The following is a 144,179-nucleotide window of genomic DNA, read 5'->3' as shown; positions in this document are numbered from 1 at the left end:
AGCATTTAAATGTTCAATAAATGCTAGCTATGATTATTTTATTATCATTATAATCATTATTAGTATTATTACCAGGATTATCATGTTCATAAATCCCTTAAAGGACTCCATCATTTTTCTAGATGTTGAATTAGAAAGGATGGAAAGAGTGAAGGTGGTAGAGAAGGAAGGAAGGACACAAGGAAAGTCAGAAGGATAATAGGAAGGAAAGAAGTTGGGAAAGAGAAGGAGGGTGGAAGGAAACAAGAGAAAGGAACCAGTGAATTAATTATCTTATTAGGATTGGGACTCAATCCTGTCAATTTTTAACAATTAAGATTTGGATGACAAGAAGACAAAGCATACAAGCTATCTCTTTTGTAGTCTTCTAGTTTGGGCTATTTCTATTTGGGGATTTTAAGCTTCAGAACATCTCTCATGGTTTCCCTCTGAGAAGGCATGCTGGTGGCACAGGTCGATGCTGATAGTAAGAGTAGAGAGAACCATACCGATTCTGGGGCTGATTCTCACGGTACTTTAACCACTAGTTATAATAGACAGAACACCGAATTCAGGGATAGCCAGGGTAATTATGTGAACTTGTTAAATGGATGGGAACGTAATGGAGAAGAGATATCTAGAAAGTGATGATCACCAAGGTTAGGAGGGCAGCCAGGTAGGGAGTCATGAAGCAACCAGAATCCCTGGGGTCAGGGATTCCAGCTCCAGCCAGAACGTAGACAAGTCACCCTATAGGAAACTCTTCTATGAGGCAGAGGTTAGAGAGAAACCCCTGTCTTGAGTATGGAGTGACATTCCATATGAATTAGGCCATGTTTCGCCTCTGCTTGCAACCCTTCAAAAACTTTCTACTGCATGTAATATGAAATCCTAACTCCTTGCTAGAGTTGGCAAGTGCCTAAATGATCTGAATCCTGCCTTCTCCCCAGCCTCATCTTCTCCCACCTGCTCCAGTTCCTCAAACATGCGAAGCTCTCTCTCATCTTGGGGCCTTTGCACTTCCTTTTTCTTCTCACTGGGAGGTACCTCTGCCCATCCCCATGTGACTGGCTTTGCCTCATATCTCAGATCTGAACTCCAATGTCATCACTCTACAGATACCCCCCCACTATAGAGTAACCTTCTATCACCATATTTATTCCCTTCAGAGCACATGTTACAACCAAAAATCACTTTGTTCACATTTTTCTTTACTTATTGTGATGTGTCTCTCTCCCATGGTCACCAGGAGCATGTCTGTCTTGCTGCATTCTACACTGTTACATGCCAGCACCAAGCCCAAGGTCTGGCAGCAGGCAGGTGCTCCATTAGTTGGATAAAGACTCTAAGGGCATCCCAGACCTCACCAGCCACTCACCCTACAAGGTCAATGCTGTAGCCTGGTCAGGAGCACCAATGCTGTAGCCTGACTGGGGCTAACCAGAACCAGCCAGGTAAGAGATGACTCTATTGGAGTCACAGTAAGCTTCTCCCCAGTTTGGCTACACGTTGCAACTTAAGAATGGATAGTTGGTAGAAAAAAGAAACAGATGTGTACATTTGTGTTGCTCAAGAACAAAAGCATGAGTCATGGCGGTATTGGTGAAAGGTGTGGCATGCAGCGTACCGGAGGAAGAATTCAGCTTCTTTTCTACCTCTAGCAAAGAACAGAGGAATTCCTTTTCCCACATCACCATTGAGGGCCATTCTGTAGAATTCAACGAGTAGAATAAGGCCACTGGCCCCTAACTTACAGATGATGCCCAGAAGAGGATTCAGACATTTTGCTTCCATGTAGACTGCATCATTTGGGATGGTCTTTAAAATATTTTTAGAAATACATTGATGCTGTGTGATATTGTCACACTGAATTCCTTTTGATACCACATAATACTCACGAAAGACTTTTAAGGCTCAATTTTGGTGTTTGAAATGCCAGTTTGCAAACCAGCTTCGATTCTGTTCTGATTAAAAAAAAAAAACAACTTATATGCGAATTCAGTATTTGAGAAATATGGCTCCCAGTCACACAGAGGAACTGTTCAGATGGAGAACATGTGGGGTGAATAATACATGCTGTGGACAAGGCAAAATATGTGAAAAACTTGTATCTATACTTTTGTTTTTGCTATTCAGTTTACACAAATCACTGCCTAAGCATTAATATTTATACTCTGGAGCATTTTTTTCTACCATGCCTATCAAACTGTCACAAAATCAGGGTAGTCAGTATATCATATAGCACAGGGGAGAGAAACTTGCCAGCTTCAGTTCCTGTAAATATTTTTCTTTTGTGCTGGATTAAGATTATCCTCATGGTAGGGGTTCTTGTGGAAGTAAAGTTTGCCAACATATTTTATGATTTAAGAAAATATGGACACTTCAAGTTTGCAGAAAGTTGGTGTTTATATCCTGCATCGCAGAGATCTTTCTGACTTAGCCCCTGAAGTTTTTGAAGTTTATCCATCCTGAATTTATTTTTAAGCTAAAGAGAGGACCACTTTCTATAGACAGATATTTTTCTTGACAGAAAACACAAATACCAAATTCATTCCTGAGATATGGCTTGTTGAAAAGTGCCCCTCCTGCTTCTTAAACTTCCTAAGGAGATACCTGTTCTTGAACTGCCCCTGTTCAGAGAATTTTAGGACCACTTAACATCTACAAACATGGGGACACCTCTTCTGGCCTGGTGTGCAGAAGCCCACATGTTCTGACCTCAACCTTCCTTTACCAGGACGTTCATTTCTAAGTATTTCCTTTCTGTGGGGGAAGGGCTAGCGTAGCAGCAAAAGCACAAGCTCTGAAGCCACACAGACCTGGCTTTGCAGCTTAGTTTTGCTACTTAGTATGTGACTTTGCCTATTTCAAATTTAACCACAAAATTTGGATCGTAATGGGCAGTCCATACAGCAAAGTGGTTAAGAGCTCTAGCTCCAAAAAAAGACTGCATTTAAAAACTGGCTCTTACACTTTCTTGTTATATGTGACTTAGCATAAGTAATTAAATTTTTCTAAGCTTCAGTTTCCTTCTCTGTAAGATGGGGATGAATACTAGTACCATTTCACCATTTGTTGTGGGGAGTATATGTACATCAGCTGCAGCTATTGCTGCACAACAAACTAAGAAAACTCAATGGGTTCCTCCTACACTGCTGGTGGGAATGCAGGCTGGTGCAGCCACTCTGGAAAACAGTATGGAGGCTCCTCAAAGAGATGAAAATAGAGCTACCCTATGACCCAGCAATTGCACTACTGGATATCTACCCCAAAGATACAAATGTAGGGATCTGAAGGGGTACGTGCACCCCAATGTTTATAGCAGCAATGTCCACAATAGCCAAACTGTGGAAAGAGCCACGATGTCCATCGACAGATGAATGGATAAAGAAGATGTGGTATATATACACAATGGAATATTATGCAGCCATCAAAAGGAATGAAATCTTGCCATTTGCAATGATGTGGATGGAACTGGAGAGTATTATGCTGAGTGAAATAAGTCAGTCAAAGAAAGACATATATCATATGACCTCACTGATATGAGGAATTCTTAATCTCAGGAAACAAACTGAGGGTTGCTGGAGTGGGGGGAGGTGGGAGGGATGGGGTGGCTGGGTGATAGACACTGGGGAGGGTATGTGCTATGGTGAGCGCTGTGAACTGTGTAAGACTGATGAATCACAAACCTGTACCCCTGAAACAAATAATACATTATATGTTAAAAAAAAAAAAAGAAGAAGATAGCAGGAAGGGGAAAATGAAGGGGGGGAAATCGGAGGGGGAGACGAACCATGAGAGACTATGGACTCTGAGAAACAAACTGAGGGTTTTAGAGGGGAGAGGGGTGGGGGGATGGGTTAGCACAGTGATGGGTAATTAAGGAGGGCACGTATTGAATGGAGCACTGGGTGTTATGTGCAAACAATGAATCATGGAACACAACATCAAAAACTAATGATGTAATATATGGCGACTAACATAACATAATAAAATAAAATTTTAAAAAATCAATGGTTTTTTTTCAATTCAATGTTTTAACATAAAAAAATATTACTGCTCATGAGTCTATGGATTAGCTGGACAGTTCTGTCTTAGCTGGGCTCACTTATGCATGCATGGTTAGCTACAAGATGGGTAGGAAGCTTCACTGATTTTGGCTGTGTTCTCTGAAATGTTTGGGAGTTAGCTCAATATTAGTCTCGAATGGTCTTGGCTGGAACAACTAGATTCTCTTCTGTATGGTGTCTTATTCTCTAGCAGGCTATTCTGGACTTGTTCTTGTGTTTTTGGCAGAGTTGAGAAAGAGAGAAACAGAGACAAAGATACACACATGCACACACACACACATGCAAACACACACACAGAAAGAATGAGAGAGAAGGAGAGGTTCTAAGCCTATTGAGGCTAGGCTCAGATCCAGTATAACATCATTTCTGCCATAAAGCAAGCCCAAAGCAAGAAAGAAGGGAGTTTCAAAGTTATGGAAAGGGACAGGGACATGGGTACAGGGAGGCCAATAATTGAGGCCAACAGTACAATCTAGCACTAAGTGCAAAGCACTGACAATAAAATTGGTCCATATAGTAACTGCTTAATTAAAGTTAGCTATCATGACAGACTGGATATTGCCCAACAGTTTCGCTAGATAAAAACTGAGAGAGACAACCATGAATACGTTGACATCGTCTACCATGGAACAGGTTCCCACTAAAAATGGCAGTGATAGCCCCTGTGTTCTGACCACCAATACTATATCTTCTGTTTTCTTTTTGTATGTCTTTGCTATGGGTGCCCTTAGGATGCCCTTTCTGCAACTTCAAGGTGTTTTTCCTGATTGTTCCCACTCCCCAGTGAGATCACCCTCCCAATGACCCTATAGAGCCATTTACCTTCATGTTGTGTCACTGGGTACCTTCCTCCTTAGATTTTGGCTTTTTGTTGTTGTTGTTGATGCATCATCTCCCTGATGGTTCCTAATGGCTCCTTGAGAGCAGGGGCTGTGTTTAGGAATCATGTTCTAGGGGTGCCTGGCTGGCTCAGCCAGTAGAGCATGGGATTCTTGGTCTCGGGGTTGTGAGTTCGAGTCCCACATTGGGTGTAGAGATTACTTAAAAATAAAATCTTAAAAAAAAAAAGGAACCATGTTCCATTTTTTCCACACCTAAATACTCAACAAATACGGGTATTTGGGAGTTGGGGTGGAGAAGAGAGAGTGAGAGAGAAAACTAAATTGTATTTTACTTCCTAGTTTAAGGAATATTGGTTCATCTATAAGTATATTAAATATTTTTTGCACTAATAACTCCATGGCTTACTTGCAGATATAGAAAGACTTAGAATAATTAAGTTCTGTACCTTATTTTCTCTACCTTTGGTCTATGGTTTATGTTTAAAATTTTACCATTAGAACTTTCTTCCTTATGCTTCAGGCATTATTATTGCTTAAAATGGCTCATGTATAAACTACTTTTATGATAACTGATGCAGTGTTTCAGATGAGGTGTTTACATATACTAATTTATGCCTAATAACTCTCTCATGCAGATGTCAGCTCTTCCCTTAATCCTGCTCATTCTCACAGTCTTAACTGTGAGTCCGCTGATACCTATAGGACTTGGCATCTGTTTACATTTCCCAGAAGTCATTACTTTATGTCCAAAGCCTTAGAGACTAATGTATTTTACTTAGCATCCCTTAGAAGGGAGGCATGTGACATTGCTTCACACCCCTCACAGGGCAGCTTTTAAAAATTCCCTTTCATTGGGTCCTTTCTCTGTTCAGGCAGCCAACTCTGCTACTCTGAGCTTCTTTTCTCCGAGGTGGTAGCCTTGCCCAAACTTTACTGTGTTTTCTTTGCCTTTCACTTCTCTGCTTTTCTCCAGAGTGGAAATTAAACTAACACCAACCCTGAAGGTAGGAGTTAGGACTAGTTACAGGTGACATATTACTTTCTTGTCATCCTACACGCCAGATTTTGAGGCTTTGCAAAACCATTCATTTCCAGACTGTCAGAGAACCTTATATTATGCATTCTGGCTTTTTGGGTATCATGCTGGTGTTAATTCAGGGGTTTATTTTTTAATATCTATGTTAGATTTACTGTAGTCTGCCAGTGTCTCCAGAGGAAAGGCAGCAGATAAATACAAAGCATCATTATTAACTATCATTACATTGATGTGTAAAACATAACTATCATTCCCAACAGTTTGGTCTGCTGGAATTAGATGACATTTAAATATTTCTGTCCACCTCTCAGTACCTGTGATATTTTGCACGTGCTTTTGAAGTTTTCAGCATTTAGAACCCTAGTGAGGCAGGCAAACTATTCTGTGGATGCAGAGCATGGTGGGGTGGAAACTGCATGGGCTTGTCTAGATGAAGTTTTAAATTCCACTCTTCAAGCACTGGATGGAGAGGGCCTGTCTAAATAGCAGTCTCTGCCGACAAAGTGGGTTGTTTCGGTTGACCTTGTTCTCACAATGACTACCAGCATGAAATAGCTCCTGGAAAAAAATAATTATGAACTTAGTTTGAGTAATAAAATCAATGAAGAAGAGAAGAAATAGGTGAACCATCTTCTATAAAAAGACTGCAGCTGAGGTTATATGCTGCATTGGGGTATTGCATTTGAATGGGGCATTGAGAGAACACAGCATTCCCTCAGGAGAGGTGACGGCATTAGGATATTTGGGCTGCAGAAGAGATCTGAGCAGGATGATGAAGGCAGAGAAAATGGCTGCATTCCATTATGTGAAGGATAGGCTGGTGAAAAAGATGACAGACTTGTTCTTTTCTTTCAAAAGGCAGAACAGAACCTGTGTGAAAGTTGTTCCAGGGAAGTGAATTCTGGCTGCAGAAAAAGAAATTCCTAGAGATAAGAACAATTCAACAACAAGTACAGTTTTCTTAAAAATCCTGAGATCACTCTTAAACTGAATGTTGAGCAGGGATGGTACTAGCCATCATCCCAGAGGTGGGCTGGGGTAATTAATGGAATTAATGAACTGGGGTAAGGGTGACCAAAGGTGATTCAGTCAGCTCAAAGATTCCATGGTCCCAGCTGGGAAAGATATGGAGAGAGTAGAGTCCAGACCTGGGGCTTAAGGGATGATTTGGGATTTACAGGTAGAAGACATGAGAGATGGGAGAAGGAGGAAAAAGAACAGGTTATCAGTATGAATGGGCTTTCCTATGACCATAAGGAGGGGATGAAACCAGCTTATGTGGAGTGCAAAGTTTATGGAGGGGAATGTGGAGGGTAAGTCTTGATGTATAACATGGGCCTACAGCATCAAGGGCATCCTTAGAATTTATTCTTGATTCTACAGGTAATAGGGAGCCCTTGACAACTTGCAGATTAGTAGATTGGGAGAGGTTGGAGAAAATGAATATTTGGTATAGAATTTAACTTAGAATGATCTAAGTTGCAGGAAGAACTAAAATGTGAAGTGTGACAGAAAAGATGAGAACACATTAAATTAAGCGAAATGAACTACCTCTGAGATTCATCATATCTCCATCCCACCAAAAGAAGTGGTTAGGACTTCTCATAATATAATTACATTAGCCCGTTTTCTCATGTCTAGATCTCACACCATGAGCTGAGGTTAGCAGTCCCTATTCTACTTATTACTCTATCTAGTCATTAATAGGTGCTTAATTTATGATTATTGAATAAATATTCCAGTTGCCATATGAAATGAGGAGAAGCTACACATCTGGCAAAGTCTAGAACAAATTTTCATTGGGAATATTTCATGGAGAAATAATCTTAGAATTATGGAACTATACCATTTGAAGAGGCTTGTGTTGGTGGTTCCAATGTAGTGATAGGACCTGCCCTCTATCCTTAACACACATTTATCTGTGCCTAAACAATTTGAACCCTCCTCTTGCCAGAAAGGATGTGAGGCACTTTGTTTTTGTTTTACAACAAAAGATATGCCTAAAATGGAACAGAAATAGAATAATAGATGATGATGCCAAAAATAGCCCCCTCCCCACTTTAAAGATAAGCTCTCCCCAGCTGTAGAGCAAAGGTAGACTGTGGTCACAGTTGTTTGTTTAGGTCAAGTCATAAATTTCCCTTTGCAGGAAATCATAGCCAGAAAAGTAGAACTGTAGTCAAATGGGCACTGGAAAATTTGTGTAGCAGGTGTATGGCTAACAAGCCAAATTTTCAAGGCAGGTGAGGTAGTTGGTGTTGAAATATCTTGTTTTACTCATGAGAATAGACATAAATGCTGTACATGAATCTGGCGCTTGCCTGCCCTGCTTTCTTTGGGCACCTTCAAGGTCAGGGAATCTCTGGTAGACTAAGCTTTCTGTCCATTTGCCTGGCTGCATACACCAGTGGTCTCCTGTAGCCCAGAGAAGCACCTCTGAAATTTAGTTGTCCTTGTCAGACACCCCTTTAGAATGTCAGATCATATATTGAGCTTCCTTCATATTCAACATATTTTCAAAATTACATCTATATGAACTATAGTAAAATCTTTCAGATAATCCTAGGTAGGGGGAATATACATTGTAGAAAGAGCATGGATTTGAAGCCAGACACTCCTGAGTGTGGCTTGTAATTCACCATGGTATGACCACAGAAACTTTTAATCTCTGTGACCCTTAATCACCTCATCTGATAAATAGGAATAATTTTAATACTTTAAAGCATATAAGAGCTCTAGGATAGAAGCTGATTTTTAGCAGGGTCCAATAATTACTGACCTTTTATGATTGAACATATGTACACAGCTTGTGTGTGTGTGGGGGTGTGGGTGTGGGTGTGTGCATATACTTGTGTGTATTTAAATAGCATACCCAGGGCGCCTGGGTGGCCCAGTTGGTTAAGCGACTGCCTCTGGCTCAAGTCATGATCCTGGAGTCCCAGGATCGAGTCCCACATCGGGCTCCCTGCTCGGCAGGGAGTCTGCTTCTCCTTCTGATCCTCTTCCCTCTCGTGCTCTCTATCTCTCATTCTCTCTCTCAAATAACTAAATAAAATCTTAAATAAATAAATAAATAAATAAATAAATAGCATTCCAATTTTTTACTCATTTCACAAACAACGCCCTACCGACTTGGGTGACTTTCAAAGGCCATGCAAGTAGCCAGAAGCAAAATGAGAACAAAGAGCTCAGGTTCATGATTTGGAAGCCTGTACTTTCCCACCCTACTACCCTCCTCCAGGAGCTGAATGGCAGCCAAGGCCATGAGAATCTGGACATTGGTTCTTCAGGTTTTCTTCAATGAGAGAATTACATTCACAGAATTTCTTGAAGAGTCTAAAGTGAGTAACAGTAAACCTCATCCTCAACAAGGGGAAATCTAACAAAGAGTCAAACGTTCAGAACTATATGTTTTATGGTGTTCTGGAGAGAATGGATCTATTTCATCACTTATGAAGTGAATTATTTTAGAGCCACAAAGGCATCAACAAGCCAGCAGGCCTTGAATGAGCAGATGTTTGGTTAATATGGACATTTTACAGCTTATGGGATCAGAGTGTAGTAGGAAGAGTCAGGTCAACCTGCTATAGAATCTAAATGAGTTGAATAAACTTGGCAAAATTACTTGATTCACCTGAGTCTCGGTTTCCTCATCAGCAAAATGGGCATATAAAATCTAATTTAAAATTTGGATGCAATATGAAGCAATGGGCAACACATATGAAGTAACCAATTACTAGCACATAAAAATAAAGACATTTTATTATATTACTGCCTTTGAATGATCTTGCTATGAGTTTTATTGTTGACAATTTTCTGCATAAACTTTGAAAGGAAAGCACCAATGACAAACCCAAACCCCTCAATATCTTTGGCATTTTTGGTTCCTATGCCCAGCCAGGGCTGTGTTTGGTAATGTGGGTAAAAGTTCTTTCATTTTGTTCTTCACTTTTCAAGTTAAGAGCACAAGGGACAAACACATTAATTAATTAAAAAGCAACAAGAAAAAGAAATAATGCCCTGGAAGCTCTAACAGGTCCAGGAGACTGAAGCATCTCCAGACCCTGGGGCTGGTGCTGTAGATGGAAGTCATCAGCCCCATTTGTGAGCTCCCATTTGGGCTGGCTCAGTGAATGCAGCTGCTGTTCTTCTGTATCCCTAAAATCACACCAGAGTTTGACATATTCCTTTATATCTCCTACTGAAAGTGAATTCATAAACATTGCCCCCTTGGAAGGGAATTTTAAAGATAATTCCTTTTTGTGACCATACATCAAAGCAAGGATGGCATTGCCCTTGTTTTTATGTGAACTGTTATTAGCCTACAAACTAAATCTGTGGAGGGTCTAGTGGGTAAATTAACATTTCATTTTCAGAAGGCAAAAAAATTACAACTTTGGTGGCTATCTAGGTTCATTGCCGGGAAGGTAAATGCACCTAGGATCTCTTTTATTGTCGGGCCTGCCAGAGCTGCACAAAACTGATTATGAGTTAATACTGGGGGAATCTGGAAGACTTTGCCCTTCCTCTAATGGAGTTGAGCACTAAAAATCCAACAGCTATTCTTCTGCTTGATATTCACCTGTTTCATAAAGGAAACATGAAACATCTGGACATGATCAGATGACAAATGGGTATTAGCATTTTGGGGTATCATACATGATGTGACTATTCCAATTCTCTTAGCTATATAATCTGATGCAAATAGTTGCACCTTCTTGGGCCTCCCTTTCCTCTAAATGAAATGAGACTGTTGATTGCATCTTTATAATGCCTTGGGATGTCACATGATAGTAAGATCCAATTTCCCCTGCCAGTGAGCACATGTTCCGCATTGGATTGTGCCCCCCTTACCCCAAAATTCACATGTTGAAGTCCTAACTCCCAGTACCTCTAAATGTGATCTTATTTGGAGAGAGGACCTTTACAGAGGTCATCAAGTTTTAAAATGAGGTCATTAGGGTGTCCTTATCAAAAGGGGAAATTTGGACAGAGAGACCTATAGAGGGAAGACAATGTCAAGATACAGAGAGAACACCAGGTGAGTGTGAAGACTGAATCCACAAGCCAGGGAGGGAGGCCTGGGAAAGACCTTTCCCTCACCACCCTGAATGGAAGGAATCCTGCCAACACCTTGATTTTGGACATGGAGCCTCCGGAACCAGGAGACAACAAATTTCTGTGGCTTAACAAACGCAATTTGTGACACTTTGTTATGGCAGTGCTAACACACAAACACAGAAGGGCTGATGGATCCTAGGTCTTCAGAGACAAATAACTGTGAGGTGTAGGACCCGAAGTTCAACAGGACTTTCTTTCTCCAATCAAGTTCCACTCCAGAAATGACTGGCCCTTCCAGACACTCGGGTTAGTATCTAATTATCTCAATAACACAGTTGTCATGGCAACTGGATATAAAGTTTAGTTCCAGAATTTTAATCTAAACATGCTAAAATCTCCACGGGATACTTCCTTTGACTGAGAGTAAATTAAGCAAACCACGTGCATGCACACACAACACAATCTCTCAAAAACTTTTTAAAAAGGGTAAAAGAAAGGGTCTACATCCTCTGACTCATACCTCAGGATTCAAATATATGAGACATTCATTGCCATTAACCATCCATTCATTCAGCTCACATTTATTCATTCAATTGGCATTTACTGAGCAACTACTATGTGCCAAGCACAAAAGGATAATTCTTGGCAGACTAACTTTTTATGGAAGAGAAAGCTGGACATCGATGCAATGTCTGGATTGAAAAGTGATATATTTGTGATAGGATAGGGAACACTGTAGGCTTCATGAGAAGGGAGTCTGTGTCTTACCCATTCATTTTCTCCTCCCCTGAGATGTAATACAGCTCCAAGGACCTCATAGAGGCTTAACAAATATTTGTTGAACAAATGAATGAATGAACAAAAGAAAATTCAAAAGAATGTTGAAACTGGACTGGGAATCATGAAACATTGAAATAAATATCTAGTTGGGGATGTGACACCAACGTTAATTAATATTTATCGAGTAATTACTATGCTCCTGGCACCAAGTATCCCCCTATACACTTCTTGTTATTTTATTTAACAACAACAAAAAAAGCAAAATAAGATCAACCTGCAACATCTCCAGAGAGGAGCATAATCTGGCTTCCAACGAAGCCCCACTTGGCAGGATTTTGATACTAAATCCAAAAACTGCCAACAAATGTCACTGGTTGGAATTTACATAACTGATAATGTAAGGTATTGATTCATGTTAGTAAACCAGAAGGCTTGAACTTAAGACGTGAGTTAATTGGAATTAAATGGTGTCATCTTTTGATGAAGAGTAATGTTTTAGTCTGGTTCTGTTGGACTCTTAAAATATGGCTACTTTCCAAGCCCCATTCAAACAAGAGGGGACTTATCTTTTGGAACTGCTGAATGTAGAGTCAGACTGAAGAAAGAGGGGTGGGATGACAGAGTCTTTAAAAAAAATGACAGCAGAGCAATGTGACCTTCCTCCCCAAAGGTGATTTTTTTGGGAATAAAGGGGAAATTGCAAATGAGGTTGCTTTGAAATTCAGATCTGTGTTGGGTTGGGCTGGAAAGTTCTGAAAAGGGCTGACTTGTTCTTAATGCACAGTATAAACATTCCCACGAGCAACTCTCCATGCATCATAAACCTGGCCTGCCACCATGATGCATACATGTTTCTCTCCATTTATTCCTACAGTTGTTCAGTATCCCTTATCTGCTGAGGATCCTCACCAGGTTGAAAGCTTCATGAGAACAGGAATTCTAACTGGTTTGGTCACTGCTTACTTTCAGGAGCTATTTCATGAATGCTCATGAGATACTTATTCTATAAACGAATGAAAATTTAAAAAACTTGAAACTAAACTTGGAATCATGAAGTCTACAGTGAGAAGGAAACCTTGAAGGATTCTAAATGAGGGCCTTAAGATGGTTTTTTCTACCCCAAGAATCCTTAATTAAGTGCTGATTATATGGGTGTGGTGGTTTGCTACTTATCAATAATTTCAAGACAAATAAAATATAGTACTCTTTTGAAGAGGATTATAATCTAGGGGAGAAAGAATAGACTTATTCTACACCTTTAAGTATTTTGAAGACTTCTCTATAGGGAAATATCTAGCTGTGTTTTATACAATGGAAAACAGGACCTGTGCTAAAAAAGAATTCTTCTGTGGCCAGATGAATATTTGCTAATAGTACAAACCACACCAAGAAACAGTTACAAGTATTGTACTCTGCACCAGGGAACAGCAAACTGTGGCACGAGGGACAAATCTACCCTGCCATCTGTTTTTGTAGGACTGTGAGCTAAGAACAACTTCTACATTTTGAAATTGTTTTTAAAAAGAAAAAAAAGTAAGAATAAGATTTTATATTGTGTGAAATGTATATAAAATTCAAATATCAGCATCCATCACTAAAGTCTTACTGGAACTTAGCCACACCTATTCCTTTATGTGCCATCTATGGTCACTTTCTTGAGACAAGAGCAGGGTTGAGTAGTTGCTGCAATATGGCCCACAAAGCCTAAAGAGATTTACAGTCTGGACCTGTAGAGAAAAAAGTTTGCTGACCACTGCCCTAGACTCAGTGAGTGAGGCTGAGTGGCAAGGTTAATATCTGCATGCATTTCGGTGACCTTCCCCTTAAGAGAGTCCGCTTCCTGAATCAGTGGTTCCCTGCAAATTAAAATGTAACTACACTGGGGAATTTCATTTCCTACTTTTTTTAAAATGAGTGCCTTGCAAATGATGATTGATTATGCCTTTGATTAAGAACTAAGGGGACATAGAGCTTAGTATGAAATGCAAAACTATTTTAGGTCCATGCAGGGTAGTTGGAAAAACCACCGCTTCAGATCAGGAAGCCATGTTTTTATCCTGCAAGCTTGGGCAATTCACAACCCCCATCCGTGACCAAGACCCCTTATTTATCAAACAGAGCCTGGAAGGCAGTCTTCAAGATTCTTTCCAGGACTAAAAGTCCCTAAATCTGCAAGTACAAGTCACTATTTGTACTCAGGGCTCTGCCGACTCCTAGTCGATATGCATTTTACAGAGAAAACACCCATTGACCACTAGATATATTTGATTATTTACACATGTGTGGAGTTTCCAAGAAATGCATGGGAATGAAACACAGGCTGGAATTTCAAATCTGCAGGAAGCATGGGAACAATCAGGGCTCTGCATTTCATCTTACAGCCTCAGGATGCATTCTGTCTCTTCATCTGGAGGTGACTGGGCTAAAGAGGGGAGGGGTGAATTTTGAAAGAGTAGGCAAAGTTGCAACCTATAGTCAGAATATCCCTGCCTTTCCACACCCAATGCCAACTTCACTTTAAGAGCATCAATCTTCTTCCTGCTTCACTCCATGATTAGTCTACTTCCAAGTTTAATAATAAGAATACAGGCTGCTGCTGACCAGGGCAGCATTCAACAGCAAAACTGAACACTGGGCGCATCTACATGGTTTATCTGGGCCACGAAGTGATTGATCCCTCATTGTTGTCCCTTTTAAGCCTGGATAGCTGGTGGGAACGCTGGAAAGGTGCTTGCAAAACATTAATGCTTAAGTGACTGTTCCAGTTGTTAAATCATAATACAGTGTGATTCAGCTGAAATGAAGTAATTATAGGGGGAGAGAAGAAAAGTCAAACGATATAAAAACAGGTCCTTCTGGATTGTCTAAGTACTGATGTGTTCTCTGATGCATATGCATTATTCATTTTTAATATGCCCATCACACAAAAGATTCCACTATTTTAAGGGTGGAGATTAGTGTTATTTTTGCTCAAGCTGTTATTCACAAATTTGGGCAAAGATGCTGCACTTACAATCTCAGAGAGGTTGTAATCATTCTAAATCATCACATCTCATGTTTTAATATTCTGATCTGAAATCTTCAATTTAATCTCCCTGCACTCTGGCCCTTATTTTAAGCATCTTTGTTCAAATCATAGCTCTCCCATGTCCTAGCTGTGTGATATTGAACAAATTGCTTAACATTTCTGATCTTCAGGTTTTGCCTCTTTAAAACGAGGATGGTAATAGAAAATACCTCATATGGCTTTTGCTATCTTAAATATAGATGAAAAGCACTTAGTGCCTGGCACACAGTAAGCACTTAATGTATATTAGCTGTTATTCTAAATATCTTAGGAAAAGTCTACTTGTCCTTTGGGCTCAAATGTTACCCACCTGGGAATCTGTCCTTACCCTGGAGGTTCGGTGAAGAGCCCACCCATATTAGCCCCTCTTAGCTCTTCTTTTTCCTACCACTGTTTACACGGTTCATAATTATCTGTTTACTTTTCTCTCTTGGAAACTGTGGATTTCTTGAGAGTTGCAAAACTGTCTAATTTATTTCATCTCTGGTTTCTTTCTTAGACCAAGATACATAGCTCCAATCATACTGTTGTGAAGGGTTAAGGAAATGAAAGCCATATGCATATTGAAGCAACAAAATCATGGAACTTACTTGTGTATGGAAACTCACTGTTCTTCAAACAGTAAGAATTCAAAACCTTAGCAAAGCAACCATATTGCTCCATCCTTGACTTTCGGCCTCTTCCCAGAATACTTTCCCCTCTTCCCTTTACCTGTTCTCTGTACCTCTGACCACAGTAGAAATCTTTTCAGGACCCTAGCCATTGGACCTTTGCACAGGTTGCTCCCTCTGTTTGAACTGCTCATATACCACACTCATCCTTCAGATCACTGCTCAAGTCTTATCTTTTGGAGAAGCCTTAACCCACCACCCCTTAGCCAAGGTCGTGTCTGCTTGAATTTGCATTTACAGAAATTTATTCCATCCTCTTTGAGATTTAATCTCAATTTCAATTATTTAGCTTTGTGATTATGTAATTAATGTCTATCATTCCATGGGAACAGGGATCATGCCCATTTTTGCTCTCTATCATGTATCCATGCACTGCCTCATGTTGTCAGACAGTGCCTGACAGAGATTCTCAGTAAATATATGTTAATGAATTAATGAATGAAGATCTGGCAACTGCCTTTCAGAAGTGCATGCAAAGAATTTTAGTTGCCTGATAAGGAACTAGAGTTCTTTATTCATTAGGTTGAACCAATGGCTGCCTTTTACATATGTTTATTAAAAGGCAGGGCTTTATTTTCCTCATCATTCAAGCATTAAGAAAACTACACTGCACCGTTTCTGCAAATGCTGGGAAAGACATAAATGTAGAAATAGTCAAAGGTAGACTAACATTTACCTACAAGAAGAAGTCCAGATTAATGGAGAACTGGTTTCTGAACTGCCCACTTGACCTTGCATTTTATTTCTTGTTTGTTTTTTCTTTTCTAAATCTTTTTGGCCATATATTGTTTGCTGGTTCTCCTGACATGTGTTGGTGAGTGACACGTGTTGGTGTGAGGCATAATAATTTAGCTATGTCTGTGTCTTTTCGGGTCATAGCCCTGGTTCCTCCACACGTGATTCTAATCTATTTCTCCGTTCATACCCACTCTGCTGTCCACCTAAAATGGTATACGTTTCCTGATTTCAAGGGATACCCAGCCTGGTGAGACCCAGGTTCTGGAGCCTTCTTTTGGACACCTTTGGCAGTCACAAAAGAGAGAATCACGAGTAGCAAAATCTTCATTGCTGAGTAAGGAATCCAAGTTTTCAGGGGAGAGTGGGAGAAGAGAAGTTAGGATGTGCTCTGTTACCTTCTTCACCATCTATCCAAGATGGCTGTTGCACACCTGCACCCACGATCCTGTACGGATTCATCCTTTTAAACCCAGCTGCATGATCCTGAAGCTAGTTACAGATGACAGTCCTGACCTAGGTTCAGCCTTCCCTAAAACCACCACAATCCCCGCTCACCCAAAACTCACTATGTCTCATTTTGCAATTGTTATTTTTACCTTTTGTTCTGACATATCCATTTATTTATTTTTTAAAGATGTATTTATTTATTTTGCGGGGGGCAGAGGGAGAGAGAGGGAATCTCAAGCAGACTCCCCACTGAGCATGGAGCCCGATTCTAGGACCCTGAGATCACAACCTGAGCTGAAACCAAGAGTCAGACGCTTAACCGACTGAACCACCCAGGCACCCCCCTCAACATATCCATTTAAAATGAACTGCACTATGTTCCCAGCTTTCTCAAAGTTATATAACTTAACTAATTTCATGAAAAACCGTGTAAACCTCCTCCCTCCTCAGTCCTTCTCTGCTCCTCCTCTTCCTCATTTACATGTGTGTTCTTTTTATGTATTTGATATCCTCAGAAAGATCATGATAACCTTGAATAGACTAGACTTTCTTTCCGCATCCTCTTGCATAGTTTTAGTGCAAACTGTCATCACTTTATTCATTGCAAAGAAATGGCTAATTCGTGTTCCCATTCTCTTCTCTCCCCATTCTTACCCAAGAGGCTGACAGGGTCATCTTTAAACATAAACACTGTATTTATTAACCCATAATTCAAGGCTCTTGGCAATAGGTATCTTCTGGTTTCTCCAGCTTTGCCTGCTTCATCCCTTACCATAAATTAGGCACCCAGCCATATGGAACTTTCCATCAATACCTTCCGCAACCCCAGATCTTTGAAAGCACTGCTCACTTCTTCTGATGAGCTCCAGCTGCCTTTTTTCCACTGGAAAATATCTCTTCACTCACCCCTCAAGAATCAGATTAAAAATCATCTCTTCTCTGAAACCATTTCTAACTCTCCAGAAAAAATCAGTCATGGCACCATCTATAAAACTGCAACTGTTCATATATTAAGTAGAAAAACATATTTTAAAACAATTATCTCATTGTCTCTTTCTCCTTCGCTAGATTATGATGTCCATGAGTGTAAGATTCACGTTTTCTCATCCACATGTCCCCTTGGTTATTAGCCTGATATCTAGCACATAATAAGCATTATCATATAGTCAGTGAATAAATAGTTTAGCTTAAAATATATGTCTTTTTCCCTTTGATAACACGCATTTGCCCCACAAAAGAAATGAGTTCTCCCTTGACATTGAAGTGGTATTTTGTCGAAGCGGCAGCCAGTTGAGAGATATGAAAAGTGGGTAACATCTGCATTTTGATGTGTGTACGTCTGTAGTAAATTTTCATTTAAGATGATCAAAAGGGAAGGGAGTTTAAGGAGTTTATGTTTTAAGACAGACTATAAAAATAACCTAGATTGTGAGTCTGCCATTTTAATTTTATCTTGGCTCTGACAAGTATTTCACTTTAAAATGCCTACCCCCCTAAAGAGTGCTGAGAAGCCTTCCAAATGGATCCCCCAAACTCCTTGGCATTTCTAAGCCTTTGATTTGGGTTCTTAGTAAATGTGAAATGATAAAAAAAAATAATGCTTGATGATGTTTTTGAGGTTCTGGAAATACTCTTTTCATCTACTTTTGTTTTTTATAGACATAATATATATTAGCATTCCAATCCTTTAAGTATGTTCTTTGTTTATTTCAAGAATCCAATCATTTCAATTCCATGAGCATTTATTCAGTGCCTATTGTATCTCAGCCTCCATGTTGGGTGCTGATGATGCTGAAATAATTCAGACAGGGTATCTAACCTTAAGACGTTCTAAGCCTGAGCCCAAGATTTAAAGGAATAAGGTCTTAATAATGTTTGTAGTAGAGAGATTATGTTTACTATAATGGGAAAAGATTAGACTGACCCTGTTGGAAAGGTGAGTGGCAGAGTTGACTTCAAAACATGGTGACTTTTAAGCTGGGCTTTGAAGGCTGAATAGGAGTTTGCCATTGTGTGGGTTAAGAAGCAAATCAGAGTATTTAAAAAAATGTTTTTGTAAAATGATATTGCAGTTGATTTCAATCAAGACCAGAGCATGGGTATTATAAAGTAGGGAAGACAGATAGTAGAGATGATGTGATTTCAAAAAACTTTCCCCTTCTGGCCTTTTTGCTGTTGTTTCATTGTCTTTGAGGCTGTAGGAAAAAATACTTTGTGAGGGCCGCTTTGATGTATATGAATTATTCATCATTAAGAAGTCAAGCAGCTGACACTAGCCTTTGTTAAAGCTACTGAAGTTACTATGGCCCCCCCTGGAAAAGCCGTGTGTTTTTTATTCCTTCCTGCCTGGTGCAAGGGTCATCTGCATGTGTGGGAAGGTCTTGGTCAGCTTTTCTCCAATTGATGCAAATAAGAGGACATTTTGAGCCTTCATGTCCTGTCGTTTTTCTCCATTCTCTTCTTAGGACAAAAATTATTTGTCACTGGAGACGCAGGCACACACACATACCCAAACCGCCTGGGCGTGTGGGCTGCTTGCTTCATTAAAAAGCCAGAGCTCAGTCAGATGGAAAGATACAGCCACCTCGTCCATTAGCGTTCTTGCTCTGACACAAGCAGCTTGACCTGGGAGCAGCCAGAGTCAACGGGATGTCTCATTAGAGCAGATGTTGTCACGTTTCTCCAGCATTGAACATTCTCCTGAGCATTGTGTAGGATGTGGGGCTGGGGTGTCTCCCGTCTCCTCTAGGGGAGAACGGGATCTATAATGGAAAGACTTCCACGTATGTGGAAGACCCACTTCGTGCCGGTGTCCACCATACTCTCTCAGTAATTCTACATACTCACCGTGTGTCATTTCACACACGAAGCTACCATGAATCACAAAGCTAACATTTCATGTATGCTTACTGAGTCTCAGTTGCTAAATGAAATGCTTCAGATGCATTACCCCACTTAACCCTAAAAACTCTATGATATATGCATGATATTGTAGCCAACTGCAAATGAAAACAAACAAACAAACACCAAGACTAAGGCAGATTAATTTGTTCAAAGGTTAAAAAGATACTTTTTGATGCAACCAGATTCCAATGGGTATGCTCTTTCTACTGTCCTTCCAATTTGGGTGCTTTTATCCCACAGAAGGCTAAGAAGCACAGAATAAATTTAACTAGAAGAATGATTGTGGTGGTACTTGTTGTAGCTATTACTATTATTGGACAAACGTGTGCTGAGGGTTTGCTATGTGCCACGTCCTAGACTATTACTCTATTTACATATCTCATTTAATTCTCTGTATTAGTGCCTGTGACTAGGCACTCTGTTTCCATTTTACCGATGTAGAAATAGATGCTTAAAGTGGCTAGGTAACAAATGTCAGCCAGACTTTGATCCCAAAATCTGTCTGACTTCAAATCAGAAGGAAGAAATGATATAGACTTATTTGGACAGCATGATGCATGGAGATAAGTAAACAATCTGAAAGACATTAAGGCTTATAATTGATAAAATTTGATCATATTTTGTTAAAATGTACTTCAGTGTAATAGCCTTTTATTGGGTACCTACTGCTATGAGGCATTACGCTAAGACCTAAGAATATTACGATAAATATTGATCACACTACTTTATCCTTATAAAAAAGATGCTTATAAATAAGAAAATCCACAGACACATGAGCAGAAATGATGAGATTACTGACATAGTTTATTAGAGGAATAGGCAAATAAAAATACTAGCAAATACTTAGATAGCCCTTGCTATATACCATGAATGCATCTCAGTATAAAACCTATGCATTTATTTTATTAATCTTCTCAGATATTTGATGTGATAGGTGCTACTATCATTCCCATAATACAGATTAGGAAAACAGAGGCTTGGAAAGACAAGTTCACAGCTCTACAAGTTAACAGAGCTGGCCATACACTTGGAGAACAAAGAGCAGGTAATGACTATTTCCACCTAGCTGGGGAAAGATGGAGTCATAGTCTGGAATGAATTCTACAGAGATAGGGAATTTAAAAGGGGTGGGAAGGGAAAGTGAAACCAGTCCCCAAGTAAAAATCAGAGAAATACTGGTAAGAATTGGTGGTTAGTGTAAGCCGACAGTTTACTGCAAACCTTTGGACTCATGTAAGTTAACATTAACTAGAGTTAGTGACGTGGTTTGAATTCTAGGTGCACAAGTTACTGGTTCTTAGACTTTTGGCATCAGTTTCATCATGTGGCAAATATGTACACTAATACCCATCTCATAGGGTAGTGGCAGGAATGACATGTGATAAAGCAGGAACCAGCCCCGCAGAGCCTGTCTGGGATATAGTAAGTAAGTGCTTACTGGATATTAGTGTGGAGGACACTGTGACAGGCCACCCAATGTTCCCTTCCGTGAAGGGCTGGTGGCCACAGCAGCTTGGAGTATTACCTGCAAACATCCTTCAGCTCACAGCCCCTTGAGGGATTCTCTCAGGTATAGACAGAGTGCCACCTTGGTCAAGATCATGACTCTGGGGCAGCCTGCATCCAGTGATTGACTGTTGCAAAGCTATACAGACTTGGCCACTGAGCTGACTCAGAACAACTCTGATGGGCACAAATATAGAATCATTATGTTGTATACCTAAAACTAATATCGTGTTCTATGTCAGTTATACCTGAACTAAGAAAAATAACTCCTATGGGGCCATTCAAGCTCCAGGGCTCAATTTGGCATTAGCCGTGTCTGTCATTGTGCCTCAAATTTTCCTACTCTGCTGAATCCTGCTTCCTTCCCCTCTCTTCCACAGGGGTCTCCTTGGTAAACATCTTACATGCTAAATCCCCATCTGGAATCTACTTCCAAGCTATCTTTGATGTTCATATTGCCCACGTCAGCAATGGGGAAGCAGAGAACAGGCAAAAACAGCACATCATGGAGCTAGGTTAGTGTCAGGATGTGTGATAAGTGCTCACTTGCTGGAAGACAGATTTTATGGGTTGCTGACTGCTTGACAATGGGGCTTGCCTTTAGTGCTACACAAGCCCACTGGACTCTTTGTTTACAATGTTAATTATTAATGTACTCACTATTCATCCATTTTACAGATGAGGGAAGTCAGCCTCACACAAGTGAAAAGACTTTACCAAAGTCACACAGCTTTAAGCAGTAGAGTTGTCCTTTCAGGATAAAAGCATCTCACCATGATGGCCCATGTGTATATTTTTCCTTTGTTGGAAATTCTCTGAGGCTGCATCATATTTGTGACACCTCCACACAGAAATGGTGTTTTCTACCTTACAAGACCTTGGGGGTCCAGAGAAAGGTCTTTTCCACCCTCAGCATTCTATCCTGTTTCCCAGTGCTGTCAGACAGAGATGGCCAGGTAAGTGATGGAGCCTTAAAAGGTTAATTACCATTAATCATTATGAGAAGGTGGCTTATTATCAATTCATAAATTCAGAATAAATTTACTTTGCTGACAAGCAAAATGTCCCAGTTGCCCTGTGGACCCTGGTTTCCCTTGTGAAAAATATTTTTTTTCTAGATTATGGTCTTTGTATAAACTGCTGTCTCTTCCAACACACTACGTGGAAGAAAGCTTAATTAAATTCATAAGTTGGTTAAATTATTCCAAACATACCAAAAGCCTTTAGGATTATGTGTGTCTGAGTATCTGTAGAGACCTAGATGGACAGTCATATTATCTATAAATAAAGATGCACAGAGGCTGTTAACCAACACCTTTAAAAGTGTGTTTTACAAGAGACCAACTCATGGGTTCTCTAAATCATTCATGTATGATATTTCTGTAAACAAAATGTTAAACGCTCATGGTTGCAACCTGCAAAACTCAATTTCACCAGACGCTAGGTTATAATTAAGGTATTACCAAAACTATGCCTTCCCATCACCATCCAGGATTTGCTTAGTAATTATTTGCATTTTCATTAAAGGAAGTATGAAGCAAAATGAAATGATCCAAAATATTAAAAATGATAAGAATAATCAATATTCACCATTTTGGAATTCTTTTTATACATCAGATACCATATTGTGATGGTTCATTTTATGCCAACTTGACTGGGCCACCAGGTTCCCACATATTTGGTCAAACATTATTCTGGTAGTGTCTGCAATGACGTTCTTTGATGAGGTTAACATTTACAACAGTAGACTGAGCAAAGCAGATGCTCTCCCTAATGTGGGTGGGTCTCATCCAATCAGTTGAAGGCCAGCTAGAACCAATGTCGATCCTTCCTTGTGTAAGAGAATTTTTTATATTTGACTGGCTTTGGACAGGGGCATTGGCTTTTTCTTCCCTGGGATTTGAGAGGAAACATCAGCTTTTCCTGGATCTCAAGCCTGCTGGCTTTTAGATGGATCTCTTTGGTCTCAGGTCTTAAGATTGGGACTCGAGCTACACAATCAGCTCTCTTTGGTCTCCTGCTTGCTGAATCACCCTGCAGATCATACAACCTGCTCTCCTCCAAAATCATGTTAGCCAATCCCCTATAATAAATCTCTTTAGAACATGTACACATACTACTCATGATACTAAACATTATACTAAACATTATGCTAAATATTTTATTTAGCTCAATTTACTACTTAAATGTCATTGAGAGAAGGGTACAATATTATTCCCATTTTACAGATGATGAAACTGACATGTTTTGTTGCATTCCACCCCCCCATGCCTAGCCACTCATCCATCTCAACTACCTTCTTCAACCAAACCTCAGGCTGCAACCACATGTGGAATCCACCTGCTAAAACTTTCGGGACAAAAGAACTTGAGAGGAAGTTTGAGGGTAGCCATACCCATCTACTGGGAAGTATCAGCATACCATGCACTCATTGCCTGTGTCTGGCTTCCTGCTTTGGTACCCGAAGGGCAGGTCAGCAAATTTACTGAGACCTCAGTATGGAGACTTTTGTGCAGTCTTCCCAGTCTTCACTGATGACTGTCCTGGTCCACCCCATCTTTTTTCTGGCTTTAGGGAGAGGTAGCACCCTCTCTCCTTTTCCACAAAAGGGGACAGAATAACATCTAAGAACACTGAACTCCCCTGCAAACCACATCCAGTCTTCCTCTTGTATAATCAGGGAGGATGGGGCTGATGGGGTTGGTGGCAGACCACGCTCTCTGAACTGCTCTTTCAGGAAGCCCTGTAGGGAACAAGTAGCTAAGAAAGCTGGCATTCCTTTGCAATATACTTAGAGCACTTATTAACACGATCGGCATATAAAAAATGTTCCATCTTTTTTCTTTTATTCTCTTTCCCCTCCATGTCTCTTTCCTTTTTCTCTTTCTCATCCTCATCCACCCCTCTTTCTCTCTCTCACTCCATCCATTCTGTCTCTTTCTTGGTTGTCTAACAATTAATTTTAATTAAAAAATACAAAACTACAGCTCTTATGTTTCCTTTCCCTGTCCCAGACATCTGAATGGGAAGGGTCCTTCCAGCTCTGCCTTCTCCCTTCTGTTCTCTGGCCCCATAGTACCACTAGGATGGAACTCTTTCCCTCCACTGCTTACCTAACTGTGAGGGTAAAACAGACACACACAACAAAGGTTGTAAGACCATTAAGTATGTTTGCCTGAATATCATGATGAAGACACTTAGATATGAAGTACCTGAGATTTTGGGAGTTTCAGAACATGGTATCATCAGTACTCTTTCTGATGTTGGTACCTGAAACTTTTCTTTTCTTTTTTTTGGCACCTGGAACTTTTAAACCCATTATTCCAGGTGTTCTCAGAGCGCCATTCTGATTTAGTTTGGCAGAAGACCTTGTTTAAACCTGAAATAACAACAGATGTTCTTTCCTATATAGACTCACCTTTCAGTCTCTTTATGTCCTGTGGGCCCCAGGTGCTGGTTTCAGAAGGAAGTTTCCTCAAGGAGTGGACAAAGGCATCATCCTTCTTGAAGGAAAATACCTTCCACAGGGAGGATGAGGATCTGGGAAGAAAATCAACAGATTTCTGTTTCCAATCCTCCCTCCATTGTTCATTCACAGTGTAACCCTAGAAAAGTGTCCTTCCCTTAGGCTGGGATTTTTAGATCTCCAAATGAGGCAAGGCGATCATCTTCTGGCTTTAAAATTCTGTGACTTCTTTCTTCCTTCCTTCCTTCCTTCCTTCCTTCCTTCCTTCCTTCCTTCCTTCCTTCCTCTCTCTCTCTCTTTCTTTTCCTTCCTTCCTTCCTTCCTCTCTCTCTCTCTTTCTTTTCCTTCCTTCCTTCCTTCCTCCCTCCCTCCCTCCCTCCCTCCCTCTCTCTCTCTCTCTCTCTCTCTTTCTTTCTTTCTTAAAAGATTTTATTTATGTATTTGACAGAGACACAGCGAGAGAGGGAACACAAGCAGGGGGAGTGGGAGAGGGAGAAGCAGGCTTTCCGCCGAGCAGGGATCCCGATGTGGGGATTGATCCCAGGACCCTGGGATCATGACCTGAGCCAAAGGCAGATGCTCAATGACTGAGCCACCCAGGCGCCCCTAAAATTCTGTGATTTCATATACTCTTCTTCCAAATGAAATTCAAACCCACTTTGCCCATATCCTTCTTTCATTAAGAAATGCGTTTAAAGAACCTAAATTGATAACGTAAGGGAATAGAAGTATCTATATGATAGCTATTAAAAACGTTTTTGAAGATTTTTATCAACATGGGAAAGTGAGCAACAGAGAATCTTCAAAGGAATATAAGAAAATATATAAAGTTCTATGTGCACTATGATACCTGTTAAGTGGGAAAAAAATGATAGATGAAGTCAAGACGGAGAGAGAATTTACCAAATGATTAACACCTGCTTCTGAGATGTGAGATGATGTGTGCTTTTTGTTTTCTTTACTTTTGCATCAGTTCCCAAATTCCCCAAAATGACTGTGTATTCTCATCAGGGGGAAAAAGATACTTTTTCTTTTTTTTTAAGATCTTATTTATTCATTTGACAGAAAGAGACACATTGAGAGAGGGAACACAAACAGGGGGAGCGGGAGAGGGAGAAGCAGGCTTCCCGCGGAGCAGGGAGCCCGATGCGGGGCTCCATCCCAGGACCCTGAGATCACGACCTGAGCCGAAGGCAGACACCCAATGAGTGAGCCACCCAGCTGACCCCAAAAGGTACTTTTTTTCAAAGAAGTTATTTTTTCATTTGAATTGGGAGTGATTTTAAATCAAATTAGAATATCACACACAAAAAAGCCTACTATTTGAGCTTTCCTCTGTCTTCCTTTTGCAATTAAGTTCATGTAAGTAATGTATTCCACTCTTTAAGAAAAGCAGTGTGCCCATCATATGTGTGTATTTAGATATTCAGGTACTTATTTTAAAGTTGCTCATGGAGCTGATTTCCAGATGTCCAGCAAGCTTTTGTGTGAAATCTCAATGAGCCAAGAGGATGAACTGGCATGAGGCAATGATATTAATAAGCTTGTTTTTATCCCCTCTAATGGGAGAGAAAGGCAAAAACATCAGTGACCTCAATTTTTCAAATTCATTCTTCAAAACATATTTCTCCATGTAACTGTATGACAAATGATAATTTACCCAGATTCCTCTACTCTTGGAAAACTTTCAGCAATTAGTGGTCTGGCACCTGAAAAACCTCACAGCCATCATCGACTTGCTTGTTATTTGCTACGATAATGCCCACACCTCCATTCCCACCTTTGGCCATGACTCCAATCTCAGCCTGTTTCCAGAGAAGGTGAATTGTGTTTGATAAGGACATACGTGTGCAGGAGGAAATCTGAGGGAGATATTAGGGTCAAAGTAGAACCTTGCTTTGCAAGCCAATTTTTTTTTTATATTTAATATATTCCTTTAAATTCATTCCTTGTGCCAGAAGAAAAGATTTATTCAGAAGAAGCTGCTAAGGTAATAAGAAAATATAAATCTTTTGGCTGATTGTGGAGATTTTTAAATGATGCGGAGAGAGAAGCTGAGCTCAGGTTGCCAGGTAAGCTAGGACTCAGAGGTCACGATCAACTCCCACCCCCTAATTCCTCTGTAGAAGCATCGCATTTCTCCAAGCCTCATTTTGCCCATCTGTGACGGAAGCAAGATGTTTCCTCTTTCACAGGGTGTGAGGAAGCTTAATGGAATCATGGTCATAAATAGCTTTTGACAAAAGCCCCATCCTGATATAATGTGGTATCAAGACCAAGAACAATTATCCTGCCTGCAGCCTAGAAACAATTTTCTTCTTAGGCAAGTGTAGACAGAATGATGCATTGTGTCTTACTCATCTTTGCATACCTGGACTGACTGCTTTGGAAAGTGGTTTTTATCCAGCATGAACTCTCTGGGATGTGAAATATCTCCCTCCAGGAGAACAATGGCAGATGATGGGCTAATCTCTGTGGCTGCATCTTGCTGTCTCTGAGGAGGTAAATCTCACCTTTCAAGTAAATCTCAAACATCTCACTGTTCGAGAAAAGGCATATTGAGAACAGCCACTCCTCTGAAATGGGTAATCACCCCAGGCCCCTCAGTAGGGAAACATATTTGACATGGAGTCAGTTGGGACCCACCAATTACAGCCCTATTCCACCACCTGGGAGATGATGCTCGACAACCTGCATCTCCTCCCTAACATCATCAGACCCCCATTCTCTTCCATTTTATACTGTGCTCTGGATAACTGAAAATGAGGTCAAGAAGGAGAGATGTTTTCCACTTAAACTGCCTCAACTTAATGTAAATCTACCTGAAGCTGTTTCTCTTTCCCATCAGTTTCCACATCCATCAACAATCCACAAATGTTGACTCAGTGATGAAGCCGCTAGAAGTTGGAGTTACTAGAGGAGATGTGCTCACAGAGGAAGCACACTACAGATGGAGTCTCGATGGCCTGGGAAGATTTGGACTGTCAGAGAACTGTGGCACATAGCCCAGTGAAGTGGCAACGACAAGGTGTGCCTTAGGGATAGGGAAGCCTCCACATGCCTTCCTGGAATAAACGTTCTACTCACCCACTCATTTACTCTTCATTCAGTAAACATTTACTCTCTCCTTACAGTGGGTCAAAACTGCTCTAAGCACGGGGGTGGGGGGGGTTATGTTTCAGCCACAGATTGCCTTTGACATTCTCCCAGGTTGAAACATACAGTCATGGGCAATTACAAACCTGAGTGTTGTGTACATGGTAGGGCAGGTGCAGGGCATAAAGAAGCAAAACCCTATTCTTTTGCCCTAGGTTTAGAAAATCTTAACATAGGAGGTAATTGTTGAGGTGATTTTTACCATGGAGGTCCATGGGAGGGGGCAGTAGAAAATAACACAGAGAGTCAAGAAATGGTGTAGTAGACAGGATAGGGTGCTGTGAACAGGTTTTCGAGCAAGGGGTTGATAATATTGGAGACAGGAGGTTAAGAGATTATTAGATAGGCAGACATTTGCTGAGATAAGGATTCTTCAAAGGATACTGGATTTTCAAGGATAGAAAATTCAGGTGAGTCCCCGGTTTTGCAGGAAGCACTGACTCCCCCTCCCCCAAGATTAGTGTTTTGCTTTGGGCAAGATAATAGAAGACCAGGGAGACATAAGTATCCACAGAGGGAATGCGAATTCTTCAGAGGCTTGCTTGCTCGACACAGGATACCTTGGTATAAAACTTGCAGGCAGTGAGGCAGGAAGGTCACCTCGCTGTGTAACCTCCTGTTTGAAAAGATTATTTAGCAGCCTCCCTAGGGATCTGAGTGTAATTTTGTTCAAACTTTATTTAAAAATCCACCTCTATGACGACCAATTTTTACTGGCCCCTTAGGTGATAACTTAAGACAGATTTCTCTTTAATAGTTTTATAACTATTTAAGTCTCCAGCTCATTCATCTCATTTTATTTCCCACATCCATAAAACGAGGCTGGGGTTCTCACCAGGGAAGAGAGAGGAAATCAGGTGCCTGGAAGGGAAGGGCAGATTCCTAAAGCCTCTCTGGCTGGTTGTGACTCTTCCTAGGGTACTACCTCCTTGAGGGCCCTGAGCCTGAGCATTCTGGGCTTGTGGCTAGTCAACTCTAAATGGGTATCCTAATTCTGGTATTAAATGACAATGTGACCTTGAGAAGTCATTAAAATGCTAAGAATCAGTTTGCTTACCTGCAAAATGGAGATAAGCATTATAGATACGGGGTGTGATTCAAATGGAAACAGCCTGTGAATGTGCCCTAGGAAGGTGGGTAACTCAAAAACACAGACTCTTTCTTGAGCACTGATCATTACATGCCTCATATGGCCATCATCAGCATTTCCCATCCTACCTTCCTTCTTGGTCCACCATGTCTACTTCCTCTACTATCTACAATCATAAGAAAGAACTGGCTACTATATATTCTGGTTTCTCAAGTTTACAAAGTAAATGGATTCCAGGGAGACCAGCATTCCCCTGGCTGGGAGCACACACAATCTCCAGTTCAGGGCTGTTCCACAAACACGCCTACTTTTTGTGTTCATGTGTAGGGATTAATCTGTGTGTGCTGCAAGTATATGTCATTCAATTCTGAATTCATCATCAACATGAGGTCTCTGAGGAAGCACCCACATGCAGGAAAGCCAAAGGGCCAAAAGGAAGAAAAAATTAAACTTCTACATGGTTGCATGCTTTCCTGTTAGCAGAAAACACAGTACTTCTTTTCATTATTGATGAAGACACAGTCACTGTTTAGAGTTGTGGACAAACCAGTGTCCTTATAGCACCAACTGTGGGGCACATCCTCTGTTGAGAAAAAGAGACTGGAGCCAAGCTCTGAGAATTTTAGAACCTAGAAAGGTAGGAAGTGAATACAAGACACTGATTCTACTGCCAGTATATGTAGCTCAGAGCTGAATTTTCAAACTCTTTCAACCTTAGCTAAATATAACTCAGAGGTTTGAATTACTATAAACTCATGTTACATTTATTTACAGGATGAGGGTCACATACTAAGTGCTTTTCCAAACATAAAAAAAGGTCCCAGGCCATGAATTCATTCTCTTTTCAGAATATTTCACCAATGTTCCTTTAGTTGTAAATAGCAGTGATATTTCTATTAAACTCATTTTCTCACTTGGTGGCATATCTATTCCATACGATCTCATTATCTACAAGGAGGCAGATTCCCACTGGACCCCTCCAAATTAGGCCATCAGACTCCCTTGTTTATGCCTTTTAAACTCATTCATACAGGGGCAATGCTATCTCGTCCTTCAGAGAACAGAAACTCACCAATCCACTCTGCAGAAGATAAAGAAAAATGAAGCTAATATTTCTCTTTGCTGAGCCCATATTTACTGCCCCACCACAATGAGGCTCTTTCTGCTACCCTCTCCGATGGGCACTAATGCAGAGCCTTTTTTGTTCCAAGTGCAGCTTAATGTGCCCACAGATAAATCTTCTGCCCTGCTCTGTATCAAAAACATCTTGCAAGTCTAGATAAATTATTTGCCACCACTCCAGTTTTGTCTACTAATTTTTTAATGTACATGAAGTATTCAGGGTGATTTGTAAGGCATGAAATACCTCTCATGAATCCATCCTGACACCCCTCTCGCTGAGAATACATTTCTAAGGGCCACCCATGTCCATCTGGGGCAGAAGTGTTCTATCTAAATTAAAGATCTACTTGCTGAATGGATAGATTATGGAGTACTGAGCCTCCTCAGGGCTCTTTATTCTAGTCTTTTGCTTCCCTCCTGTGCTGCCAATGGTGTCTGGAGTCTAGGTAACTCCTCCTTTTTTTCCCCCTAAAGATTATTTATTTATTTGAGAGAGAGAGTAGAAGGAGAACACGAGTGGGGGGAAGGGGCAGAGGGAGAGAGAAAAGTAGACTCCCCACTGAGCAGGGAGCCAGATGCAGGGCTTGATCCCAGGACCCTGAAATCATGACTTGAGCCAAAAACAGGCACTTAACCAACTGAGCCACCCAGGCATCTTACTCCTCCTGATACTTTCTGCCCCCTGGCATATTTCCTAGGATGGAGAAATTGGAGCTGGGGTAATTTTTCAACCTCATGGACTCCCAAGACACCTTATAAGCTGGGGGTCTTTCCCTAGTCAATGGATTGGAGGTGAAAACCAAAGCATGAAAACAAAGCTCTTCGAATGTAAGAGAAGAACATGGGACTCCAAATAGTTGGAGTAAGGTCACAGCTTTCAGGCATTTGAACTGGATCGATGGAAATGGCTCTTCCATTTTAATTGTCTGGTGTGATGAAAAGAACAGGACTTTTGTGTTCAGAAATTGGAGATTGATTTCTAGATTTACCAGTTATTAGTGAAGAGATCAAAGACATTTCACTTAAGCTCTGTGCACCTCTATTTGCTCTTCTAAAATTTGGGGAAATTAATGTTACTGTCATAGTCATTTCAAGGTTGAAAAGAGCATGTACCTGTGTCCAGAACACTACAAAGGCTCAACCAAGGTGAATTTCCTCCCTTCCCTCTAAGTTCACTTTTGTAATGGCTCTTTCCACGACACCACCCTACTCTGCAATCAAAACAGCTTTTGTGTGGGGAGCTGTTTGGTGGGCCATTCACACATGGTTTTCGTATCTGATGCTCACAACAGTACACCCCAGTGGGCATTAGTATTCCCACTCGACAGAGGAAACACTGAGGTTACAGAGGTTGGGAAAATTGGCAAAAGGCACACCTTCCCCACATCATAATGCCAAGATTCTAACCCCAACAGTATCGTCCCCAAATCCATCTCTGTTCTTTCAAATACTCCTTCCCATTCTTCATCCTGCAGGGAAAAAAAAATCCCTAGACTATAACATCTCTGTTATTTTTCTGCTACATTGTGGCACTCTCTCAGGTTGCTCTGAATGTCTAATCAATGCCTTTGGGGCTACCCTATTGCACTTTAATTTCGTAGAGTTTTATGAGCTACGTGTCTCTCACCAATTAATTAGAGATTTCTTACATTGTTTTGAGATATTTCTTATCCCTATTTTTGCCATATGCACTCCATTGTTGCCTTCCATTTTTTTTTTTAACATATCCATTCCCGTATTTTTATTATCTTTGATGGCAGCTTAGGATTTTAGTATCTGGCATTATTGGCCATTTGTTCTCTGCTATATTTATTCATTTATTTTCTTCTTCTACTTCTATTTATCATTCCAGAGCTTCCCTACTTCTTCAGATGCATTAAATTATTAACTCCATCTATTTCTTTCCTGTCTCCACCTACAATAATATGACTTCACATATTCATTCCGCTTCAACTTTATCTACTGGAAATCCAATATCTGCAGCTCCTGTGTTCCCTCAGCTGCCATATGCTCTTATTTTTAGCCTAATTATGAGCATAATGAAGTTTTGATCATGATTTTCCAGGTTTCCCCCTCAGTGACTTGAGTCATAACCTCCCTAGTTGCCAAGTCTGGAAATTTTACCTCTTGGAAACATGAATAAAATATTAAATTAGAAATTCATCCTGTGTATCACAAATATTCTGCCACTATTACTTCCCTTTTTCATTCTCTGCAATCTCAGCTACATTTGGTAATTAGAAATGACCCAGTTTGAAGACCCTTGTTTTTTTGTTCCGTTGTGAAAATGAATTTTCACTGTGGTTAAGTTTTTCAGTGCACTGAACATGTTTGGTGTCATGCCCAGTATGGTATAGAATTAGAGATGAGTCCTGGAAGGCTCTTCAAGTATCAATTTGAAAAAGTGGCAAAGGATTATGGAATTTAAAAAAAAGTGGGGGGACTTGAGAATGATCATTTACCATCTCTGCCATTCTGAAGAAGTCCCTCAACTGCTAAATCTCACTTTTGTCGTCTACTAAACAGGGACTACAGAAGTAGATATCTACCTTTTGGAGTTATGGTGGGGCACAGATGAGTCAGCATTTGTGAACAAGTCCAACAAAACTCTAGGCACATAATGTCTTCTCAAATAAATGCCAGTTAAATAGGACACTAGTGCCCCCCTACTGCTGATCCCCAACAAGTGTGGAATGCCAGCACCATGTGGCCAGCCAGTCTACATCTCACCAAGGGGCAGAAACTTCACAAACTTCTAGGTGTGCCCACTCTACCACCTGACTATACTGATTCCTAGAGTGTTCTTTTAGTTTTGGGCAGAGCCCATATCACAATTCAGGAAGTTTACTCAAAACTGTTTTCCCATAGAGAGAGCCATCATCTGGTTCCATCCAAAATTCACCCATAGGCTCCTGTCTCTTTGTCTCCTTTAGGACACTTAGGACACTTTCATTACAAGCATGAGAGTTCTTCAGATTTTTTAATAGAGTTCCCAAAGTACTTCCCCAACAACTGCAATAATACCTCATGGATTCCATGGTTTCTAGACCCCTCAGCATCCTCTTCTCTCACCTCTGGATTGCTCAAATGTGTAAGGTCTCAGATCTGACTAAATATTTCAGGAATGACTACACGATGCAGAATGGAACAGCAGTGCCATGTTTTTTGTTCTGGATGGTCTATTTCTCTTTGCAAATCCTGAGAACAAAATCACTTCTTGAGCAGCTATGCCCAGTAAGAATTCATTTTAACTATGTTTTTATTCAGCCAGAATCTTCAGTTTCTTTTCCCCCATCTACAATCAGAAAGTTGAATTTTGGGATCCAGGCTCAGAACCTCACATTTACCTTGGGTCCATCTGATTCACTGGTACAATCAATTGTGATTCCAAGAGATCAAAGGCCACACACAGAATTCATTGGCCCATTTTACAAATGCCTTTTTAATACTCAATTTGAGATGCTGCTTCAGGCTCTGAGGATGCATTGTTCAAGAGGACATATTTTGTCTTGCATGGATGGAACTTACAGTTCCAGCAGGGTAAACAGTCATTAAATTAATTTCAACAAAAATGGTAAAAGCACTAGCAAGGCGGCTTGTCACAGGAGCCTGATTTAGTCTAGGGGATCTGGGAAAACTTCCTGTGGACATAATTTTCATTTCTAAGTATACAGAAATCACTTTGAGCTTTAAGGAATGAATAGGAGAGTTCCATGCAATGGGAAAGACATGGGGAAAGGCCTTGAAGACAGAGCACCAAGACAAATCAAAGGATCTACAAGGAGAACAAATATTAATGCAGGTAGGAAGAAAAGAGAGGCATGGCTATGGCTAGAGATAAGTCAGTGTTTTATTGCAAAGGGATGTGTAGGTCCATTAAGGATTTTGGTTGTTTTCTTAAGAGCAATGAGAAGTTACTAAGAGTTTTTAAGCAATGGGGCAGGTGGGGGACATGATTAAATTTACATTTAAAAAGGCTCATTGGGCAGCTAAAGTGTGAGAATATGAATTCAAGTGGGAACAAGGATATGTGGTAGCTGATGATGGTAGTGACAGATTAAGTGATAATGGCACGATGGTCATGAGTGGTGGCAGTGGAGAGAAAGGGAAGTGGATAGGTTCAGAAGTGCATTTCAGTTACTGGACTATATAGAACAGAGTTGTTGCTTTGAAAAGAGGGGAGAAAAGAAAAGGTATAAAGGATGATACCCAGGTTGCTGATCTGTACATATGTGTGGATGTTACTAGTATTTGCCAAGTTTGGGAAAACAGGAAGTGACAAGAGTTGCGATAGGAGAACATACACTAAGTTTGAGTGGTGTTGAGTGTGAAGTGTTCCCTAGCTATTCAAGTGGATACCTAGAGCTGGATGTTCATTCCTCTTTTTAGTTTCCTTCTATCTGCAAATAAGCTACTACAATTTTGTGTCTCATCATGGGACCTGATTTCAATGACTAGTTACGCTAGCAAAACTATCATAGTTCTCAGGGTGCCTGGGTGGCTCAGTCGGTTCAGCATCTGCCTTGGGCTCAGGTCATGATCCCAGGGTCATGGGATAGAGTCCCACATCAGGCTCCTTGCTCAGCGGGGAGCCTGCTTCTCCCTCTCCCCCTCCCCCCCCGTGCTCTCGCTCTTGCTCACGCTCTCACTCTCTCTCAAATAAATAAAATATATTTTTAAAAAGCTACAATAGTTCTCCTGATAGTGTGTTCATTATGTGAATGTGTGTTTGTTTTAAGTTGATTTGCAACAAATTTGGTTTTCTCTGAGGTTTGTTTTCATGAAGTTTTCCTATAAGCAACACAAGAACCTGGTTTTCCTATATTAAATATGCCTTAAAAAATTTTATTTAATGAGTTAATGCTCAACACCAAGCTTACAGACCCTCACCTGCCAAGTTGATTTAACCAGTCAGGTATCTTGACAAAGTAACTGCCCAATTACCAGATTTTTATAATTGCTACACTGGGGGCATTAAGCCTGAAAAATATGCATGTCCATGACCTCAGTACCTTCCATGTTTTTCATCCCTCCATTTTGAGTTTGAAAAATTGGCATGAAAATTGTTTTCTGACACTTCTTTTGAACCCTTAAATTATGTATCTATGACTAATAGCGATGTCTCAGGATGTTCTCTCAGAGAGGAAATCTAGTTTGAAAATCTGTCCTTTGTTTTTCATTCTGCAATTTCCTAAAAAGATCAGTTCAAGGACATCCTTTGGCCCTCACTCTCACTATCACTATAGTACACATAAGCCTACCCCACCACACTGTTAAAATGCAATTTCTTCATATTAGCAGACAGCTTATTTTTGTTCAGCATCTACGATATGTTAAAAATTAAAGCAGCATCAGGAAAATGAGAGGGCCCTCCACATTGAAAGACTTCACCATAGGGTTTAAAGTGAAACCAAGGCTGCATGTTGTCAAATATCAGACATAGGTACTATTAGTAGGCAAGGTGACCCACAAGCTCCTGGAAGTGAAGGCTGTGGCAGGAGTAGCTAGCATGCTGCATCGCATACGAAGTCACTCGTCAAACGTAGAATTGTGAACGAAGCTATACTTGGTCCCAAATATTCCTTCCTGTGCCTGATTCTTCCAGACTCTGTCCAGCCTTGCCTGCTTCTTTAAACCCTACACCTTCACTCTATAGACCTCATTCAAAAACCAGGCTCTTGAGATTCTCACACTCTATGGTCTTTCCCCTGAGCTCTTCCTTAACCAGTCCCGTACTTGCAATCTCAACCTACGATCAACATGCAGTCATAATCCCCCAGTCCTCAGCCTGGACCTTCAAATATTTTGATTCAACCAGTCCCTTTGTCCTAACAATCTGACTTCTTTACTTTCCTGCTTTTGTAACTGAATCCCAGTAATGTGGATATTGACTTCTCAGAATGTGGCTCCCACTGTGTAGACACAACCCGCCCCCATAGACTGAGGTCTCCACAAGCTTCCCAAGCTCCAAGGGCACTGGTCACCCACTATCTGGACACAGTTGCCCTACATCCAACCACCTGAGAGCTGAAAACCCACTTACGAAGTGCCCTATCCCAGTCCCTCCTTTGTCCCCACTGAATTGATTAGTCCTTTTATTTGGTCAGATAGTAAGTTCCCTGTCACTATACATAATAAGAGCCTGAACAACCTGTGACAGGAGTGATTCAAGCATCAACTGAAAGATCACATTAAATTATTTTTGATGCCGCTTCTAATCTTGAACTTCTGACTATATAAAGTATACCCTGTAAAATATGCAGAAGTCAAAGTTTGCCTAAGACATGCTATTTTATGCAATGTGATTCAGAACTCTATTAACAGGATGTGAGATGTTGAGCAAAGTTTATATAGGAGGAGTTCGTCCCTTACTGAATGGAGGAACAAAGTCCTTTTTCCCAGAGGGCAGGTTTTCGGTGAGGATGGCTGCATATCTATCTGGATGCCTGAGGGATCCTTTCTATTTTCTAATGCCTATCGACCTCACAAGATGGTTTACTTAGTCACAGAGATACTGAGGTGGTGTTCTATGTACTGTGCATTCCTTCTTGTCTTGCTGAGTTTCTGTGGCTTTCTGGTCCCTATGGGATAATGTCTGAAGTCCTAGACCTGGCCTTCAAAGCCCATGAGGACCACGTCCCTCCTCACCCAGCACTTTCAGCTCATGTGATGCCCCCATCTGGAGCACGGCTTTGAGCATCCCACGCTGGCTACACTTCAAGAAGTACATCAAGCTACCTCACACCTTCTTGGCTTTGCCCTCAGGGATTCTTCTGCTTTGGATTCTCTTTGCCCACCAACTATCTCCCAGTCAATATCCCACTCTTCCTCAACATTTAACTTGAATATCACCTCCTTTATGAAATGTTCCTTTATTTATTTTTTAAAAGATTTTATTTATTTATTTGAGAGAGAGAATGAAAGAGAGAGAGCACAAGAGGGGGGAGGGTCAGAGCTACTCCCTGCTCAGCAGGGAGCCCAACGCGGGATTCGATCCTGCGAGCGGAAGGCAGTCACTTAACCAACTGAGCCACCCAGGCGCCCTGAAATGTTCTTTTAATCTGAATTGTCTTTCTCTATAAAAGTTAGTCCTTGCACTCTCTAGTCTCCCAACACCAATGGTCTACTCCTAGAGCTCGTCTCACTGAGCTGAGACTATGTTTGCATCTCTTTCTCTTAGTGAGCTCCATGTAATAGAAGTCCAGGTCTCCTTCATCCCTGTATCTCCTCTATCCATCCCAGTTCCAGGCATTAGTAAGTACATGACAGATATAAGTTGAATGAATATATGTTAATTGATTAAAAAAATAAAATAAGCATAGTTAAAATTGTGCAAACCAACTCTCCAAATTGGTTCCCAACTGCTATAGCCATGGATAAAGATATTCAAAAGTACAGATTTCTTGCCTGTTTAACAGACACAACTCTAAATATTCAAAGATAACTATTTCATCACTTTTCAAAATTATTTGAACTCAGGGTCCTGAAGGGCTTTTCTTTATCTCCTCAAAATCATTCTGAATTTCAAACTTACGTCACCAAAACATTATGTCCTCTTCACCTTCAATAGCTTCAGTTAATTAAGCTCTTGTAACTCTCTCACCTTTACTGATGGTGTTTCCCAGAAGTCTAAATTATAGCCCACAAATTCCAGAGAGATGACAGGGCCATTTGAGACCGTGGGGATAGAAGTCTAGGGTAATCTCTACCATTTCTTGTATATACTTGATGGACAAAATCTTGGCAAATGGAACAGTATTTTAATCTACATTAATCACTTTGAACTTTACATTGGCTAATGAGGCATGTCATCTGCCAGCCTCTGACAAATTCACAATATTTTGCAGAATTCTGCCAAACAGTGACATAAGGAACCACCTGAGGGCCTCTCTGGCTGTCAAACATAGCCCGACCATCCTGAGTCTCATTCACGTTCTGGCTCTGTGAATTGTGCCTCTTAATTATCTACCTACTTGTCTTTTTTCCTCCTTCTCTCTCTTCAAGGCCCTCGTGACTGGTCATGGATTCCATACTGGGATGAGGAAGAATGAGTTCTTAGTGATAAGTAATAGTTTAGCGATTATCAATAACAGGTTCTTTTGAAGGAGGTAATAGTGATTTTATTTCCCCCTTTTCTAGCACTGATTGATTTGAGACAATCACAGTCCTCCAGGAGACTTAGTTTTCTCATTTGAAATGCTCCCTTCATGGGAGTGCTCTGATGGTTAAATGAGGTAAAGCAAAGTGCAACATCTGACTTGTAGTAAGTGCTCAGTTAAGGTGAGAGCTTCATTATTGGTTTACCAAAATATCTGTCCAGAAGGCCATCTAAAGCAAAGACCAGACTCCATTTGGAAAAAAAACCCAAGATGCTGCAAATAGGAATCATCTATTCATGATTATATTTCCAGCTTCTTAGAGGCTGCAAGACATAGAGGGAAGAGAAGAAAGGAGCTCCTGTGGATTTAAACCTACTATGTGCCAGATACTTCTCTGATCATTTTGCATATATCTTTCCACATAAACCTCACTGTTCTCCTACCAGGTAGCTGCTATCACCCTCACTTTTCACAAGGTGAAAGCAAGGCTCTGATTGCTGAAAGAGCTTACGATGTGAGATCTCAATGCTTACATGTGCCAGATGAAAGCCCAGATGTATCTGTGTGCAAATTTGTTTTATTTTTCCAAAGAAATATGGGTAATAAGTATACACTAAGGTTCTCTCTCCTGAAGTATGTTCTACATGATGTTAAAAGGAGTGACAAGGTGGGATATTTTCTGTGATTAGCTTAATTTGGGAACCATTAGATTACACAAACAACTAAAATATATCCTCCTTTGGATGGACTTCTCAGAGCCTTGAATGAGTGAATACAGCTAACCTCAAGTCTTCTAAGGTATGAAAGAACTACTATATGTAATCTTCTTCCATAGAACATTCTAGGATACCATGATCTAGGGAAATGATCGGTAAGGACTTGTTTATCTGTTCCACTAAAAGGTCCAATATTTCAATATATTCTACATTATTTAGCAAAATAACCTCTGACCAATTCTGTCCATTGGGTGCCTATACAATGCCCATTAACAAATCTTAGGAGGCAGATAGACATCCTCAGGAAATATTATAGTGGTGTTTCATGAAGGCAGATCTACATAAACCATGCATTTTCCAGTAGTATTTTCTCCCAGTCTATTGTGCAATGCATGGCTCCTGGGTACCAGAGCCCCAGACATCCAACTGCTGTAAATCACCCAAGAAAGGTGATCATTAAATAGATTAAAATGCATGGAAATTACCTAAATGTGGACCATTAGATTAAATGAAGCAGCTACAGTATAATGCCCTGATGGCTCCAGGAACTTTATTTAGATTATAACTGTACCAGTGTTGTGCAAATCACATGATTAAGGAGAATATTACAAATCTTACTGCTCCCTCTCCTTCCACTAAGGGTTTGCAATTGAAATTCCTCCAAGGCTTAATAAACAGTTACCTCCAAGAAGGCACTTTGAAACTGACTTTCTAGACCAATCTGCATTTCGATGTGGTTCAGAGCAAAACCTTATCTCTGTGTGGCATGTTTGCAGGAATAACAATGTTTAAATAATGTCTGAAATGGAGCATAAAAATCCTTTGTAACTCAAATGGACATATTGAGAAATCTTAAGCTTCAGCTCACATTACCTTTTTGATATTTCTTTCAAAGACTGACAGTAAGACATCATCACTTGCAGAAAGTAACTCTCCAAGAGCCCTGTGCATATTTTTTGATGTAGTTCTCGCTTGCAAACTCTCTTCATAACTCTAATAAATGCCAATTTGGGGAGCAGGAGTGGTTAGAGTTTTAAATTTTTCATGAAATTCTATGTGAATTTGAAGTAGTCTGTCTATTTCTTTCTATCTAACCTGATCACTGAAGAAAAAGGGAATAAAAACAGCATACATATGCGTGCCTTCAAAAAATACCTCTTAATTGGAGTCATTTAGGAAGCTCTGGGTTAGATCTTTTTGGCAGAGAAAACCATCAGCCAAGGTGGGCTTTTCTCTCCTTCATGTCAAGTCCATTTTTGTTCTCTTATTAGATCATTTCATTTTATTGAGGCTGAATGCAAGAAAGCAAAGGGAAGAGAAGGGAGCTCATATGGGTTGAGTGTCTATTCGGTGCCAAGTACTGAGCTTGGCGTCCTCCATATTACCATAGGTTATGAATTTCATCCTCACACAACCCTTCCAGGCAGATACTGTTGACTCATTTATCAACTAATAAAACTGAAGCTTGAAGAGATTAAGTAATAGACTACCATGGTAGGATCAGATTTTGAACCTATCTCTATCCTTAGTAGGGTCCATGCTCTTCCCACCATATTCTGCTATTTCATTGAGGGTCACACCTGTGCCAACACAAAGCACCAATGAGAAGAGTCATAAAACACTGGGACCACTGTTTTTGGTAGGAGCTTTGTTGGTAGGTGTTAGAAAATGGACCTCATGACTAAGCCTGGATCCCTTTTGCAAAATGGAAGAAGAATGGGGGGACAAAGAAGTTAAAAAATGTACTTAGGGGGGTGCCTGGGTGGTTCAGTCGTTGGGCGTCTGCCTTCAGCTCAGGTCATGATCCCAGGGTCCTGGGATCGAGTCCCGTGTCAGGCTCGCTGCTCAGCGGGAAGCCTGCTTCTCCCTCTCCCACTCCCCCTGCTTGTGTTCCCTCTCTTGCTGTGTCTCTGTCAAATAAATAAATAAAATCTTAAAAAAAAAAGTACTTAGGTATATCAGGCACTCTTCTAAGCATTTTACACACATTATCTCATTTAATCCTGATGATCTCATGAGATGGCCACAGTTATTTATACTCTACAGATGAAAAAAAACTGAGGCTTGCAGAGAGATAAACTGCTAAAAGTAACAGAGGAATGAGTGATAGAACTATACATAGGTCTAGGTTGCAGTGTACTCCCCATTCTCCTCCCAATCCCCAGTGCTAAATAAACACCAGTCTACTTTCTTTCTCTACTGATTGTCCTATTCTAGACACTTCAGATAAATGGGATCAGAAATGTTTGGTCTTCAGTGACTGCATTTTTTACTTAGGATGTCTTCAAGATTAATCCTGTTGTCACATGTATTAGTACTTCATTACTTTTTATTGCCAAATAATAGTCCATTATATGGATATACCACATTGCCAAGTAATAGCCCATTGTATGGATATACAACATTTTATTTATTCAATCATCAGTTGATGGATATTGGAGTTGTTTCCACTTTTTGACTATTATGAATAATACTGCTCTATGCATGTGTATAAAGTTTTGTGTGGATGTATGTTCTTAGTTCTTCTAGGTATATACCTAAAAGTAAAATTGCTGGGTCATATGACAACTCTGTTTGACATTTTGAGGAACTTTCAAACTATTTCCTAAAGTGACTGCACCATTTTACATTCCCATCAGGATTGTATGAAGGTTCTAATTTCTCCACATTTTAACCAACTTCGTTACTGTCTGTCTTTTTGGGTTTAGCTATCCTAGTGGGTCTGAAGTCGTATTTCAGTGTGATTTTGATTTGCATATCCTCATAACTAAGAATGCAGAACATCTTTTCATCTTTTCTTTCTTTACTAGTTATTTATATACCTTTTTGCAGAAATGTCTATTCAAATCCTTTGGCCAATTTTTCAATGGGTTGTCTTTTTATTATTGACTCAACTGTCTTTTCATTTAATGGTACCTTTGTACTCCAAAAAACATTAACTTTGATGTCATCCAATTTAGCTAATTTTTTCTTTTGTTACTTGTGTTTTAGTGTCATATCTAGGAAACCATGGGTAAGCCAAAGGTCATGAAACATTTGTTTTCTTCTAAGATTTTTATAGTTTATCTCTTTAGCTCTTTAGCTCATACTTAAGGCTTGATCCATTTTGGGTTAACTTTTGTGCATGGTATGAAGTAGAGGTTTCACTTGATTCTTTTGCATATGGATGTCCAGTTGTCCCAGCACCATTTGTTGAAAAGAGCATGATTTTTGAGAAAAGACAGTCCTGATTATTGATTTTTTTTTGCTTTCCCACTTAGTAGCTGTGGGAGCTTGAACAAATTGCTCAACCTGTTTCTTCATCTGTGAAGCTAGTAATAGACCTACATCTCAATATTGATGTGAAGAAGAGATAAGAATCTGAACCTCCATTTGGGTCCTTTGTACTGTCTCCAACACAGAGTCATTATTAAACAAGCATCCAACATCTCACACCTCCAGAACATCTTCCTGAAATCAAATGACTAATTCTAACACTATGAGTATAAATAGAGACTGATTTCATGAGTTTGATACTACTCCTGCACCCCTGCCACTGCCCTGGGAGCTAATTAGTCATTGTACATTGTTCAGCTGTTACTCAGATGGCATACATATGGAGAAGTTATTGGATGTCAGATATTTGAGGGAAGACATTTTCAGTAAATAGATTCCCATGTGATAGTATTGTTATCCCCTTATTCAGATAAAGCATTCCAACTCTCCATCCTATATATGAACCCACCATACTCTATTGACTCCACTTTTGAGGGAGATGCTGGAGAGGATTCAATGCCTTGAGCAGCATTTAAATTTTGACTTCTGTACAGTGTCTTGTCTCCAAGATCCAAGCAAGTGATTCTGAGTATGTGTTTTTGTGTTGTGTTCCTTTTTTCTTTTTCTGAGAGATTCATTTTGCTTTCAAAAAATAAGTTGTGTATTTTTACTTTGCTTCCAAAATGGCTAATTCTCCTGGCTATCAAAATGAATAGACCCACATCATTCTTAGATAAGAGTCTCAAGTCAAGATTATTTATCACCAAGAGCAGAGAACTGTGTGCATGTTAATGCTTCTAGATCTTGAGATGGAGTGTTGGATCTAGCCTCATGACCTCTCCTGGGGACAGGGGACTTCTTCTTCAAACTAAAAGAGGCACACTTTGGCTTGATTTACATGTGAAAGAAAATAACGTTCCATGATAACTTTTCAGTCACACAACCCTGGGCCTTTTCTCAGACTCAAACAGATGTTTCACACACTCTACCCATTTTCTTTCTCTGATGAGGTTTCCCCATGATAGCCTGCCTCCATACTGTTTTCTGTAGCCGCACTGACCCATTCTCACCCAGGGAAATCTGTACCTCAACCTATGCAGAATCTCCCCAGTTTCTTCATTTTTTCTTTCTCTTGAAGAAAAAAGCTCGAGGACCATTTATTTTTTTCAATGTTTTACTGATGACTGACTGTTTTAAGGAAACGAATACGGATTCACATAGAAGGAAAAGTAACAGAAGTTTTGGCATTGGACAACTTCTTTACCCATCCTGGTTCTTGGCCTTTGATAATCTCACAGATGTAACTGGAAGCTTCACTGTGCTTCTGTCCTTCCTGCTAGCTGAGGATGGAGTTCACCAAACGCGACGGCTTCTTCTCTCCTTGGAGAAGATCCTGCTGGCTGCTGGCTTTCTGCAGAGCTGCACTGCATTACTTGCTTACACACAACTTTATGCTCTATCACTACCAAACTACTTAGATTTTTATAACACCCAACATTTCCCACTACTATGCCTTGCAAATGTGCTTGTTGCTTCCTGGAGTGCCACACCGTTCTCCTTGTTCAAAATGTAAACTCATTTTATTAGCTTCTTCAAAAATGAGCTAAAAATTTAAGCATTTAAAAAAGCCTTCCCTGAGTAATCTCATCACTATGTATAGCTAATTTTTCTCTTTTCTGTGCTTATCCATGCTTCTAGGACTATACTTATCACTTGGCTTGGCAATGTCTTTGTTTGTGTGTCTGTCTTCTATCTTAGACTATATTTTTTGTGAGAGCACATTCTGCTTTATTTGCTTCTTTTAAGCAGCAACTACTACTTGTCACAGACTAGTACCTAATTAATACTCAGTAAATTGGTTTAAATTGAAAAGAAAGAAGTCAGGAGTTTGCGGCTCCACTTATTAAAATGTAGAAAAATAAATCTTCTGCTGAAATGAATGAAACCTCTGAAACATTCCCACAGGTGATGCTCACCAGACTCTAGGAAGTTACTTGTGCTGTGTACACCCATTCAGTTCACCAACACACCCAGAACCTACAAACAATGTGCACTGGAATGGCATTTCATAAATTAACATTCCCATCTCTACTCATTCCTTTGGCAGAAACAAGCTCACAAGTTAATAGGAATAAAGAACAGGGAAGGAGTGTATGAGGAGAGGTGGACAGAGGAAGGCACTTCATAATTTATTAAGATATGAGCCCTGGCACCTTATTTATTTTACAAAAAGAACTACTGATGTTCACATTTTTATGAGTTGGGACTTAAAACAGGATTCGTGCTTCCCCTCCACCCATCACCAGCCTTGCTGCCTGTGGACATGTTGCTGATTCACCAGTGGGTTCCCTAGAATCTCCCTTTACTCTTTTACCTAGGGCCTCTTCATTCCCATTCATCTATTTTCACTCAAGGGCATTGAGCTCCATCCTCCCCAATCAATACTGAGCACAAAACCAAGGAAATGGCACCGTGCATCTGCAAACTTCCTTTGAAGCTGATCGCCCCATTTAGAATGAATTAACATTTAATCGGCAAGCAATCATGCCTAATAATTTTTAGATTTGTTTTTTTTTCAGAGTTACATCTTTCAAAATACTGTCAATAGAACAATTACATAGGCTCTTCTCACTAGAAGTCACCTAGAGGAGTGTCTTGTTATATGCTTATAACTATTACTCAAGACAAGTCCTTCCAGCTCAGCTCTCTGCAATAATCATAATCATAATCATAATAAATACAATAAAACAAAATTGGAGATCTGAATGAAACTGGAGAAACAGTACTTTTAAGCCAAGTCTATAGAAATAGAATATATCGGACTATCTGCCAGGAATTTTTTTTCTCCTGCCAAATTCTAATCAGTTTATATCACCTCTCCCCCTCCCAATTTGTGTCCTGAAGGGCCAGAACAGCAGAGCTTTCAAAACAATCCCTGGGCCTCTATCGTCCTTTGCAAGAAACCCCTTGGAGTCTTTCCTTTAGATGTCAGCCATCCATTTCATTTTTTAAAACAACATTTTTTTATATTGAGTTTGGAGACAAAAAAGACAGAACAAAGGAAAATGTCAGATGCAAAAAGATTAGACTAGATCAGCTCCAGCTTGGAAAGCACCAGAGGTTGCAGGATTTTTCTGAAATGCTGGTCTTGCGGAAAAATATCTTTACACTCCTTAAGGTATGCTGTTCGAGTTACTCATTGCAAGGAACAATGACCAGATATGATCCTTCCTTTTCTAGACCACAGCAGCATCAAGGATATGCCTATGATTTATAACAGGGCTACAAATGGTAGTTTGTACCACCTCAGCTGAAAGTCAAATCTCAGGGGTCTCAAGGATCCCAGAGCCCCATCTATTGTCCTTGAAGAATTCTGAGAATCTTGGAGCATTCTCTTAGGCTGAATTCAAAGATGTCCTCTACTACTATCCATTCCTCTTTTGCTCTCCCTGCTCAGAGTGGTGTTGGCTACCTAACAACTCAGGTGGAAGATGGCACTCTGGTGGCTGCTGATGCCAACCTGTTGAACCCGTGCTTGTTAATGCTGATCTGGCTGTGTCTGTTCCTCACTACCACTGGAGGTTACTCTCACCAACAAGTGCCAGTACTCTTTGATATTTCTTAGAAATTAGATAAATGACTCTGGGTCTTAATTGGAAGTCAACATGGCCAGAGACTTTGACAAGATTTCAGCCCTGTAGGTGTTAGAGTGAATCTCAGGGTCTCAGAATACTCTTTCCAAATAGAATTTCTCCTCTCTCTTTGTTTCGCTATCTTAAGCCCTGGCGATTTAGGTCCTAAACAGTAGTTTTAAGGGATTCTTCAACATGTCTTCAAGAAGACTCAGTAGGTCAGAATGCAAACTGGTGCAGTTACACTGGAAAACAGTATGAAGTTTCCTCAGAAAGTTAAAAATAGAACTACCTTATGACCCAGCAATTGCACTACTAGGTATTTACCCAAAGGATACAAAAATACAGATTCAAAGGGGCACCTGCACCCTGATGTTTATTACAGCATTATCAACAATAGCTAAACTATGAAAAGAGCCCAAATTTCCATTGACCGATGAATGGATAAAGAAGACATGGCATATATATATATATATTATATATATATATAATGGAATATTATATATATAATGGAATATTATATAATATATATATAATGGAATATTATATAATATATATATAATGAAATATTACTCAGCCATCAAAATGAATGAAATCTTGCCATTTGCAACAACATGGATGGAGCTAGTGTGTTATGCTAAGTGAAATAAGTCAGTCAGAGAAAGACAAATACTACATGATTTCACTCATATGTGGAATTAAAGAAACAAAACAGATAAACATAGGGGAAGGAAAAAAAAAAAGAGAGAGAGGGAAACAAATCATAAGGGACTCTTAACCATACACAACAAACTGAGAGTTGATGGAGGGAGGTGGGTGGGAGTTGGGCTAAACAGGTAATGGGCATTCAGGATAGGACTTGTGATGAGCACTGGATGCTATATATAAGTGATGAATGACTAAATTCTATACCTGAAACAAATTTTACCATATATATTAACTAACTAGAATTAAAAAAAAAACTTGAATTTTTTTTAAAAATTAAAAAAAATAAATTTAAATTTAAAAAATAAATAAGCAGCTGAAAAGAAAAAAAAAAAAGAAGACTCAGTAGGTCCTAATGAAATTTGGATTCCTTTTGGATATCCATGGCATGTCAGAGCTCCCAAAGTGCAAATAAGGATTAAAGTCCATCCCTTGGATCCTCGAGAGAGACATAAGGAAGGAGGACAAAGATGAGGAGGAGGAAGAAGAAGGAAGAAGTGGAGCAGGAGAAAGAGAAGCCATGTCTGTACTCTGCCAAAGCATTTGTAAGTTTAGTCAAGAATCTATTGTCTCACTTTTCTTTTTCTGACTAATTAATATCAACAAATAATTCATCTCATTTTTTTTTTTTTTTGGCACAGAAATGAGTTATCTTTTGTGATTGAGTTTTCCAAAGGTTTTGTCCTGTGTAAAAAAAGTACTGCCCCTGCTCCCCTTCCCTTTTAAACATGACTTCAGCAAATATCTCCAAGTAAGCAAAATATCTCCCTGGGTCCTTTCCATATTCACTTTCCAGCATTTGCTGCATTCCTATAATCACTACCAATAGAAACCTGGATGTCCCAAACCCCTGACTGAGATGGTCCAGTGAGCACTGCTTTCTCCTAAAATACTTCATTTCATTAAAAAATCACCATGTTCTTCTTTCCCCTAAGGAAAAACATATAATAAGTCAGTGTTAAGATTCCTATTAACTCCACCCACTCAGCACAGATTCCTTTCTTTTATTTCCTTCCTTCCTTCCTTCCTTCCTCCCTCCCTCCCTCCCTTCCTCCCTCCCTCCCTCCATCCCTCCGCCCCTCCCCTACTCCCTTCCTTCTTTCCCTCCTTCCCTCCTTGCTTTTGGTTTTTTGGTCTTACTTTTTTTGAAAACATTTGCTGGAGAGTTCCTTTGGCCAAGTCATTCAATCCTACGGACCTTTGTTTTACTCAGATAAAAACAGCATGTATGAGGAAGTATTCAGAGTGCCACAGTATTTAGTGTTTTCCTTTCTTTCTTTCTTTCTTTCTTTCTTTCTTTCTTTCTTTCTTTCTTTCTTTCTTTCTTTCTTTCTTTCTTTCAATATTTTATTTATTCATTTGACAGAGAGAGAGAAAGAATGAGAGAAAGAGAGAGTACAGAGCGTACAAGCAGGGGGAGCTGCAGGCAGAGGGAGAGGGAGAAGGAGAAGAAGGCTTCCTGCTGAGCAGGGAGCCCGATGCAGGGCTCGATCCCAGGACCCCGGGATCATGACCTGAGCCGAAGGCAGATGCTTAACCGACTGAGCCACCCAGACACCCCCAGTATTTACCATTTCTTAAAACCATAAAGTTCCATGTTTATTTCAAATTTCTCTCTGTAACTGACCTCTTTATCACTTTAATGTAGACTCTGCTGAGGTTTTAATAACTAATTGGTACAACCCCTTCCTTTTATTTTTGGCTTTCATGAGTTTTAGCCTAATGTGTCTAGGCATAATTTTATTTGACTTTATCCTGTTTGGAGTTTCCTCAGCTTCCTGAACCTGCAAAGTTATGTCTTTCACCAAATTTGGGAAATTTTCAGCCATTATTTTTCAAATACTTTTTTCTGTACCCCATCTCTTTCTCCATTCCTCTGTGACACCAATGGCACAAGTTATCAGGCCTTTTTGTATTATTTCATGGGTTTCTGAAACTCTGTTTCCCCCCTTCCCAATCTTTTCATCTATGTTCTTCAGTTTGCATAATTTTATTTGTATATCTTTAAGTTCACTGACTTTTCCTCTGTTGTCTCAATTGTGCTACTGAGTCCATCTAGTGAATTTCTAATTTCAGATGTATTTTTTTTTAAAGATTTTATTTATTTATTTGAGAGAATGAGAGAGAGAGAAAGGTCAGAGGGAGAAGCAGGCTCCCCGCCGAGCAGGGAGCCTGATGTGGGACTCGATCCCGGGACTCCAGAATCATGACCTGAGCCGAAGGCAGTCGCTTAACCAACTGAGCCACCCAGGCGCCCTCAGATGTATTTTTTTTCAGTTCTAAGGTTTCCATTTGGTTTTGTTTTTATAGTTTTTATCTCTCCCTATCTTACTATTCATTTTAAGAGTACTGATCTTTACCTTTCTGATCATGGTAATAATATCTGCATTAAATCCTTTGACTGATAATTCCAACATCTATGCCGTCTCAAAAATTGTTACTTGTTTGCATTGTGTTTTCCCTTAGCAAGAGTCAGCATGCTTTTTTCATGTAAAGATTGGATTACTAGTTGTTTCAGGCTTTTGTGGCTTAGCCATATGATTTCTGTTGCAATGGGTTATCTGACACTGTAGCATGAAAGCCGTTATAGACAATAGAGAAATTAATGAGTGCAGCTGGATTCCAATAAAACTTTACTGATGGACATTAAAATTTGAATTACATAACATGTTCACATTTTCGAATATTCTTCTGATTTTTTTTCACCTGTTTATATATGTAAAATCTCTTCTGACCTTATAAGCCATACTAAAACAGGAGGTGGGGCAGTTCTGGATGGTGGACCATAGTGTGTCAATGCCTACTTTGAAAATTAGTCACAATTTTCTGGTTCCTTTTAAGTAATTCATTTCAAATTGTATCCTGGACTAGTTAAATATGTTGTGAGATTCTGACTACCGTTAAAATCTTCTGGAAAATACTGATGTTATTCTGTTTGTAGCAGGGTTGGTTAGAGTACAGATCACCAGTTCTGTCTTGCCTTCTGTGGGCAGAGGTTCTAATATCAGCTCAATTTCCAATTTGTGCTATGCTCTTTGGATGTACATCATCTACACATGCACCACTAAGAAATTAGCATGGCCATACACCATCACCAAATGTGGGTCATAGTTGATATTCTAGTTTAGTTCTCAAAGATTCTGCTTGTACAGGTGCCTCTCAGGTGAGCTTGGGATTTCTGATGCACATATACAGAATTAGGAGATCTCCTTTTTTCAGCCCTCTTCTCTCCATGATTCCCCTATACTCTCCAGCTCTCAAGAGCCCCTTTTCCGTTCCTATTTCTCTGACCAGAAAAAAAGTGTTTTTCTCGAATTTATCTGCTGTTGGCCATTTCCACATACCTGGGGGTAACCTCTAGGCAAAGTAGTGAGAGAAAAACACAAAGAAAAATAATAAAACAATGTGGCTTCCCCACACACATATGGCCTTCATAGCTCATGTTATCTGACAGAAATGGGTTTTTCTCTTGGAGTTTCATTGCCCACACCTCCGCACTGCTGCTACCATCATGTAGCAATGCAAGCTGGCCTTTGGGCACAACCAGGAGAGAGAAAAGAAAAAAAAAGGGGGGGGGCGGATTATACACTTGAAGTTTTCAAGAGAGTAAATCTTAAGTAGTATCATCACAATAAAAATGATAATTGTGTGAAGGGATGGAGGTGTTTAACCTTACTATGGTACACATATATGTGTATCGAATCATCACATTACACACCTTAAACTTACTTATGTTATATGTCAATGGTATCTCAGCGAAAAAAGGATGAATAAAAAGTGGCTCTCAAAGTATAGACTTGTCGAATTGCTATGTGGTACATCTGAATCTAATGTAATATTGTATGTCAACTATACTTCAGTAAGGAAAAAAAGGTGTCTCTCCAGCTCACAGTGACCCCACACTCTCTGGTTGGTTTGCAGTGGCCTTTCTTCTTAACTAAAGAGAATTTCTCTCAGTTTTGGCTGTCTGTACCTGCTATGCTGTTCCGTCCTTAGGTCAATACTGGGAGAGAAAGGGGAGAAAAAAAAAATCCCCCTGCCATAGTGCTCATTCTTCAAATTCTCACTTCCTTCCCCAATCAACCTACAAGGTTTGACTTTTCAGATACTTCAGGTAGTTGCTTTTTGCATTCAATGTATAGATTTTAGTCATAATCAGTAGGAGAGAGGGGATATAATGAACTTACTGCATCTTGGCTAAAACTGGAGGTCTCCACTTGCTCCTTTTAAAGAATCAGTCCAGTCTTAAATGTTCTTACTCAGCCACAACAAAACCAGACAGTTTCTGCAAAACGTGCTTCCCACCGGAAAGAAAGGAGTGCTGCCTCTGTCCATAGTTCCCAGCCGTATGTGCTCTTCTGGAATGTCTGATAATCCCATGCCATCCTCACAGGTCCCTGTTTCCAAGGCACATACTTATATTCTGGCATTAAATCTATAAAACACAGCCTAACACACAGGATTTCTTCTAGTAACTGGGAAATGAGGAGGAAAAACTGTACTTGGCTTCACTTAAATCTCTGGAATCAAATACTTTTATTAGTCCAAATATAAACGGCATTGGAAGGCTACGTCAAAATATCCCAACTAGCACTCAGGCAGCATACCCTCGGGTTGCAGCTTTTATGGATGAGGCATTAGTTCAAAATCCCTTTTTTGCTGCATCAAATGAGCCTAATTTGCAATGTTCTTTATTGCAAAGGGACTCTGACTTAGCTAACACCATGTTTGAGAAAGGAAGGAATATTCTAATGACTTTGCTTTAGTTAAATGGCTGCAGCAGAGGAAGCTTTGGCAAGAGCCAGCTGTATCCCAGCACTGGATGGGACACTCAATAAGCAGGATCTCATTTGGTGTATGCTCAATTTGAGGAGCAGGGGTAGGTGTTAATATTATTTCCATCCAGGGTATGGATAACTGAAGTTCAGGGAGTTAAAACAATAAGCTGAAATTACAAAAACTAATATTCATGAAACTAGACCCCATCTTACACCACTCACGAAAATGAACTCAAAATGGATTAAGACTTAAATGTTAAGGCCTGAGACTGAAACTCCTAGAAGAAAACATAGGACTAAAGCTCCTTGGTAATGATATTTTGTATATGAGACAGAAAGCACAGCAACAAAATAAAAAATAGGTGAGACTATATCAAACTAAAAACTTCTGCAAAGCAAAAGAAACCATCAACAAAGTGAAAAGACAACCTACAGAACGGGGAAAAAATATTTTCAAACCATATATCTGGTAAGGGGTTAACATCCAAAATATAGAAAGGACTCATACAACTCAAGAGCAAAATAAATAAATAAATAAATAAATAAATAAATAAATAAATAACCCAATTAAAAAATGGGCAAAGGACTGGAACAGACATTAACTGGAATCAGTATCTGCACCCCCATGTTCATAGCAGCATTACCTATAATACTCAAGATCTTAGGTTGTCTAAACAACCTAGGTATCCACTGATGGATAAAGAAGTTGTGTGTACACACACACACACACACACAGAGGCAGTGGAATATTACTCAGCAATTAAAAAAGAATAAATGCTACCATTTGCAACAACACAGATGGACCCGGAAGACATGTTAAGTGAAATAAGTCAGATAAAGAAAGACAAACACTGTATGATCTCACTTATATGTAGAGTCTAAACAAAACAAAACAACAAAACAAACAAAAACAAAAACCAATAACAAAAAAACCAAACTCATAAGAAAAAGACATCAGATTTGTGGTTAGCAGAAGCAGAAGGTAGAGGAGGGGGAATTGGATATAGGTGGTCAAAACTTCCACTTATAAGATCAATACCTAGTAGGAATGTAATGCACAATGTGATGACAACAGTTAACACTGCTGTATGATGTATGTTAAGTTGTCACAAGAGTAAATCCTAAAATGTCTCATCATAAGGAAAAATTTTCTTTTTTCTTTTCTTTTTATTGTATCTATATGAAATGATGGATGTTAGCTGAACCTATTGTGGTAATCATGTCATAATATATGTAAATCAAACCATTATGCTATACACCTTGAATTTATACAGTGATGTATGTCAATTATTTCTCAATAAAACTAGAAAAAATTAGTAAGAAAAAAAACCTCTAATATTCACTATCCACATGAGTTTGAAGCCCATTTCTGGTATAGATCCTGTGTCTGTTATTTGCAACATAACAAACTATCCAAAATAGATTAGATTATCAACAGCAGATTATTTACTCATGATTTTGCATTTTGGCATGAGCTTTGCTGAGCAGTTCTAGTGATACTCTCCCCAGGTCATGCATGTGTGTGTAGTTATCAGGTGGCCTAAGTGAGATTGATTACTTTTAAGCATAAAAAGATATTAAAGCAACCTGATACAGAAAACAATAGGATCCTAATACACAAATGGGAAAGGAACACGGATAATTTATAAGAGTAAACAGGCACATAAAAAGCAAAGTTCAACAACTAGTAATTAAAAATAGTCAATGAATTGTGAATCATTTTAAACTTTTTTAAAAATAACTTCTAAAAATGATAATATCGTGTGCTTATTGGGAAGTCTTACAAGAGTCACTCTTTCACAAAGTTGTAAAATCCACTTGCAAGTTAATCTGAAAAACTCCTTCCACAAAAATATGCTCATTCTTTTTTTCATAGTAATTCCATTTCTGTTAACCTTCTCTTGGAAAACAATATATGTATAATGTATTTGCCATGGAAAGATAATCACCTTAGAATTATTTATAAAGATGCAAACTTAGAGACTACTTTAATTCTCAGCAACAGGGGAGTGGTTAAATAGTCCTTAGTTTCATCTGCCTGATGAAAAGACAGGAAGTAATTAAAATGACATTTAAAAAGGTAATGTAATAACATGGAATACTGTCTATGTAAAAAAAAAAATGTTAAAAGAAGTGGCCAAATATTAAGGTTACCTACATGGTGTTTTAATGCCTACATTAAATAATGCATAGCTGTAGAAGATAAATATATCAATACTTAACAATAGCTTTATTTGCATTTTTGACCCCAGTTGCTGCTTTTATTTTTAAACTCTCCTAAATTTCAATTTATGAACAAGTATTTCATTTGAGCAACAACAACACAACAAAGGTTACAAAGAAAATACAGAAATGTTAAAAAAAAAAAAAATTAGAAGCAGCAACAGGCCCAAACACAGTCACTTGCCTCCAGAAAGCAAACCAAGACTTAATTGTAGCGATGTGAATTTAACCTGTCAATCTGAAATGTCCCTATCAGCACTAGTGAGATAATCTGCCTGACAGACCACTGCCCTTCCCTCCAAAGAAGGTGACCTTGCCTGAAATATTCCTTCCTTTTCTTTTACTAATAACTTCCTTGTCCCACCCTGTTTCTGCCTGTAAAAGTCTTCCATTTTGTAGCGCTCCTTGGAGCACGGCTCCTTTCGACTTGCTAGATAGGATGCTGCCTGATTCATGAAGCATTAAACAAAGCCAATTAGATCTTTAAATTTACTCAGTTGAATTTTATTTTTTAAAAGAAGAAATTACAGGGCGCCTGGGTGGCTCAGTTGGTTAAGCGACTGCCTTCGGCTCAGGTCATGATCCTGGAGTCCCGGGATTGAGTCCTGCGTCGGGCTCCCTGCTCAGCAGGGAGTCTGCTTCTCCCTCTGACCTTCCCCCCTCTCATGTACTCTCATTCTCTCTCTCAAATAAATAAATAAAATCTTTAAAAAAAAAAGAAGAAATTACAATGTCCCATAATAGCAAAATCTTTTGCATTTGGCACATGGGGCTTTGAGATGTTTCTTTCTGTTTATCTACAGTTTCCCTATTTTCTTTTGTTGGTAGATATTATACTATAATTGAATATATATAAATATTATTTATAAAAGTTAGTCTGGGTGGCTCAGTTGGTTAGGTGTCTGCCTTCGATTCAGGTCATGATATCAGGGTCCTCAAGCCCTGAGTCGGGCTCCCTGCTCAGTAGGGAGTCTGCTTCCCTCTGCCCCTGCTCCTACTCTCTCTCTCAAATAAATAAATAAAATCTTAAAAAAAAACAATAGTTAGCACCTGAAGAACTGATATGCATTTAATGTGTCCACCAGACCTGCTATGCACAAAAAAGGGAAAAGTTTGTGGAAGTGAAAAGAAATGGCCATCTGTCAGCTTGAAATCCAGTTAGCATATCTTTAAATCAGCATGAACATACACAATGAATACAAAAAGATCTTGTGGGAGCCATAAAAAAAAGTTTTGTCTTAAAAATTGTCATTTTGAAAGTTCTTATGTTGCCTTTTAATTCATTGTTTGCAGTCCATATTTTTTCTAATTATTCTAAAATTTAATATTATAAATTTTTGTTTCTTGTGTTTGGAGCCTCCAAAGAATGTTTGCTTTGCAACTGAATAAATGCTAGAATATTCTCCAATTGTTTCTTGAACTTAAATGTTACCTCACAACTAAATCCTGAGCATCTTAACAGAGAACCCACACGTTGATGGATGGGTTGATTGATGAGGTTTGCCCCAGTCTGAAGGCAAAGGTCTGGACCAGGCACTCTGTGGAGGGCCCTTCAGCTCAAGGGTTGAGATCTCAGCTCAGCCAATCTTGACACTGTCAGTGAGAATCACCAACAGACATTATCCCTTTTTAAGACATCAGTTGTCACCAGGGCCAGGTAGCAGCAGACAGAAGCAGCTAATAGAAGTTTGGGGTTTTTCTTTTTTTTCCCCCTCCTGATAATGTATTCTAGACACTCAGAAACTTCTCCTAACACACTGAAGTACATTTTCTAAATATAAGAGAGAAGCTGTCTTTAAATGTCCACAATTTGATCTGCATCCCCAAATACTCTGGTCCAGATTTAAGCCATTTTGGGGAATGGGGGAGACTTTTAGAGCCAACAGACCCCTTGAGGCAGTAACCTAAGACCATGTCAGCACCAGTAGAGATTCTAGGTAAAGGGATTTATTCTGGTTCATTTGGGGAATGACTGAGTCTCAAATAGAAATGAACACATTTCCTGCATAAAGTTGCTATAAAGATTTCTTTTAATATTTTATTTTTTTAATTTTAATTTTTTTAAAAAGATTTATTTATATGAGAGAGAGAGCAAGTACATGAGCAGGGGGAGGGGAAAAGGGAGAGGGAGAGAGAATCTCAAGCAGGCTCCCTGCTCAGCAAGGAGCCCTACATGGGGCTTGTTCTCACGACCCTGAGCCAAAATTAAGAGCTGACCACTTAACTGACAGAGCCACCCAGGCACCCCAGGGATTTTTTTTAATAGTAAAAAGAGATATTGATACAAATTTCTTAATGAAATGCATGACAAATAATAAGTACTCAAAAAACATGAGCCATTATTAGGCAGAAACACAGCTTTGGCCTAAGAATGGATCTAGCTTTTCAGAACTTCAGGAAGATTTCCATGGAATACAGATGACTCTAAACTCAGAGAGACAACATTCATATTCTCATCCTTTTTTTTTTTATGGGTGTTTATTTTCTTATCTTGCTTACAGATTGGTAATAAAGAAAACAAGTTTAAAAATATATCGAATAACATTCGCCACAGAGTAGCCAGAATAATTTGAAAAGTAAATCTGAAAATGTCACTTTTCTGCATAAAATCCTTTGAACCTCTAAAATCCCTAGCAGATCACAAAGGGCCTTCACCTCTGGCTATCCCTCTAACGTCTGGAGAAATGGCCACAGTGACCAGACTTTCTGATCTTCCAAAGTCCTCTACCCTTCCAGTCTCCAGGACATTGTTCCCGCTGTTCCCCACCCCTTGCCCCCCTGGTGAGCCCTTTCCCTGTCTCTTGACTGCCTGAGTCCTATTCATTCTTCAGATTTCCTTTAAATATCACAGTGTCATGGCCATCCCTGACCCTGTAGATTAATTTTCATCCTGCTCTGTTATTGTCTCATTTAGAACACTGTCATTTTCCTCCTTTACACTTAGCACTTAGAACAAGATTTAATTATGTAATTATCCCTTTGTTAAAAGTCTGACTCCACCACTGGTTTGTCAACTTCATGGGGGCAAGATCATGCCTGTTGTGTTCATCATCACAAGCCAGCATGCAGGCAAGTGCCCAGCATATGGAAGGTTTTCGATAAATGATGGCAAATGAATGATTTTATGGAAGGAAGGAAGGAAGGCAGGCAGGCAGGCAATATTATCACTATACTTTTAATACTGAGGATGAGGACACTCTAGAAGGTAGCATTTTGGGCAGGGCCAGTCTTCCATTTTCTCTCCTCTCAGGTTTCTGAGCTCAGGTCTTTCCTTCCTGCAGCTCCTTCACCTTTCCCTGCTTAGCCTCCTGGCGAGTAGTGTCTGGAGCTCTCTCCTCCCCACCTCCTTCCCAGCAACACATATCCTGCACCCCCCTTCCCCAATCCTTTCTACTCCCTGCCAGAAATCTCCATTCCAGCAGCCTGCTGAGTAGGATCCAATCAGCTTGCTTGGGCTATGATTTCAATTACTGATACGTGCTTTGTGTCATGGCTGTTCTGTGGGTATCTACATGCTAATCCATGCATCAGTACTAAGACGGTGGCTCTCTAATAGAGTTCCTGGCATCCTAGGAGATGGGGAGGAATATTCCAGGGATGGGGGGATGCAGAGTGGGAAGAAAGGATTTCCTGTCCTCCTCAACTCATCTCTGGAAGACTCAAAGAATTTTACCAACAAGGTTAGAGATATGGTTAACTGGGTTAAAAAACAAACAAACATATAAAACAAACCACCAGATAATATAAACTGTGTGATCTAATTATAGTAACACAGAAAAAAAATGTATGTATAGATTATTTCCGAGGGATATCTCCCTGGGAGTTTAATCAGGCTTATCTGTTAGGGGTTTAATTAGGGTTTTGATATGTATTATATATTTATATAATTACATATTTGTATATATCATACTATCAAAAAATCCTACAGTGCTTTTGAAAAAGGAAAATAAGAACTTAAAAGGAACCTAAAAGAATGAAGGAAACAGGCCAAACAGTCCTATGTCCTGTTCCTCAGTAAGAGATTGGTTTCTTCTCTCCCCGCAAACACCTTCAAAGCACCAGCAGCTCCATCTTGCCCAGAGTCCCACCCTCTATTACTCTGGTTTCTCTCTGCTTTTTTTTAATAATGCAATCACATCCCTTTGAGGGCCATACTCAAATAGAGACAGTGGGGAGACTGACACGAGAATGGATCAGTATCCAAAAAACTTGGTTGTTGTCCTGGATCCACTGTATGTTCACATTGAGTTGCACTTTCTTTGAGTCAACTCCCTTTTCTGGGCCTTGCTTCTCTATAAACTGTACTGGCTTAGAGCTTCTGATAAGAGCCCTTTAAAAGCTCAAGACGTCCATGTCTCTGAGTAATGACTCCTACCTCCTGACTCCTACCTCCTGACTCCTATTCTGGGTCAGCAAATTGTTTATTCCAGAAACTTTTTAAGGCTTTACTGGACTGAAACTTTTGGCTGTTTTCCTGCCCTAGTTTCACCTGGGTGTCCTAAAAAACTGTCCAGCTATAAGTCTTAAGAGGAACTCTGGGCATTACTGGTAGTGCAAGCATACAATTTATCATCCAACCTAGTACATTGGACATTAGTAAATATGCTTGAAGATCAGCCATCCACTGGGACTGTCCTGGGTATAGCAGAACATTGTAAAGTGTCCAGATTTAAGTCGAGGGGGCCTTGCTTCCTAGTCCAGACACTAACATTTCAGCTGTGTGACTTCAGTCACTAGAGTATAAGCTCCGTGAAAAAAGGGGAAGGGGTTGTTCTATTCGTAATGGCATCTTCCCTTAGTAAGTGTCACGAAAATATGTCTCAAAAAAGGATTAACTGGAAGAACCTGATTTTGTCAAGTGGAAAATCAGGCTAATGACATGTTGTCTTAAGTTTCATGTGGAATCTGGCACATGATCATGTAAGTATCAATTTGGGTTGCGGGTTGCTGCCTTTTTTTTTTTCTTACCCAGTTGTATAGATGAAAACTCTAAGGCTTAAAGAATCTAAATGGCATGTCTAAGCTCCAAGTGGACTGTGATTTTTGCCTATTTTTCCTTTTCCTTTAAAAAAATCCATTCAATCTTTAAACCTCATTTTGCTTTATATATATTCTTATTTAATTTATAAGATCATGCTACCAGTTGCTGGGTCGATTTGGACAAGAATCCCTGATGTCTATGCCAGGGTTTTCACAGTTATCCCTCATACTTCTTTCCTGTTCCAAAGACATCCTTTCCTCAATTTTTTAAAAGATTTATTTATTTGAGAGAGAGCATGAGATGGAGGAGGAGAAGAAGAAGGAGAGAGAATCTCAAGCAGACTCTATGTTGAGCGTGAAGCCCAACACAGGGCTTGATCCCAGGACCCTGAGATCATGACCTGAGCCAAAATCAAGAGTAAGACCCTTAACCAACTGTACCCCCCAGGAGCCCCCTTTTCCTCAATTTTAAGCTCCATGAGAGACAGAAAACCTGATAGATTTTTCCCCAGGAAACATGGCTCCAGTAACAGCTTCCTCCCTCTTACCACATACACACACACACACACACACACACACACACACACACACACACACACACACACACACACACTCCCTCAGTATGTAGTGGAGAACTGTCTCTAGCAAATATTATTTTGGGCTCTAAAATAAGGCCCCTCCCCTCCCTTGAAAAGGAAAAACTGAATAAATTTTCCTGAAAAATAAATGCAAATGTTTCCCTGAATGACATTTCTATTGTCTGAGACTTATGTGGCTTTAATGAAAGTATTTATATCAGAAAAATGAGAGAGGAAAGCATAAGGTAACCCAAATCTCTTTCTGGCTGGAAAAGCTCTCAAGTCACTGAAGATGGTTTTGCCAAAAAGGCTTGGCAAGAAACAGTGATATCTGCAAATTGTTCACTGAAACTGCTTTTATTTAGTCAATTTCATTCTGGTGTCCAATGGGTTCTCTGCACAGGGATGTGTTTCTTAGACAATGACAAGCTTTACACCAAATTATGAGCTATAGCTGAAAACACAGTAACAGAATGTCACTCCTGATTTGTTTCCTGAGCTGGAGCTACGCGGTTAGAAATATCAAAGGGGTGATCCATGGGAGTGTAAATGTTCATTTTGGGGAGAGGAAAAACTTGAAATGGCTGTGGAATTGGGCACCAAAGTAGACAAGCATGGCCAGACGTAATGTTGCTTGCTCCAGGAAAGGGAAGAGAGATGGTCTTGTGAGCCAGCTGGCGTCTGACCAGTGAGCTCCCCATCACTCCCCAGCAGTGATATTGCCTTCATCACACATGGATCCAGCTTTGCAACCAAACTCTGCATCTGAGATCCAAGGCAGGACTCCTCCCAGAGGGCAAAAATGAGCTCTTCAGAGTTTATGTTCAGTTGCCCAGAGGAGAGCCTCTCTGTACTGGCTTGAGACACCAAAAAGATAATAAATGCCTAGAGAAAATAGTGAGGAACAGTGTTGGGAAGAGAAGACTGGTTTTGGAGTCAAGCAGGGCAGGTTCAGAATCTTAGATGTAGCCTGGAACCATGTGGAAGCATTACCACCTCTAAAATCCTCACTTTGCTCATCTGTGAAGTGGGGAGACTATTTGTCTTCCTAAGTTGCTCTGAGATGTGCTTAATATGTATTAGGAGCCAATGTGTGCCAGCATGCCCCTTTCTCTGGTTTAGAGAGTAGGAACATTTCCTTAATGTCCCTCACAGGAATGTAAAGGCTCTCTACTCAGAGTGTCTTCTTTAGAAAGGATGGAACACATACTTGACATTGGATCACATCACCAAAGGACTGTGACATTTCTTATGGGCTAGGTATGTGCTCTGCAGGGCAAACTGGAGTGTGCCAGTGAGAAAGGGAATAGTCTGGCATCAGACCAATGTGGGCTTCTGAGAGGGGGGAACTTGAGCAAGCTATTCATCCTCACTAAGCTTCAGTTTGCTCATCCATAAAGTGGAGATATTATCCTAATCACATTTTTATTAGAAATAATGCTTACAAAATACTTAACACATTACCATGTGTTAAGCCCTCAGTACATGACTATTATAAATATTCCAATTATAAATATTCCAGGTTTTGAGAACCCTCTAACATTCCTTCTTCATATCCTCAATTTAAATATACATACACACACACACAATTTTACAATTGGTTTTATATTTTAAAATTGTGAGGGGAATAAATCTTACTTTAGATTTAAGATATACAACAAATAATCTTTAAAAAACCGACATGTTCCAAGGACCTCCTTAAATCACGTAACTATTTTTACAGAAGAACAAAGGAATGCAAAGAAGAAAAGTATCTTGACTACATCATAAAAAGAACCATGTGACTGTTTCCAGAAATACTTAGTCACTTGCTCTTTTTGTTAAATGAGGCAATTTTCTGACAGTTATATATACTATTGCTATGTGTCTAATGTGGGTGTATTCCTGTTGGTCTTTGAAACTGTCCCAAAGTGGACCCCAGTATTGATTGAGCCATATGTGTACTGATTGATATCAACGTCTTATTTATAATGATGGAAAACAGTCCCAATTGTCTAAGGTTGTGCAATCCTCACTAGGGCTTTAGAAGCAAAATCTCCCCCTTAAGACCTTGATATATGATGAGATCTTGTCTGAATTATAGTTAGGAAGTCATCAGAGGTGCTCTGTTTTCTTAATACTATGACATCTCCTGTTCCATCAGGAAGATACAATCACTAAATGTGAGATTGGCCCAGCTGCTTCTATCAGTGTAGTTTTTAAAAGCAGGGACACTTCTGTTCTTATTCCAGCTCTGTTACTTTGTTACTTCAGGAACATTACACAATCTAGCTTACTAGCTTTGTTACTTCAGGAACATTACACAATCTTCCTGAGCCTTACTACTCTCACTGGGAAAGCTTGAGCTAGTAATCCCAACTTCATAGTTTCCGTGATGGTCAAATAAGACAGTGTGTATAAAGACCTTAAGAGAGTGCCTGGTGTGTAAAAGGGTTTGATAAATGACAACCATCATTACTAGCATTAAGAGTTCCTTAAGAACTTTTCAGATCCTTTGCAATTCTTAAATGCTGTCAAGAATAAATGATGGGACAAAGTGAAATCATTTGGTAAATTCTGCATCTAGGAAACCACTTAATGCCAGGCAAATTGGCTTGATGTTGACTGTTTGAAACATGATTCATTTTCAAAACTTTGAACTATTTTGAGAAGTTAACTATATCATGCATTTTTAAACAATTTTAGCTGTATAGCTTTTGCCAAAGAATGACATAATTTGACCTTCTTTGAGTAAAGGATAGGGACATAAAGATAATGAAGAAAAGAAGAATGGAAGAGCTCTTTACCAAAGGGACCAACAACAACAACAAAAAGAGTTCAATGAGGATCTTTTAAGAATTCTGTAACTTTCACAAGTGCCAGTTTTTGCCATTTTGCTAATTCATCTCCTTTCCCCATGAGTGTTAGCAATAAAGTCTACAAAATCTCGACTTCTTGCTGTGTACTATTAGGCAAGTCATATAATCTTTTGGTACCTCAGTTTCTTAATCTATCAACTGGGAATAAAATAATGTTTACTTATAGAGTTATTAGGAATATTAAATAAACTAATCCATAAAAATGACTTAGCAGGGAGTCTTTTAAAATCATATTTGAAAAGGAGTTAAAATCAATTAATAATAGTTACCTTCCTTCTTCCTTGAGATTTCTAACTTCAAAAACAAATAAATAAAAAAGGAGTCCATGAGCTTAGCCAGGGAACAAGGAAAATTGGCAGGCAGTGGTGGATTTGGCCATGAATAACTGGGAAGTGGAGAAAGTGGAAGAGTCTGAGGACTGGCTCTCTGGATTTGTGAGAAGGAAGCAGAGGATGAGGAAACCTCCTTGACCAGAGAAGAGACACCTAAGCCTGACCAGGTAGTAAGACATAAAACCCTAAATGACCCCTCCCAATGACATAAATTCCCCAGATAGAGATGTTAGACCATTTTCTCTTCAGAATGACCATCATCCAAACCACCAAAGGGTCTTTTAACTAAACTCTTTGTGAACTTCACTGTCTTCACTACTGAACACATAGCCTTCCCAGAGGACATTCTCCCCATCACGAGCAAACATGTGATATGTTACCTCTCAAGAAATCACCATGTTCTGATTGACAGGGGAAGGGGGTGGTTCTTAGGAACATGCTCCAAATAGAAGAGTAATGCCCCATGAGTCTATGCCCCCACAACGTGCTCCTACATATCTGTACACACATGCACAGGCACACACACATGCAGGAAGTGCTTATCTAACACTGGACCTTTTAGAAGAGAGTTTATTTTAAAACATGGGCTTCTGGACACGTAAATTTCACTCGTCAAGCTAAATACATCCACAAATGAGAAATGTGCTCAACATCACAATCTAATGACAACCAAATAAATTATAAGCTACTATTTTAGACTGTTGTCTTAAAAAGGGTGATGCCCAGGGCACCTGGGTGGCTCAGTCAGTTGGGCGTCTGACTCTTGATTTTGGCTCCAGTCATGATCTTGGCATCCTGAGATTGAGCCTTGTGTTCTACACTCAGCTCGGAGTCTGCTTGTCCCTCTCCCTCTGTTCCTTCCTCAGCTCACACTCTTTCTCTGAAATAAATAAATAATTTATTTATGAAAGAGAGAGAGAGCATGCATGAATGAGCTGGGGGGAGAGGCAGAGTGAGAGGGAGAAAGAGTCTCAAGCAGACTCTGCAATCAGCGCAGAGTTTGATGTGGGGCTCGATCCCACAACTCTCAGATCAGGACCTGGGCTGAAACCAAGAGTCAGCCCCTTAAATGACTGTGCCACCCTGGTGCCCCCAAATAAATAAAGTCTTTAAAAAAAATAAAAGGGTGATGCCCTTCCTATCGTGTTGCTGAAGACACTGACTCTCCATGTCCTCCCCTCCCCACTTCTCCCTAGGAGAATCCGATCATGTAGATCATGAGCTTTGTAAGTAGGGAGGCCAATTCATCTTGGTAGCTCTTACGATGCTTAGACTGAGGCTTCCCTCAGTAGGTATCAGTAAGTGTTTGAGTAGAAGGGAGGGAAGACCAGAAGAAGGAGGGAGGAAAATTAATGGAGGTAGTAACCTGCATACCTTAATCCTAATAGTTGCACAAATATGACTAGGGAGCCCTTCCCAATAAACTCAGTTCTATGATTATCTGCTACAAAGCCAAGCCAAGGCCTCCTGGTGACATTTAATCTTTCAAGGTACACTGGGCATACCACCCTTACTAGGGCTATCACAGAAGGTGAAAAGCTCTTCTTTACTATATTGACAGAATTTCAGCTCATTGGAAAACACATAACCAGATGCCTAGAATCTGGTCAGAGCAGAGCCAGCATTAGAATTCAAAGCCCAGGGGAGCCTGGGTGGCTCAGATGGTTAAGCGTCTGCCTTCGGCTCAGCTCATGATCCCAGGGTCCTGGGATCGAGTCCCGCATTGGGCTCCCTGCTCCTTGGGAGCCTGCTTCTCCCTCTGCTTCTCTCTCTCTCTCCCTCTGTCTCTCATGAATAAATAAATAAAATCTTAAAAAAAAAAAAGAATTCAAAGCCCCAAACCAGCAAGATTATGTTTTATCCTGCCTTATATATATGACAGCACATAGATATTATCAGGCATTTAGTAGGTGCTCTATAAACAGTGGTTGAATGAGTCTCAGAAGTAAAATTAACTCTTAGGTTGGGGAAAACTATGATGATTAAATGCTTTACCTGTGAAGAAACCAACGCTCAAAGAGGTTAAGTATATTCCCCGTGATGAAGACAACAGCATAGCCAGCAAGAGTCCAAGCACAGTGCTACAGCAGCCTGTCCCAGTGTGAACCAGTGAGAGGTATCCTGCCTGTAGTGGATGTTGCACAAATCAGAGAGCTAATGAAGAAGAGTCAGTGTGGAGTGGAAGAACAATGTGTCCTTGCTTACACTCTCAAGATCATGCATACTTTGCATATTCATAAACACAGATTAATAGTCATGCCCAAATAAATATGACTGTGTGGTGTCAGACCTCAATGCTCTTCTCCCTTCTCCGAACTCTGATTTCCTGAGTGACACTGACCATGACACCTCATCTTTTCCCATCTGTAAAATAGGGGCAGGGGGAATCAGCAATCTCTGCAATCTCGTGGTCCACTTTAAAGGTTCTGATTCTACAAGGTGACTCCATGTTTTTATATCCTGGGATCACTATTGCCTGAACGGCTGCAGAGACAGCTAATCTTTACTCAGGACAAATATCTTATCACATTACGCAGAAGAGACGGTAGAGAGTGATGTACTATGGGTCTTTAAGTTTCATCATAAAACAACCAAAAAGTGCGATATTTAGTAAATCCTATCAATGTCTTGAATATACCAGGAAGAACTTCTAAACGGAAGTGTTGCAAATTCAAAGCAAAAGATCCATGATACTGGTGAGGTGGGAGGTGAGAGAATCCCTTCTAGTAATCCAAAGTAAAACAAAATGTACTATAATTTGGGTCTGGCGGTTTTCTGTTGTTGTTGTTCTTTTCTTGCTGGGAGCTATCTGCTCCGGCTTGATGCTATTGTTTTTCCCAAGAGAAAATGCAGCTGTTGCTATATGTCTGGGGGGAAGATATCCATCACCCAGAACGTATCACAAGCTATTAATAATGTATCACTGCAAATCTACCTTGTCTCAATAAACACCCTGTCTCCAAGTACAGATAAAAGGTCCAGCAGGCAGATGTTGGAATTTATTATCCTCACATTTCCCATTTCCTATTTCTCTAAGGATGGTGTCCAGTATCGGAGTTGTCCTGTGGGGAGCACAGAAAGAGGAAACTAACATTTGCTTCGTAATTTCTGTGTGCCAGATGATTATATCAACAGCCATGAGTAGTAGGTTTTATCAACCCCGTTTTGCAGATGAAGAAACTGAGTCTTAGAGAGGAGAAGTAACTTGTCTAGGAACACTCAGCTTGTCAGTACCAGAGAGGAGCTAAACTTCCTCCTGGATGCCTTGCGACAAAACTCTTTCTCTATCCTCTGTAACCCAGGGTTTGGGCAGCCGCCGTTTTATCTCTCCCATTCCACCAACTTTAGCTCTGTATAGAGTAGGTGCTCAGGCAAGCTTCACCAAATTTAATTTTTGAGACATGACCATGCAATTAAGTGTTGAGTGGAAGAGCAATGAGGACTGCTCTCTGAAAAGGGATTCCTACACAGAAGCAGGGATTCTTTTTCCTCACTCTTTGTCTTGTTTACTGTGTCTGTGATTGAGCTGAGAGAAATGTAGCCCTTCTCTATCCTTGATTATAGAACAGCAAGTTGCACTCATACTTGTCCATTTCCGTCTAGATATGTCTTCCCAGCTTGGTTGAGGAGGGGTGTTACATGAGTGTCCTTCAGCTCATATTTTAGCACTTCACAAAAGTGATGGGGGAAAATAAACAGATCAACACTTTTAACCCTCTATGCCCCAGGCCCTCCCCACCCATCACCACATGCTTTGCTCCTTTTCAAGAGAGACAAGGGAGATGCCTGACATTTAGTTGGCCATGATTCACTGCTGGATAGGGTCTTGCTGTGCTGAGAAGTAATGTGCATCTATTAGTGTGCTATCCAGAATGAGGGGCCAGAACAGCCCACTTCAACCATGCAGTTGATCTGGTAAGAGGATGAAGCATCCACTCCATAAGCCCAACTGTTACAGACCCAAAGAGGAAAGATAAAGGCAGTCTTAACTCCAATACTCTTTCCTAAAAAGTTCTAAACTGGGAGCCACAGAGTAATACCTGAGCTAAGAACATAATTAATGCTATACTTCTCCATAATTACTGCTACTGAGTGTGGGCCTTCCTAGTCCACAAATCCAGAATGGAAGAGGGGACATAGGCACTGAAATCCCATCCAAATTTCTAGCCACTCTCACTGGATTCTATTCCCCTTGAAGGAAGGGAAGGTGCCAGCATTTGTACCAGAGCTATGTTAGTGATTCAAATAGAGTGTGCTGACAATTTTCATTCTCAAATCAGCCTTTTTAGGTTACATTTATAGAGATGCAAAAACTGAGGCTTGGAAAGAATTCAGGTAACTAACCCAATTTATATAGCTGATTAAGGGCAAAGTTGGGATTTGACAATGACTTAGAGACAAAATGCATCTCTTAGAATCGTGCTTCAGCTGCAGCTGTTTAGGAAAAAGCAGCATATATCCTTAGTCCTCAAGGAAATAAAAAGTGGAACTCAGATTCCCTGGGTATCTATGTGCTCTTGAAGGAAATCACTCAACCATTTCCCTTTGAAGCAGCTCCCAGAGATAGCCAGAGTGTTGGGCAAGGGAGTTCTCATAAACATAGGCATTGCTCACCGAGCTCCATTTCCACAGCCCCAGGAGGATGAAAAACCCCACGTGGTCATAAGAAAACTGAACAATTTTACTGACAAATTAAAGGTTTGGGAAGCAGCGGTAGGAACTGGTCAGCTACAACTTCAGAGAAAAGTGCACTGAACATTTCAAAGCCTCCACTTCAATTATGGAGGGAGAAGTTGAGGTCTGGGAACTGGTCCCCAACGGGTGTGCGCCAGCATTAAATATGCGTTCTTGCACTCAGCAGGGCTTGAGGTCTTAAGGAGGGACTGGATAGCAGGAGAGGGAGGAATGGCAAAGAGCAAGAGTGAGAGAGAGCAAGGGTGCGGGTGGTTCTGAGAGATCTGCCGAAGAGAACTCCTGTTTTGTTCATCAAATGGTACAGCCTAAGAATGAAATTTTAGAGATGAAGTTGGCAAATTGAGGACAAGACTTAGTGAGTACCTGGCCCAACCTCCTCAACTTGGCAATGAAGACTGGCATCGGCTGAAAAACTGAGTAAGTAAGAAATATTGATGAAGCACATTCACACCATTTTAATGAACATTTTATATGTATAATATATGATATCTACAGTCATCACAGTCTATATTCTTTTATACATATTTTATAGAAAAGAGACTATAGTTCAGAAAGTTTAAAAAAGATAATTTATAAATGGCAGAGCAGTCGCCATCTTTTCCTAAGTCTTTTTTTTTTTTAAGATTTTATTTATTTACTTGAGAGACAGAGAGAGCGACAGAGATAATGAGAGAGAGCATGAGCAGGGCGGAGGAGAAGCAGGCTCCCCACGGAACAAGGAGCCTGACGTGGGGCTCGATCCTGAGACTCTGTTCTCATGACCTGAGCTGAAGGCAGCCACTTAACCAACTGAGCCACCCGGGTGCCCCATCTTTTCCTAAGTCTTATGAACCATTCCTAAGTCTTATGAACCAAGATGCCAAGATGCATCTTCCTCCAGGAAGTCCTCCTTAATGCTTCAGGTATGGGTTAAGTGCCACCATGGCTGAGTTTCTACCCCATCCGAGCACCTGCCAATTGTATTCAAAGGGCCTTTATATCTGTCTCCCCCACTAGACCTTAGGCTCCCTAAACCAGGCACCTGTGAGGCTTGTTTATTGTTTCACCCCTAGCCCCCAGCACAGTCTATGTGCAGTATGAAAGTGAGGTTTTGAATGAACAGTTTTGGATCTTTCTTACCCTGCAGGAGGATAATGGATGACTCTCCTTCTCACCCAGGGCCCATACTCTGGGTTTTCATGTCTGTCCCCTTCTTCTTCATCCTCCTTCCCATCTCCCCATAAAACTCTGTCAGCTCCAAGTCAAGAAGAAGACTATTGAGTGCATGACTTCACCACAAGGCAAAAGTAATAAAAAAGAGTACCATTCATTTCCTATCCCGGTGAAGTCTGCAGTTCGAATAACAGAAAAAATTGTCATTTACTGAGATGCAAATGATAACGGCAGGGTTGATAATAATAGCTGATTTCACCCAGAATTTAGTAAGCCCCTCTCTTTTTGCAAACATTTCCTCATTTAATTCTTAAAACGGTGATGAAACATACAAAGTATCATTATTCCTGTTTCATCGACGAGGGTCACAGTTGCTAAATCCTTAACCAAGAACACACACAATCATTTGAACGTAGTTCTAATTCTGAAGCCAATAAAGTTTCTCTTACTCTGGCTGCCTTTCAAAATATATATATATAAAGAATAATAGAAACGGTCATACATTGAGCATCTATTGTGTGCCAGCGACTATTATACGTTCCATGTATATAAGTCATTTAATGAGTTAATGCACCCAGAAATAAAGTTAGTACCTCTTTACGGATTGATATAAAAGGAACTTATGGAGCTAAGCTGATCTAGAGAAGTTAAGGCAAGCAGCTACACCGAATGACCTCTTGAGTTCCATTCCAGGATTTATAGACAGTATTCTGAAGATTTATAAGCAAAACAGCAAGGAAAATATACAGGCCTTTATATGCCATTTTATCATATAATGAAGGCAGGGATTCCCCATCTTTGTCTCCATGGTTCTCCACAGTGTGGCAACTCAGGCATGTGGCCCCTCCCAAAGAAAGGCCCTGCTCCTTACGACTGACCGGACATGTCTCAACACAGTCTCTTTAGATCCATGGTGGAATGGCAATTATTTAAAATTGGCTCAGGTCTGCATACTCCACTGGATTCTTTTTTATCCCACTTTAAGTCTTTCCCTTGGGACAGCTTAAACAGCTCTATCTTTTTAATGACAAACTATCCATCGACAGGACTGGAAATGAAATCAAGCTTTTGTTTAGCAACCAGTGTGTTTATTTATTTTCCAAGTTCATGAGTTTGTATGTATGCTGCTCTTAATGGGCAGTGCATAAAAATGCCTCTTTTTATTTTCCTTTCATTTGCATTGTTGCGGATAATGGCTATTATCAAGCCATTAGAGGCAGAAAAGTACCGTTTTTGCCTTCCAAGATGGGCTGTATTTGTGTATGTGTGTTCTATGCAGATTGGCCAATATGTTAAACTTTCTTTTTTACTTCTTCCTCTAGATACAGATGGCTCTATGTCAGCCACATAATTTTTCCCACTGATGCACGGAATTATATATATATATGATGTATAATTACATATATATTTGTATGCACATACATGTGTATGTATATGCACACATATACATACATATATACTCACACATGTATGTATATACACAAGCATATTCATACACATAAACATACACACATGCACACATAGAAAATCTGCTTTTTAGATCAAAATGAAAAGTCTGTGCCAGGGATGTGAAATGAATTCTATTCCACATCAAAATCTGAAGCATTGTTATGTAAATCTATAACACCATGGTCTTGTTTTATACAAAAGGCTTGATGGACTGAGTCCCATACATAGCCCATTTAAGCTTTCATAGTTAAACTAAAATCACTGTTGAGTTGTATTTGAGAGGCACAACCATATGAATAAAAACTAAGAAAAGTCATTCTTTATTCAGATGTTTCCAAATGTCTACTTATTGTAAAAACACAAAATAGTCAAATTTGGGAACTGACATTTTAAAAGATTTCATCGATTCTTGGGAGCAGGGGGCATAGAGTATAGGTTATTGGATTCTTTCATTCAAGGGTCAGAAGAGGATATTCATTTTTGTTTTCATTAGCATTTTAGGTAACATGGGTAAAATGAAGTTAACTAGCATTTATTGGATGTTATCATGTCCTAGGTCTTTTACAAATATTACTTCACATTGTCCTCTATGAAGAAGGTCAATCTTTAAAATACACATTACTTCTATGAAGTATTATCTTCATTTTATTTGTTGGTGGAGCTGGGACCAGGAGTGACTATTGCCAACATGCAAAGGTTAGACGGACAAGGACACAAAGACGAAGGCCCAGTTGTTGGTAGATTAAGAAAGCTAAGCTCAGTCTTGCGATGGAATTAAGGCCTGGAGAGACAGGATATATTAGAACAGTGGTTTTTGACTGGGGCCTCTTGTCCTCCCAGAGGACACTCGGCAATGTCTGGAGACGCTTTTGGCTGTCACGCTAGAGGTGGGTTGCTGCTGGCAGAGAGTGGACAGAGGCCAGAAATGCTGCAAAACAACCTATACTGGATAGAAAGCCCTGCACAACAAAAAAGTATCTGGCCCCAAATGTCAATAGTGTGGAGACAGAGAAACCCTTCATTCTCCACTTAAGACTCCTGATGCTCCTCTGTATTTTATCACTCCTGCCATTTTTATAGATCAGCATTCTAACCAAGATCTGGGAAACAAATATTGTGATGTTAGCATGTGTGTTGGGAGGAAGCATATGGTAGAAGGACCAAAAGCAAACTCTGACTCTGCTACCTATAACTTGCACATCTTGGGGGAATGATTTACCCACTTGACGACTGAGTTTCCTCCTGTGCACATTAGGGAAATACTAGCACAAATCCCATGAGGTTCTTGAAAGGATTAAGTGAGATACTGAGTATGAAGAGTTTAGTGAGACACCAGGTACAGAGTAAATGCTCAACCACTTTGCTGTTATTTTTATTTTCCATTGCTGTTATTAGTGCTTCATCTTTTGTTTCCATTTTTCTGAAGAGCAGTCAGTTTTTAATACTACCTTTTCTTTTTTAAAAAAGCTTTTATCTCAAGGTTAGGTAGACATGTTTTCACTCATTTTTGATTACAGACTGCAGTAGAATCAGAATGAGGAGGAGAGGGCCAAGCTGTAGGAGGAAGCTGTGGGCTATTTTTAAAAGAAATGCTCTTCTACACACAACTCCACAAACACTTTCAATATGATATTGTCAGTATCTTATGGACATACCCAAAGCTCCCTGAGAGTCCCTGTCCTCACTACATAGCCAAGCAGCATCTCTATGCTAGGACTCATCTAGCATGGGGGATTGGAGCTTGGCCTTCAGCCCAGAGCTGTTGTTACCCAGCTAAGGAGAACATCAGACAGCCTGGGGGAGCTCACTGCAGATGTCTTGGGTGGCTTAAAATCATAGTCATCAAGCATGAGAAAGAATGGACCAGAGAGAGGAAATGGGTGAGGGTGGCAGAAGGGAGACAGAAAGCATGAACTAGGTATTAGAGAACTCAGAAGGTTCATTCAAGAAATTTGCTCTCAGCCACACTGCAAATACGGAGAAGCCAAAATTAAAGCTCCAGAAATCCTTCCTCTCAAGCCTTCTGCTATTCTTCTTCAGACTAAAAGGAGTCCCCTGATTAGAAAAAGCTATCAGCAGGATCCTGAATCCAGGCACTTACAAGAAAGGCAGATTGAGGCAATCTTGTTATTGATAAAACACTGTAAAGAAATGAAATGGAATGTGTTGTTTACTGCCTAGTACAAAAAACAGAGAAATAAGAAATATCCATCAAACTCTCCCACATAGCAAATAAACTTTCTGTTGAAAGATAAGAGGGAATTCCTGTGTTAGATGTCAAATCCTTCTGTTAGTTATTTTCTGCCTGTGGGTGGCTGAGTATCAATACTCCTGGGTAGGTGTGGCTTGTACTCTTGTTTGCCAATTGGGAGATGCCACTCCATCATTTGGGGCCTCATGAATGACTGGAAAATTCCTTGGGCAAACTGTCATTCTAACTAGTGTACATCTATCTCCAAAAGGAAGAATTGAGTTATTGTAGAACTCTGAAGCATGTTTGAAGGTTATCAACAACATTATGTGAATGGCACAGTTTACCATGACCATCAGCACCACCATCACCACTACCACCACCCCAAATCATTATCCTTGTCTTCCTCATCACTAACATCATGGCCACCACCACTCCCATCAATATTATCACTATAATCATAATTCATAAACACCCATCATCTTCATCATCATCATCACGACCCCCACCACCATCAGCAGCACCACCAGCATCACCATCATTCTCTTAATCATCACTACCATCATCATGATCATTGTCATCATTATCACCACCACCACTATTATCTTCATTAACATCACCATCATCATGAACATCATCATGATCACCACCACCTACCATCATTATTGCTATGTATCAGGGACTGGGTTTGTATTAAATATTTCATTTAGCACTCACAGTATGAGGCAGGTGATCTTATTCATTAAAATTCCTTTCTTTATAGCTGAGGAAACTCAGACTCATATGGGTGAAATTGTTTATCAAGGATCATATTTAGAGGGACATTTCCCAGTACATAGCCATTTGTTAACATTGTGCCCATTCTTCTGGGACTGATGCAAAGGTTCTGTCCTTCATGAAGCCACCCCTAATCCTCACTATTTTTTTAAAGATTTTATTTATTTATTGGAGAGAGAGAGAGAGGGAGAGAGACCGCCAGTGTGGGAAGGGGCAGAGGGACAAGCAGACTCCTCGCTGAGTGCAGAGCCCAATGATGTGGGGCTTGATCCCAGGACCCCAAGATCATGACTTGAGCCAAAGTCAGACACTTAATTGACTGAGCCACCCAGGCACCCCCCCAAATCCTCACTATTGGTGCATCTCTAACGACAGCATAGTCTGAGTTGCATTATGCTTGTTAGTGTACAGCTAATCAGACATCCCACCTAGCCAAGAAATGAGAGTAGAGTCTATTATTTCCCAGCACACAGTTAGCACTTAATACATTAACTGGTTGCAATACTGGTGGCCTTTGAATAAATTTTAGAAAGATTCTGAATCTTTTCCTGCATCCAAATTAAAGCACTAAAATATACATTTATCTGTCTAATAAATGTAGTAGCTGAAACACTCCCAGCTTGAAAAACACAAGATAAGGAGGAAAAATTGTGTTTAACTCCAAGGCTGATCAAGTTAGATGTTTTTTGTTAAAAACAAAAACAAAAACAAAAACAAAAAACTTTCCGCTAAAGACAGAACTCTTGATTTAGCCTTTGTAGGAGCCTTGGGCCCAGGGCCAGGCCACTCTGTCCTACTTCACTATGAACTAACTATCAGTCCCTGGCAAGGTTAGAGCCTTTACCAGGTCATGGTTAATACACTTGTTTACCAGATAGTGAGCTCCGCAACAGCAAAGACTTTTACTCACTTTTCTCTGATTCCCTATCTTAGCACAAAGCCTACCACACAATGGATGCTGGATGAATTTTTGGATGAATGAATGAATTTGTTCTTTTTTTTTGAATTTGTTATTTATTAATTTTTCCAACTGTGTTAGGTGAGCCCCAGGGAATAGCTCCAGATCTCTCATGATAAAAGGGTATGAGAATCCATTGTTTGTAGGTCTGATTTAGAGCAGTGATGGCTGAGGTAGTTTTTGCTCAGGTGTGGGCCTCTCCCAGATGTGGGCCTCTCAAATCAGGTCTTCACCAGCTTTGGGGAGGAAAAGCTCAGCCACACGCAGGGGAATATGAGATTGGTAGAGAAAGGAAATCCGTAGCATCTAAACAGCCTTGAACACACACAAACCCAAAAAGCCCAGCACGCATTTGGGAGGATGGTGCCGTACAATTAAGGCTAAATTCTTGGGGAGAATTTCTTTAATGGTTTATGGCCAAAACCAGAGAACTGAACTTTCTCTTGTCTACAGAGAGAGACCAAGATAGCAGGCTCTGGAGATTTACAGACTATGGAGACAGGCCATTGTCATCTCTTCGCTGACCACTTCAGTGCCTCATGACTAGTCTCCCAACACCGATCCATTCTTATCGCCCTCCAACTCATTCCCCTCACACCAAGGAGAGAAATTCAAGACTGACTATATTATTCTCCAGCTGAAATACTTCAGTGCCTTTATAGTGCTTTTAGAGTAAATAACAGAATATCAGTAACCTTAGAAGGGTCCCACATGACCTGGCCACTGGCCATGTCTCTAGTGTGCCCATGCAGCTCTTGATCTCTGGGTTCCAGTTACATCAGCTTCTCTTTAGTTTCTCAAGCACTTTGTGGAACCCTATTCCTTCATCTACTTACTTTTGACACAAATATCATCTGTCCTTTAGATCTCAAATCTGTCTTCACTCCTCCAGGGACATTTGCTCTGAAGAACCAGGCTCTGTCAAATCTCCCTCTCTATCATACGTCCTCAAAGCAGCCTGTACTTTCCCTTCATATCACTGAAATTCAGATGTTCAAGTTATAAGTCTACACATGTTTTTGTATCCTCTGCATCTACCACATTGCTGGCAATGTGTTAAGTATTCAATAAATATTTGTTAAATGAAAGTTGTGAAATGGTGGAATATTATCTCAAAGAGAGAGAGAGAGAAAAAGAGAATTAGGGTCACCAGTGAGGCTAGTTGGAGAATTACCATGCTAACAGTCCAAATATCTCAACTAAGAGCCAAATAGTTGATCTATGTTTCTATGCATGTGTATGTATGCATATACCTTTCTGATTCTGCCTTGGTAGCCTAGTACAATATATCCAGAAGCATCACAAAAATGTCATTAATCCCCAAGTGAATATACAGGAACAAAGTCCTGTCAGGAGATAGGGATTTTAGATTCTGGTTCCAAACTGACTGGTTGATTGACGTCTGTTTATTTATTTATCATCTCTCTCAGTTGCCTAATTCTCTTTTGTAATGATGATACATCCATCTTTCAATGACTTGAATAAGTCCTATTGTGTGCAAAGCTAACCTAGATATCTAGTGAAAATAGAAGGCTCCATCGCAGCACTAGGGAATCTTCCAGTTTAACAGGAGATAGACAAAGATACAAAATTTTTTTTAAAGATTTTATTTATTTATTTATTTATTTGAGAGAGAGAGTGCACAAGTGGGGGGGCAGAGGGAGAGGGAGACCCCCTGCTGAGTAGGGAGCCTGACACATGGGGTTTGACATGAGGCTCGATCTCAGGACGCTGAGATCATGACTTGAGCCGTAAGTAGATTCCTAACCGACTGAGCCACCCAGGCACTCCAATAAATCTTTACAGTAACAAAGTTAAGTACCATTTTCAAGATTTGGATACAGGGTTTTGGGAGCAAGAGAAGGAAACAACTTCATGGCACTGCTTGGAGGAGTCAGAGATAGCTCTCCTGACAGGGCAGCTTTGAAAATTAAGTTCAAGGATGAACTCATCTACCACAGATAGAACAACAGTAGGTACCAGCACTGGCGCTGGAAAAAAACACAGTGGTAATCCTACTCCACCTCGCATTCACTGAAAGCAGATTTCCACGTAACTCTCTGGGACCACCTTCCTCATCCGTAACATGGAACTTAACGGCCCCTCCTTTGCCATTTTGGGGTGGGATCAAGAGATACTATACACAAAGTACTTCTTATCAAAAGATCCGATGCACAGTAAGTGCTCAGTAAATGGTAGCTGGACTTAATCATTTTTCCTATCCTCCATTTCAGTGACTGGCAGGTCAGGGAGCATGCTTTTTAATGGATTCATTTTTCTGTGGGGAATGGTTTGCATAACTACGCTAAGGGGCAAGGTAAGACAGCTGACTGTTGTCTTTTGATGTGTTTTTCCCAAGGCAATCCTCACAGGCTCCCACAATATCGGTTTCCTTGCAATATCAGGAAATTACAGAACGCCATGGGGGTTTTTCAGGGGAAAGCAGCAATGGTGAACCTGGGGGAGATGAGATGCATGCAGATTCCTGCCAGGGCTCACGCTGGGGCCTAGGAGAGGCAGCATAGCAGGCCTTGTTCATTACCTCTAATAGCCTGAATGGTCCACCTTGATCCCTTGGGGAAAATGGAGAAGGGCTGAATGACATGGAGAACATGAAGTATTTTCAGGCAGAAAAAAGGAGAGAATCAAGCACAGATGACAAGAGTGTGAATATCAACCATCCAAGTAAATCTGTAAATTTCTAGGCTCAGATTTCTGAGTAAAGTTAGGAGGGACACGAGGGCTCTAGATGCTTCTATATTAAGAACAATTAGGCCTCAACAATCTATCAACATTCACTCACCATTCAAGACTCATCCCAGACATCTCCCCTCTAGGATACTTTCTCTGATCCTTGAGGTCAGACCAGCCCCTAATCCTACCCCTGCTCATCCACTACTGATTCTGCATCCTTTGCAGCCAATCACATTGAGTGAGAAGGACTCATAGGGGACCTCCATCTTTGTCTCTTGTGGCCTTTCCAAATCTGTCCACCCAGTGCAATCTCTTTCCCTGCCACTGGATAAATATAGCAAGCATCCAAACCTTTCTTGTCAGTCTTAAGCCCATGCAAACAGTTCTCAGGTGAATTAAATTCCCCCCAAAGCAATCTAATTTTAACAAGTATAATATCCAGCCCCATGCAATAATCAAACTTCGTCTGTCTTTTAACATTGGGATTTCCTCCCCCCCACCAGCTAGGCCCTAGTGCGGACATGAGAACAACAGTTTCAGAAAGGGCACAGGTGGCCAATCTCTTCTTTCTCCTCTTTCCCAGGGCTAGGACCCCTTCTCCCTTAATTGCCCGCTGAGGTTCCTGAGCCTTACCAGGGTGGGAGGATGGAAAGGGGCACAGCACAGTTGTTATCTGGTTGGTGGTCTTGTACTGGTGTGGCATGCCCATGATATCCTATTTAAAATGGACTTTATCCGGAAGCATTTTTTGGATTCTTGAAAGACCCACAGCCTCCAGTGCTGGGACTCTTTCACCCACCTTCCCCTCTATTTTGGATGGTCTCTGACTCGTTCCTCAGTCCCTAGGTACCCAGGTTCTCTCCTGGGATCCATTCAACCCTTCAGGCAGTCCATTTGGAAGCAACCTAAGAAGATCTCATGCCATATCTCTCTCCCTTTGTGTGTTCACATGTGGGGAACATAGGGCAGTTTTCCCAGATCATGGTAAATGCTCCTATAGCACTTGTGAGGTCAACTTTGGAGCTCAGGCCCCTCAATACATGGTTCAATACATCTCAATACATCTTTGCTCCACTAGAGAGTTCCTTTATTATTACTGTTCTTGTTATTATTTTCAAGTCAGGTGTGAGACCAGGCTGCCATGCCATCAAAATTTCAAGAGACAGTATATTAAATTGTGAGGGTATCCTGCCAAGGCCTGACACTGTCAAGTCTTCCTATTATGGAGACGTGAAGGAAGGAAATGCCCTCATCCCCTTCCACGGAGGCAAGGCAGGGAGACTCACAGTAAACCAATACCTCTCTCTCCAAAAGCTGCCTCCTTTCATTTCACATCACTTTTGGTGTAATTGAATCATTTAATAACTATCATCTCAATTTTCCAACTCTAAGATATCTCCTGTCTTGAGATCTCGGCTGAAGTTCCTATTTTGACTTTCCATTTTACCATAATCATTGATTAGTCGGAATAGCTCCGTGCCAGTGGGGACTATTTTAAGGGATTGCAGCATATGGATTTGCACTGCTTTCTTAGTTCTCAAACTGAAGAGTACAAGATTTAATTCCTTTCAATGGTAATCATATTGAAAGAGAAAAGAAAACAGGAGAGTGGGGTTTTAAATGAATAAAACTCTGCAAAGAGGTTTGAGAAATACTTCTAGAAATTTGTTAAATATACATTACAAAATATTCTAATTATTCTGTAATTGGCCAAGGCTATGGTAGTCAAGTATGTTCCATACAATCAAAGGGAAATAGATATTTGGCTGATGGACCAGACATACTCTTTAATCCTTTTAATAAGCATGCCCTCAGCAACAAAGCAACATAAATTTAAAAGCACCTCAGTAACACTGTATGGAAGGGATTGTAAAAGGAAAATAAATGTCAATTAAGTACCTGGAATAGGAAAATATCATCAATACCACCTTTATTTCATTTTCTACCTTAAATATGAGACTTTACACATGAAACACTGCATTTTAACCCATTAGCATATTCCTCAAGCATGAATTGTGGGGGGTTTCAAGGACATGGCATTCATTCTTGGGAGCAGAATCTTAGTTTTCTCTGTTTTTCTGACTAAACTGGGCACTGTTATCTCTGTTTCCCCCATGCCTGGAAAAATACACTTAATAAACAGTTGTCAAAGATGTGGATAAAGAGTGGATCCCTATGCTGGGCACAGAGTGATGCATACACAGAGACTCTGAACTCAAGAACCTCAGGTCTAAAGGAAAAGAGAAGCCAGGATTTAAAAATGATGCAAAGACAAGGTAGACAAAGGTAGAAGCCTCCCTGCAAAGAGCCTGCAGGCTTGTAAAGCCTTCTCATTTCTTTTGGAGTTGGTTCTTAGGATTACATGCTGGCCCTCAATCTGGGGCTTCCGCGCAGAAAGAGCACTGAGGATGATTCCTGCACCTGGCTGACGAGGGACTGAATCATTCCTGTAAGGTCTTGCTTGGGAATAGGGAAGGGATGATGGGAGAGGGGTGGTTTGTTCTCCAGCTGTCAGCTCACTGAGAAGGAGGAATACAGACAGCGGAGCAGATGCCTCTAACACCAGGACAGATGAAAATTCATCATCCACCCATTCATTCAACAAGTGTTCATTGAGCATTTACTGCATGCCAAACTGGGTTCTAGATTCTAGGGAGACAGAGTGAACAAAAGCAGACACAGTCCTTGCAATTAGCAGTTTTTGGTCTGGTGGATAAAATAGGCGCTAGGTGAAGAAGTACAAAAATAAAGGTAAAATTCCAACTAAGGGTGTATAAATTGCCCCCTTTGTGCTCGGGGCTCAGACCTTTGGAGATCACTCTCCTCTGAGCCTGCCCATGTTAAATAAACCTCCTATCCTCCAAGGAAAAAAAATTCCCACTAAGACACATGCTCTAAAATTAATTAAACTATTAAGAGAATGGGTGGCTTTAAATTCGCCAGAGAGCAGGCAGGGGAAGGAGGTGAATTTCCTGATCCCAAAGTCTGAACTACTTTTAGGGTACAATTTAGCAAAATTGATAGTCCCCTTCATGGTCTCCATTTTCTTTATTTTCCCCCCTTTATAAGATCTTCCCATCCCCATTCACCTGATCCACCTACTGGTTCTGTTTTTTTACCATTTATACCAAATGTTGTGATGGTTGTGATCTCATTTCACAGAAATGCCATGAGGTAGAGATGAGAAAGCACAGTGGATTCAGGCCTTGATTTGAAACCTAGCTCTGTCTCTTACCTCCTGTGTGCCTTTGGGGAAATGGTTAAACCACTCTGTGTCCATTTCTTTATTTAGAATCATTTTTTTACAAAAAGAATTTTATTGTGTAAGTCACATAAAAGCAACTTCAAATAGAATTATGAAAAATAGAAAGGGAATCCACAATCTCCTCTCTCTCATGCCATGGATATTACCCATACTTCTTTGCTTCCTATCCTCATAGGTGTGGAATGCCCTTCCATATATAACTGGAGTATCATCTTGACATACCTGGCATTTGGAATTCTATACCCAATGTTTCTGTACAGTTTGCCCAATTAACATCCATGTGACTTTTGAGTCTTTCTAAGATTTGCATTTTTGTAGAGGAAAAACAATTCCAGAATCTACATGCCAAGACAGTGAGTTACCTAGGAAATGTCCCTAGAAAGCCAAGAGAGTGACCTGGCTCTGCCTGCATCCCTGAGGTACACAGAGGTGGGAAGGCACTCTAGAGAAGGTTTCGGTTCTATAGGAAGGACAGAGAGACAGACAAGAGTGCACAAATGGGGATTTCAGCTCCAAACTGATCTAGGATTCTTTCCTGATTATGCCTTTGCTCTCTGAAGTGGTGGGAAGGGAGGGAGGATTTGCCTTTTTAAGGAAGAGGGAGGAAAAAGCAAGCAAAAGAGCAAGAGAGACAGAGACACATGTGGGGGTCGGGGTGGAAGTAGAGATTTAGAAGCCTGGCCACACAGCACTGTTAGAAAATGGGGAAGGACAGCTTCTGGGCTAGGGGTGTGTGAAAAGAAGGATCTGCAGAGCTGGCCTCACTCCCTGGGACAACTGGGGCCTCATTTAGCTATTTCAGGTCTTTCTCCAGTTGAGGATTGTTTTATTCATTGATAGGAAATCCCATAATTAGCTTCTCAGGTTTCATAATAATACAACTAGTATATATGTTTACTAGCATATAATATGAAAATTGAAAATTAGAGTTTAAATTAAATTTGACCTTTGAAAAACAGCAGTGATTTCTTATTTCAAAAGCAATACATTATTACTAGGAACAACATGAAGAAGTCATAAACACATTAACAGAAAAATGAATTACATGTAACTATGTACACATATGTGTGAAATTTACAAACATGCAATATTTATTACTGTGTGATGGGGTACTGACAATTTAACTTCTATGTTTGTATACTGTTGATACTGTTATTATATATAGATATGATTTTATTTGCAAACTTGGGAAATGCCATATATATATAGTTTATTTCTTCTTTTTCCACTTGACATTGTATTGAGAGCATTTTCTTCTGACATTAAATATTCTTAGAGCATAATATCCTTAACTGATGAATTTAGATGCATTATTCTTTATTGAAACATTTACTGAATTTTTCCCTGTTGTCAGGGATTTACATTATTACCAACAGTTTTTTACTATAAGCAACACTGTGTTGAACAGTCTTGTGCATGTGACTCTGCCTGCAATTCATTCTTTGGATAAACTCCAAACAGATTAGTCAATCAAAAAATATGGGTATTTCGAGGCTCTTGATACTTGATGTTAAATTATTTTTTGCAAAAATTTATATTTCCATCAGAAACATATGAGTATCATCTCCTGGGACTCTTGCTCGTCCTGGGGATATGTATATATGTATGTATGTATGTATGTATGTGTGTGTGTGTGTGTGTGTGTGTGTGTGTGTGTGTGTGTGTAAAGCATTACCAATTTGGTTCTTCCAGTAATATATCTTATCAGTGGGCTAATTCTCATTGTTCTTATGTATTTTTGCCATTTGTTCAGTTTTCTTTTCCTTTTGTGAATTTCCTGTTAATACTCCATGCTCATTTGTGAAATATCTTCATTTATTTTTTTTTCTGCCTGTATCATTTGTATTCTACCAGCTTTCAAAAGGATTGTCAAGTAACTTGCCGCAAAAGACAAAAATGCAATCAAAACATTAAAATCAAGCCAAACAAATCATGCCTCACACATGTCAGAGGAATACTGCAGTTTAATAAACACTATCACCTGCATCCTCCTATTCAAACGTCACCAGATATCTGGGAAGTCTGGGAAGTCCAACCCTCCTTATGTTGATGTAGGAACTGTGGCTCCAAGAGAGGAAGTGCTGGTGCTGGGGCAGATAGCTATTAGCTGGCAGCAACAGAACTGTCAACTGCAGTGGTCTTAATCTCAAACTTAATGCTTTCTTTTTTTTAATTTATTTTAATTTTATTTTTTTTTTAAAGATTTTATTTATTTATTTGACAGAGAGAAACACAGCGAGAGAGGGAACACAAGCAGGGGGAGTGGGAGAGGGAGAAGCAGGCTTCCCGCGGAGCAGGGAGCCCGATGCGGGGCTCGATCCCAGGACCCTGGGATCATGACCTGAGCCGAAGGCAGACGCTTAACAACTGAGCCACCCAGGTGCCCCAAGCTTAATGCTTTCAGTTCATTCATTCAATAGATCTTTATTGAGGACCTGCTATATGCAAGGCACTGTTCCTGGCACTGGGGATATAGCAAGACATGAAAGAGAGAAAGTATTGCTTTAAATTTTAGAGGGGATGGGGGACACGCAACAAACAAAGATGTGTACTGTGTTAAGACGATGAGAGTCAGGAAGACAAATAAAGGAGGGGGGATAGAGAATGAGGGGTTCAGGGTGGGGGATGCAGGCATTATTGCTTATTATGTGATCTTATCTCTCCCTCCAGTGTGTGCAAGATCTCCAAGTGTTTAGGGTCTCTTGTGCAACCAGGCAAGTGCTCTTTAAATGAAGACAGGGAGAGAGCTAAGGGGCTGCAGACCACCGCTACACTTCACCCCTCCCTGGTATTCAGAAGTCAGAAGTGAAATTGTGCAAATCCATCATCAACACTGTCTTCAAGGTTACCTCCGGGGAGCCGAATGCACTCCTGTAGTGGGGGAACAGAACTTCTGGGGGAGTTGTAAATGACAGAGCTGCTTCTTCAGGAAACCCAAAGGGAGCACAGCAGAAGAAGAGGAGGCAGCAGGGGAGCTACTACCTTCTTGGAGGGTTCAATGTCGTTTCTTGGACACAACAAATAACTTTCCTGCTCTTCCATATGAAGCAACGGTCCCTCTGCTCGAGTTTTCCTTGATTGTGCAACTCTGATTACAAACATGGCCAGGAGAATCTCAGGGCATTATTGCAAAGCTTAGGAGTCTCTGAAGGACCAGAGAGTCAGCTCCACAAAAATCCCAATTCCTAGCATGAAACTGGAGAATGAAAGCCAAAGGCGCAAGGAAAGGAATGTGCATTCATGTCACATAGCTGCGGCTGGAGTCCAGGGCTGTGTCTGGAGGCTGCGAGATCACGTTTTGAGGTGCTGATTGGTTTCATAATGACAGCTCAGTCTTGGAGGGCAGTGAAGCTAATCTCCATGGTCAAAGACGATGGTAACCCCCAGGAGACCTGAAAGGTTGTCTGGTGTTCTCGTAAGACATGAGGTAGCCATCTGGTCCTTACCGTGCAGACCACATACGCAGACAGGACCTTCACTAAACCTCTCTAGGTCTGACCCACAAAAAACAAGAATTTTCTTTTACTTAAAAAAAAAACTAATTGCTTTTTAAATTGTGGTAAAAAAATAACATGAGATCCACCATCTTTAGCAAATTTTTGTGTACAGTACAGCACTGTTAATTACAAGCACAATTTTTACAGCATTCTCTCTGGAACTTTTTTCATCTAGCATGACTGAAACTTTATATGCTTTGAACAGCAACTCCCTATTTCTTTCTCCCCATCACCCCTAGCATGATTCCACTTAATATGAGGTATCTAAAGCAGCCAAACTCGTAAAAGCAGAAAGCAAATTAACCTAGGTTTTGAAGTTTCCAAGTCTTCTTTGCATGCTCAGATATTTTAAGAGACAACAAACATAACTGAACACATACTGCATGTCCAGCATTGAACAGAGCACTGCAGAAATACACATTACTTACTGGGGAGGAAGGAACAGCTTCATTGAGAACACCATAATAACCACCGCCCTCATCCTTAGTAGTGAGCTCAAAGGTCTCCGTTAGCACACACACATATCCACAAAGATGGTAACAAGTTAGGGCCCTGAATTTGCACACTTAACAAGATGGAAAGACTAACTGTGGCATGGGCCATTGGAACCCACGGCCCATCTTGTCCCACCTAGTGGCTGCCCTGCAACCTATAATTCCCAAAAGTCTATCCACTTAGGCCTCCTATATTCAGTTAAGGCTTCTATACTGGTATATTCACTTATTTTATTCATTTGGGTATCAAAATACCATGCCAGACATTGTGCTGGGGACACAATGTCAAATAAGTCAGATCAATCTCCTGCCCTGATGAAATTTTCACTGAGATGGGAAAGCTGATATTATACCAGTCATTTTAAAATAAGATCCATCTTGCACTCAAGAAATGCACTGAGCTGTGGGAATGGTAATGCGTAATGGGAATGCTTGGGATTATGTGGGGCCCAAGAAAGGATCTCTGAGTAAGTGATGTTTAACCTGCTACTAGAATGGGTTGTGTGTGTGTTTGTGTGTGTGTATGAGAGACAGAGACAGAAAGAGAAAGAGAAACAGAGAGACAGCACATGTGTTTGAGTAAAGCCAGAACACAGCCCCTATTTGCAATGTAAACTCCCTGGCCAGGGTCCTGCTAAGCTGTTTGCTTAGCATAGGGCAGCACCGAGGCCCCTTCCTCCAGGTGTCCCTGACCTCACTCCTGTTGTGGAAATCTCACACTTAAGACTGCTCCAGCCAGATTGTTATCTACATCAAAGAGAAGGAAAAACTGAAAAGGATGAATGGTGGAGTAAAAAGGATGAACATGGATGTTGAGTGAACGCAGATGGTCAGTGGGGAACTTCCCTCCAGGACTGTTCTGTTTGTTTGTGAAAAGAGATGGGGGCCGTCCACGACTACCAGCCCCCCAGTCAGCACCAGACAGGGCTGGACCCAACCTCCCCCTCTGTCTACAAAGCCCAACTCTCCTGTGTCTGCTGTGTTTTTGCTCCCTGGCACTCCACTATTCGTTTTTGTTTTGTTTTGTTTTGTTGTGAAGATTTTATTTATTTGAGAGAGAGAATGAGAGAGAGAGCACTTGAGAGGGGGTAGGGCCAGAAGGAGAAGTAGACACCCTGCCGAGCAGGGAGCTCGATGCGGGACTCGATCCAGGGACTCCAGGATCATGACCTGAGCCGAAGGCAGATGCTTAGGGCACCCCCCTCCACTATTCGTTTTTTAATATCAAGACATAATACACCATAATATTTTGGACCATACTAAATGGTTGCATACGTTTTCTGTTTTAGCCCTCACAGCATTTCTTATGTTGGAGATGTTACCACTATACATTACACAAGAAAAAAAACAGAGTTAGGAAAGTGAGTTCCTTATCTAATGTTCCAAGCTTTGTGAGTATCAGAACCCAGATTCAACCCTATACCCTACACTACACCAGAATGCCAAAGTTTCCAAAGGAAGATGGGAAGAAATAATCCAGAGATTTACTCTTAACATAGTGATGCATTTTTTTCCAGTATTTTTTCCTTTTTGCCTAAATCTTTTTTACAAAGTTGATAGGTTTATGCACGAATAGATTTTTACATCTTGCTTTTTTCTAAGAATTGTAGTATCATGAACATATTCGCAGTCTGCATAGTATTGATAAATAGTATGGATATGTATACCATAATTTATTCAGCCCACTAAGCTATGGGTACATATTTGGGTTATTTCCCTTATTGTTTTTATTGCTTTGGGACTCTACGTAATGTGGCAATAAGTTTCTTTCTATATACAATATAGTTCACTTATCAGAGTCCAAAAGTGGTAACATGTTAAATGTCTTGAAGTGATTTTGAAGCAGGACCCGATCCCCTTCTTAGTAAGAACCACATCTTAGTAATTGTTTCCACAAGCGAGAAAAATACTAGTACCTAGCTTATATGTTTTATAATTGTTGGAGGATTAGCATGCACATGTGTGTGCACGTGTGTGTTTGCAAACGTGTGTGTGTGGGGTGTGCATCTGACACATAATAAAACTGTATATTGTTAGCTGCTATGATGACAATGTTGATCATGGTGATCCAAGTCACACAGCAAGATTCCCGGCTCTCCCTGCCACCCCACTCTCCACTCATCTTCTCTTAGTGCTTGATAGAAAAGATAGATATTTGTAGCAAGTAAGCACCTTTTATGCACAGCCTCTATATCAGACACTGCACAAATCAGCTTCTTGACGTCTCACCACTGCTCTGCAAGGAAGAGCTTTAGAAGAAAACAAACTCAAAATGAAGTGATTATTCCAAGATTATACAGCCAGGAAATATTAAGCTGAATTCAAACACAGGTATCAGAAGCCCACTTTTCTTCAACCGCGTCATAACACCCTTCTGAGAGACGCCCCCTCCCCACTTAACAACCTTTAACGTCTGAGTTGCGTGTATGAGCCTGTAGTGTATATAATATAAAGATATGTTTCACTCTTTCTGTGACAAGTCTGACATAATTCTTTCTGTATGGCTTTTCCTACACATCTTTGTCACATGTCAGGGATGTTTCCTCTTAGCACCCTGCATTTTTTGGCTTTCCTACACTTCAGATGTGCCCCACCCCCACCTCACACTTCACATTTTGCTCTGCAGCCTGCTGAGCTTGGCTGTGGTTTATGGGGAGGGAGGTTAAGCCGAGAGGCGCCAGGCACTACTTCAATTACACATTGCCTGTTCCAAGGGCTTTAATCATGACGTCTTTCTCAATGGATCCTTTCAGAAAGGCCAGGGGGAGAATAGGCAATTGGAAACCCTGGTGGTAATCAGGGTCCCAGACCTCCAACTCCACCGAGAAACATAGCTGGGGCCTAAGATTCATTAAAGGAGAAAGAACACTAGCAAAGACTAGCCATTCCTGTTGGATCCATGTGTATTGGGGGCAGGGCAGAGAGTATACAGACATCATAAACAGTAAGAGGAAAGAGTAGGTGATAATAATGAGTTTGTGGTTTTAATTAGGAGGTCTCTTGGGCTAGATGTTCACTGACCAAGAATGAAGACCCCCTCCTGAGATATGTAATGAAACTTAGACCCCCTTGGCTGGGGAAGGGGGTAGGGATGCTGGGAATGGATGAATTATAGGCTTTCAGACCTGTAGCCTGAAGCCTCTTGTGATGGGGGGCTGGAAGGAGGGGATGTGAGATTTTGGTGGAGGTCACTCTCTAACCCTGCCAGCTGAGGTATTTGTATTCTCTCCTGAGCAGCCCATTCAGCAGAGCACTCCTGCTTCTGATTAACAAAGGGAGGACAGCCAGGCAACCTGATTCCCTGCCTGGGCTGGGCTGTTTCAGGAATCTGAGTGTCTGTGCACAGTCTGGGTCTCACTGTCATGAGGAAAGACTGGGTGAAAGCATCTCAGGCATCTTCCTTGGCATTTCCAGCCATCAGGCCCCTGCCCCAAGTAGGGTGTGACACATGGCTGGCTTTTACCATGTAAAGAAGGGGGTGAGCTACAAGTATAATTTTGCCAACCTTCTCATTTCCCAGACATCTTCCTGTACTTTAATTTCTTTGCTGTGGGCCAGATTAATTATTGCAGTATGAGCTACCAGCTATTAAGTGCCAAACTTCTAAATGAAGAAACATGGAGATGGACAATTGCCCAGAGGGATGAATGAAGAAAAAACAGTCACTGTAACAGTAGCTAACATCCACCGGGCACTTTTTACGCAGTTTCCATGGAGTATCCCATTAAAGTCCCAGGAGAACACTGTGAGATAGTTCTGTCCAACCTCATTTTCCAGAGAAGAAAACAGAAGCTCAGATAATTTGTGGAATGTGTCCAAGCTCACACTAGTGAGTGGCAGAGGTGGGATTTGATCCCAGGCAGGATATGTCCAGAGACTGGTCTCTAAGTTCTCCCAAAAATAATTAAAGAAGAACAATATTAAAGGAAGGCAAGAATTTGGACACAAAGAACATGGGTGCTGGGGGCAGAAAAAAATTACTTTCCTCTGGGCCAGAGATCAGCAAACTGATTCTGGAAAGGGTCAGATAGTAAATATTTTACACTTTACAGGCCATATAGTCTCTGTTGCAACTACTCGACTCTGCAGTTGTAAAATAAAAGCAGCCATGGATAATATGCAAATGAATGTGTGTGGCTGTGTTCCATGAAATCTTTATTTACAAAAATAGATGGATTTGACCCATGGGATAGAGTCTGCCAATCTCTGCTCTAGGCCATCAACAGAAATTGAGACAAGAAGCTTTGAGAGAACATATAATTCAATGCCCTCATTTATAGATTACTACATTGAGATTCCTAGAATCCAGGGATTGAGATGTCAGAACCAGGACTTTGTTCATCCATTAATAAGTCTGCCCAAGATTCCATGGTTGGCAAGAGGCAGATTCTGGACTTGAACTCACATAAGTCTAATCGTGAAAGCTTTATCATTGCCTACTGGATTCTGTTGATTCTATCAACTGAAATGAATGTCTGAATGGACACTTTTCTAGCATGTTCCAGTGTTGTGTAGAGTTATCTATTGTGAACCATACTCTTGTCTTCTTCCTGCTAACCTTGTGTCCTTAGACAGGGATTAGCTTTTCTGAGAGTCAGCATTATCCTATTGTTACCAGGTGTGTTAGGATGATCAATGTCTCTATCCAAATAGACCTTGTTCTGATTACTGACTACAATCTGTAGCTATGCTATGTTAGGCAATGTCACACTCTCCTAGAGATGCCAACCATTGCCTCGTACTCACATCTTCCTACTCATAACTTCTAGGGCTGCCCCCACCACCACCCACAATCTGCAGACCAAAGCACCTCACAGGAATGACTTCATACACCCTCCTCACAGTTCACTGGACTTGATCTAAGGCAAACCATTCTAAACTAAACCAGTTAAGTGTCTCTCTCCCAAAAACTTGTACTAAGGAGGCATCCTGAGAGTTGCCAGGTGAATCCTACTAAATGGGGCCTAGGAGTGTAATGACCCAGCAACTCCTGATTCTGAGGTTCCTGAAGGCATACTGATCTCTATCCATGCCAAGGACTTCTGTAGTATAATTTTTCTTCAGTTTTTGAATCTTCTACATTTTGGACCAGTTTGGTTATAGTTCTACTTTTAGGAGAAAACGTGTCCTAAGACTTCCCATCTGTAATGCAAAGGTAACTGGTACATACTTTACAAAGTTTGTTCTGATGAGAGTAAATGGAAAGGAACCAAAAGCATAGATCTGACAATGGGAAAAAAAAAAGTTAAGTTCCATTCCTGCCATTTACCTTCTGAAATGGTGATTCAAAAATCTGTTTTTGAGAAAGGAAGTGCAATAGCTATATTGGAGTCATGGATCCATGCACACTTATGAATAGGAAGAGACTGTGAAAGCTATCCTTGAGCAACCACTGACTTGATCTAGACAGCCTCCTGGTAACCTTATTGATAGACTCCTTTCCAGTTCATACCTAGGTAATCCCATGAGGGGATAAAAAAAGCTATTCCCCAGCATGGTGTCTGACTCTATTGCTACATGAGTTTCATCGACAGATCCTTGTTTAATTGTCATGTGCTACATATTGTCAACCTTTTCATTGGTAATGTGGTACACGTAGCCTCCCTGCAATTTTTAAACCACTGGTCCTCAGATTGAGTTTTGGAGCCATAGAGAAGGAAATACATGTGTGTTGCAACTAAGCTTAGTTGCTTATTGCAAGCCACATGTACTGGAGTACTAAAGGGGAATATGCAAATATATAAATAAGCCTCATGTTGAAATGGTGAAACCATTAAGATTTACGTTATCTATTTTCAAGTGTTTCAAACTTGGTCAAATGTCTCTTATAATTTTAATAACGGAGATACTTTAAGATTGAAACATTTGAAGGTGGGGGTTTTTCACGCCCTATCTTTCTTATGCTATTTATTCCTCAGTCAAAACATGTCCAAGTCCTACCATTGTCTCTCATAAGACATAATTTCCATCTTTGGATTTCATCCAGTTTATCAACATCTTTTTAAAACATGGGATTCGGGAAAAAATGCCACAGTCAAACTGTGAGCTGACCAGGGTTATCACTTTTATTTATTTTTCTACCTGCCTTGCACTAATCAGGAAGATATGGGAGAGTGTAGTTCTCCCAACCTGACGCCCTCATCCTGTGCTCCAGTGGGTTGTACCAACAGATAAATAACTTGTAAGAACAGTAAACAGCCTTTATTTTAACAACCACCCGGGAAGTCTACTCCAATGGTACAACAGTAACTTCATCTCTTGTGCCTGCACTAGGTCTCATTGTCCGCATGATCTCTCTTCCTCAAATCATCTCCTTGTACCTCAGTCTGTTTGATGAATCTGTAGCTTAAACTTTCTCATAGGATTTGGTACTGGTTATTGCTTGGCTACCAGCTAGTATCCTGGGACTTCCTGAGCTTTTTTTAACCCAAATTTCTATTTTCCTAATTTGATGCCTTTTGTGTGTGTGTGTGTGTGTGTGTGTAACACTCTGGAAGAGATTATTACTTTTTAACATCAAATTTGTCGTATTTGGTTATGAAAACTGCCAGTTTCCATGTCCTAAAGTTGTCATTTTAATGAAGGCGTAACACAACTATAAGGAAGTCACCAATCTAAATAGGACTTCTTGGCATAAGCTGGGCAAATAACAGAGATAGGGATGGCCTGGGACATTGGTGGATGAGTGCTTGTTTGTTGATTATGGCCCAGGAAGGAGAATATGTATTTGGATGGCATATTACTGAAAGGTTGGTTTCTTTAAGACCTAGGGTCACCCATGGTACCTGCTGAGAAGCCAGTATGTGAATCTTACTCAGTGGGTAAGGAACTCCAGAAGTTAAGATAGAAATTTGGGTGCCTCAAACCATGTTGCCATATTTTGCTCCCTTGCCTCTTTGCATCTCACCACCTGCAGCCACTGAACAGGAAGGAGTCAGGCTGAGCCATGCAAAAAATTATTTCACTGGGATCTGTTTTCATTGAAGACAGCCAAATCTCATAATGTCTAGCCCAGAAGACTCCTGAAGGGCTGTTCCTCTGTTCCTGAAACTAGTGCTTTAATTGAAAGGGATGGGAAGCATCCAGAAAATCTCCAGAGGCTAGTCAGGGGCTACTTCAAAGGACAGTAGCATGGTGTAGGGCCATGGTTCTCAGATTTTACTGTGCATCCAAATCCACTGGAGGACCTCTGAAGTTCAGACCCCAGGATATTCAGTAAGTCCAGGGTCTGCCTTTATAACAAATTCTCAGGAGATGCTGATACAGATGGTCTAAGGACTATCCTGAGAAGAACTGGTGTAAAGGGAGGAAAAGGTTCAGAATCAAGGTTGCATAAGCTCAAGTCCCACTGTTGCCACTTATAACCATCTGGCCTTAGCCACGTCATTTCGCCTCTGAGTTATAGGTTATTATTGTTGTTACTGCTGCTTATAAAATGTTGCAAACAGTCCTTATTTCAAAATATCATCCCAAGGAATTGATTAGATAACGTGTGTCAAAGCACAGTCGTACACAAAGTAACTGGTCTTCCAGTTCTTTGTATCCCTCCATCCTTGCACAGGTGGGGCTCAAGGAAATGATGCTATCACTTTATTTCACAACCACTTCCCCTGACTTTTTACTTAACAGAACTTCTTAGCATGACCTTCATAAGCCCACATTGTCCACCACAGCAAAGAGCACTCAAAGCCGCTAGCCTGGCCAATGGAGACACGATGTCCCTGTTGTCTCAACATCTGGCCTCTCCAACACAAGCCTCTAATTTTCTGTGGCTCTCTGCTGGCCTCCCTTCAATGTGGGAGAGTGGTGTGGATAACGAGCCCCATCTGTGAGGCAGCTGGGTCCCAGAGCCCCTCTCCTCCAGGCCTTTGAAGAATCCATCCACATTCTCTCTGGAGGTCTCCCATTGTGGCCAGCACCTCTGTTCTCTATTAACAGTGGGGAGAGCATCAATATATTAAAAGGAGGAAGCAAATTAATGTCCTATTCTGGGATATGCTAAAGCATACCAGAATGGAGGAGCTGCTGCAGACAACAGTGTCTTGGACACAGACACTACTGAGGTTGCCTCCAGAATAGCACTCATTTCTCCCAACACTGCAGAGCAGGCCAGCATGATGGATCAAAAATCATGTGATCTGGAGTCAAATAGTGGGGTTTGAATTCAAGCTTTACCAAATGGCAGTGACTCCAAGCCTTAGGGCTGGTGAAAAAGTTACATCAAGGTCCACAGAGACATTTGAGAAAGATCTCTACCCTAAATAAACTTAACATTATGTTATTTTTAAAAACAGAAAGGAATAATTAAGAAAACGAGTTTTCTTTAAGATATTAAAACCAACTGACCATTCTAGACATACAGGCTTGGGCACTTCAAAGGTGAAGCACATGAGTTAATTTTCTTTTCTAATCTTTACATTCATCTGGAAAGTGATTATCTCCAAATTCTAGTGGGGCTTACCTGAAATCCTCTCTGAAGCTTGCATCTATGGTATTCTGAGTTATTTCCATCTGAACGGTTCTGGGTGGATTTTGCCTGAATTCAAGGACTTTTGGTTGCATTCTACACCTTCAACAATTGCTGGATGGAGCAAAAACATAAATGGTGCTGACTTTTCAGACTGTTACTGAGCAATGAGCTTTTGCCACTTACTATTTGATTTTGGGTATATTACTTAATATTGCTGAGCCTCAGTTTCCCTATATGTAAATGGGGATAACACCAATCTTTGAAAGTTGTGGTAAGGATCACTTTAAAAAAATATTTCTGGTAAATAGAAGATGCTTAAAACCTACTATCTGCCAACCTCCACCCCCCAGCACACACACACAAGCTTTCTTGAATATGAGTTCTTTTCCAAGTATTGAATATAGGTGAGCTATTTCAAAGCTACATGATCTAATTCTTTTTTAAACAAGACAAAGTTATTTATCCTAATGCTCTATTTAGAAAGTGGTCACAGCAATGGTGTGCTGGTAAATGTTTGACAACTGGCTCTCCGTGGAGTGAACAGGTCATCTGTCACTTCTGCTGAGTTCAATAGTGTGAATACTTCCACCATGGCCGATTCTGAGTGACCAAGGAGATATCACTGATCACAGTGTTGGAAAGAAATAAGCAGAGCTGGCTCTTCCAAGGTAGTGAGGGTTAGCTTCAGTATACCAAAGGGTCCTGGGATGGAGAACTGACCATTTCAAGGTAGTGATGGGGAAGGGCAAGAAGGAGGGAAGAGCAGAGATAAAGTGGGAATAAACAAAAAGAAAGAAAATAAAGAAAGCAGGAAAAGACATGGAAAGGAAGAAACACAGACCTTCAATACCATCCCTTCCAATTCTTCCATTTCTATTTTGCAAAAAGGGAAACTGAGGACAAAAGAAGAGAAATAACCCTTCCTGTGGTCACCCCTAAAATCAGTGTTGGACTTGGGACAGCAAGCCAAGAGCTTAATATGTGTAATCAGAGATTGAGCATTCCAGAGGCGAGCTAGAATTAGTGAGTATAACTAAACAAATAACATGATAATTTGAACCAAATAAAACACTGTCCCACAGTCAAATCTACAATGTTATAATGACTTCCCCGGAGAAGCCCCATCACTCAGTCACTTCAAACTCAACTAGTCAAAAAGACTGGTCTTCAGGATCAGCCTATTTGGATGGAGAAGGGGTAGCCTTGACCTGCTCCTAAAGTCTCCAGCCCCTAAAGTCTGTAATTGTGTGATTGAAGGGCCTGCCATTTGGTACTTAGCTGTCACACAGGAACTGGCAGCACTAACCTGCAGCTACAAGCAATTAACATGCACAATCTTGGGAAAATTGCTGAGAAATCTGGCGGAATTACTCTGTGATTTCTCCCTCTAGCATTTGTTTTGCAAAGGGAATAATTTCTGTTGTGTTTCAGGTTTTATTCCTTGTGATGTCAACATGCATTTAGACCAGATGTTTCAACCATCTTAGGAAATTCAGAGCTGCAGATCCTTCTTTCCCAAATTGAAAAGCTCAGCATTCCAGCTAATGACACCAGACTCCTGTCTGTCATGATGGTGTGCAATTATTTTGAGACTGAGAGGAATAACTTAGTTTTTGGGATCTCCAAGGGTCAGAACTCCTAGTTGACCTCAGCTTTCCCAGAATCATGATTCTGTCACTGACTAGCTAACTAATCTCTTACACCTCTCCTAAATTCTTCAAACTCCCTCTTCTCCATTTGCAAAATAATGATATTGAACTAAATTGCAAAATACTGTAAAGTAAGAATTCCATAGCAAGAATACGAAAGTTTGAACCCTGGCTCTGCCACATAGTAGAACAGTAACCCTAGAAAATGGACTTAATATTTCTGGGTCTCAGTTCCTCATGTGCAAAAGAAACAAAAATCATAACAACAACCAAGGAAGGATGAAGATAGTGTAGTTTTGTGAAGATTAAATGAGATAATATGCATACAGTGCTTAGCCGTTATGCCTGAGCAGAGGGAACACTTAATAAACGTTGGTTTTAAAATCTTAAGTATTTAATAATGACACACAGGATTTGTGATCCCATGACATGGATGAGGACACAGATACTTGAAAGAAGTGGCTTGCCCAAAGACACACAGCTAGGATTCAAGCCCAGGTCTATCTGAGACTCCAAACACTGTATTCTTTGTGATAACACACGTTTTGCAAAAGTTCTCTCATAGGAAATAGAGGAGCATGTATTCTTTTTATTTTTTTATTTTTTTGTTATGTTAATCACCATACATTATATCATTAGTTTTTCATGTAGTGTTCCATGATTCGTTGTTTGTGCATAACACCCAGTGCTCCACGCAGAATGTGCCCTCTTTAATACCCATCACCAGGCTAACCCATCCCCCCACCCTCCTCCCCTCTAGAACCCTCAGTTTGTTTTTCAGAGTCCATCATCTCTCATGGTTCGTCTCCCTCGAGGAGCATGTATTCTTAATAATTATTACCATTGCTCTTCCTCCCATTTCTTTATGGTTGGGAATCCCTGAACCAGATGGCAACTCAAGAACTGAAGCAAAAAGAACTTTGCAAGTTTTGGGGACAAGTTACTTAAACACCCTCCAGGCAGTAGAATTGCCGGAAGCTGGGAGTCGATTTTATCATTGTTATTTCTGTCTTTCTGGAAGGAAAAGGGCAAGAGACAGGGACTGGGGAGAATTCTCAAGCTTACGCCAGTTTCTAGTCTTCAAATGACTGATCTCATATTACAGACAAGTATAAAAAATGGTAACAAGCACTTTGTGAAACCACTAAGCTGTGTCTTGCATAGCCGGTGAAGTTCTTGAACTGGTCTAAGCCATTTATTTATAGGGAAGAAAAAATATTCTGATGAGAACCATTTTCTAGTTTGACAATTTTATTTTAGTGTTACTTGATCTACTTTGAAGCCTCCTGGGAAATCAATGCTACATTTGACTTCTCTTCATGTCATCGTGTTAGCTATTAGATGGCTAATTCACTTCACAAGATATGCCAATATGAGAGGCACTCAGTTCACATTAGGAGTAGAATTTCACCACTCGATGGTCAGATCTTTTATGATTAAGACAGAAGAGCAATCCAAACACAGCAGCCAATGAAAATGCCCTCCAATCACCTGCAATCACTGCTCTTGGGTTTCTAATGGAAGTGGTCCCACTTAGCACAGATCATGCAGTTCTAATTTATCCTAAAAATAATAATGTGGTTTGGTTTGGAAGTTCAGACTATGGGAAGCCCTTCTATTCTCTCTCAGTAACAAGGGTGGAACAAATCCCAACTTTGTGGTCATGAAACACTCTTCCAGGACAGAAATGAAGAAGTTCTGTGTGCATGGAGGTGTGTGCATGCTGATGTGTGCACATTTGAGACTACCACAAAAGAAGCACTTGAACAGATTATACTGGAGTCCACTTTTACCCCACAGAAGTTGCCTGTGAGAGAAAAGGAGAAATAAATCACAAAAAAAGGGGGAGAAATCCTGGTGTTCTGAAATTATATACTTTTCATGGGACTACAGATGAATGTCTGACTTCAGTCGGCCTTGGTTATCCATTTCATTAAGTAAGAATCTCCCTGCATCCTTCCCAACTATCCACTTTAGCCATTCTAGAATAAGATGACAAAAATGTGTACAGAAAGCATTACGATTCTTGAATACATTCCAAAGCAAATTTCACACAGTCTCCTCATGGAGAATGCAAGGAAACAAAATAGGACGATCTATACCCTTGGCCCATGTCTTTATTCTTTCCTCTCCCAAGCCTTGTGTGGAGATGGTCTTTGGTGAGTAAGAATAAAGTGACAGAGACTGTTACGACAAAAACAAAGAGGCCGTTCCCATTAAAAATAGAAAGGTGAGTCTGTCAAGGCTATTCTGGCCTAAAGCTTCTGAAAGATGTAGCTCCTTAAGCATGAATGAGGGCCCCAGGATACAGACTGAAGCATAGAATAAGACCCAGCATAATAGTAGCAGAGTAGGCAAGAGAGTAAAATCAGAGAAAAAAGAGGAGTTTGGGATATATGTCTAGAAGGACTTGTATGGACTGAGAAGTTAATTTATGGGAAATATGAAAGGGCATATTTTGTAGACATTCTTTACATCCTTTGTGGATAAAAAATGTGTTTCAGCTATTAAATAGATTTTCACTATACTAATGAAACATACCAGCATTGTGAAAGGCTTCATCAGAATTTATCATGACCACTATTGGCTCAGCCACCAAACAGGTGGACACCTGCGGAACGGGAGAGGGCAGATGGGTAGAACTAGGTCAACGGAAGGCAGGCTCCTCAGAAAGTAATGAGCAGAATAAAATTAAATGCTGGTGGTGGGGAAGGGCCCTGTCCTCTGAGTGGGGGTACCTTAGGAAGTGTTGTACTTATTTATATTCGTAAGTTGAACCCAGCCACCATTGGATAGGGAATCTGAATACGATGGCATTCATTCATGTATCCATCCATTCAATCACTTATTCAATTTTTGAGTGAATGAAATAGTGTCTATAGTAACCAGGATGTGAGATGGATGGAAGAGATGGTCCCTCACTGGTCAGGGCTTGGTAACTCCTTAAGAATTAGACTGCCAACCAAGCAGACCTGTATACAGGGAGAAATAAGAGCAGGGCTGGAAGTCGTCAGCAAGGCCAAGGAAAAAAACCCAGTTGCTTGTTAGAGTGCATGTGAGTGAGTGCTAAGATGCTCTCTCATCCTGGCCTATACACACACACAAAATGAATTACAGACTGCAACGAAGGTAGTGACCAGTCTCATAGTATACTTTCAGTCTTAGTCAGCAGTGGTCTAAACAGTGGGTGGGATAAGACCCCAAGGTGAAAGTCTTCAGCCCACCAACCTAGGCCAGCCTAGAGTGGGCCACAGAGTCATTGATGAAATGATATACACTGAAGCGTAAGTCCTACAAATATGTCCTCATGCCCCAAACAACTACCAGAAAAGAGGGGAAAAACAAAACATAAAAGCCAGAGTGATGTGTTTACAAAGAGAAGCTGAGCTATTAGCCATGCTGCACTTGTTTGTGTAGGCTTCTGCTAAGGGGAGGGTAAAGGTGCAGGACTGGATGGGAGTCAGAGATGGCTAGGGGAAGAAGCTTCAGTGCTTAATTGGGAAGAAGTTCCAAAAAGGCTGTAGGCAGAAACAAAGTGTGTGACAGCGTCCACCCTGCTCTGAGTGGTGAGGCTGTGAGGAGGAGAATAAATAGATTAGTGTCATTTTAGAGGTGTTCGCTCTCTCCATTCAGCCACATAATGCAATTATTTAGTAGTTCAGGATTCTTTTAATTCTGTTTGAAGAACTTAAGAGGTTAAGGGCTTGAAATGATAAATGCATTATTAATGTTGCCTCAGAGAAACATCCAAGTCTATAATTTCTGAGGGAGGGAAAAAAAAAAAAGACTAATAGGTTTTTACTCACTTTTTTTTCCCCCTGGTAAATTAACCTACAGGACCTGTGAGAAATGTATAAATTAGAAATTATTAGAGAAAGTAATAATGGACCAAAAGCCATCATCTGAAGGTCTGATTCATTAGCAAGAGTGATATGTGCATCCTTAGTTTTGGGGTGTCTTGTACTAAACCCTATACACCTGGGAAGAAAGGGGTTAATAGCACAGGAAGAGGAAAGGTTCTCACCAGGAAGGGTACATATATTCTTACATAAGGCCTGACATGATCCCACTAGGACACGTGATAGTTATGGAAGACAAAGTGTATAGAAATAAAGAGCCTGGGTTTGGGAATACAGACCTAGGTTCAAATACCAGCCCAACCAACTATGAATTGTATGGCTTCATAAATCCAGAAAGGTTGAAAATAAAGGATGGAAAATAAGGTATGTGAAAGAACCCTAATCCTAAGAAAGCTGAATTTCAGCTTGTATTAATATCAAAGTAAACTTTAAGACAAGGAGTATTACCAGAGATAAGATGTCTGAAAACCTCTTTTTGAGTTCTTTGTTGTTGTTTTTCAGTGTCATGACCTTAAAATTCTTCCTCATTCGGGACATCATATGTCTATTAAAAAATCTGCATCACCCTTTATTCCTACTATAAGCTACTCTGAGTGTGACTACTCAAAGTGTAGGAGAATTGTGTCTGAGAATGAGCCCTGTGTAGGATTTCCCCTAGCTCCCTCCCAGTGAGTGGATGCAGAGGCCATACAGATGGGCTAAAGGAGTTTCTCACCATTAGAGGCTGCTTTGATACAGTTGTGGGTCTTACGAATCACCTAACCAAATTCCTTTGTTTTATTTCATAAACATTCTTCAAGCATTGTCTGTGTAATAGATATTGAAATAGGTTCCATGTATACAGAGATGAATTTGGTCAGGATCACTGTTTTCAGAAAGCCTACAATCTGCCCCATAAAATTACATTGAAACATAATATGTTTTACAACAAACTTATGGGCAAATTTGGGGGAGATTTTACTTTGGGCATTTCTAGAGTAAAACCTTCCCCAAATCAGTATGGAGAATGAAACCTCTTTTGAGGTGATAATACCTGATGTGAATCAAACTGTGCTTTGAGCTATATCTGTGTGCTCTGCAACCTGGTTTGGGCCACTTTTGCAGGATGATTCTCAGCTACTGCCACCAGCCAATTTCATACCTGGCCTTATTGTTCTTTCATTGTGTCTTATATCCTGCCCCCCCTCCCTCTCAATACCCATTATAATCCCATGAATCCACCAAGGCTTAAGGCACCTATAACTACCAGATTCTAATTTTATTTAATATGGTCTCTATCCTGCCTATATCACCTCAACATGCACCATCTCCGTGTTGATGGTTTCCACAGTAAGCAGTTGCAACTCTTTGCCCTAATATTATCTCCAGCCACCAAAGCATGCCCAGCAAGCCAGAAGTGCTAGGGAGTTAAGTGCCCAAGGAAGCAGTCCTACACCAATGGCTAACAGGAGCTGGTCGGAAATATCTCAGCTTTCTTCCTCTTTAGGAACATAACACCAAAGGCTATTTTACATTGTATCTGAAAGTTCTCCATAGAGAATGAGTCCTGATTTCTCTCAGTAAGCTGGGGGATAAGCCAGTCTTTATTGTCTTCTTTCCCTTTCCTGAGTTATTTCTCCTCTCTTCTAATAGTGCTTCCTGAATCATCTACCAAGCCGACCACTTTCAGAACGACAATTTAAGACTGTTCTTGACTGTCAGGAAAATTAGGAGGAGGAGCAGAAAGAAGATGGTAACCACAAAATGAGGAAGCCAGATATGCTCCTTCCAAGTCTCACCCAAGGACCCAGAACAGGTATCCAGAGCTCCAAGTTTCTCTCCTTCTGGTAACAGAGATCCTCAACAAAGTAACCCAAAAGTCAAGGTCTGGAGGCCAAGGACCTCCCAGGCTCCAGTGGAACCTCAAAAGTCAGAATGTCTTTGATGAGCCTGGGTACTGTGATCATGACCAAGGTGCCTGGGACCTTGGTGATGTGGAAGCTCTTATAGAGGGATGTCTGAATGTCTGCAGGCCTGTGTCAAATATGTCATCTGCCATGGAATGTACCCAGATTTTTCCATCAGCATTTGTTTCTGGAGCAACTAACCTAAGATAATCTACATCTAGAGGCAGAAGCATTTATTCTTCATTTGCAGTTTACTTGAAGAAGCTTGAGCCTTTGGGTCAAACATATTTAGATGACAGTCCAATTTCTATAGTCAGGTATCTTTCTGCTGTAAGTGACTACCACAACTCAAACTATTTTCAGCTAAAAAGGGGATTTATTTACTCACATACCCAGGAAGTGAAGGGGTTTCATATGGCATCAGATAGGGTTTGATGCAGCCACTCAATGATATTTCTTTTTTTAAAAATTTTATTATGTTATGTTAATCACCATACATTACATAATTAGTTTTTGATGTAGTGGTCCATGACTCATTGTTTGAGTATATCACCCAGTGCTCCATTCAGTACGTGCCCTCTTTAATACCCATCACCAGGCTAACCCATCCACCCACCTCCCTCCCCTCTAGAACCCTCAGTTTGTTTCTCAGAGTCCATGGTCTCTCATGGTTTGTCTCCCCCTTCGATTCCCCCCCTTCATTTTTCCCTTCCTGCTATCTTCTTTTTCTTTTTTTTAACATATAATGTATTATTTATTTCAGAGGTACAGGTCTGTTATTAAACAGTCTTACACAATTCCCAGCACTCACCATAGCACATACCCTCCCCAATGTCTATCACCCAGCCACCCCATCCCTCCCACCCCCCACCACTCCAGCAGGCCTCAGTTTATTTCCCGAGATTAAGAATTCCTCATATCAGTGAGGTCATATGATACATGTCTTTCTCTGATTGACTTATTTTGCTCAGCATAATACCCTCCAGGTCCATCCATGTTGTTGCAAATGACAAGATTTCATTCCTTTTGATGGCTGCATAGTATTCCATTATATACAACATCTTCTTTATCCATTCATCTGTCGATGGACATCTTGGCTCTTTCCATAGTTTGGCTATTGTGGACATTGCTGCTATAAACATCGGGGTGCACATGCCCCTTCGGATCACTGCATTTGTATCTTTGGGGTAAATACCCAGTAGTGCAATTGCTGGATTGTAGGGTAGCTCTATTTTCAACTGTTTGAGGAACCTCCATACTGTTTTCCAGAGTGGCTGCACCAGCTTGCATTCCCACCAACAGTGTAGGAGGGTTCCCCTTTCTCCACATCCCTGCCAATATCTGCCGTTTCCTGACTTGTTCATTTTAGCCATTCTGACCGGTGTGAGGTGGTATCTCATTGGGGTTTTGATTTGGATTTCCCTGATGCCGAGCGATATTGAGCACTTTTTCATGTGTCTGTTGACCATTTGGATGTCTTCTTTGGAAAAATGTCTGTTCATGTCTTTTGCCCATTTCTTGATTGGATCATTTGTTCTTTGGGTGTTGAGTTTGATAAGTTCTTTATAGATTTTGGATACTAGCCCTTTATCTGATATGTCATTTGCAAATATCTTTTCCCATTCTGTCGGTTGTCTTTTGGTTTTGTGGACTGTTTCTTTTGCTGTGCAAAAGCTTTTTATCTTAATGAAATCCCAATAGTTCATTTTTGCCCTTGCTTCCCTTGCCTTTGGCAATGTTTCTAGGAAGAACTTGCTGTGGCTGAGTCAATGATATTTCTTACTCATCTCTTGGTTCTGATATCCTTTTCGTCAGCTCCATTTCCAGCTGGACTCTATTTACAAAATAGTCAAGAAGGAACATGACCTAGTGATTCCTTAAGGGCCTATAATTGGTAGAGGACTGTGTTTGCAAAGCTTTGAATTATATGGAGGAACCCTGAGTATGGGATCCAGGTAGATGCTCTACATTTTAGGTTATGTCTGGATCACATCTCTACTCCTACAGCCTGCAGTAATGTCAGCCCCACAGAAATCACATGGATTAAGGATGAGGGAGGAGAGTGTTCCAAAGGGAAACAAACGGAGCTCTGTTACCAGAGGAAAAGAGAATAAATGGTGGGCACAGCAAGTTATATGAGTGACAAGATCACTTAGCCTTACTGCTTAGTGCAAAGAAGGAAAGAAAGGAGGGATACTTGAAGAAAGGACTCAGGGCATTGGGCTGACTTTCTTGGTGGTGGTGATTCCTCTCGAGTCTGACTTCTGTCCCGTGTCATTCTGACTGCATGATCCCGTGTTTCACAAACTTCTCCAATTAAAGAAGAACATAGTGACATGAGTAAAGGTTTAGGAGACAGACAAAAATGAGCACAAATTCTTATTCCCGTGACTTAATAAAATACAATATACAGCTGACTATTGAATAATGTGGAGCACTGAACCCCTGTGAAGTAAAAAAACTGACATATAACTTTCGATTCCCCCAAAAACTTACCTGCTTATAGCCTAATGTTGACCAGAAGCCTTTCTGATGACATAAACAGTCAGTTAACACATATTTTCTATGTTGCACATATTATATACAGTATTCTTAGAATAAAGTAAGCTAGGAAAAATGTTATTAAGAAAATCACAAGCAAGAGAAAACACATGTACAACACTGTACTGTACTGAAAAAACTCCACAGAGAAGTGGACCAGTGCAGTTCGAACTCCTGTTGCTCAAAGCTAATGAAACAGTAGCTGTCATGGGCTGAATTGCCTCCCCCCCCCACCCCCCCCACCCCCCGCCTCAAATTCATATGTTGAAGCCCTAAGCCCCAGTACCTCAGAATGTGAATGTATTTGGCGATAAAACCTTTAAAGAGACAATTAAGTTAAAATGTGGCTATTAGGGTGGGCCCTACACCAATCTGACTGGTGTCCTTATAAAAAGAGGAAATCTGGGCATAAAAAGGGACACTAGGGGCCTATGCACAGAGAGAAAAGACCGTATGAAGACACAGTGAAAAGGTGGTCATCTGCAAACCAAGGAGAGAGGCCGCAGAAGAAACCAAACTTGCCAACACCTTGATCTTGGACTTCTGGCCCCCAGAAGTGTGAGAAAATAAATTTCTGTTGTTTAAAATCCCCAGTCCAGGGAATGTTGTTATGGAAGCTCTAGCAAATAATATAGTAGTACCAATTATTGAGCATTTATAGGATTGCAGTCATTGCCCTAAATGCTTTTATAGAGAGGTCATTTAAATCCAATGGCAGCCCCAAAAGGTGGGATTATGGGTATGAAAAGTACAGCATGGGATGGTGAGTGCTGTGAATTGTGTAAGACTGATGAATCATAGACCTGTACCTCTGAAACAAGTAATACATTATCTGTTAAAAAAAAAAAAAAAAGACAGTAGGAAGGGTAAAATGAAGGGGGGGAATCGGAGGGGGAGACAAACCATGAGAGACTATGGACTCTGAGAAACAAACTGAGGGTTTTGGGGGGGGTGGGGGCATGGGTTAGCCCGGTGATGGGTAATTAAGGAGGGCACGTATTGAATGGAGTATTGTATGTTATACGCAAACAATGAATCATGGAACACTACATCAAAAACTAATGATGTAATGTATGGTGACTTATATAACATGATAAAATAAAATTAAAAAAAAAGTACAGCATGGGGAATATGATTAATAATATGGTAATAATATTATATGGGGATAGATGGTAACTACACTCACCCTGATGAACACAGATGAATGTATAAAATTGTCAAATCATTATGTTGTACACCTGAAACTAAAATAATATTGTATGTTAACCATACTTCAATTTAATTAATTAATTAGTTAATTAATTAATGTAAAATAAGTGTGATTAATTTACAGATTGTGTAGGTGGAGGAACTGACTTTTGGAAAGATTAAAGACCTATTTAAGGCCATGCTGAGAGCACATGGTTCTAATCAGACTGTATAACTACCTTCTTGAAACCTCCCCTTGAACATCTGAACATGACAAAAAACAAACTCAAGGTCTATTCACCAGACCCAGTTTTGTCATCTGAAGTTTTCTCCACCAAACATTTATAAGCCAGACTCCAAAGAACCAGTTTTTTTTTTTTTTTTATGAATGACACCCTGCCTCATCCTTCAAATCTAATCCATCATGAAGTCTTGTTTATTGGACTTCATCTTTTCACACAGTGCCTGACACAAGAGATACCCAATAAGAAATTATTAACTTTGTGAAAGTAGAACTGATATGTTTAGCAACAGAAGAGATGGGCATCAGTGTACATTAGAAGGAAGGTCAAAGATTATGCCAAGATTTTAATTCAGGAAATAAAAGGCAGTCTGCAGAAAGTTCAGGTAGATTAGCCCTGAAGAACTCATCAACCTCACAGTCATTCTCCCTCTGTTCCTATACAGGCCTCTCTACTGTTCTCCATGCCCTGAGAATCTGCTATGGTCCAGACCATTATCTCTCACCTGGATTAGGTCAGCATCTCTCTGTATGATTTCTCTGATGCATTTTCCACTACAGCCAGAATAATCAGATTAATTCTCCTTAAAACACTCCATGGTCTCTCTCACCAGGTAAACGTTTGCCATATGACCCAAGTGATCTTACTGACTCTCATTCTAACCCTAAATAAGGCACAGATGTAAACAATGGGCAAAGAACTTAATTTTGTCAAGGCTGTAACCCCAATTGTGGCCTAGTCACAAAAACCACAGATTATTTTTTTTGTGTCACACCAAGTCACTTCCCAGGAAGCCTGGTATAATATAACAGTGATATTGAGAACAAAGGTCTCTTCATCTCGGCATGGAGGAAACAGACCTAGGTAGGGCTCCTGGAAATCGTCTTGCTTCTGCTATGAACTGAACTGTGAGTTTTAAGATGAGCCAGGCCTCCAAAACTTGCCTCATCTATAATTTTAGGTTTTGTGTACTGATCTCTGTGTACTTTTCTGCTCCACAAAGAAATTATAAAATCACTGGCCATGTTATTGAGAAGAGACAAGAAGATCTCAAGATGAACTAGAGACAGAAGAGAACAACATGCCATAGACAATTTGAGAAAAACACTAGTACTGAAAAAGGAATGTGTGGATGGACTGCCTCAGAAACCAGTGATTAAGAACTTGGGTTTTTCCCCACCCGAGTTTTCTCTACACTTGCCCAAGGAATGACAAAAGTAAGAGCTGAATTTTCTCCAGAAGCAAACGGGATAGAAACCAGGCCTCAGACACACCTCTTCCTACCAAGGCTGAGTGAGGATCCACCCAGGAGGTTGTGGTCCAGAGGGCAGGAAGTTGGGGCCAGATCCTTCCCTTCCCATTGATATGGCTGCCCTTTGGGAGGGAAAAAAGGATCACTTGCTAAAAAAAACCTAGAATCAGATTCTATGAGCAACAAGCTATCTTGGGAAACAGCTGGAACTACACACTCATTTCTCAAATGAGAAAATCAAGGCACAGGAAAGTCAGATAACATATCCAAGTTCACTGAGCCAGGAGGAGATATCCAAACCCTGGTCATTCTGAATCCAAAATCTGCCTTCTTACTGTATCAGAGTAAGCACCAATGATGGGTGCCAAAAGAATGTCTGGCTGACATCTCTGTCTTTCTAAGAGCGGCTATAGATCTCATTTATTGTCGTCATAGTTTTTCTCCTCATACAAAGGCAACTCTTGCTCTTTAACCCTTTGGTATTGAGGAGCTACATGGGAAATTCCAGGATCTCTTGTCCTAGCCTATGAGTGAGTTATTTTTGATGTTGACACCCAGTTCCCTTTACTGTTCTGATATTGGGGCTCAAATTTAATCATTTCCCAACTGGGAATAGCTATTTTCTCATTTGGTAGCAGATAATGCTCATATCAGTAGGTAAGCATTTAGTATGCTGGAGAAAAAATAATCAGAAAATTAAAAAAAAGAAAGTATTTTGAGTAACTGGATGGATACATTTTATCCATCCTGTCTCCTCTCTGGGTGTCAGTGTACCCATCTGGAACAAGGGGAAGTGTGATCAGATGATGTCTAAGGATCTTTGAGTCTCCAGCCATCTTGAATCCTGTTTACGATTGAGAACAGGAAAGGAAGGGCCCCATGGCATCTCAGTAGGGTAGCCAGGAACTCAGGTGGCTGTGGACCCTTGGCAGCTCTGAGAATAAGGGGTCTGACCTCTGAATTTTTAGAACATTCCCCTCTCCTTCTTTATCCAGGTTATGTGCTTTCCCTTTAGGCAAAGGATCATAGGCAAATTGTGTGGACCTGAGGTAAAGAAGAAAGTTAGCCCCTGACATTTTTGCCCAATAAGCTTACAATGATAACAGTATTATCCATCATGGCTTTGTACCTATAACCTATTAATGAATAAATCAACCTTCTAAGTCTAACCTAATCAGGTACTGACACAATTATTTATCAAGTATTAGATATAAAATTTCACCTTTTTTTACCAAATAAAAAAATTTAAGCTTAATAAACCTTAATATCTTAATCACAATAGCTTGACAATCATTAATAGGTCAGTAATCATAACAATAGCTATTACTCATTAAGCACTTTACTGGACATCAGATAGTTTCTCAACTGTTTTACATATATTTTTCATTGAGTCTTTTCCAACCTTATAAATTAGGTTCTTTTATGATTCACATTTAATACATGAGGCAACTAAGGCTGAGAGAGGTTAAATAATCAGCCCAGAGTAACACAGCTAGTATATACTGGAGCCAAGATTCAAACTTGAATTGACCTGACTCCAAAGACCACTCTCTAAACCATTCTGCCTTTTAAAACTACCTTAAAAGTCGCATGCCTTTAGGATTAAAAAGGTACTCTCCTGTTTGGTATGCCTATTCTTGTTGGAATGGAATTATCTTTTGAGTCTTTCCACTTGCTTTGGCCAAGCTGGGAAGCCATCACATTTCCTGATCTGTGATTTTACATATCTGTCTCTTCCAACAGTAACTAAGGAAGAGAAATACCAGCCAAGTTAGCCTCTCAGAGGGTGGAGTCAGATCACACAGGATGACAACTCCAGCAGCTAATGAGACAGAAGCTCAGAGCTTCAAGAGCCTAAGGTAGAGATGAGAGACCAGGAGGATATCAAAGGTAGGAGGGATGAGCCTGGAACCTCCCAGGTCACAACATGGATCCAAATCATATAACGGATATAGTGCCATGTCAATCTACACAATTCAGAGGAGAGGAAGGAGGAAGGGTGGAGGATTTCCACTTATGACTCATTGGCCAGCACAGTGTTACATGGTCATCCCTAGCTCCAGGAGAGCCTGAGAAATGTCTCTAGAGTAGACAAAGTCAACAGAAAGAAGGAAGCCAGAAAGAGTATTGAAGGAACCAAACTATAGTTCCCACCCCTCTTCCTTGACAGCTATCCTGATAAAATCCTCAAATAATGAATAATATCATGCATATTATGTCCAACCAAAAGAAAAGTCAGGAAATGGGAAGGTAAGGAAATGTGGGAAGGTATGAGTTTATCAAGATGACTAGGGTATATCTGAGAATGACATAATTGTGTTGGTATATTCAAAACCTTAATACAAATTACAGGATGATCCATCACTGGAGTCAGACACCTAACTCAATCACTGACAATAAGAAAGGGTGTAAAACATTGTCCTGGTTTATTTCATGTTGCATTAAATGTACAAAATTCCCATATCTTACAACAGACAAAATATGTTCTGCACCAAGAACAGCAAAGGGAACTAAAGGCAATTTATATAGTGGGTTTCTTTTGTGGAAGTGAAACTGATCCAAAAGACCCATTTTATTCCATCCTCTGAGAGGTATCCTCTGATGCAGTGGAGGGTTAGTTCACCTACCTCTCAAGAGCCTAGGATAAACAGGTCTCAAAAATCACCACACTAAACTACTAAGCTACTTTCTGAAGTTCAGGCTGACTTCTTACATGCCTGGAACAGCAGATAGGTATATTTTGGCAATGTAAAAAGAAGATTCTACAGTTAAAGTAAATAAATTGTGATCAAGCCTGTAAATTTGGTTGGAAAGAATTATTTTCCTAGGTCTGAATGCCAACTCAAAGCTAAACACTGTTCCTTGGAACTTGGGGTTCCTGACCCCATTCTATGACATCTTGTGCACCCCCCCCACCACCACCACAAACACACACTCTCAGCAGTTTTGTCTGTATGGCCAATTAATCTCCCTAGATAATAGGTCTATATGCCTGTTGCCTCTTCTAATTCCAAAAGAAGATAAACTCAGGCTCAATAATAGAAGGAAGAACATTTTCACAGTTATAGTTGTCCCAAGTAAAATGCATTGTTTTGGGAGGTACTGGGTTCTCCATCCCTTGACATAAACATGTATTGTTAGAATACTGTAGAAAGATTATCCACATCACAAGAGGTATAGATTGTAAATTCTTTTTCTGACCTCTGAATCTCTGAGGTCCTATAGTGTCCTGAAAATTTCTACTTCCATATTCTTTGAGTCCATTTAAGCTTGGAAGCCATCAGAGGTATGTGTTCATTCATTCATTGACTTGTCCACTCATTCTTTTATTTATTCAACTAATAAACATGTGCACATAATCCACCATGGGCCATGTCATGCGGTAGGGGCTGAGAAAACAGAGAGAAAAAATAAGTAGTCTCCCTTCCTTAAGAGGTCGTAGGGATGCTTGATGGTGGTATGCAGCAAGTGCTCCGATAACTAAAACCCACACATATACACTATGCCAGATGGAGAGGAAAATTGCTAGTGGGAAAGCTTTCCAAAAAATTAAGTTAAGAAAAAGCATTTGTTATCTAATCTGAAATCTTCCCAGTATTTAATAAAGTTCATTGCTACTATGTTTCTACACAGTGTTTCTGTATTTCTATAGCACAGTCATTGGGTGGTTATCCAGACACTGGGGGCTTTCCAAATGTCTAAGCAGTCTTATTCAAAAAAAACATAGGTTATCAGAACTAAAAATGTTCATTGCTAGATCATCAAACATACTCCTCTCATGCATCATAGTGAGAAACTGAGGCCAGAGGAAGTCTAGTAAGCTGTTCAAAGTCCCACTGTGATTTTTTGGGAGCCAAGGCCGAAATCAGGTGCTTGTGTCTCTCAGTCTTGTATCATAACAGCTTCATTTATTTTATGGTTTACGTTTTATTTTAGATGATGAGGATAAGCATGTATGTACTAATCACTTTGCCTCTGTCAGACTACTTTCAAAGTGCTTTAAATGCTTGCTCTGTTGCACCTGCAAGATAAGCTTAGGAAGTAGGTGTTAGGGTCTTCATTTTACAAATAAGGAAACTAAGAACTAAATAAATTACAGTTGACCTTTGATCAACATGGGTTTGAATTGCATAGGTCTGCTTATATTCAGATATTTCACAGTACAATAGTGTAAATATATTTTCTCTTCCTTTTGCTTTTTTTAAGTCTCTCTTCTCTAGTTTATTCTAAGAATACAGTATGTGATATATAGGCAAAGTATATGTTAATTGACTGTTCAGGTTATCATTAAGACTTCTGGCCAACAGTAGGGTATTAGTAGGTAACTTTTGGGGGATTCAAAACTTATATGCACCTAATACCCAAACTGTTCAAGGTAGAACTATAATTACTTTGTAAAGACACAGAGCTAGGAAGTGGCAGAGGAAGGATATGAACCCAGGTCTGTCTGGCTCTCAAATCTCATTATCAGGCATTATACCTTATGACCTTTTTCTAGCATGCTCTGATGGAGTGCCTATTGATTTGTCCTAGACATCCAGGATAGGAGGAATCAAATACAAGTCTTAGACCACAGCTTAAAGTAGGCTAATGTTTGTTCTATGGAGTCTTAGTGAGGGGAGAACAAGGTTAGCTGATACTCAGTAGCATTCCCATCCTTTTCTCCCTGTGATGACAGCACTCTCCAGCCAACTGAAACAACACTGAGAAATGGAGCAGTGATAAGTAATCTAGGGGCATGACCCACCCCACTGGAGACATTCACAGCCGTTGCCATAACAAAAGCAGGAGCTGTGATAAGGAGCTGGGAAAATCTGTTACAAAGAAGACTACACCCAAATCAGACTGTGGACATGGACCATAAACAGCCTTGGAACTCACACAGTATGGGAGAACAGGCACAGATCCCAGGGTGCAAATTCTGTTTCCCTTTCCAAATGGCTCCTGATTCCTGATGGAAGCTTCGTCTTTGTAAAGCCAGCCACTCAGGGTTAGCAGGGGTAAGGAGCCCTATTGGATTTGGCCCCTGGCTGACTCTTTCACTTCAGCTCTTGTTCCTCCAATATATCCATTTTATTTTCAGCCATGAAGAACTGTATTTGTAGGTGCCAGAATATTCTGTGCCATTTCTTAGCTCTCTGGCTACTGGATATGTTTCTTTCTACCACTGTCTTTCTCCTTCCTTTAAGTTTGAGAATTTCTATTCATTCTCCAAGGTTGATTCAATAGGGTTCCTTATCTAGGAAGCCCTCTATCTTCCATGATCAGTAACACCCCCATCATTTCAGATGAGAAGAATTTTGTTCCTCTCAAGGGCTGTCATAGTACCTTAGGAATATCTATATCAGAACACTTCCCATATTATATTAAAATTGTGGGTTTGTGTTTTTGTCTTCCTTTGTAGACTGCTGCCTTTTGGAAAGCAGGGACTATGCTGTATTTACAAGATGTAGTAAAATAAACATTACATTCTCAATAAATACTGCATGAATGAATATATGAATGTAAAAATGAATAAACTGATGAGCTCAAATTAATTTCATAAAAGAAATACTGGTCTAGTAGATGGAGCCAAAAATAATTCATCCTTTATGTCTTTTCTTTTCTATGGGCTGGATCCATGGTATCAGGCATACAAAGAATAGTTCTTGTATCATTATGATTCAGAGTATAGAAGGAGGGTCCACAGAGATGATCCAACTCTACCTTGTTCACATGGGAAACTGAGGTTTGGGAAGGTCAGATGACTCTGCAGGTACCATTCATCTCAGGGACAGATGATTTTCAGGCAGGCATCGACCCAGTCCAATGTCATCAATCAGGGTGGTGGTATTGCCACCATTTTATGAAGCAAGTATATTAACTGAGTATTTATGATGGGCCAGGCCCTGTGTTGGAGCTGGGGGTCCAGTGGGAAGCAAAACAAACAAGGTTCCTGTGCTCCAGTGTTTACAGTCTGGGTAGGAGGGGAGATAGATGAATAAACTGAAGTATACAGTGTACGAAGGAGGGTCACTAAACCTGGACCTGGAGAGTCTGTTTTCTTGGAGGAAAATTCAGGCTGTGGGGAATTCACAATTTGATTAGTGTGACCCCTCCTGGATATAGTAATGACTATTTCCTTCTACTCCTTTGCTAGGACTTACTAACCGCCAGGCCTGTACAGAGTGTTTTACATGCTTTGCCTTTTTAAACCGCCCCCCCCCCAGTTTCTCCTAAAGTTAAGTTTGATTGTCCCCATTTCACAGATGAGGAGGAGACTGAGGCCCCAAGCAGATAAGTGATAATAAAGTCCCCCAGCTAGTTAGGGGTAGAGTCAGAGATGGACCCAGGTCTGCTTCTAACTCTGCACCCCCCAGTCTATCATGGCTCACTTTAAAAATGTGCTCCAGGTGTTGAAGAATTGCCATTCCCAGATTTCACCAAAATGTCTGCCTTTCCCATAATTACTGAGCATTAATCAAATGTAGAAATTGGTGCTGGGCTCCAGAAAGAGATATGAAAGGGACCAAGAAGGATTCTAATTGCTAAAGGGCCAAGAGTCCTGTGAGAGAGAGAGAGAGAGAGGAAGAGGAAGAGAAGGAGAGGGAGAACAATTAAAAGGCAGAAATACCAGAAATAAAAGAACTATAATCTAACCAAATCAAAATCAAAAAGGCTACTAATGAGGTGCAATAAAAAATGGGGGCACTAACTGCTAGGATAAATGAGGCAGAAGAGAGAATCAGCGATATAGAAGACTAAATATGGAGAATAAAGACACTGAGAAAAAGAGAGATAAACAACTACTGGATCACGAGGGCAGAATCTGAGAGATAAGCGATACGATAAAACAAAACAACATTAGAATAATTGGGATCCCAGAAGAAGAAGAAAGAGAGAGAGGGGCAGAAGGTATATTGGAGCAAATTATAGCAGAGAACATCCCTAATGTGGGGAAGGAAACAGGCATCAAAATCCAGGAGGCACAGAGAACCCCTCTCAAAATTAATAAAAATAGGTCAACACCCCGACATCTAAGAGTAAAACTTACGAGTCTCAGAGACAAAGAGAAAATCTTGAAAGCAGCTCAGGAGAAGAGATATGTAACCTATAATGGTAGAAACATTAGATTAGCAACAGACCTATCCACAGACCTGGCAGGCCAGAAAGGACTGGCAGGATATCTTCAGAGCACTAAACGAGAAAAATATGCAGCCAAGAATACTATATCCAGCTAGGCTGTCATTGAAAATAGAAGGAGAGATTAAAAGCTTCCAGGACAAACAAAAACTAAAGGAATTTGCAAACACGAAACCAGCCCTCCAAGAAATATTGAAAGGGATCCTCTAAGCAAAGAGAGAGCCTAAAAGCAGCATAGACCAGAAAGGAACACAGCCAATATGCAGTAACAGTCACCTTACAGGCAATACAATGGCACTAAATTCCTATCTTTCAATAGTTACCCTGAATGTAAATGGGCTAAATGCCCCAATCAAAAGACACAGGCTATCAGATTGGATTAAAAAACAAGACCCATCAATAGGCTGTCTGCAAGAGACTCATTTTAGACCCAAAGACACCCCCAGATTGAAAGTGAGGGGGTGGAAAACCATTTACCATGCTGATGGACACCAAAAGAAAGCTGGGGTGGCAATCCTTCTATCAGACAAATTAGATTTTAAACCAAAGACTGTAATAAGAGATGAGGAAGGACATTATATCCTACTTAAAGGGTCTATCCAACCAGAAGATCTAACAATTGTAAATATCTATGTCCCTAACATGGGAGCAGCCAATTATATAAGACAATTAATAACAAAAGCAAAGAAACACATTGGCAACAATACAATAATAGTGGGGCACTTCAACAACCCCCTGACTGAAATGGACAGATCATCTAAGCAAAAGATCAACAAGGAAATAAGGACTTTAAATGACACACTGGACCAAATGGACTTCACAGACATATTCAGAACATTCCATCCCAATGCAACGGAATACACATTCTTCTCTAGTGCCCATGGAACATTCTCCAGAATTGATCACATCCTAGATCACAAATCAGGTCTCAACCAGTACCAAAAGACTGGGATGATTCCCTGCATATTTTCAGACCACAATGCTTTGAAACTAGAACTCAATCACAAGAGGAAAGTTGGAAAGAACTCAAATACATGGAGGCTAAAGAGCATCCTACTAAAGAATGAATGGGTCAACCAGGAAATTAAGGAAGAATTAAAAAAATTCATGGAAACCAATGAAAATGAAAACACAACTGTTCAAAATCTTTGGGATACAGCAAAGGCAGTCCTAAGAGGAAAGTATAAAGCAACACAAGCTTTTATCAAGAAACAAGAAAGGTCTCAAATACACAACCTAACCCTACACCTAAAGGAGCTAGAGAAAAAACAGCAAATAAAGCCTAAACCCAGCAGGAGAAGAGAAATAATCAAGATCAGAGCAGAAATCAATGAACTAGATACCAAAAGAACAGTAGAACAGATCAACGAAACTAGGAGCTGGTTCTTTGAAAGAATTAACAAGATTGATAAACCCCTGGCCAGACTTATCCAAAAGAAAAGAGAAATGACCCAAATCAACAAAATCATGAATGAAAGAGGAGAGATCACAACCAACACCAAAGAAATACAAACAATTATAAGAACATATTATGAGCAACTCTATGCCAGCAAATTAGATAACCTGGAAGAAATGGGTGCATTCCTAGAGATGTATCAACTACCAAAACTGAACCAGGAAGAAATAGAAAACCTGAACAGACCTATAACCACTAAGGAAATTGAAGCCGTCATCAAAAATCTCCCAACAAACAAAAGCCCAGGGCCAGATGGCTTCCCAGGGGAATTCTATCAGACATTGAAAGAAGAATTAATACCTATTCTCCTGAAACTGTTCCAAAAAATAGAAATGGAAGGAAAACTTCCAAACTCATTTTTTGAGGCCACCATTACCTTGATCCCAAAACCAGACAAAGACCCCATCAAAAAGGAGAATTACAGACCAATATCCTTGATGAACATGGATGCAAAAATTCTCACCAAAATACTAGCCAATAGGGTCCAACAGTACATTGAAAGGATTATTCACCATGACCAAGTGGGATTTATTCCTGGGCTGCAAGGCTGGTTCAACATCCGCAAATCGATCAATGTGATCCAATACATTAACGAAAGAAAGAACAAGAATCATATGATCCTCTCAAAAGATGCAGAAATAGCATTTGACAAAGTACAGCATCCTTTCTTGATCAAAACTCTTCAGAGTATAGGGATAGAGGGTACACACCTCAATATCATAAAAGCCATCTATGAAAAACCTACAGCGAATATCATTCTCAATGGGGAAAAGCTGAGAGCTTTTCCCCTAAGGTCAGGAACGTGGCACGGATGTCCACTCTCACCACTGCTATTCAACATAGTATTAGAAGTCCTAGCCACAGCAATCAGACAACAAAAAGAAATCAAAGGCATCCAAATTGGGAAAGAGGAAGTCAAACTCTCACTCTTTGCAGATGATATGAGACTGTATGTGGAAAACCCAAAAGACTCCACCCCAAAACTGCTAGAACTCATACAGGAATTCAGTAAAGTGGCAGGATATAAAATCAATGCACAGAAATCAGTGGCATTCCTATATACCAACAACAAGACAGAAGAGAGACAAATTAAGGATTTCATCCCATTTACAACTGCACCCAAAATCATAAGATACCTAGGAATAAATCTAACCAAAGAGGCAAAGGATCTGTACTCAGAAAACTATAAAATACTCATGAAAGAAATTGAGGAAGACACAAAGAAATGGAAAAATGTTCCATGCTCATGGATTGGAAGAACAAACATTGTGAAGATGTCAATGCTACCTAGAGCAATCTACACATTCAATGCAATCCCCATCAAAATACCATCCAGTTTTTTCAAAGAAATGGAACAAATAATCCTAAAATTTGTATGGAACCAGAAGAGACCCCGAATAGCCAGAGGAATGTTGAAAAAGAAAAGCAAAGCTGGCGGCATCACAATTCCGGACTTCCAGCTCTATTACAAAGCTGTCATCATCAAGACAGTATGGTACTGGCACAAAAACAGACACATAGATCAATGGAACAGAATCGAGAGCCCAGAAATGGACCCTCAACTCTATGGTCAACTCATCTTTGACAAAGCAGGAAAGAATGTCCAATGGAAAAAAGACAGTCTCTTCAACAAATGGTGTTGGGAAAGTTGGACAGCCACATGCAGAAGAATGAAATTGGACAATTTCCTTACACCACACACAAAAATAGACTCCAAATGGTTGAAAGACCTAAACGTGAGACAGGAGTCCATCAAAATCCTAAAGGAGAACACAGGCAGCAACCTCTTCGACCTCAGCCGCAGCAACTTCTTCCTCGAAACATCGCCAAAGGCAAGGGAAGCAAGGGCAACAATGAACTATTGGGATTTCATCAAGATAAAAAGCTTTTGCACAGCAAAAGAAATAGTCCACAAAACCAAAAGACAACTGACAGAATGGAAGAAAATATTTGCAAATGATATATCAGATAAGGGGCTAGTATCCAAAATCTATAAAGAACTTATCAAACTCAACACCCAAAGAACAACTAATCCAATCAAGAAATGGGCAGAAGGCATGAACAGACATTTTTCCAAAGACATCCAAATGGCCAACAGACACATGAAAAAGTGCTCAATATCGCTCGGCATCAGGGAAATCCAAATCAAAACCCCAATGAGATACCACCTCACACCAGTCAGAATGGCTAAAATTAACAAGTCAGGAAACGACAGATGTTGGCGGGCATGTGGAGAAAGGGGAACCCTTCTACACTGTTGGTGGGAATGAAAGCTGGTGCAACCCCTCTGGAAAACAGTTTGGAGGTTCCTCAAACAGTTGAAAATAGAGCTGCCATACGATCCAGCAATTGCACTACTGGGTATTTACCACAAAGATACAATGTAGGGATCCAAAGGGGTGCGTGCACCCCAATGTTTATAGCAGCAATGTCCACAATAGCCAAACTGTGGGAAGAACCAAGGTGTCCATCGACAGATGAATGGATAAAGGAGATGGTATATATACACAATGGAATATTATGGAGCCATCAAAAGGAATGAGTCTTGCCATTTGCATCGACCTGTATGGAACTGGAGGGTGTTATGCTGAGTGAAATAAGTCAATCAGAGAAAGACATATATCATATGACCTCACTGATATGAGGAATTTTAATCTCAGGAAACAAACTGAGGGTTGCTGGAGTGGTGGGGGGTGGGAGGGATGGAGTGGCTGTGTGACAGACATTGGGGAGGGTATGTGCTATGGTGAGCGCTGTGAATTGTGCAAGACTGTTGAATCACAGATCTGTACTTCTGAAACAAATAATGCAATACATGTTAAGAAAAAAAAAGAAGAAGAAGATAGCAGGAGGGGAAGAATGAAGGAGAGTAAGTTGGAGGGGGAGATGAACCAGGAGAGACAATGGACTCTGAAAAACAAACTGAGGGTTCTAGAGGGGAGGGGCTTGGGGGGATGGGTTAGCCTGGTGATGGGTATTAAAGAGGGCTCATTCTGTGTGGAGCACTGGGTGTTATGCACAAACAATGAATCATGGAACACTACATCAAAAACTAATGATGTAATGTATGGTGATTAACATAAATATAAAAAAATAAAAAAAAACTTAAATATGGAAAAAATGCAAAAAAAAAGGCAGAAATACCAAGAGAAATACCTCACAGCACTGTGGGAAATAGAAAAGGAAGTGATTCACATTTCTTAGAGAGGTCAGAGAGGTGAATCGTATCATGACTGCTTGTTTGTTAATAGCCAACTTCTAGATTTAACTTCAGAATAATAACCAAGTCCTCCTGGTGAACACACAGTCAGGAAATACAAAACAGAATCCAACTGGAGAGTTTTAACAAGAGTGACTGTTGGCAGCCTCTTCGTGTTCAGGAGCTCTCCCCTATTCCTGAGCAGCTAATCTATTCAAGAGCTAGGTGAACTGCTGGGTGGGTTTCAAACTCAGCTCTACATTAGAAGCTTTTTAAGGGGGGGTTAAAAATAAAATAATACATATTATTAAAATAATATATTATTTTATAATATTGTATTAATTTATTTTATTATTTAATTTAATTTTATTAATAATGATTAATAATTATTTTAAAATATAACATAAAAATAAAAAAATATTTTTATTTAAAAATAGCAATACTCAGGCCACACTTCATACCAATTAATTCAGAATTGTTGGGACAGGAGTCATAAATTGGTAGCTTTAGAAAGCATACACACTCCTCTTCCTATGATTTTAACCTGCAGCCAGTTGGGGAACCTACTGTTATGTGGAAAAAAATACCCTGTTTTGGCAGCACTAAAGCCACAGACAGGCCTAAAAAAAAAAATCTTAAAGATAAATGAGGTAGGTAATGGCCATTATTTGGCCAACTCTCTTTCCACAGGGCCTTTGAACAACCTCTTCCTTCTGAATGGATCATCAGTTGCCATTTCCACCCATCCTTCCCCATTTATTTATTTAAATTGCAGTATAATTGCCATACAGTGTTATATTAGTTTCAGGTATACACTATAATGATTCAATAATTTCATGCATTTCTCAATGCTCATCAAGATGAGTGCACTCTTAATTCCCTTTATCTATTTCACCCATCCCCCTACCCACCTCTCTCTGGCAAACACCATCCTCCCCCACTTTTTAAAAAATATTGTATTTAATTTTTCAGAGAGAGTGAGAGAGCACGCATGCATGTGTGAGAGCTGGGTGGGGCTGGTAGGGGCAGAGAGAGAGGGAGAGAGAGAACATCAGACTCCACACTAAGCATGGAGCCTGATGCGGGGCTTGATCTAACGAACCTAAGATGATGACCTGAGCTGAAATCAAGAGTGAGACCCTCAACCAACTGAGCCACCCAGGTACCGCTATCCTTCCCCATTTAATTAACTCTTTATTCTACTTTTTGGGATCTCTTTCCCAATGGAGGGCACCAGCCAAGTTCCTTTTGTCATCTGTCCTCAAAGGACATGTTTCTTTACTTCACAGCCCTCATGTCAGCCTATAATTATACAAAAACCAAGAGGGTAAAATATTGAATGAAGTCCATCTTGCCACTAGATTGGAAACTTCCAGAAACAGGGACCATACAAATGGTGATTTCCTCTGTCCATAATCAAGACCTAGCTCAGTGACTAGAACAGAGGAAGCATTCAATAGATATTTGTTGAATGAACGAACAGATGAATGAATGAACGAGGAAAGGAAAGGATTACACTCTAGGCCATGAAACAAAACCTGAATAAATCTAGGCATTTTTGTTTCTATTGTTTTTTCTAGCCTCCAGTCTTTTCTTTCTGTTTTCTCAGCATTTCAACATTAAATAGCCTCTCCCATATCCACGTTTCATCTTTCAAAGCCTCATTCCAAAATCACCTCCTGAATCATGCTTTCCCAAATCATCCCACAGGAAGTGAATTCCCTCTTCTCTACAAACTTGGAATTCTAATTGGAATGTGTTACTGTATGTTTTTGTCTTGGATACATATCACCACTTTCAAGGGATTATAAGCAACTTTGAGGTGGTAACTGACTAATTCATACTGCCCTTCCCCATTTGGTGCCCAGTGAAATGCCTACCACACAGTAGGTATTCTATAATTATTTGCTTTAATGCCTGTCTGAATGAATGAGTATATGTCACGGGTAAATGGGCAATAGACTTCTGCATTCATTTTTCAAACTCAAGCAAAAGGACAATCACATAGATTTTTAAGCTCATATGTATTCCAAGGATTTACTCTAGGAAAAAATTACTAATCAGTCCTCTTTTCTCTTTTCCTTTTTAGACCACACTCTAATTTTTTTTTTCTTTTACTAGAAGAGAGAATGGAAATAAGACAGTGATTCTGTTGAAGTTTGGATAATTACATTTTTCGCACTGCTTAGCGGTTAGGATTGACAACTACTGATTATCCAAAGCAGTGCGTATTTTTCAAAATAATTCACAACACAAAAGTAATAATTGGATATAATTGCAAAACCAATTAATATAGTTTCAGCACATTCTTAAGTTTATGGACCTCAGTTTCCCCAACCTTAAAATAAAAGAGGTGGAATAGATCAGTGTTTCTCAGTGTTTATTCCCCTATGACACACATAACTCATTCAAAGTTCACTCATTCATAAGGTAAATATTTAATGAGCATCTACTAGGATAAGTGAAAAACATCTTCTAGTGGAGGAGACAGGCACTTGTCAAAAATCATATAAATATCTTTATTATTGCTATGTCTAAGAAATAAAAATATTTTAACAGAGTAGTGGACAGTATGGACAGTCAGAGAGGTCAGGAATTACTAACAAAATGGCAAAAACAAAACAAAAAAATCCCTCTTCCCAGAGTATGGGCATGTATTAGTCAGGGTTCTCCAGAGAAACAGAACCAAATGGTTGTATGAGAAAAAGAGACTTATTTTAAGGAATGGCTTATGAGATATTAGGGGCTGGCAAGTCCAAAATCTGTAGGGCAGGCTGGCAGGCTAGAAACCCAGAGAAGAAATGATGAATTCAAAAGTAGTCTGGAGACAGAATTCTCTCTTCCTCAGACCTCAGTCTTTTTTCTTAAAGCCTTCAACTGATTGGAGGAGGCCCACCTCTATTATGGAGGGCAATCTGCTTTACTCAGAAGTCAACTGATTTAAATGTTAATCTCATCTAAAAAAATACCTTCACAGTAACATCAAAACTGGTATTGACCAAATATCTGAGAACCATGGCCTCACTAAGTTGACACATAAAACTAACCATTACAGAGCACAGAGGAAAGACAAAAAGAGGCCAGGGGAGCTATGGGGAATGCCTGGGGAGAGGATGGCAGGAGATGAGACCTAGCGCAGACAGAGACATGGCATACAGGGCCTCATGGGCCATGTAATGGATGTCTGCTTTTTTCCTACAGGTAATGTGAAGTTTTTCAGGGGTTTGACATAGCATTTTGTCATGATCAAGCAGTGCTTTCCAAAACCAGTACTTTGGTGAAGCTGTGAGCACAATATTACAGGGTGTGGGGAGACTGGTCTGGTAAGTAGAGCAAAGGAGAGGTAAGGACTAAGATGGTGGCAGGGAAAATAGGGAGATGCACCATAAGGCTGGAAGCATCAGGTGATGGATTGATGGGAAGGGTTACCAACCAACAGCCCCAGTTTTAGTACTGAAAGTCCTGTGTCCTGTGAGACCTCTTAGTCCCTGGCAACTGGGATGGTTGGTCACTATAGAGGAAAATGTCAATGATGATATTTATGTTTCTGGATATAGAAGGATCATCCTGAATACTCCCTAAGTTGCAAAGCTAAGCTAAGCCCTTCAGTTCATTAAACCAATGATTTTATATTTCACTAAGTGGGTTGGGTTGTCACTCACCCTAACTAATCTAAGATGAATGAAATAAATAAAGTTAAGACACATTGAATTTCAACTTCCTCATTTAATATCTAGGAACATGCAGGCACAGAGAGGGTCATTGGCTTGGCCAAAGACCAAGACCTAGAGACAGAACTGGGATGCAGTCTCCTTCTTTCTAGTATAATACTCTTATCAAATGCCCAATTCCCCTTGCATATTAAGAAAAGATCAATAGTTGCACAGGAAATATTTTCTAATTATTTCTGTTATCTACAAAGCAGAGTGGTCACTATTGAAGACTCTGTACATCCAGAAAATGTACTACACACACTACAATTATTGGAAACAATGTTTTGAAATTTTTCAGGGTCTTTTTTTTATAATCAGAAGGTTTTCTTTAAAAAAAAATAGCAGTTCTTCTAACCTCTCAGAACCCAATTCAAATCATCCCCCTTTATGGGCTCACCTTGAGCTGGAGAAAGATTTTTAAAGGGAAACCCAATAGCTTCCTATGTCTTTGGCAAGATCCAGGCATTGCTAGGCAGTTGGTTATGAACAGAATCAGCACCTGGGGTACTCCAGGTTTGTCCTGACATCATTCAGGGGGGTTCTTCTGGAACAGATTCTAGCACATGATTCAAGCCCAAGAGCTTTCCGGTTTCTGGTGCCATGACTTACTGATGACTGTTGGAACTTTAATTTTCAGGATAAGCTGGAAAACTTCACTAGTTACATAACTTAGAAGGACTTATCAGATGATGCTCCAAGGACAGAGAGGTTGACTGCACGTGTCAAGAAGGGGTAGCTTACATTCTCACAAACTGATAAAATTTTCACATTGGAAGAGCTGAGAAAACACTATTAATCAAATCTCCTCCTTGTTGGTATGAGCCACGGTTCCAAAATAAGAAGGTGAGTTCCTCGAGGGCACATGGGAAATCTGGGGTAGATCTAGGGCAATTTTGTCTTTTTGTCTAGCAGTCTTTCCAGGGAACTGGTTATTATCTCTTACTTATTCTTCTGTTAATTTGGCAAAGAGAGAATCTCCATTGGCTTCTGAAGGTGCAGCTGCACTGTCTCTGTCTTGGGTTATTGGGCTAAGAGTATTAACACCTTTTATTACAGTCTTCTGAAATAAGATTTAGCAATTGAAGGTTACAACCAAGGTTTTACCCTTTATTCTGATGCCTGTATGACCACTGTTCGGCCCCAACAGGCTACCAACCCTTTGGGGCAGACTTTTGCTAGCCCACACAACTAGTCTACTGTGATTCATCAGCCTGGAATATAGTAGGGCTTCCCAGCCAGTGCTACCCACACTAAAGAGGCACATTGGGGATATTCTCTACCGCTGTTCCTGGCTAAATGTCTCTATTCTGTCTTAATTTCCAGGATTGTAAATATTAGCACTATATCCCAAATGCTGTAGCTTTTGTGTCCTTCATTTGCCTAGTTATGGTTGAGAGTGGTTAAAAACACATACACAGAAAGGTAGAAGTCACAGGTGATCATTTGATGTGCAAATTTTATTTATTTAACCTTAAAGTAGCTTTGCCTAATGATGCTCTTCTAAGGAACTAATTCCTAAATCACTGGGGTTCTAGTAGCCCTGAGTGCTAGGACAAGTGATAAATTGGTGTCTAAACCTCTTCTTTTCTCTGAGCTCCCTCCATCCCCATCTGACTAGGATGGTTGCAATCATGATGGATTTCACAACTTTAAACAGCTTTTTCTAGACACTCTTTCCAAAAGAATCAATGAGACAAAAACACAGGATGTGAGAGAAAAACACAATATAAGGTAATTTTTTAAGGGCTTTGTTGAGCTACAAAAAGCTTGAATCCATTTCTAGACTTGTGTTGACTGCCTGTTTCAATGGGTAAGAACAGGAGTCTCTCTGAGTTTCCATGTTTCTGTCTACAGTGAAGAATTTTTTCTTTTCTTCTTTTCGTTTCTTTTTTCTTTTTCTTTCTTTCTTTCTTTCTTTCTTTCTTTCTTTCTTTCTTTCTTTCTTTCTTTCTTTCTTTCTTTTTCTTTCTTTTCCTTTCTCTTTCTTTCATCTTTTTCTTTTCTCTTTTTTTCTTTCTTTCCTTCCTTCCTTCCTTCCTTCTTCTCTTTTCCTTCCTTCCTTCCTTCCTTCCTTTTCCTTCCTTTCTTTCAAGAGGCAGAGAAAGAGAGAGAGAGAGAGAGAGAGAGAGAGAGACAATGAATTGGGGGTGGAGGCAGAGAGATAGAGAGAGAATCTTAAGTAGGCTCTACATAGACTCAGTATGGATCCCAGTGTGGGGCTTGATCTCATGACCCTGAGATCATAACCTGAGCCAAAATCATGAGTCAGATGCTTAACCGATTGAGCCACCCAGGCACCCCTACAGTGAAGGTTCTTGATAGGCTTCTGTTAAGGTTAAAATAATTGACTTTTAGAGCCAGAAAGAACATTAATCTCCACTACCCCAACCAAAACATAATCTTAGAAGTATTCATTTCTCAATCTAATTCCAGAGTAGCTAGGCAAAATGTGTCCTGGGAGGCTGAGGAGTGGGAGTGGTCAGCAATAGGTGAAGTCCAGTTCACTCCTGAGGGGTTCAAAGCAGAGATGAGGCTCTGGCATATAGGATCAGATCTCAGTTGAGGAAGAGTAAGAGATGGTAAAGGTCTCAGTCAAGGGATATAGGCTTCCCAGCCTAGCCACTGACCCCTCAACCTTGGGGATATGGCTTCAGATCTTTAGTCCCCTCCACAAAAATCAGCTTTTTCCCAAACCCCTAATGGTTTGGCTCATTTCTCATGTCTCTTCAGATACAGCCATATTGGGGGAATTGAATGAGACCTATACTGGCAGAGGAAGTCTTTTCCCTACAATTAAGGGAGACACAGAGGATCCAGATTTTAGGTTCAGTTGGGAAGCCAGAATCAAACAGCTCAAAGTTCCAGCTTTTACACAGACCATCACACCAACAAGGCTAAAGTAAAGTGTAGATTTCAAAGGTCCACAGCTAGGATGTCCAAGGTGAAGAGAGTAGGCATACCCATTTCATACCAAGAGGGAGCAACCTTTAGACATTCTTGTGTGCTGGTGATATTGTTTCTGTCATAGTCGGTGTGGTGGATGTGGATGGGTCACTGAGTTCCCAGCACCTAAGATGGGACAGACACTGATAGGACTGTCTGGGACAGTCAAGACATGGAACATGGATAATCCCACGAAAGATGTGATCAAGCAGAACCAGAGAATAAAATCTGAAACTGACTTGGGAACAATTTAAGAGGGCAGGGAGAGATGACACATACATGGACATAGTTTCGGTGAGCTCCAACAATTTAAAGGGAAGTTTGTTCTACTTCCCAAAATTTGCCAAATGCTCAAATCCAAGCAGCATTCATGGTCAGTTGGCCAGTGTATAATTCTCTCCAATTCCAGAGGAAACTCCTTGTTTCTACCCTTCTCAGTATGTCTGGTGCCCTTCCTTCTCAGTCAGCACTTCCAGCTCCTAAGGGTTTGACTGCCCTGTGATTAAGGAGGTTTGTTGGGGTCTAACATACTGAGAAAGGGGTGTGGAGAAGGAAATAAATATTTAATGAGAATTTTGCTTCTGAGCCTTCTTCTTAGAGGGGGAAATGGAAATGAAAATCTTCACTGGAACCCTTGTTGTTGGAGGACAAGGAAATGTTCTTGCACTGCTGTGAAAACGAGCTGCTGGCACCTCAGCAAGAGGCAGCTCTGAGAGGGGAAGTCTTAATGAATCATGGAGTAAAGAGCCCTTTTCTGGAAGGAATTATCCCCAGGGCTTTCCCTAATAACATACCCAGTCCTCAGCTTGATGGATGTGGAGTGATGTATATATGCAGCATATGTACCAACGCTTCCCACCCCATCAAGATGAATCAGCCTGCTGGCCCACACAGAGGGGTTTTTTGGGGGGCTTCAAACAGTGATAGACTAGAGGACAAAACTTTCCTAGAGGAAGCCTCAGAAATGGTGAGGAGTTGGATTTGTGACTTTGGATAAATCAATGAGCCTCTCTGTTCTTTGGATTTCTAAGCCTATAAAATAGAGATAATACTAGTACATGCCTCATAAGGACTATTTTTGAGAATTTAATGAGATAATATTAAAAAAAACTAGAATTATTGACCTATAATAAACACTCTACAATATTTAGCTATTTTTACTGTTGTCATTGCTGTGGTGGTGGCAGTTATCTTGGCGGAAGTTGGGGCTTGGAACTGAAGTGTTGGATAATAGCTGCCATGTGAAGAGGTGGGAATGTGGCTGATTGCAGGAACATTCCAGGTCTTTTTAGTAGTAGGAGTTGACATGTATTGATTGCTTACCATGCTCAAAGTATCTGTTATTCATTATCTCATTGAACACTCATGTAACCAAAGATAAAGATATCACCACCACCACTACCACCACCACCATCATCACCACCATCCTCATTCTGAGAGGTAGAAAGCAAACCCAGGTTTGAATGATTGCAGAGCCTGCATCTGTTCTTTCTCCCATATTCATCTCTGCTGCCTACTCCAAGCCTTCCATTTATTCCAATGTTGAGACAGCCTAACATTATTATTATAGCCACTTAATGCTGGCCCTCCTTCCACCATGTCCTTTTTGGGTCCACTGTCATCACTGATAGTATTTACCTGAGCTCTCCATTATGCTCTTACCCTGAGATAATCCTGACCAGGTCCATTATCATTGTCACACCAAGAGGTGTCTTATTTTCAAGAGCCCTAGCTCTCCTAGGTCTTGGGAGAACTCTGGACATCAAATCCTTCCTTGTCATTCTCCTTGCTCCTATGACCTGTCCCAGATATTAGCCTCCTCACTATGACTGTAGGTATCTTGGCATTGTATATCAAAGCCAAATTTCTACCTGGGATCTTATTCCCAAATGTATTAAATTATGCTACTACCACCTGTCCTGCTACTTGTCCCTACATACACTGCACTTGAGACCCCTGGATGGGGAATGGCCTGATAGGGCCCGAGATCACCCTGCATCATGGGCCACCATGAATAGGGCCTCTTGTTGCCCCTCACTCTACAGCTTCAGACTTCAGTGTCAATCAAGCCCCACATCAAATAGACCAGCTCATTTGCTTCCTCTCTGCTTTATTCAGGTGTAGATGAGGAAGAAGTGATACTTACTGAGTGACAGAGAATTCACTCTTGTCTGAGGCCCAATTTTCCTCTATCTTGTCTTTGTCTGGCTTCCTTTCTTCTGTTTCAAGATGTCTCCCTGTATTCTATGTCCACATCCCTCTCATTCAGCCTGATTTTCCAAGATTTCATCACAGAGGATGGGCCCCCTGAGTCATTTTCATGTCAGCAGGAATAACCTACTATTCTGAGGAGATGCATCCGTACTTGACCCTGGGTCAGTCCCTTCATGCTGTGTCTTTGCTGGCTCCTACCACTTCACTCCTCAAATTCTGGGTCCTCATTAGCTCTCCTTCCATGTTCAAAAGGTGATTTTATATGGAAAGGTGAAGTTCATTAATGTATGTTCAAGTATCTTCAAAGATTTAATCTCTTTCTCCTCCCTGTAGACATTTCTGTGCTCACACTATTCATTGGAATAACATGGTCTGGACTGTGAACTTCTTGAGGGCAGGAACATTGATGGATTCATCATTGCATCTCCTGTAACAAAGGCAGTGTCCATGATCTACTGGGATCTTGGTTCCTCATTTTACCATGGGTTCACCAATCTCTTTGGAAAGGAGTCCACCTCCATAAGCTGACCTGATGATCTATTCCTAAGGTAGGAATGATTAAAAAATGATTAAAAAAACTCTTGGCTGTTTGGATGTTGTCTGAGTTTCACAGGTGGTCTTCAACATTAAGGGCTCTAATGAAGGGTTCCTCCCTGGTGATGTCCCTTTCCCCATGAGAACAACACACTCACTGTAAATAAATGAATTAATGAACAAATGAATGCCTGTAATACAGAGTCTCTGCTAAAACGGTCTGTTCAGCTTCAGGGGGACCACTGAGTGTCATCCTTTGGGGAGGAATAACAGATTGAGGGTCTTACAAGTGAACAGATGGGAAATTTGGGGGAACAGATGCAAGGCCAGGAAGGTCAGAATTAAGAGGCTCAAGGCCTCTTGACTGCTGGTGGCATTCAGGGTGGCTGCAATAATACTCCCTTGCCAGAAATTCTGCAAGGCCACAGGGCATATATCTGAGTCTCTCTCCCCTTTCTCTCTAATACGTGTTTCCAGTTCTCTGAAGGGACAGCAGGACTCAGTCCAGGTGAAGCAGGAGCCTATATTGTATTCACCTTTCATTCTAGTACAACAGCTGGCTGATTGCTTTGGGTTACAGGGGTTTATGGTGACCCTGTTAATTGATGCACAAAACGAATCCATCAAAAGGTAAAGTGATCGCACTGCTTTCTGAGACAGCAGGAAAACTTAGTCTTTGCAGCCTGCCTTCTGTTGCTTGTTCTATACCTGAGGTAATAATGCCTCCCCAGTAAACACCAGCAGGGAAACAGTTAAGCATTGTGTGGTATATTTCACTCCAGGAGGGCAGTTCAGTGTGTGATTGAACATTCCATCATCATTTGCCATCTCAAATTGCCCATAAGAAACCCCAACATCTAGATGTGGTGTTAGAACAAAGAAGGCTGGTTACTTTGCATTGTAGGCAGTGGGCAGGAAAATTTGAGCGAAGGCATTAGGATAAATGGCATGATTGGAGAGATGATAGAGAGGGAGATTTTTCATAGACAGCTTTTGTTGGTCATTTTTTCTTTTTAATGTACAAATGCCATATTTTGTAGGGGGAAGAGCAAAGAGTCAAGAAATGTGGTCTTGAATCCCAATTTCCTTTGATGAATACAGCATTCACCCTAGCATCTTTCTGCATGTATATGACAGTGTGGAATACACATAGATATTCAAGAAATAATGTTTTTCCTACCTGAGGAGCTGGAGTCAAATTTTCCTTTTAGGGTAAAGGTAAATTATTTCCAATGATTTCTAACCTTCGTCTTCTTTTTTTTTTTTTAATTTATGCTATGTGCATGACCCAATGCTATGATTTTATGGCTATTAGTTCATTTAATCCCAACAAATAATGCCTCAAATAAGTATTATAATGCCCATTTTAAAATGAAGAAACTGAGGCTCAGAAACTGAGTTTACATTGGTCATAGTGTCAGTATATTTTGAAGCCAGTCTTCCAGAAGAGGATTATTTAACTCAAGGGTTGGGTAAGACAGAATAGGGGTGTGGTCAAGGTCATTGGTTACCTGACCAGGTTGAATTTTGCTGCTACCACATTCCATCTTGCTAATGTCAGATTTACTTTACCTCTCTAAGGCTTCGTTCTCTTACCTGGAAAATCAATATAATGAAAGCACCTTTCCCACAGAGTTTTGTGATTACTACATGAGGTAATATATGTCATGCACTAAGTAAAAGGCCTGACACAGAGTAAATACATAATAATTGGTTGTTACTGTTGTTCCCATTACACTATCAGGGTACCTGCAGCCTCAGTTAGGGAAATAAACCTCTTCTCCATGAATCTTATACTGGAGGCTCTACGTTTAGGTGACTCATAGTTAGAAGACTATGTACATTTTCCCTGACAGATATGATAAGGCCATCATAGTAGGAAATGAGAGTAAAGGATGGTGTCCAAGGAAACTTAGGTGAAAAATGGGGAAGACTCATTGCCTTCTGCACTGGGCAATGCATGCAAGAGAGAAAAGTCAAGGACTTTTCCCAAGTTGCTGGGTGAGTCAAGCTGTTGGCTGGTTTGCCATTAACCAACATGGCTAAATATCTGGAGGACGAAGCAAAGGAGGCATGTCTGTAGAGACCTCTTCTCTAAAAGGGTATATATCTAAGAACCATTGTCTTGTGGAAATATTAATAAAAACTCCCCAACTAAATTTATGTTTTATTATAAATAGAGAACAATTAGCATCTGGCACCTAAACCATGGCAGGAGTTGCTCTGAGAGACTCAGGAGAAAGTACCTATGGTTCAAGGAGTCTACTACATCATACACTCTGTTCCTGGAGCCATGGACTCAGTGTTCGTATTTAATACTGAACCAAAATTCACTATAAAGTTCTTAGGTATCAGTTTGCAAAAGCCCTCATATAATTAAATCAGATTCACTTTTGCCCTGCAAATTAAAGGCAGAACAAGGTCAAGGTGTAAATCAGGCTTGATCAGAGCAGTCTTCTAATGAAAGCTACAACTGTGTCCCTGCCCTCTGTGTAGTGGTGAACATGAACCAAAGCCCTTTCTTTGGTTGGAAACTTAAAAATGATGCTGAAGTCTGAGCAGGCTGAAAGAATGGATGAAGAAGCACAGAACCATTTTTTCAAATCAAAAATTTCTCAAGTGAGGGTTTTCCTAAGAGACTGTCTTGGCCATTGTTCCAGAAAGGCACTTGATTTGCATCTTTAGGGCAAATGTTGGACTTGAAGGATGGCTGGCTAACAGGCCAGGAGAACTGATTGTGTGCCAAGCATAGCAGGTGCTGGGTTCAAAGATTCAGTGATTCAAACCTATTTATTGATCCTCTTCAAGATGCCAGGCATTGATATCCATAGTGGGATGCAGGTCTTTGCTTTCATGGAACTTCTGGGGGGAAACACACTAGTGAATAAAATGCCCTTGCCAGGGCATCTAGATGGCTCAGTCAGGTAAGCATCTGACTCTTGGTTTTGGCTCAGGTCATGATCTCATGGGTCATGGGATCAAGCCTTGCATCGGGCTCTGGGCTCAGCAGGACGTCTGCTTGAAGAGTCTCTCTCTCTCTCTCTCTCCCCCTCACCCCACTCGATCTCTCTAATAAATAATTTTTTAAAAGATTTTATCTATTTATTTGTGAGAAAGAAAGCACAAACAGCAGGCAGAGGGAGAAGCTGGCTCCCTGCTGAGCAAGGACCCCCCCCCCCATGTGGGACCCAATCCCAAGACCCTGGGACCATGACCTGAGCCGAAGGCAGACGCTTAACCGACTGAACCACCCAGGCGTCCCAAATAAATAAATCTTAAAAAAAATAAAATGTAGCCCTTGCCTTCCCTGAGCTCAAAGCTTGAGAGATGTTGAGCTTTCTAGCAACAGCAAGGAGAGGCAGCAACCATCTTGATCTAGTGCACAGGTTTTGGAATTAAACAGACATGGTTTGAGCTCTAGATCTACCAGTTATTTGCTCACTGATATTGGAAAACTTACCTTAATTCTCTGAGTCTGAGGACTCTCACAAAAGGCTACCAGGAAAGGCATGTGAGCTATTCTGGGAACAAGCTGATGCATGGTATCTGCTTCATATTACGTATTGAATAAATTACAATGTCATTAAAAATGGCCTCAAGCAAGTTATTTAACCTCTCAGAACTTCAATCTCCTTATCTGTGAAGTGGGGATAAAAATCCCTCCTGCAGGGTTGTGAGAAAGATTAAATTTGGTACTTTCTGTAAGGTACCTAGCCACGACTGGAGTTCAATAAATAGCAAGGATAATTGTAAGTATTAAACAAAACACAAAATGCTATAAGCTAAATGCTCCAGAGTCAGCGTTATTTGCCCCTCTACAGACTGTGGAAAGTTTAGAAGGGGATTTTTAAAAGTCGGCAGACTGGAAAGTTCTTTAGAAAATCATCTCCCTGGGTGTCGTTAAAGATATATTTTGATGAGGACATAAACAATTCACAGACCAAGAAATTGTATTTCCCTTGTGGTAAGTGTCATCCAAAAATCTAATGGGAAAAGGACTGCAGCAGACATTCAGAACACGTCCACTCAGAGAGTAGCAAGTTGTAATAAAAATCACTATCTGAGGTTGGAACTGTTTGGGGTTTTCTTTGAGAGGATAGAAAGGGCCGTTTTTTGACATATATACCTGTTTCTCAGAAAAGCAATATTAAGTAACTCCCACTTCCATTTCCAAGAAAGCAAAAGAGACCCTTTTAGCAGCTATCATTTATGAGTTGGAGATTTTTCATTAAATGAATCCTGTTACTGCAAACCCACACGGGGTCACTCCTAGCAGGAGCAAAAGCCTGAACAGACTTGGGGGTCTCAGGGGCTGCCCACCCAGAGGGGCTTCTGCCATCACTGGCTCCCCCGGTTACACAGGGTGGTCTGGGGCTCCTCTCTGTGTGTGGCTCTGAACGCACATCTCTCTCCCCCTGCCCTGCCTGATTCCCTTTGTCTCTGCCTTTTCTGCTTGTCATCTTTCTCACTGGTCCACTTCCCCTTCTCTCTCCCCCTGGGCCTCTGGGCACCTCTGTTTCTTTGCCTGCATCCCAGTCTCTGTCTCTGACACAGGCTCTTTATCTCTGACTGTCATTTTGTTTCTCTGTTAGCCACTCAGTTCCTCTGTCTCTCCCGGGTGTTGTCTGTCTTTTCTTTTTTCTCCTGTTTTCTTTCCCCAGGATCAGTCTCTGACAAAGTCTTTTTCATTACATTTTTCTCTCGGCTTTTCAACCTTTCCCTTTTTCTCTTTGGCTCTATTTGTTGGTTTTTTTGTTTTGTTCCCCAACAACCTGTTCTTTCTCTTTATTTCCACCTCTCTGCGTGTCTTTTAATGTCTAACTCATTCTTTCTACTTTCCTATTTCTGTGTTTCTATTTCAGGCTCTTTTCTTTTTCATTCTCTCTCCCCCTCGTCCCTCACTCACTGTATATTTTTCTTTTTTTCTCTTCCCCTGCTTCTCTCTCTGGTTCCTCATGCTTCTCACAGTTTTAGTGTGTCTCATTTTCTCTCCCCTCTCAGAAGACACGCACACGCACGCACACGCGCACACGCACGCACACGCACGCACACGCGCACACGCACGCACACACACGCGCACACACCACTCTTTCCCTTCCTGCGTCCTGACCTGGTAGACCTCCTCACAGAGAGCAGGCTGTAAATTTAAAGGGGCTCCATAACGCCACGGGGTGTTGTTTGGTTTATGGTGCCTTCATGAAATCACAGACACATATTTCATTCCTGCAGCAACTTCTTTCTCGTTGAGTCAGCATCGCACTCGGCACCCAGACTTCTGCAGTGTAGCTGCCCTCCACCCACATTTCTAAGACCCCCAGGCCCAGCACCGCGGGGGACCTCCTCCCTCTGCACTGGAAGGCCTTCCACTGCTCAGTCCCTAAACCAGACCTGGCTCGGAGGGCTTCAGGGTAGCCTCGACTTAGCCAAGCCAAATTAAACTGAGATTGAAAGAGTCCATGATAATAAATAAAAAGAAGCCTTATTTTTTTAAAAGGGTGGGGGTATCTGCTCTAAGAAGGTAAGCTGCCTCGCAGATGGTTACTCCCTGGGAGATGGCAGTTGGAAAAATGCAGGCAGGCTGGGGTCCCAGTCCTCCCACCCACTTGGGGACTCTGCCTTTGTCAATCTAGGTAACATTTTCACTGGCACTTGGCTCTGATAGCAAAAAGGTAGGTTCTGACTTCAGAAGAAGGGGGCTGGGACCCTTTCTCCACCCCCATTATGAGCTATTAAGCCTGGACAATTTTCTTAGTTGATTTTGAGTCTCATTTTGATCAGCTGCAAAATAAATTCGAGATTCAAGCCTCCATTTATTGAGCAGACCCCACATATCAGGACGTGTGCTTGGGACTGTTGTACATTTTCCCTTGTAAAGCCATTCTCTCCACTGACCTCTTGGCCAGCTAGGATCACTGAATGGTTTCTCTGGCAGGCCCTATTTCCTCCTTCAAGCGTCAGCATTAATGTTGCCCTTTTTGCCAGGAGATCTTCACGAAATAGATCCTTCCCCTTTACACTCCATCAAAGCAATGTGTTTATTCTCTTTTAAGGGCTTTGGCAGTTTATAGTTACATATTTATGCATTTGTTTACTTATTTATGGCTCACTGGCCTTAATGAGACTAAAAGCTCCATGTGGGAATGAACCATTCTCCATCACACACCCAGTGCCTCCCACAGTGATATGGAAACTGAGGCAAGAGGAAATGAAATGAATTCACCCGGGGACACCCATCCTGAAACTGGTGGCAGTGCAATGGCTCACGGGCAGTCATGTGCAAACTCCCTCCTCACCATCTTGACTGATAACATTTGCCACCCAGAATCCATACAAGGAACAAATGAGATGTTATATATGCCAAGGGCTTTGTAAATTGTGAAGCCTTGGGAAAATGTTATTTTTTATAAATCAGGAAGGTTAAGCCAGATCACCTTTCAACATCTACAATTCCTTAAAGTAGGCAGGTGTTTATTTGAATCTTAAGCAAAAGTGAAAAGAGAAACAAACTGAGGGTTGCTGGAGTGGGGCGGGGAGGGCTGAGGTGGCTGGGTGATAGACATTGGGGAGGGTATGTGCTATGGTGAGCGATGTGAATTGTGCAAGACTGTTGAATCACAGACCTGTACCTCTGAAAAAATAATACATTATATGTTTAAAAAAAAGAAGAAGATAGCAGGAAGGGAAAAATGAAGGGGGGGAATCAGAGGGGGAGACAAACCATGAGAGACTATGGACTCTGAGAAACAAATTGAGGGTTCTAGAGGGGAGGGGGTGGGGGGATGGGTTGGCCCGGTGATGGGTATTAAAGAGGGCATGTATTGAATGGAGCACTGGGGGTTATGAACAAACAATGAATCATGGAACAGTACACCAAAACAAATTATGTAATATATGGTGATTAACATAACAATAAAAAAATTTAAAAAAAACTAATGATGTAATATGTGGTGATTAACATAATAAAAAAATAGAAAAAAGTGAACAGAGAGGACCAGTTTTTGTTACTATGGAGGTCAAGAAGCACCAATTAAATATGTTTAGCCCTAGAAACTGATGAGTGGTAAGACCCTGCAGGGGCTCTACAGATGTGCAGAGAGCTCTGTCTCCTTGGGGGTGCTCAGCAATGCTTTGAATTCTCTGAAATTGAGAGAAGATTTCCTGTGGCCTAGACAAGCATGCCAGGCCCTGCAGCCAGGTGACAGTGGATTTCTTCTTCCCCATTTGCATTATGTGATACTAGAGGGTATCAGGGAAATTTCTTTGACTTCCATTGTCAATAGGGTTGTAATTATTATTTGATTACTGCAATTTAAGACCCACATCAAGTGCCTTCTTTTTCCTTCAGATATTAAACAATTCTCTTTGACACCTGATAAGTCACGGGCACCTGTTTTTCTCAACTTTTTGAGATGTCTCAAGAGATTTGGGGCTGGGATTCCTCGATTTGGTGTATTATCAGGTTAATGAGGGGGTGACTTCAAGCCTTTCTTGGTTCAAACTTTGTTAGAAAGAAAAGTAACAACTACTGTATTTCTCATGCATAATATATTAGGTATATAAGGCATAATATTTTATATTAGATATATGAGTTATAATTAGAATTATAAATGTTGATGTTTACTGTGTGAAATAATTTGCTTGGGGTATTGTTGTAAGGATCCCAACAGCCCTCATGATAGATGTATTAAAAATGAGGTCTCTGAGGCTCAAGGAGATACACTGACTCATCCAAGGCTACAAGGTTAATAGAAATCAAAGATGGTACCTAGGCTTGGCTGACTCTAGATGGATGTTGAAGCTGACATTGCTATCTGCCACACTATTTCTATCTCTATTAGACTCTGAGCTCTTCAGACTATGAACTTTCCAATTAATTATTGTTTTTTATCTTAACAGTAATCCATTCCCTTTTTTGTTTTTGGTTTTCCACTGCCACTCCAGGCTACCACCACCTCTCAACTGTACTACTGTAACACCTCTAACTTGTCACCCTTCTCCTCCAATCCACTTCCCTCTATTTTCTCAAAGGTTTGCTCTCGCTTCAAACTATTTTAATTCTAAATGATGCTTCCCAATCCATGCCTGTGAGCATTAAGGACTGCTCTCTTTAATGCATATGTGGTTCTTCTCTAAGGGATTATGGCCACTCATAAGATTCCTGGTCCTCAGCTCTGCTTCAGCAGATCTCCTCTCTCCTCTGCTAATCTCACTGGACCTTGTCATCTCCCTTCCTTGAGAACTCTCCCTTCCAGGAGTCTAGGACCTGGACTTCCTCTTCCCAGGTAAAACCACTGATTCTCAGATTGTATGGGGTCTGAAATGGGTTGGGAAATATAAGGAGGTTCTCCATAGCTTAACTCTAGTCTCTGTTTGAAAAGCCTCATCAATAGGGAATTTAATACCTTCCCAAATAGTGCATTTTATCTGAACACACCAATGTATACTAACGTTCACACACACTCAGTTTTTTTTTTTAATGTTCTTGGTGTGCTAGCCACCCTCCAAATACTGTATATGCTTTAAATCCTCCCCCAAACCCTGCAAGTAAGTATGAATAAACTCACTTTACAGATAAGGAAACTGAGACTCAAAGAGGCAAAGTGAGTTGGCCAAGGTCCCAGGGTTATTAAGTGGCAGTGCTTGGAACCAAACCTGGGTCCCGCATATGATCCCCATTCTGAAATGCTTTCCAAATAAACTGTAACCTCACACTATACATCATTCCTGGGAAGGGCTCTGCATCTTTGCGCTTCCACAGCCCCTTTTGCTGACCTCAGCATGAATTGCATGGTCTTGGGTCTTGCCTCCTCAGTAAGACAAACATTCTTTGAGAACAGAACCTTTTGCAGACCTGTTTGCAATAAGCACAGGACCTAACAAAGTAGGTAAAAATAGGCATTTATTGATACATGCTAGAGTAGCACTGAGGTCATCTTGATCCATCCATGTTACATGGATTATCTCCTTCAACCTTTGCAGTAGGTACGAGATTACCTTTACCTTATAGATGATGAAAGTGAAGCTCAGAATTCTTCCCATGGCACTAAGACTGCATTTGCATGTCAGATCCCCACAGAACCTGCCTTGTACCTGTGTGATCTGGGTCAACCAGGAAGCAGCCCAGCTATTCTTTGACATTCACTGCCAACTCTACTTGAGAACAGGGCTCAGTCCATGCAATCTGATGAAGACCTGGACTTGGCTGTACTGAGCAACATGACTCTAGGTTTGAGGGCAGGTCACATGTGTACATTTCCACTTTCTCTCCTACTTACCATTCCCTATTTTTTTTCCTAACTATTGAGTTGGGCATACTGTTGCTCTACACGTGCCAAATGCCGAGTGTGTCTTTACACATATAGTTATACTTAAGCACTGCAAAAATCCAGTAAGGCAAATATTACATATTTGGAAACTGAGGCTCAGATAAAAGTGAGTTGTCCAAGGTCACACAGCTAGTGCCAAATGAAACTTGATTCAAATCTGGACATGTTGATTCCTGACAATGTTAATTTCCCATGATGTTCTGTAATGCATTTCTTTTCCTCCTGTCCCTGCTGCCTTACAGAAATAACATACAAATTGGACCTCAGAAACCCCATCAGGGCTTTCTCTCTCTGGCTAAAAGAAGCAGAACTCTGAACCTGGATTCAAGTCTGAGTTTTGCTACTATTAGAATGTGAGCTTCCAATGAAGGCTCATTTCCCTTGGTTCAGATTCCACGGACATATAATTTAATAACTACTATATATTAGAAAAGTCCCTATTCAATCCTTACAACAGTCCTGTGAAATAGGGGTTATTATTATTTTATAAATCAAATCAAATAAAAATAACTGGATGACAGTTATCAGAGTACCTTCCTCCCAGCATTGCTGTTTCTACTAATGAGATAATAAATAGGGATGTGTTTTACACAGGGAATGGGGAGTGCAGGTATTGCAGTTATACAGAACCTGTAATTGAAAGAGTGGATGTTTGTGACCTTGACTTTGTCTTTCAACGTCTTAATTGGAATGTAACCATTGTGGTGTTCTGAGAGGCAATGCGATGCTGGGACACAGACAGGACCCAGGGGATGTGGATGCGTATAGGATGGGTCCTAGGGAAGCCATTGCAGGGGACAGGAAAAAGACTCCAGCCACCTGAGTGCAGGAGTCTGTTGTCCTTTCTGACAATGAGATGGAGACAGTAGGGTCTGAGCTAGGACCCCTGTCTCCATTTACCCAGGTGTGGCTTGGGCAATGATCAAAGCAACAGCTCCTGAATCTCTGCAGAAAAAACTTGCTTTCACTTATGCATGAGAAACCAATGAGCCTTCCTGGGGTATTTTTCTTACAGATTTCCGAGCCTGGCTATTGGCTTTCTGTCACTTCTTTCAGGCCTGATTAACACAGTATAAAATTGAGGGGTTTTCAGCCATTCTTCAAAGAGGAAGAGTCAGTTTTCTTTGCTTTCATTCTGAAATAAGCAATTGCATTACCTCCGTCTGAATGGAGGCTGGGGATGCAAGGAGTTGGGATCAATACATGGTGTGGGGGAAGGCAGAAGCTGAAGCACCAATGGGCATGGCACACTGCTCAGTCCTTGACCCAAAGGAATATTAGAGGGGCAGTCAGTGACTTGTCTGAGGCAAAATGGTGACACTGGTCCTGGAGGATGGGGATTATAACCATGGTGACTGCTAACATCTATTGGGCATTTACAATGTGCTGTGTTAAGTGGCATGAGTATCTCATTTAATCCTCACAAAAACCCTATGTAGTAAGCACTGTCATTGTCACTGTCCCAACTTCATAGATGATGGAATCTGAGACTTGGAGGGGTTAGTGAGTTGCCTGAGGTAGCCTGACTGGTGAGGGAGAGAGCTGTATTAAATCCCAGTCTATGAAAGCCAGACCTCCTCTCTTGATCAACACACTCTATGCGTCCAGGGTCGAAGCCAGAGGAACTTCCTAATTGGGCCTATTAGCTTAGCCTATCATTCTGGGAGATAGATGGAGGAAATCTCGAAGACTCAATAAAAGTGTCTTCCTTTGGGGCCAAGAAGCAGTCTTTCTCGCTGATGAAAGTCTAAATTCAAAAGTCCCCACGGGGTTTAGCGTGGTGTGGGGGAAGCAGCACAGAAAGATGGAGGGCTCAATTTGTATCCCAGCTCCATTTACTACCTTAGGACTATGAACCAGTAACCTGACCTCTCAGAGCCCAGTGAGGGTGGTGATACCTATCTGTCAGCAAAGTGCCTGACCTATTATAGGTAATTAATATCTGTTGGCTCCCTTCCTTCTTTCTGGCGGCCCAGATTCCCTGGGGTCTCTGAATGTATCTATGAGTCCATCCTCTACTTTCCATTTTCCAAAAAGCTTGGCAAAACACATGCACTCGTGCAAATAACCTGTGGGGGAAGAGACTTGAAACTGAGATTCGTTGCTCTGGGTTGGAACTATATCAGTGGTTATATCCTGCTGAAGAGAAACTCCACTTAGCAGACAGAAAGGCTTATGATGAGATATTTAAGCAGGAAAATGCATTCAGTTTGTAAGAAAAGTTTTCCAGCATCAAACTTATGGGAAAATATAAGATTCTTGGTGAAAAGTTTTGTGAACTCCTGCATGGGAATTCATCTCATTCGTCATGGATCAGCTCTTCCCACTTTCCCCAGCTCCCACCTTCTTTGGACATGCTACCCTTCTGCAGAATGCCCAGGTGAGACACACAATAATTACCTCACCACCTCCTTAAACCAGTTTAGCCATCCTGCCTCCTTACACCAGACACATTAAGAAAATCCACCTATGAAGTAAATGACCTTGGAAACCTTACCATTTCTGTGATTTAAATACAAATAAATTGACCAGGGTGCCTGGGTGGCTCAGTTCGTTAAGCGACTGCCTTCGGCTCAGGTCATGATCCTGGAGTCCCAGGATCGAGTCCCGCATCGGGCTCCCTGCTCAGCGGGGAGTCTGCTTCTCCCTCTGACCCTCTTCCCTCTCGTGTTCTCTATCTCTCATTCTCTCTCTCTCAAATAAAAACTTTAAAAAAAAACAAATAAATTGACCAGTTTGCAAATGGTCAAAATGGTAGCACAAGAACAGATTAACTAAGATCTGAGCATTGACTGAATTAATCTTTTGTGAAGACGGGCAAGGCAGGATTGACACAGTCTTAAAACAGTTGACCTTTGCCCCACACCAAAGCTGTTCATCACCTCATGCCTACATCTACAGAGGCTGTTCTCAACACTAAAAGCACATTAGAATCACCTGGGAAGCTTTGACAAATCCCCATGTTTAAGCTTCTCACCAGATGACATAAATCACACTCTCTAGAGGTGGGACTCAGGCATCTGTATTTTTGTTTAACTTCTCAAATGACACCAATGCACTGCTAAGGTTGAAAACTGTTGTTTCATGGAAAAAAGACTAGAATGATTCAGAAGAAAAATGTTTGTCCTAAACCCCTCACTCACCCCTTTCCCATGACTCTGCCATGGAATTTCCTGTTAACACCAACTCCTTAAGAACCTTGATCGAATTTTCATGTGGCTTCATTTCTGAGGTCTGGAGCATTTCAGGATGAGAGCTAGCTGGCCAATGATGTGTGTGTTCACTGACAACAATTCAACAGCTTTTCTTGGTGTGTTTGAGCTCAAAAAGTTGAAAGATAAAGACCTCACATTAAACTATGGGGTCTTGCTCTATCTCCTTCAATCTCCCCAGGCTGATAAATAATGGATAATGAAGAACAGTGCTATTACATGCATAAAGCACTTGGCATCTGCCTCCAAGACACCACTTTCCATCTAATCTGAGGTCCAGTTCAGCATAAAATCTGTTTGGTGGTAAGGCCAGGTCCTTGTGGAGGGCTCTTTGATGCTGCCAAGTTATTCAGTGGAAAAGGGAAAGAACTCAACTCTAGAATCAATCACAGTGTTGGTTTCTAAAGGCCAAAGGGCTAGGTTGGCATGGATGGAGTTTCTCTTCTGCTGTAATAGCAAGACATGTGGAATCTACCTAGTTCTGAGGGGCAGACCAGGAAAGCTTCTCATAGAGTCCCATATAAAATTGAGTTCCTTAGAGATCTACTGTTGTGTTTCTCTCTTTATATCATGCATCACAACCATCAAAGCCTATATGCTTGTTTGTCTCCTTCCAGTGGAGCTTAAACTTCACAGAGGTGGCACCATTTCTGCTCTATATCACTTGTGCCTAACACAGTACCTGGCATATAGTAGGTATTCACATACTGGTTGAATGGATACTAAAGGTGCAAGGTGTAACACCTGCTTTACACCTGTTTCAGCACGTTTTGTTTCATTAGCTGTACATTCTATATAACTTTTAGGGAAATTAGGTCCTCTGAAAGGTGAACAGGCAGCATGGAGTTGGAGGCCATATTTCCTCTTCATTAGAAATGTCATCTGGGAAACAGTGTAATTCCCACTTGAGCACAGACCTGTGCAGCTTTGGAGAAATCACACCCTCGGCTTTCTGAACAAAAGAGGGATTCCATTCCAACTGCTCTGATCATATTGATGTTTCAGTGAGTCAATGTACTAGAAGAGGCAGACCCATCAGTAAGCCTGGCATGTAGCAGTGGGCATTTTCTGCATGGCGGCATAAGCTGATATGGGAGAACCAAGGACTCAAACACATGAAATCTCAAGTGCAGTGTGGGCTTTTGGGTCAATTACTTAGCCTCTCTGGGTCTCAGTTTCCTCATTTTAAAAATAACCATGTTTAAATTGATACTTTATTAGGACTCTTGTAAACACAGTGTTTCACAAAGTATGTTCCACAGAGAATTAACTGGTCCAATGCCTTATGGATAAAGGGTTCTATTTGAAAATAAGTTTGAGAAACACCACACACTCTATGCTTCTTGATCAAGATTCAACAACAAGTATTTATGGAAGGTTTGCTTATGTATCACACAGGATACACCAGTGAACCAAAAAGACATAAATTCCTGCCCTCATGAGACTCATATTACTGAATGGAAGAAAATACATAGTGTGGCAGATGATAGCAAATGCTTTGATGAAGAAAAATACAGGAAAGAAAGGGGTTGGAAGGCTCTGATTGGCTGGCATGGTTGATAAGCTCACCCCTGAACACAGTGCTTTTGCAGAAATTTCATGGGCTCTGATTGGCTGCACATGGTCATGTGAGGCTCAGGAGACAGAGTCAGCTTTCAGAAGGAGGAGGAGGACCAAATTTACAGGGAAAACACCACCACCTGCTACCACAGGCCACTAGAACCCTCCTGAAGGACCAAATTTTTTTTTTAACAAATAAGAACTCTGAGAAATGCTGCAGATTATATATATATATATAATCTTCACTTAACTCAGTAGTTCTCCAGTCCAGTTAACCACGTGTTTTTGTGTAGTATCTATTAATGCTGACAGGACACACTTTGATAAACATCTAGCTATAAACGTATATGATTTCATCAATCCTCCCTGTAGAGTTCATAGTATTATTAGTAAATCTAGATTCTAAATTCTTAAATTTTTAAAAAACTTTTTAGACTGGAAGAACTTTATCCCCCTCTTTTTATTTCCTTTCATAAAAGTATGTGTTGGATGGGCGCCTGGGTGGCTCAGTTGGTTAAGCGACTGCCTTCAGCTCAGGTCATGATCCTGGAGTCCCGGGATCGAGTCCCGCATCGGGCTCCCTGCTTGGCAGGGAGTCTGCTTCTCCCTCTGACCCTCCCCCCTCTCATGTGCTCTCTCTCTCATTCTCTTTCTCTCAAATAAATAAATAAAATCTTTTAAAAAAATAAATAAAAGTATGTGTTGGCACAAGTGTCTTTCCTCAAATGTAATGAGAAGTTTGAAGGAATTAGCTTCTAAGGGAGACATGCCTCAATGGTTTAGCAAAGGACATACAAAGGATAAAATGAATGAATCAGGAGCACCTAGTTTTGATGCAGGAAGAAACCTTCCAAACCACCTGTTGTCCTGGTCAAATTAGTCTAGTTTAAGGAGAAACTTTTATGATGTTTTATAGAAATGTTTGCAAAATCACAGCCCTGTAAAATGTCATGTCATATTCCTTGTGACTTTGGGAAATGTCATGAAGTAAACTATACCAGTAGGGTTCTTAATGCTTCCAATAAAAGTCTCTCATGGAGAGGGAAACAGATATTTACAATTGCTGTTGAGCCACAGGTCACACAACATAAAGCAGCTGGTTGAATGACAGAAGCAGAAGACCCCAAACTATTCACAGCAGCTGTCCATGTCCGTGGATAAGGTCCAGAACTGACCCCATTATCAAGTCACCGATTCACTCCACCAAGTCATTTCAACCTCTAGGACACTGGATTCTCTCTCAGTGGACTCCGGGATAACAGTAATGACTCCTGAGGTGTAGGGAAAAAGGTCAGTGAATTTGTTGACTGAGGGACCACCTACCATTCTTTTCCCTCAGACAAGTTTTTTGTTTGTTTTTAAATAGTTCTGGTTTTCCTTCATTTTAAAATCTAATGCACAGACATTTATAGAATATTAAAATGCAACAGGAAAAAAAGTATGCATAATTTCTCAGTTTAGAAATAACCATTATTAAACCTCTGGTGACATGTTAACTTTTACATCCTTCTCTTTATGGTTCTGTGAAATACACAAATGAGTGTACAGTGTGTATTGTGTGGTGGCAAATAGGTAGTTCTGTGTACTGATTTATCTTAGCTTTACATTATAAATATTGCTCCACATCATCAGAAAGTCTTCTCATGTATCATTTTAATGGCTATGTAATAGTCCATGTATTAAATGCACTATAATTTATTCATTATTCTATTATAAATAGGAGATGTATGCTGCATCCACATCCTGATGTTTTGCCACTATAAATAAAACTGATGAAAAATTTGCACACAGGACTTCAGAAAATATAATATTTAGTCCCCTCAAGAATGATGGGAATTTTAGAAGGAAACATATAGGCTAATTGCTAATTTTTCCAAGTAAAAGAGTTTAGAAAGCCAGTGTTTCCATAGCTGTGTCTACTGTTGATGCAACACAGAAATTTGCTTTGATGTTGAGGAAGAGTTTTCTTTAAATTGTTGGAGGGAGAAAATTTCAAGAGGTTAAAAACTAGAAATTACTCTTTTTTTCCACCAAAACATAGGAAAAAAGCAACCATCGAACAAAATCATTAGGAGGGATCAAAACATTGGCATTATTACAAGGAAAAAACTGACGGCATTTAGAGTGTTGATGTAAAAGGTAAAGATTTATGGGATCTGAAGAGAAACCAGAGTATTGATCTAGGCAAATGGTAGCATTCAACTATCAGAAGTCTTGAGGGCCCTCTAAGAACAGAAAAGAGACAAGCTAAAGAAAGGGCAGGAGTAATCACTCCCCAAACAAGAGGCTTCTTCACATCTATGATCTGTTTTTCCAAAGATGTTAAGAATGTAGTTTATACCCAATGATAACGGAGACTTTATGAGCATAGAATATAATCATTCATATGTGTGTATACGTGTGTACATGTACATATATTCTTTTTCAAGTCATGGTTTTCCTCAGTAAGCTTCTATTAAGACTTTAGTAAAAACAGGAGTGCAATTATTTTGTCTACTACCCAAGTGCAGCAGGTTAGCTAATCCTGCCAGTAACATATGCTTGTTTCAAAGACTAAGCTGGCATTCCTAAACAAGTGCACCAACGAATCTCATGGGAAAGGTGCACTGTCCTAAACTTCTCCATGGGAGATCATTATGTTGGTTTTTGAAGCAAGTGGAACCTGTCCAATTAGCTATTTGTTCTCTGGCATGTCCCGTATCTTACCAAGGAAGCAATGGCCTTTTTAGTCTCTGCATCTTCAATGAATACTACACAACGCTTTAGGCCATTCTGCATCATTCATCTGGTGGTTTAAAAGACTGTCATTGTGGAAAACATGGCACCAAAACTTTGAGGTCAGGATCCCTCCACCCACTGTCTCCAATTTAGCCAGAGTGGAACCAGTTAATTATCTTGGAGAAACAATTCCTAGATTTTTCTTTTTTCAGCAAGGATATTTTTCCCCTAGTGGAGTGATTTTGATGGGTGGCTGAACATTTGACTGTGCACTAAAATCTAATTTCATTCCCTGCTGTTGTGGTAACGTAAGCTCTATTCCCCTGCACTGAGGATGGAAGGCGTCAGAGTGGCGACCTGGCCAATTTCCCATTGATCCTGTCCTCATCAATGGGACAGAGTGGGGAGGGAGAACTGACCTAAAGAAACCTTTGGCTCAGTGCCCTCAGAAGTCACGGTGTTAGTTTTCAGGCTCTGCCAGACACCGTGGCCAAGGCCAAGGGTGCTCCATCAAATCTATCCATTTCAATTAAAGGCTAGAGAGTTGGGAAGTAAAATAATCAATTTTGCAAGTAGAACTCAATCATCCTGTCGACACTTTATCTTTGCTCCGGATATACTTGTGCAGGATATGTTTAATATGACTCTCATGGCATTATTCACTGATGACACTTCTGGTTAGAGATTGATCAAAGCTACTTTGTAAAAGTTATCAAGCTAAGGAAAAGTGGCAAAATTTTTACATATGTGTCTGTTTGTGTGTGAATGTGTAATACAGGTGTGTATGTGGTGTACAAAATGTCTTTATGCCAAAGAGCTTATCTGTCTTTGAAAAATCTCCATGATCAAATGCCAAGCTCTTGCCAAGTCAGCTAAATTGTCATTTAATGTATATCCAATGCGTCAAATTTGTTGATTACCACATACCCCCCAAAGACAGAGACTTTTACTAATACCCTTTCCTTCAATAGTGATGCTGTCAACCATTACTACCTCTCAATGCAATGCTTTGGTCATTTATTGAGCAACTAGGATATACAGGCAGTGTATTTGGAGATATTCAAACATTATCTGGTTTGATCCTTAAGTGTCTGGAACAGACATAAATCCTAACAGGTAATTGTGCTCAACTTATTTATGTATCCCATTCTATTGTCATTAGTTTTTATATTGTTCTTGTTGAGAAGGGATCAATTCGGTGAAAGCAAGGACTAGGTCTACCTTCACCACCCTCTAGCATCTAGCAGTGTGTGTCTTTTGTTTAGACAATGGACAAAAGGTAGCTCAGAAAAGTGACCTCTGAGAGAAGGAAACAAATGAGGTAAGCCCTACAACTGCCTGAAGCTTACTGCTCGGAGGGTTTCCAGGCCATAGTGAAGGAAGAGGGAACTCAAAAGGAATCTTGGCCTCTCTGAGTGAAGGAGTCAGAATTGAGAGTTTGGACAGGCCAAGAAAGATAGGATTTACAAGGCAGTATTCAAGAGTACCAAAGAGGAAATGAATGCATGGAGAGAGGGGCTGCACAAAGAGAGCTCTGGAGACATAAAGAGGGTCCTCCTAAAGTCTCAATCTGGTTACTGATCAGTACATGCATGTGAGGACATGTCTAGAGGCTGGGGAAAGAACCACCTGGAAATAACAGTTGTAACAAACCCCAGAGTTCACAGAGGGCTAGAAATAGGTTGTGTTTTCACCAGCCAGAGTAAAAAAAAATAATAATAAAAAAGAACCTTGAGAATACGTGCTGCATTGAGTACACAGAAAGAATATTGCCTCAGTCATGGGGTAAAGCAGCTGCACAGCAGAAATACTGTTCTGAACCTGCTTAACT

Source organism: Eumetopias jubatus, unplaced genomic scaffold (genome assembly GCF_037043125.1).
Source record: "Eumetopias jubatus isolate StellerSeaLion01/CBP00866 unplaced genomic scaffold, mEumJub1_p1.0 scaffold_10, whole genome shotgun sequence".
Taxonomy (NCBI): Eukaryota; Metazoa; Chordata; class Mammalia; order Carnivora; family Otariidae; genus Eumetopias; species Eumetopias jubatus.
Note: the sequence above shows the minus strand (reverse complement) of the source record.